The sequence below is a fragment of the Thermobia domestica genome, chromosome 5, assembly GCF_964235325.1.
Source record: "Thermobia domestica chromosome 5, izTheDome1.hap1.1, whole genome shotgun sequence".
NCBI classification, from domain to species: Eukaryota; Metazoa; Arthropoda; class Insecta; order Zygentoma; family Lepismatidae; genus Thermobia; species Thermobia domestica.
The window spans coordinates 192,837,352-192,981,530 of NC_137458.1; the positions used below are offsets into that span (position 1 = coordinate 192,837,352).

At 36.9% G+C, this 144,179-nt stretch overlaps 1 long non-coding RNA gene across 2 annotated transcripts; it reads right to left on the reverse strand.

Moving 5' to 3' along the window:
• Positions 1-27,311: 27,311 nt before the first annotated feature.
• LOC145686324 (uncharacterized) lies at positions 27,312-114,626 on the reverse strand. 2 transcript variants are annotated; one of them, XR_014131588.1, is made up of 2 exons: positions 114,561-114,626; positions 27,312-27,461 (listed from the first exon to the last, which is right to left on the reverse strand). It is a non-coding gene; the product is annotated as an uncharacterized LOC145686324 (long non-coding RNA). The 2 variants fall into 2 exon arrangements; XR_014131587.1 differs by lacking the exon at positions 114,561-114,626 and adding an exon at positions 83,573-83,682.
• Positions 114,627-144,179: the final 29,553 nt, after the last annotated feature.

A 144,179-nucleotide genomic window follows, 5' to 3' on the forward strand; every position in this document is an offset into this window, starting at 1 on the left:
GGTATCTTATATCTTCAATGATTAAATCCGAAAGACTATTACCTTTGCGTGTGTACGTTAAAAGTGGTATATTCCATTCATTCTTTGACAGTGTACGTTTTTTGAACCCAGGTATTGGACGACTGAATATGAATGGACAACATTAGGAGGTATCCTCGTACCAGCAAGAATGACCAAGGAACCCGCTTCGTGTAATATCCTGTAACTGTAAAAAGGGCTGTAAAAGTATGTACGGTTGTCGGAAAGCAGGAATTGTGTGCTCTAATTTATGTCAATGTCGAGGAATTGGATGCATGAATGCAAAACCAAATGAAGAAGACCATAGAGATGAACGAGATAATGATAACCTCATCGATTTCTAATAAAATAAGTTCGAATGTTATTAAAGTGCATACTAACGTGTAATGTAAATATTAAGTTGATTTGAAGAATACTAGGAGGAAAATTGCATTCTAGTTATAAACAAGACATTTTTAAAAAATTACATTCAAATGACTATTGTAGTTGAGTTATTTTTAGTGTGTGAATTACGATTTTCCTATGAATAGGAGACTACCAATTTCTGCTACTTTCTAATGCTGTCAATAAATGATTTTTGTGCTATATTTAAGTGATGTAACACTATGTATCATAAAAGCTTACTCCATTGGGAAAAACGTTGGCCATTTTAAGAGTAAATTAATAATGATGATAGTGAAAACGGTAACTGAGTTTTGTTAACATACGATAATTGTCAGTGTTGCAAGCTTTAAAGAATTTATTGCGAAAATCACTAGAACCGTAAAAGAAGGTGACTAGAACCGTGAAAATGTGTCACCTTATGCACTTTTGTACAAAGAGGTCAGAAAGTAACATAAGTTATATTTTTTGTCGGCTTGTATTGCACCGATTTGTGTCATTGTTGGCAATGATGGAGATAAATATCAACGACATCTGTTGGTGGTGTTTCGTTGGAGTGTAATAACTGCCAGTGTTGCAAACTTCTCATGATTTCTGAAAATATATCTTTTTTAAATAAAAGAGCTGTTTTCTTCTTCCTCTTCTTCTAGAAATTTAGCACGATGGGCATATATGTTATTTACTTAGATTTTCTCTCTTTCAAGCTTTCCAACCATATATGATTCATGGTTTGTGATAATTAGAACGGTGGCTAGAGGAATAAACATAAAGGGTGACGATTTCCATAAATTCCTTGTCGTCGTCTAAAGATGGCGGACATTTTTCAAAATTGCGGGAAAAGCTACAGTGGGATTTTAGGGTCTTTGAGTATGTTATTCCTGACACATCCCCCTACTTCCATACCAATTTTCAGCTTGTTACTAATTTGTTTCTTTCTCAATCCTATCTTTACTGGACTAATGCTTGGGCATGGTTAAATGCGTTACCTTCCACCCAATTAGGTCTTCAGATGTCTAATGAAACCGTTGAATCGCAGTCACTTTAAAACTAGGTTCAGCTGTGAGCCGCATCGCTGTCCAGCTTGCGGGGATCAAGTGACCCAACGCGGCCTGCATGGCCTCTCATGCATGAAGAGCATAGGCAGAAACACCAGGCATTCATCTGTTAATGGCATGATTTTGGGAGCCGTCATGACGACAGAAATTCCTTCAATTCGTGAACCGTCAGGCTGTTGTCGTTCCGATGGTAAACGACCTGATGGCATGACATAAATACCTTGGATGAGAGGCAAATCACTAGTATGGGATTTTACATATTCGGACTCATTTGCCCATTCAAGCCTCCCATTGACTGTCGTGAATGCTGGAGAAGTTGTTAGACGTAGAGAGGCAGAAAAGGAAAGGAAATACTGTACAAAAATTTCCTCGATAAATTTATATTTGCTCCAATAGCCATCGAGACTAGTGTAACATGTGGTTCTAGAAGCCTTGATTTTATCAGAGAGGTAGGCAGACGCAGATCTATCGTTTCTGGAGATGTTCGTTCAGCATCCTTCTTATTCCAACGTATATCCGTTACGGTCCAACGTTGCAACGTTTCGTCAGTTCTTGGTACGTTGCCGCCTGGAAGGGAGCTGAATTAGGGGAAGGGGCCTATTACTTATACAACCTTCCGTCAAAGGAAGTGTTAGAAACAACAAAGAACACTAACATTGATATACACATATTCAGATCACATTTTGCCCCCCCACCCCACTTTTAACGTCCAATCGCCGCCACTGAATATAATGATGCCAAAAGTCGTGATTAATGAATTAAAGTTTAACACACACACACACACACACACACACACAAAATTGTGCTATTGAAACGCCAGTGTTTGTATGTGCTGCACTGAAAAAAAAGGAAGCCGACTAAATAATGGACAGGACTGGCCAGTATTGTCTATTGTCTCATTTCAGAAAGAAAGGGAGGGGAGTAGTGCTTTGTGTCGACGCTATAGCTTCTTATAAAAGGATTCCAACTTGCAATTGTTTACAGGAATGTACCGCATGTCTTACCCGTGTGGCATTAAACAGATTTGTAAAAACCCTTATTATAGCATTGTTGAGTTGATCTCTGTTGCCTTCAGAAGTCTCGGCGGTCGGTGCTTGTTCAGTTAATATGTCGAAAATCGTATCAGCGATCTCTTCTCAGGTTCAGTGTCTTTCTTGTGTTCACAGAAGAACGATTTTCCTTCTGACGTTAGGATCCGTTGACGTTAGTGATAATCCTTCTTCAATAGAGAAAAAGACAAAAAAAATGTGACAACCAGGATTCGCAATTTGAAGTGTTCGATTTCGAATAAAGTGAAAATGAACTAGACGCTGGAGAGAGCGAAGACGACAGCATTCCTTCTGAAGATACTGATTATATTTTTTGTCTTGCTTTCTTGTAATAAATCCTTCAAAGATAAAAATGTTTGCAGTAGCCTATTTTATCCTTGTTTTACTTTACCTACTTGTTGAGTATTTTATGTTATTAACGAAAAGTAGAGTATTAATGAAAAGTAGAGTGTTAGTCTATGTTGTTTGAACCTTCTTTTATGTATATGCATTCATGTGCATTCTTGGAGGGAGAGGAGGTAAAGCTGTCTGGAACTTCATAGAGGTAGTGTGTCTTCCACGCGGAATTCGGTAGGTCGAGCATATAGCCACGAACTTCCGCAGCCCATCCTACGTCCTGCTTTTCTTCGTTCCCACCAGGCGAATGCTGGAATTGCACCATCTATAAGGCCAAGACAACTGTTTTCCACATCCTTGTTACTCCCCTATTTCGGTCTGAGCCTTAGCTAACTAGCTACTAACTAACCAACTAGCTACTTAGCTAGCTGAATACAAAAATTGATGGGGCCGCGGTGGCTCAGTGGTAGAGCGTTCACCTCTGGTGCTAGGGGTCTCGGGTTCAAACCCTGCTCCCGCCAAGTGAACTTTGTGGTGGACAAACACCGTGTGCGTGTGTTTTCTCGGGGTTCTCCCGTTTCCTCCCACTTTCTTCATTCCACCATTTCATTCATTACTCGTTATCACTGTCTCCTTTAGCCTAACCGGCATAACCGTCGGACGTAAAACTCAAAATTTCATTTCATTTTTGAATACAAAAATTGATATTTAATCATTGTTAAAAAATGTCTATATTGCCCAGTTCTGATTTTCATTGTCCACCCACCCAGCAATTAGGTCCGCCTCTTTCCGCCCACATCATCAAGCGTTCCTGGCGCCGTTCCTGATAGGAACACTAATTGGACCATGGATAATTGCAAAGAGTGTTTTTGTCCGATAAATTACGGTTTGTGCTGCTACTCTTGGACGGGTGTGTCCATGCGTGGCGCCAACAGCACGAAGCTATGGAATTCTTCGTGCATGTTTACTGTACAGGCAGGTTGGGGCTGCTTTATGGTTTGGGGATGCTTCTGTTGGCATGGACTGGGACCGTTGGTGTGCATGGACCACAGCGAGACATACGTTGTCTACCTCCATGTGTTACAGAATCACGTACCCCTATAACGCAACACTTCTACCCACACGAAGACGACATTTTCCAGGACGGCAATGCATGGTACCACCAAGCCAGGGCTGCATTTGCTTGGCTTAAGGAACATTTCACGGAGCTGCAGCGTATGAATTGGCCCCCTGAGTCCGCATCTTAATCCTATAGAATATTTATAGGATGTTGCGGAATTCGCTCATCACACTATCACTCCTGCACCAACATCTGTGGGCTCATTGTGGTATGCCATCAGGAATATATGGTGTCAGATCCTCGTCGAAACATATCAGCAACTATCAGAATCCATGCCACACCGTGTTCAGGCCGTCCTCTGAGCAAAGGTGGACCAACAAAGCATTAGGTAGTTGGTCATAATTCAGTGAACACTCAGTGTAGTTGCTACAGTTTTGAATAACATTTCTGTAAGTACAAGGAACATAATAAATAAGAAATCCATCAACCACTGCAACTGGTTTCATTTTCTGCTTTGATCAATTGCAATATAGCCATAATATATGTGATTGAACACTTTCTCGAATTTCTCGTATTGGTAGTCATAAATCCACTCCATCCTGGCAGCGACTGTAATCCAACAAGGTTGAAAGGAAACAGATATTGTGAAGATTGGTCTGTAAGAAATCTTGCTTATTGAAGTTCACTCATGTCTTCAATGATCATTGAAGAAAGACATGTTTTTCTCTTTTTCATTAGATAGAAGTACTCTCGGATAGTTGTTGTGTTAATAAAAGACTCAATTGGAATTCTCTTAAATATTATCTGAGTTTCGCCATAGATACCAAGCGTGACACAATGAATCCTTTCCATAGTACGAAAAATACCTTTGCTATCAAGATTTCACACATTTACGTCAACATTATCAAAAACATGGAGAAATCCATCTGAATGAATAGCTGGGAGCCAGCGTGATCGATGTTAGATTATGGCTTCATGGTAAGATGCTCGCACTTCCATTGATGAACTATGTTTATGAAGTGTTTTGAACCGTATAATCGATGTAGATTTAGAGCAAGGTTTGTCTATATTATATGAGTGACAGAAACGATCTAGGTCTTACAGAAGATACGAGAGAGCGATTTATAACAACACACTTACTTTCAACTTTCTGGGATTCAGTTGAAGTTTCGTTTTTTTTTTTTTTTATTTATGATATAAAAATGCCAAGACCTTTTGGAATAAGATTTTTGCCCGCCTTGAATTAATCGTATTTTTAAAATGTACACTTTCTTAATACTCTTTCCCCGTAACTTTTCGTGTGCATCGCTTTTTCTTTGTACACTAGCTTCACAAATAGCATGTACACCATTTTTACAGCTACAGTGTCTACGTTAAGTTCATGTCCACAAATTACATAAATGAAATCGAAATTATTCTTTGTTTTTTTTAATATTACTCTTGCTTAGGTAGCCTAGAACAGGATCAAATTACTACACTCTTGTCAGCGTAATAGGTATACTATACTCAATTAAGATTCATTAATCAAAGTGATATGGAAATTCAATTTTAAAATGAAGAATATTACTTTCTACTTTCTGTTATTAATTACGATAAGTGATATTGACAAAAATAAATAGTAATATTGCCAGCTTGACAATGTGTAATCACGAAATATTGTATAATAACGAACTTTTATAAAGAGTTATGTATTTCAAATTTAATTTTAGTTTGTGGAATGAAACACATTTGGGTTATCTAGGTATATTACATATTTTATATTTTTTAAAAAAAATAAACTTTAAATAGTCCTGTAATAATTAAACATTTCAGTGCTTGCCTGGCACTTGAAAACTGCAATTTTGCAGTTAAACCCAACGTAAACTTGTCTGCAGATGTTTTAAAACATAAAAATCTAAATTGATTGTGGGAAAGTAAATAAAATGTTACGTTCTAGTAAAAGATAACAAATCAGAATACAAAGGCATACTAATGTATGCCTACATTTCAAATTATAAACCAAAAACTTACAGAAAAAAGAACCTACTAGATACTCATTAAGAACTTCTCACTTCCACTGCACAAAATTACTTACCACATACAAACCATAAATATCCCAGTAAAACTGACGCATGAAGGAAGACAGTGTCAAAGCTGGGGTACCGCGAGGATGACTTTCCCGCACCAGCAGTCATTGGTAGAAACTCTCTGGAGATCGTTCTCATTCCTATAAACCTATTAATATGTATATAATTTTAAAGCTAATAAAACAAGCTAAAAAAAAGTTTTATTTGAAACAGTTTGCTGCAGCGTTATCAGGTTTTTAGTAATAATAACATAAATGTTGAACATTATATTGAAAAATCTACTTTTTCAGCAATTTATTTCAATAGCGCCACATATACTTACTTTAGCTAGAAACACATAAGGACATAATTTAAAGAACGTAATGTGAGGAAGCTAACTTCCAAAAATCATATTGATATGAGTTGATGTAATCGAGTTATTGACATTTCAATGTACACTGAGAAAAAAAAATGTAGGTGGCATACTTAAAAACGTAGGTTACATTCGTAATTCCTGTAGTTTCTGGACTTAACGTACAACCGTATATAACATCCTGCAGCAAACGTATAGCTGAAAAAGTATGTATTATACGCACTGTCTGCATAAGTGCAATGACGTCATTCGTGTGACGTCATCTGCAGTAACAAATATATACGGAGGTGATATCTAGCTTTGTGACGTCAGGATCGTATGTAGCATGTGGGTTAATAATGACGACACACACTGACTATCAGGACGGAGCATAATTTCAAGAAGTATGCAATATACGTTCTTTACGTATGTTTCTTTCGTTCAACCCCAAGACAGCATCTATATTGTACTTGTGCCCCGTACGTACGACTAGATACAGTATACGTATTGTACGTATGTATTATACAGATTTTCCTTATGTCGCACACAGCTTGTCCAGATACAGCATACAGAATATCCATATGCACCATACAGAGTGCACATATGTAGCTTACAGACTGTATGCATGCAGCATATAGATTATACGTATGTCGCGTACAGGTTGGCCATATGTAATGTATGGATTGGATGTATATAGCTAATAGGTTGTCCATATGAAATATACGGATTTTACCTGTATCGCATACGTATTGCCTTCTTGTAATATATGGATTGGACATATGCAGGATCTAGATTGTACGTATAGTGCACCATTATTAAAGTGCTGCAACATACTGCAAAATGCATGATACATTCTTACTGTAATGTTGTCAAATATTGTTTTACTCTGTATGAAAACTAAATAGCTTAAAATATGTTTGATCTCCTTTGTGCCAATAATAATAAAATTAACAATCTTAGTTTGGAGCAGTGAAAGTGTCCAAAGAAATGTATTTACCTGCAGGGTGTCCTATAAGTTTGGATTTCCTGCTAATTCGTTGGGAAGCTACTGCAAAGCCAAGTGTTGAAAAGTGACACAAGCGTTAATTTTAAAATTATGGGCACAAAGGAGGTTAACCATATGTTAAACTATTTTCGTTTTCATACAGAGTAAATCAATATGTGATATATTACTGTAAGAATTTATCATATGCTTTGTTGTTAGTTAGTTCCAGCACTTTAATAATAATGCAAAATGCACAGCCATATACAATCCTATATTCAAACTCAAACAACTTCTCTGTACATTTTAATTAACAGGTATGTTTTTTTTTTTTTTTTTTTTTTTTTAATGTCGCAACAATTAAAAGTATGGTGTCAGCTGAAAACGTGTTCGCTCACAAGATAATTTCTACTCAGTACTCGCCATAAAAATGCAACACCAAGAAGGAGGCTGGGTAGCTGCGCCAAAGTTCCCAGGCCGATACCTAATAGTAAGTGCAGAATACTCTTAAACGTCCGCCGTATTCGCTGTGCGACAACGTGGTGACAGCGGAGGCGTTGTGCAGCCATCGACTAAACATATTTATCCTTCCCTGCTCTAGACATTCTGCAAATTTGGATTTTCGTGGGTGCATCCTTCTTAGTGCAACATTTTAAGCAACGAGCGGATTAACAGTCTCATACATTGCTTAAAGAAAGAGCAATGATTCTCAGAATTACTCGGAAGATATTATATATATATATATACAATAATTTAAAACTGTTATTTCAAACTTTGCAATTCAGAGCACGAAAAGAACTATAGCTAAAGGAACACTGATTTTAGCCAGATAGTAACTAGTAAACTCAATCACACTCAGTACCATTAGTTCATGGTGTTATCCGTAAGTCAGAGATCATGGTATCTCATTTCGTGTAGACTTTTGCATTTGTTTAATGCTAAAAATGTATTTTATCGCTACTTGAACCCAGTACCATATATATATACCGACAGGACGTACCTTAGTCACAAGGTGACATGAGTGAAACACTAAACTATTCGATTGACACCTGCGGCCTTGTCAACACTAGAGAAAGTTACAAAGTGATTAAGTAAATACGGAACATAGTTCATACAAAGTATAGCGATGTATGAAGTCTCCGTTTCATACGACTTGGATAAAGGATACATCTGAAATTGCAACAAAAAATATATGATTTCTCTGGATAATTTGGATTAGTCCAGAATTCGAACACATATACGTTGGTAAGTCGAACTTTTTTTTTTTTAACTTCTTTCTGCGGATTCCCAATAAAGTTGACTACTGAAAAGCTGAGTTACAGATTCTGTATTAAAACAACACCTTTGCTAGACATGTTCAGTATACACATTGTCTTACATACAGAACAATACATTAGTTATTAATGCATGTCTGAAATAATAGTGCTTCGTATAGAATTTTACTTCATTCAAACGTAATAGCACGAAGATAAAAAAATATTGCGAAAGATAATGTTCTTATTACAGAGAAAAAGAGTTGAAATGACTTAACAGTAACAAACATTTTCTTTAAACAGAGACAATATTTTATTCTAATTTATGGAAGAAAGAAATAATTTGTAGTACAGTATCTTTATTAGGGTTATATGTTCGTACAAAAGAATGTAAGTACAATTGGGTCTGTCTTCAGAAAGGACGTATTTTTAGCCACAACCTACACTGCTTCTTTTCACTGTCTTTCAAGCAGAATCCTGGTTTGATGCACGAAATACCTGAAACAAAAATCAGAAAACATTTAAAATGTTACATTCGGTGTGCTCAACTTGGTTGTACTTAACAATACAAAGTATCTTAACATTTTTGAGATTAAATGGACAAAATCTGTTCGGTCAGGTATGGACTTTTAGGTTGCACATAGAAAAATTACGAAGTGTTTATTGATGCTGAATAACAACTCAAAATGTATTACTATTCAAAAGTAAGTGGGTACCCCAATGGTGTTCGGGGTACCATGGGGTATCTAATGTCTGTATTTTTTTAGATATATGGAAATGTATGTCTCTAAAATGTAAGGAACTGACATCTGTTTACCGAAAACCTCAACTCGGTAAGCCTTATGGATATTGAGATATGGGAAAATAAAGAGCGACACCATAGAAGTGTGGGGTTTGAGTACTAGATGGTGCAGTTTCGGAAATGTAATTACGAGGGCTTACAACAACCTCAAAAGTAATTTCAATTAAATACACTACACACACGCCCTGATGGGGCTTTTCGGGTACCATGATATTCGCAGAACTCTCATTTCTAAATATTCTAAAATATGTCTTAATAACGTTTTAAAGAACGTTAGAGGTGTGTGTTTGCCGAAACTGCAAGTCGGTACGCCTAACAGTTACCGAAATATGGTGAAATAAAAAGCGATACCATAGGTACGTGGAGCTTGCATATTAGACAGTACAATTTAGAAAATTAATTAAAATATGACTATCAAGATATTGTCAAATAAAGGGAGGATCAATACAGTTATGGGATTTTCGTGTTAGGTGGTAAAGTTTCCGAAACCGGTCATGGAAAGTTAATAAGCATCAGTAGCAATTTCATCTTAAAGTAATTAGGTACTTCCATGGAGTTTAAGAACATCATGGGGTCTACCAAGGTTAAATTTTAAAAGCTTTGGAAAATATATTTTGACATTTGTAAAGAGTATTAGAAATATGTATTTACCTAAAATTTCCAGCTAGTACATCTAGCAGCTAGAGAGACACCATACAATAAAAGCGTATTAGATCTTGAAATTTCAGAAAACAATTATTGATCCTAACAAAAGTTAAATAAGATGGTACTTCTATGGGTTAAGTGACTACCTCAGACTTGTCAGTACAATTTCGATCGAAAGATTAATTCAGCTCTAAATTTTCTTTGGACAATTCCAAGCGTTCATCGGGCTCTGAAATAAGTGAACATTTTTTGTCAATATCTAATACAGCAAGCGAGATATAAGAAATTATTTTATGACGTCGTAAAAATAGAGACCCACATGGATTTGTACTTTTGAGTCTTTGCTGTAAGAAGAAATTTCAGAAAACAACCGTATATACCTTAATAGAAAATTAAATGGGTGGGAGCACGGTGGCTTAGTGGTAGAGTGCTTACCTCTGGTGTATTGGGTTCGTGGTTCGATCCGCGGCCGTCAGTTTGTAGTGGACATCGTATTCGTGGGTTTTCTAGGGGCACTACCTCTCCTCCCACCTTTGCATTCCATCAATTCTGTCAACAACATTCACTTGCTTTAATCGTAATCTCCCTGAGACTAAAATGCATAATCGTGGGTCTCTACACTGAAATATTTCCTTTTATTTAATTTTAAAATTAAATAGGGAGTTAAGTATGATCGTATCTCTATGGGATAAGTGAAAACTCCAATAGTTTCTGCAAAAGAAGACTAGTTAAAAACCCTACCACTAAGCTACTGTATCCCCGTCCATTGAATTGTCTATTAAGGTATATACAGTAGTTTCCTGAATTTTTTTCTTATGGGAAAGACCCAAAAGTACAAATCCATAAAGATCTATTTTTACGTCATAAAATATATAATTCCTTATATCTTCTCGACTATCTTAGATATTGACAGCGACTTTTCATTCTTTTGCACAGCTCGATGAACCCTTGAAATTGCCTGAAGAAAACCTAGGACTGAACTAAATTTTCGATCGAAATTGTACTAAGGTACTCATTTAACCCATAGAAGTACCCATCTGATTTAATTTTGTTGCGACCAATAATTGTTTCCGAAATTTCAAGATCTCATACGCTTTTATTTCAGTGTTTCTCCAGATGTTAGATGTACTAGCTGGAAGTTTTGGGTAAACACATATTTCAAATATTGTTTACAAATGTCAGATTATATTTTCAAAAGCTTTTAAAATTTAATTTTGGTAGACTCCATGATGTTCTAACACCCCCTGAAGATATCTAATTACTTTAAAATGAAATTGCTACTGGTGTTTATTAACTTTCTATGACCGATTTCGGAAATTTTAGCATCTAACACTAAAACCCCTTAACTGTGTTGGTCCTCCCTTTATTTGACAACATCTTGATAGCCGTTAGTCATATTTTAATTCAATTTCCGAATTCTAGCGTCAAGTATGCAAGTCCCACATACCTATAGTATCGCTCTTTATTTTCCCATATCTCGGTATCCATAAGGCTTACCGAGTTGCAGTTTTCAGTTAAAAAAAAAAAACAGTTGTTTACATTTTAGAGACATGTATTTCCAAATATCTAAAATGCAGAAATTAGGTACCGCATTGGAACCCCATTGGAGTACTCACTTACTTTTGCATAGCAGGGTAAAAACGCCAATGGTTCTCACTTTAAGGTTGAAAACACTATTTTGTCTCTTCTCTGAGCATCGTGAATCTGTCGGAGCTGTACCATAGTTGGAAGGACTCACTGATCCTTCCTATAATGACCATATAGTCAGAATTCAAAAAGGAGTAGCCGTTGAAGGAAAAACAATATTTTAAAATCCTTGCACCAGTAGTCGTCACCTTAAAATCAAAATGTTCCAGTAGTAGTCAGGATTTTCTACCAGTATTCGTCACTCAAATAACTTGATATAATTTATTCAAAAACGCACTGTGTATCAGTTTAGGGTTAAGAATACAATATAAAGTAGTAAGCTTAATAACTTTGCATCACTTTTAGCACTCAAGAAAGAAAATAGAAACGTTTTTACATACTTTTTAAAGCAATTTCAGAAAGAAAAATGTTAACTGAATTCAAAAGTTAACTGTATATCACTTTCACGTTAAGAGTACAATATTAAATACTATGTTTAATAACTATACATCACTTTAAACACTCAAGAATGAAAATAAACGTTTGTACATTCATTTTAAAAACAATCTGAGAAATAAAATAAGTTAACTGAATTCAAAATTTAATTATACATCACCTTAAGCTTAAGAATACACTATAAAATACTGAGATTAATAAAAAATGAAATCTTTAACGTCCCACGGTTATGCTGGTTAGGCTAAAGGAGACGGTGATAATGAGAAATGACTGAAATGGTGGAATAAAGAAAGTGGCAGGAAATGGGAGAACCCCGAGAAAACCCACGAGCACGGTGTTTGTCCACCACAAAGTCCACACGGCGCGAGCTGGGATCGAACCAGGGACCCCCTGCACCGGAGGTGAACGCTCTACCACTGAGCCACCGAAGAGTAGACGACTGAAGGCGCAAGTAGCATACAAATTTATGATGCTGAAGGCGTTATTTTTCACAGCTATGGAGGAAAGAGATAGAAACAAAAAAAAAATAACAGGAAATCTTTGTTTTACGTCCTACGAATATGCTATGTAGGTTGACGGTCAGAATTGAGTAATGAAAATTGATGATCTTGGAATACGATTTGGCCGAATAACGAGGGAGAAAATAATCATTGATTAAATATTAAATTGAAAAGAATTAAGAACCTGACGCTTAAATACTTATCTATCCGGCACCCATCTTGATCCCCATAAAATATCATGAAGTGCTTGATTGATTCTAAACCCAATAATAGTAATAGTAATTTAACAAGAAACACAGAATATATAATTTACGCACCTTGAAATGTAGAAATTAATGATTGTAATCCCCAGCTTTCCAATAGACCTTTGATTTCTTCAAATGAAGATTCGGATATCTTGTTTCTTCTCAAGCAATAATGGGTTACAATAATCAGTTGCAGTCCAAAGCCAAGTCACTAAGTGAAGCATGAATATAAAAGAATTCATTAGTTAGATGCATACAAAATCCTACGCATGTAAATCCGAATCTACTTATATTAAATTGTAAATTTAAACAAACTAAATTATACTACAGTTATAGTGACATAAAACATACATTAAATAAGGTATACAGGGTGTCTCAAAAGTCCCCTGACATAGGGTAACTCTGTTATTATCAGAGTTACAACAAAATGTAGGAGAGGAAAGCATCTCCAAATATGATGTTTTCAATCTAAAGTGAAGGAATTTTTAAAATCGGATGACTCGTTTGCGCTGTACACTCTTTATGCGCCTAATGTGAAATGAAAATGCAACGTTCCCATTTACCTGGACCTACAACATAAGTGAATGAAGTTACTTTCTTTTGCGCTAACATTTCGATGGCCAGCCCCCGTTTCAAACAGGAACTTCATTCACTTATGTTGTGGGTCCAGGTAAATGACAACGTTGCATTTTCATTTAAATTTGGGTGCATAAAGAGTATACAGCACAAATATCTCGTCCGATTTTTTTTGAAAAAAAAAGGTGTTCACTTTAGATTGAAAACGTCATATTTCGATATGATTTTTCCTCTTACATTTTGCTGTAACTCTGATAATAACAGAGTTACCCTATGTCAGGGAACTTTTGAGACATACTGTATACATCATAAGAAGTTCCTTTCTAAATTCTACACGGATGTGGTTTCATTGAATGTGAGGTGGGTGATACACATTAGGCCTTTTGGGAGTACATCACACGGACGACCGTAATTTTGTGTTCAAAATTTTTATTATGAACTGGTGGGATATGTGATACATATGGCCACGGGCTAGAATTTTCTCAGTATGTCAAAAATGCAATCAGATTTCATGCAGCTTAATTTGGTGAAAAGCTATTGCCAATTGAACGTTACATTTACCTCTTTCTTGCAGATGTTAAACCATGCCGTTAGCACGTGAGGAATGGATCGAAATAATAAAACTGTGGGACTGGAGGAGTATATGTGCAGTGGTTGCCGATTGCAGAGTCATCCACAACGTGACTCTGTGTCACATGTTTCAGTGCTATAGTAATTAACTAAATTTGAGAAGACGAGCACATTCGTGAACATACATCGTAACGGTTCAAACTCGCGGGCCCTTTTTCCTTCCCCATTTTGAACCGGTACATGAAAATGCCATTTTCTTCATGCTTGCCTGCGCCGATTTTGAAAATTTCTTCACTAGTCGATTTCTCTCGTTGAGTACTACAAGAATCAGTTAAAATTTCGCGGCCCTTTTTTCTTCCCCATTTTGATCCGGTACATGAAAATGGGTTTTTCTTCATGCTTGCCTGCGCCGATTTTGAAAATTCCCTCACTAGTCGATTTCTCTCGTTGAGTACTACAAGAATCAGTTAAAATCTCGCGGGCCCTTTTTCCTTCCCCATTTTGAACAGGTACATGAAAATATGATTTTCTCCATATTTGCCTGCGCCGATTTTGAAAATTCTTTCAGTAATCGATTTCTGTCGTCGAGTACTACAAGAATCAGTTAAAATCTCGCGGGCCCTTTTTTCTTTCCCAACCCAATATTTTTATATATTTTGAATGTATTCAAGTATGGAACAAAAGTGTTTAATTAATTCCCTTAGTAGGCTTCTCAACTTAATATTTTTCAACTTAAATTTTATTTGTTTTGATTATTTATTTTCTTGTGACTCAATATTTAATTGCAATCGTTCATTGGGGAGAAGGGTGGCCATTCTCAAATATATAAATATAGTATTCTTAAAATTTATGTCTTCTCGTATTATTAGTTTCTTCCACTAGACCTGGAAATTGCAAAATTAATACCTGGAAAACCTGGAAAATTCAGGGAAATTGAGTTCCATATTTATGTATGAACCCTGCTATTTACAATTTTTTTCGAATAGGGAGAATTGTACAAAAGGGTGTTTTGGGAATGGTATAACAGTAGGTTTCTGGGGGTGTTGTTCGAAATGAAATAAAATCTTTAAGTTTTACGTCCCACTATTATGCTTGCTAGGCTACAGATGACTTGGTGTTGTTCGGTGGGGGTCAATGTTGCCAATTTTGGGAAAAGTCACTAAATCAGGGGAATTCGACCTCAACGATAGCGTAGGGTGACCATAAAATTTTCAGTTAAAAACGGGATAGGTTCTGGCTTTTAGATCTACCTTTGTTCTTACCAGTGCCTTGGGGCCGCGGTGGCTCAGTGGTAGAGGTTCCGGGTTCAAACCCTGCTCCCGCCAAGTGAACTTTGTGGTGTACAAACACCGTGTGCGTGGGTTTTCTCGGGGTTCTCCCGTTTCCTCCCACTTTCTTCATTCCACCATTTCATTCATCTCTCATCATCACCGTCTCCTTTAGCCTAATCGGCATAACCGTGGGACGTAAAACTCAAAAATTTCATTTCATTTCATTTATCAGTGCCTTGATATCAGAGTTCCCCCTCTCTCTCTCTTTGTTACTGAGCGGGTACTTATGAAAAAGGAAAGGCACGTTGAAGTTTGTTCAACACACAACCAACTGCTAAATCTCTGCTGTCTTTCGAGCAGTACTACGAACTATAGAGTATGTTTAATATAGGGAATTTCAGTTCAATTTTTGCCTCTTTGTTGTTATTAATACTTTTAAAAGGAGTAAAGGTACTGGGTTTGTTATTTACTTCTTTCATTTACATAAAATGGGACGAATACTACTTTTTTCCATCTACTGACGGGAAGGCCGGGAAACGCCCCTAAAACGGGACTGTCCCGGTCAAAACGGGACGTATGGTCGCCCTACGAATAATTTTTTCGATTGGAGACTTTTATGGGTGATTTTTAAATGACGATTCAGCTACTTATACATTTAGCGACTTTTTGCTGCAAACAAAATTTTCATCTGTAGAGAAGCATTATTAGTTCAAAACAGTTTTTGAACTAATAATGCTTCTGTTTGTTCTTTTTTCTGTTTGTTTGTTTTAATCAGCGCAAGTGATGAAGAGTTTGGAAATACAGCGTACCCACTGGCCCACAATCCTGCATTGTTATGTTGCCCTTGTCCTCTAACGAAGAAGAACTACAAACTTGATGTCCTTTAGTTCGCAGTTTCCGTTGAGAGACACACGTAATACATCTTTACCGATAGCAAAAAGATTAGCTATAGATGCGTGAATAAAGGCGATGTGGATGTTTGTTATATTTGTTCTTTGGGGTCTTTTAATTATTCTGCAGTTTTTCTTTTACAAAAAATTGCTTAACGTAAGTACTGTAGTGTTAATTATTTCGGAACTATTTTGACTCCACAATATGAACAAAAGTACCCGAAACAATCTGAAATGATCCCTGAATTCAAGGATTGGTTGCGCCCTGTTTACAAGGATGTGAGTAGAACCAGCGGCGCAAATCTGTCTTCAACATTGGGGGGGAAGGGTAAGACCGTTACCATACTTTTTATTTTGCGATGTCCAAAATAGTTATGAAGTTGAAAAACAATGTTGTGGAGTATCAGAGTTGTCTTCAGCATTGGGAAGCTGCAGATTTGAGGCTTATTCTGGGAGACGTCTATTTTATCTCACGTTCCTTTGTAGCAATTGGACAAAAATCATCAAATTTCTCCCAAAAAACACATTTCAAATCGGATTATTGGGGAAAACTCCTCCTCAGTTCCAAGATTGGAGGGGACATGTATCCGTCATCCCCCCCCCCCCCGGGATTTGCGGCAGTGAGTAGAACATATTGTTTAGTTTACATCTACAACTTTAAAACAATGCTTATAGACAATGAATTTCTCGATTATTTTTTATAGCGACTTTTCACCCAAAATTCGAGTCGCCACCTCTCGTTTCGCAAAATTATTGTCAACAGTTTGGCAACACTGGTAGCGGGGAGAACTACAATGGAAATGAAAATGAAATGAAATCTTTGAGTTTTATGTCTCACGGTTATGCCGGTTAGGCTAAAGGAGACGGTGATGATGAGCAATGAATGAAATGGTGGAATGAAGAAAGTGGGAGGAAACGGGAAAATCCCGAGGAAACCCACGCATGCGGTGTTTGTTCACCACAAAGTTCATTTGGCGGGAGCTGGGATCGAACCCGGGACCCCAAGCACCAGAGGTGAACGCTCTACCATTGAGCCACCGCGGCCCTAAGAGATTGAGAGTCATAAACTTAGTCACTTTCAATTTTGTAATATATATATATACTGTATATATATATTACAGTATATATTACTGTATATATATATTACAGTATATATTACTGTATATATATATTACATCACTGACTGATAACTAAAATGCTTGGATTGTATATATAAAAGTCACCCCCTGCCCGTAAAAAGCTTCATTCGAACTCGGAATCGAACAATTGCATCTGTAAAGCAGTGCTGAGTTGATTTTAACGTTCCTTTCAGCAGCAAGGCTGTATGAGACATGGACTTACAGATTAACGTGAAATCCGAACCACATAAGCTCCGGCCGGGAATCGAACCCGGGTGTCCCACGCCAAAGGCGTGTACACTAACCACTTAGCCACGAGGGAACCCATCTGGGTAATAGTTAAGAACAGCTACTTCTCATCTCCCGTGCACGAGGATACATCTTATTGTTGCACTACCTAAACACCCTAAGTACAAGGGCAGGAACTCAGTCTATTACCTGCTTTTTAACATCCTAGATCAGCGTTTCCTAACCTTTTTCAACTTGCGGCACACTACGGATGTAACTTGAATTCTCGCGGCGCACTCATAGATATTATTATTTGTAAATATAAAACTAGTATTTTTTCTGCGATTATTGATCTCCTTCTCACAGAGAAGAAAGCTCAATCACTGTTTTTTTCCCCGTGGTAAATTATTATGCTTATTTTTCATTCTAATTTAAAAATATAAAACAATTGCAATGAAATATTGGACTCAGGTTTTTAAAACTAAGCTTTCTTGTTCGAAAACTGTATCCAACCTTTCACTAAGAAGTAAGATCACTAAATAACGAACGAACAAACAAATCTTTTTTACTTTTAAAATACAAATGTATTTAATTTGTCGAAAGGATTGAATGTTATTTTAAATTTTCAAGTTACAAAATAGTCTGCAACAATAAAGAAGCAATAATAGTCACAACAATGATAACCAATATATATTTTCAACATTAAAAATGTACAGAAAAGTAACACGGTATGAAACTTAAAGTTGTAGATTCATAGTAGAGGTTCATAGTAATGTGAAATAAAAATATACATTTTTCCTTCGTCTTGCAATTTGATTGCTATAGAATTAATAATTTGCTTCGACTTCCTCGCGGCACACTAGCGGCCCATTCACGGCACACCAGTGTGCCGCGGCGCACCGGTTGGGAAACGCTGTCCTAGATAGTCAATGAATAATTCCTGAAAGTATGGCGTTTCTCGTCCTTCCCTAAATGGGAAGTACGGCTCCTTAACTATAACCCTCATCTGTAAGGCAGTGTAAGCAACAAAAAATTAAAAAAAAAAAAAACGCACACTGGATGTTTGCGCAACTGAGGATCAAAACATCCTCAATGGAGTATGAGAAATCGTAAACGTCAATCAAAGTGTGTTTTTGCTTATTCATTACTTCGTTAATAGTTAATTCCTTCTAGAAATAGTGAAACAATACTATGAAGAAACACTAATTAAACTAATAACTATTACGTTGTGTTTCTTACCATACCGTTTTTACCAGCCATAGAATTTGAACCTAGTACTATACTGCATTAGTCACGCCGGAACGAAGGGTGAAATTCAAACGCCTGGCACTCGTAGAGCTGTTGAAGCTGTGTTGTAGTTACGCGGCCTGCGTTGGTACTCCTCAACATAAATACGTCACTGCCCAAAACCAGGAAACATCACAGACAGAAGACAGGGGCACAATCAGTGCCTGACACTTCACGAACTCAAACCCGCCAAGACTCAACTCAACATGACCTTCAATTACGTTCTACAGTAGAAACCAAACCAATGCTAAGGCACAAACTTACCAACTTCCTATATGAAAACACAAGAAAAAAAAATCAAACTTTTTGGTTCCAAAGTGATGCCATAACAATAATACTAAAAAGGTTTTAATTCTCAGTAACCCAAACATTAATTAACTAGGGAACATAACAAGCAAAAATAAATAAATAGAAATCAAATCAAATTAAATTTAAAAAATAAAAACCTGACAAGTAAGCTCTCCCTGACTACTTTTTTTTTAAATTTCAGTGAGGCTGTAAAATATATCAATATCTTCGTCAAATATATATATTTCAATGTAAACAAGTTCTTTAAACAAAAGAAAGCTCTGTAGTAGAGCGCTTACCTATGACCTGTTAGGTCCCTGGTTCGGTTCCTGCTCCCGACAAATAGCCTTTTGGTGAACACTGTAGGTGTGGTTATTCTTAAGACTTTCCAGTTTCCTTACATTTTCTTGATTCCACCATTATCATGTATCTCATCGTCACCTTCTCACTTACGTTTATGTACAATCATGGGGCGTTAAACTAAAAGTAAAAAAAAAAATGCAAATATCCTAATAAAAATGAGTTTTCTAGACTACACAAGTGGCCCCGCGTAGCGTAGTTGCTAACGCTCTCGCCTTCGGTGCGAACGGTCCCGGGTTCGATCCCGTTGGGGATCGATTTCCTCAGTCGAAAAAGTATCAAAAGATTTTAAGTCCAGCCATCCTTAATGAGATTTCCTTGGGTTTTCCTCATTCACAGCAGGAAAATGCCGGAGTGGTACCTAACATATAGGTCCCAGGCCGTTTTCTTCCTTCCCAAATCCTTTCTTCCCTTCCTTTACCCGGATAGTGTGCTCATCGAGGGACGTCATCCCTCATATGTGACGGGCTAACAAGGCCATTGATGCCGAAAGCCCAGAGACCTAAAGCCTAAATCTTCACTACACAAGGGAATTTTCGCGCTGAAAACGGTTTCTTAGCAATTATGTTAAGCAGTCCTGTAGTAACTCTGCACCACGTAATAAATCGTCACATATAAAACGGAATGAATAAACACATAACATTCATTTTGCTACCTTGTAACGTAAAATGTTTCAAAACATTAATATTCAAAGATTTCTCAAAATTCAGATTCACCCATTCCATTCTCCTCAATCATTAACGAGTTGTAGTCATAAACTATATTACTTACTTAGTACTATACTAAAGCAAGTTACACTAAAAGAATATATAATTAATGGAATATTTAACTAAAGTAATAGTTAACTAGTGCACTTACCCAGGTTTTTGTTTCTTCCTCTCTTCTTTTCCGATTGTAACAACCTCGTTTCGCAAGCAAAAGACGCTAGTTCAATGACGTCAGCCATGGCGAAAGAAAGAGTGTCTATAGGCGGTCTGGATCTCACGTACAGATGGACGTATATAACGTATAACTGAAGTACTTAACATACGTATATGTATGTAAAATACAGAAGATTGTTAGATGTCAGACATCCTGCAGCGAAATGATGTAATATCTAAGCGGGTAAAAGGCAGTACCTGTGTAGTATATGGATAAAGTACGCTCCGTACAGATTTCCTTAGTAAACATAACGAATCCTTGTATTTGTACAATATACCGCTGTCCGGATAATGGATTTTTCTCAGTGTAGGTATGGCAATTTGCATGTTTAGCGCCGTGGGGGGTAAGCAAGAGTCGGGGACTTTTGAGGAAATACTCCTCTTATGATGTTCTAATAACTGCAAAGTTTCAGCTTGTTACTAATTAGTCCCGATAAAAGCCTATTTTTTCCTTTATTGACTGGACTATAGGCCCCGCTTCTTCCCGTCTCTGCCAGAGCCTTGTTCCGCACTCTCTCTACAAGTTCTGGCGTTTTACCAAACGTCATTGAAATATGAAGTAGATGAGCTAAGGAGGTATTTGTGTGCAGGTAATCTGGTCTCTCACTGAACCGCTCAATTGAATGTTTATATAAATTAAATATTCCTATATCACAAGCAGTGAATATAACCTATCTTATTATACGTTTTTAAATGCATTTCTACAGCAGATTATAGCTTTCGAAGTTCTCGTGAGAATTGGCTGGCGGGGATTACCTAACCTATTCATAAGCTGTCAAATTAGCACTTGTGCAATATGGGTGATGATAATGATCCTGAGTTGAGGTGTGAAATTGGACTCGAAAGTGGAACAAGGGCTGTTCGTATTCGTATTTCAGACGGGCATGAAATGGGACAAATATGAAAATAAGGTTTCTGTAATAGTTTTCCACAGGGTTGGTCAAAGTGAGACTAAGATTTTCGAAACACTTGGCACTTTTTTTTATCAAGACTTGGCAGTATTTTTATCAAGACTTGGCAATTTCAAGTTTCATCCTCCCCTAATCTTGTAATGCTCGCTACGGCGCTGCTGTTGTAGCACAATTTGCTTCATGCAATGGACTCTCGACTTGCGTCAGTTGCATCATCACAATGCATACTCGTCGATTCGAACTTGAGAAGTGGCAAGTGCTGACCTACCAGTGTTTCCCTTGTGAGTCTTAAGAGTATTTTGTATTGCAAACATACTTCCAGGATTGCACCCTTGTCGCACGGTCCCTTAATGTCTGCCGCAGGTTTTTGCAGTGGTGGTTGCCTGTGCAAAGAGGACAGGATTGAGTGGCACTTTTCGCTTCCCACTTCAGTTTTCGTTTCTACTGGAATGCGTCCTGCTTTGAAGTGTACTATTTTGTTAGGTCATCTTCACCGTACTTTCGTTGGGCTCATGAACATACAATAAATAGTCCTTCACACGTCCTAATTTTCTTTAATGTATCGCTCATTCCATGCTGTTTAGTGTGTATGCAAACATTCAAACAACGTATGTCACTTCCACTATAGGATGCGTCAGCGCACAGGACAATCTACATATCATGTATTCAACAGGTTTGACAACACATTAATACAAGACCCAGAACATACTATTTTGTGGGTTCAGTAACAAAGTGTTACGGCAACGACTCCGTATTTGCTTGAGGTATTACTAATGAAGAGTGCAAAATTGATAACAAATTAGTCTACTCTTCAATAATACAGTAATGTTTCTGATATGGTTGCAACGAGTTTACTGGTAATTATGGAACCACTCGTAGCAACTCCAAAATTCTCCATACTGTATCTTTCTCACTATCAACAAGATACAGATTAATTTTACTTTAATATTAAATATTCTTTCCTTTCCAACACATTTTGACAGATGTTTATTTGCAAACTTAAGCGGGAATCCACTACTTCCTTCGGGGAATTCCTTGCGTAATTGTTCTGGAGGTTTGATTTTAATATTGTTGATACTACGCCTATAATGTGCTATCTGCAATTCCACACCGGCTGTGTGAAGGTCATTCGTCTTTGTGTTATATCATATAGAACGTCCATGTCATCAAATTTTCCCACGCTCATAACTCGTAAACGACACCGCTTTCGAGTTTTTTTAGTTTGGTATAGAGAGAAAGGTAATTAAGAAAATTCTGTCACTTTTTGTGGGGATCTGTGTTCCATTTGCGGTCACATCGTGAGTTGAATGCGAATGGAGACAAGGAGAAGGTCAGTTGTTGGTGTGGGTATATCCAACATAATACCTGGTTGTGGCAGTTCAATTACACTTTGACCTTGCGTAAGGACAGAGTGAACATGGGACCTCTACAGAGCGTCGTAAGGGTGTGTAGGCTGTACGAGTTCAAACTTGGGTCAAATGCTGCTGCAGAGGGACGAAAGATATGTCAGGCCTTTGATGAGGGTGTCGTGATTACGCGGACAGTGCAGTGGTGATATAACAAGTTTAAGCAAAGTGACGAAACACTCTAAGACGCACCACGTGCCGAAAGAACAACACGTGTACAAAATGAAGATCTGCAGGCAGCAATTGAGGCGAATAGTGGCCAGACATGTGAGGAACTGGAACTACAATTCAGTGTGAGTGGATAATCCATTCGGAAACACCTCCATCAACTTAGGAAGCAATAAAGGTTGAGTCGATAGATCCCACATGATTTGACTCCCGATCAGAAGGCAACGAGAGCACAGACCTGAGTTTCTTTGCTGTCTCGTCTGAGGAAAGAGCCATTTCTGGACAGGGTGTTGACATGTGATGATTAGTGGGATCTGTACGAAGCTCCACGGCGCCGTCATCATTGGTTAGCATCCCATGAACCGGTTACAAAACATCCAAAACCATCATTGCATCAAAAGTTCCTCTTGTATGTTTGGTGGACTGCTCGCGGCATCGTGCATCGGGAACTGCTACCAACTGGTGAGAGCATCAATGAACTTGTGTACTGTCAGTAGTTGAGCCGTGCTCAAGAAAAACTCAAAACTCTGAAGCCAACACTTCTGAATCGCAAAGGGGTCTCCTGTTACAGAACAATGCTAAGCCCCATGTGTCCAGGACAACCCGGGACACAATTCTGCGCCTTGGATGTAAAACACTATTGGATGCGCCAGACTCCCCGGACATCGCGCCGTCCGGTTTTCACCTGTCCCATTCCTTGTATAATCACCTTAGAGTACGGCAGTTCAAATCCCTAGTGGAGTTGCAAAATACACTTGATACGCACTTCGCTTCACGGCTCACCAACTTCTATCGCGATGGAATCCATTGCCTTCCAGAACGTTTGCAGAAAGTCGTCAATGCTGATGGGAACTATTTTTGATCTGCCAGGTACGTCTTAGGTGACATATGGATGTTCGAAAGTGGTGGGTGAAAAAGCGACAACTCCTTTTTGTAGGAATGCGTAGGAGTGACGTAAGAATAATGGAAAACGACCGATATTATTGTCGAATCCGTATTTTTTCGGAGTCACTGCAGTCTCCATCGGCACGGGACGATAAGACGTGAGTAAGAAAATGTTCAAAATGATGGACATTAGTGTCATAATTTCCGGGATTACTAAGACGATTGGTGACAGTCTCAGTGACTTTTATGCCCATGTTTAGTCAAAAAGTGGTATATATACCAGTGCCTTGGGTCTTAAAAGGCCAGTGTCACTGTTTGGCGAAAATGAGATTTTCAGCAACTTTAATGTCTCTAAATCTGTTTCTTGTGTAAGAATGGCAAGTCCCAGTATGGAATAGTTTTAGAATAATTTTCCAAATAATATTTTGGTCCTTGCTGAGGATGAAGTATTTCTGTATTTTAAAAGGCCAAAATATAGATTGGCCTTCCTTAAATCTACTAAAAATAATGTACATTAGTGCTAAAGTCAAGGGCGCCGATCCTGGGGGCCCGCTTCCCCCCAAAGTTCATGTGGGCCCCCTATTGTATTTATGAATATACAATATTTGGCATAATTTGAGTACAATTTGTCTTAAAACCTCATATATATACCTTCTGCATCTGAATGCCCCCCCAAATTTACAGAGAAATCGGCGCCCTTGGCTAAAGTGAATATTGGCCTTTTTTGTACAATATTGTTAATATTTTGACAAGAAATAACATCTTGTTTATTTAAGTATTTAAGTGCTCTTTCTTCTACTATCACTGAAGTAAATTTGTACAGTGATTCCTGTCCCGTAGAGAACAAGAACATGTATATGGTGTTAATGATGATGTCATTAACACAGAAGTTACATAAACAAGGGAGAACAAAAGTGATTAATCACAAGTTCTTAGAACTCGGCCACACTCACATGGAAACGGACACTATTCATGCCCTAACAGAAAAAAAAAAAAACTTATAAAACTACGGGTTCTAACATCAAACTTCCACGTGATTGGGCAAACGTTATTCAAATGATTCCAGAAAATCCTCTCATAGAAGTTATTGAAATCAAACAGGAAAATTTTCTCAACTTGAAGAACTATCTACACACTTTGTGCAGCAAAAAACAAATAGTATAGACACAGCTCTTAATTGGTCTAATATTAGGTGGTTTCAATTCAGATGTAGTGAATCTAGTGAAGTGTTTTACAAGTTTACCTTCGATGCTGAAGAAGATTTTAAGACAGTAGATTTTGGACAGAATCATAGTAGCAGACGTCTTTCAGGGTTACACTTTCACCTTCACCACCTAATGAAACACCTCTACCAATTTGTACTTAGAAAGTGAAGGACTTCCAGTCTCTTCTTCCATTCATACATCCAAATAGTCGCCCTTACTATACACAGTTTATTATTTCCTTAACAGTTTCAAGTCTTGAAGATAATGATGATGCGGCTACTTCATCTGAGTGTGATTAATTTTGGTAGTAAGATGAATGTACTGTATAGACTTTCTTATCGTTAAAAAGTGTCTAGCGTGTTTTGGGATTAGTAATACAATAAGTTAACGTCTGCTAAAATTTCATTTATATGCTTAATATTACACTTCAAGCAGAAGATTAACTACATACTTTTCATGACAATTGCATATTATAGCGAAATATGTTATTTTCAAAGCATAATTTTTAAGCAAGGTAAGTTTAAACTTTCAATAAAGGGCCAATGTGATTGTATGTTAAAAAAAAAGAAACCTAGATGAATTTCCAGATCAACGGGGCCAATGTCAAGAGATATCCCGGAGATAAGTTGATATATACATATACATACATACATACATACATACATCATATATATATATTCATGAAAATGCAAGATCCAATTGGGCATAAATTTCAATTTGCAAGTATGTTTGAAATACCTTCAAACAAAAAAAAAAATTGTAAGAAACTTCAAATGCGTTTTTCTCAAAATGGTATTTTTTGACATTGGCAATTTTAGATCCAATCTCAAACTGGAGTCAAACGCTGATGTAGTAGGGCGGAACATATGCCCAGGCCTTTGGTGAAAGTGTCGTGACTAGATGAACAGTGCAGCCGTGGTTTAACAAGTTTAAGGACAGTGACGAAACACTCTAAGACGCACCACATGCCAGAACAACAACATATGTACAAAAATGAAGATCTGCAGGCAGCAATTGAGACGAATAGTGGCCAGACATGTGAGGAACTGGAACTGCAATTCAGTGTGAGTGGAGAATCCATTCGGAAACACCTCCATCAACTTAGGAAACACTAAAGGTTGAGTCGATAGGTCCCACATGATTTGACTCCCGATCAGAAGGCAACACGAGCAGACATATGTGTTTCTTTGCTGTTTCGTCTGAGGAAGGAACCATTTCTGGAAGGGTGTTGATATGTGATGATAAGTGGGTCCTCTATGAAGCTCCACGGCGCCGTCATCATTGGTTAGCATCCCATGAACCGGTTACAAAACATCCAAAACCATCACTGCATCAAAAGTTCCCCTTGTATGTTTGGTGAACTGCTTGCGGCATCGTGCGTCGGGAACTGCTACCAGCTAGTCAGAGCATCAAGGCAACTGTGTACTGTCAGCAGTTGTGCCGTGTTCAAGAAAAACTCAAAACTCTGGAGCCAACACCTCTGAATCGCAAAGGATTATCTTGTTACAGAACAACGCTAAGCGCCACGAGGCTAGGATGACCCAGGACACCATTCTACGCCTTGGATGGAAAACACTATTGCATCCGCCATACTCTTCGGACATTGCACCGATCCGATTACCACCTTTTCCATTCTTTGATAATCACTTAGATTACGGCAGTTCAAATCCCTAGTGGAGGTGCAAAATGCACTTGATACGTTCTTCGCTTCACAGCCCACCAAGGTAGGCCGTGATGGAATCCATTCCCTTCCAGAACGTTAGCAGAAGGTGTCGATGCTGATGCGAACTATTTTTGATCTTCCAGGTACGTCTTAGGTGATATACCGATATTCGAAGATGGTGGGTTGCCTTGAAGGGTAAGGAGAAAAAACAAGGAATGTCCATATGTGTGTGTTTTATCGGGTGGTTTGTCCAATCTGTTGGTGACTCTTGGTATTATTGGATTGTATATGCCACGCATGAGTAGATGTAGAAATGTCCATGTAAAAGGGGCAAAAGCTTTGACTAACCCTATCCATTTTGTACGCAGGTTTCTCGAAAATGCAGTTTTGTGACATTCCTTCTTTCCCCCCCCCTTTCCCTTCATATATTTGTTTTTAAACGTCACCACTAAAATCTTACTATTTCTAGTAGCGACAATCTTTATACGAATGAGAGAGACCTCATTTTTAGTTAAGAAACAAAACTCCTTGCGCGACAGCTCATAAAGGACCAAGGCCTAGCAACCAACTTGTGGCACTCATACTTTTGGCTAGACATGTGGTGAGCACTTCGAATCGGATCGCCGTTTTTCGACCGGAGCTCGCTACTTCTTTCAAAAAAGTATATCTTCAGTTATCGCAGGGTTGCGTTTAAGTTGCTTATTTTTAGTAGTATATCGTAATAATCCATATATTAAATTCAAAAAAAAATATATATATATATATTTAAAATAAAATTCAAAAAGATTTTAATTGTTGACCTTACATAGTATAATGTTCAATGTGAACGAAAGATAAACCAGTCCAAAACCTTTTATAAGTTACTTGTTTCTACTAGACTTCTTCTTCAACAAATATCTCTTGTCACTGCCTGAAATAGAAAAGAAAACTATTTTAAACGACCAACACATACACGTACAGGCAATACATAGAAATTAGTGGTAAGTGTGGCAATGGGCAAGTGGCATACAAGTGAAAACCGAGAACAAATACTTGCTGAATCGGACCTGTAAGAGTAACACCTGGGGATCACGTTGAAGCTCTTTATTAAAACAAAAATGTAGCAAATGTCGATTTTAAGACACCTACTTTGTGAGGGTTTATTCTGTCGCTGCATTCAGTCCCTTTGACATTACAATAATCCCTCAATATGAAGTTTGATCACCCTGGCTGTATAGTCAACAGAAAAAGTAATTCTCCTCTGACTGCTATAACTCCATTAAATTCAGTCCAGTACTTTTGCTGGTATCACAAACGCCTTGACAGATGCAACTCAATTTATAACTAACATTTAAACCAGTTAGAGAGACGGCATTTGGTAAACATGTGGAGCACTGAAACAGGCTCTTGCTGTGTAGTTGACATACGGGAAATCACTCCATTTTAAAATATGTTTTAATTAGTAAGTTGTCCAATATCCGAGTCTGCAAAAAAAATCTTGGAAGTCAAAGGTCAATGACCTAGAAGTGTGCCCTGGAGTCAATATACTACATGTACTTAAGACCACTCCCTCTGTATTTTGGCACGGGTAACTTTGTCCACCCCCTAAATTTCGGGAGGGATACCTCGGATCACTCTCATTAAATACTGGAAATTGCCAGATTTAAAAATTTGGTATGGTAGTATTGGACCTCTGTAAGTTTTAGGTAGTCCGCCTCGTTCCTTTTCATGGGTAAAAATTGCCAAAAATATAAATTTTGGAGGTTCTTGACCTACTTTATCATCTTTGATTAGATCTTATATGGTTATATGGGTGTGGACAGGGGTTCATTCCCTTTTATAAGGCATAGATACATTGGTACTCTCCTGTTGAAATTTGGGGGACTACATGGCTCACCCCATTAATTTCGGAATTTAGGAATTGTGTTATGTTCTTAGCTGTAGCGGAAATTAAATTCTTAAGTCTACAATAATGTGGCCAGAAGTTAACGAGACGTCACATTCAGTATACATTATTAGAAAGTCCTCTATTTTTTCTTTTTCGTTTTTCTTCTATTCTTGAAAAAAAATGATTTCATTCGATCGAATGAAATATCCTGGATTCTAGCCTTGAATGTGTCAGGTACTTTGACCCTGTATAGATTAGGATTTAACTTACATATGATTCTTACTGGTTCATGATAAGACTTGAAAAACACTTCTGCTTGCCCTTTCCGTCTACAAGGGAAGGTGTCACTAGTTCTACGGTCACTAAAATGCGCTTAATCGTGCAGTTTTCGACAGAAAAATATCCTACGGCGTCATACTGACACGAGTGCGAAATAGCTTCTGCCGAGTGATGCCGGGGGAAACGTAGCTTGCGGAGTTTTCTAAGTTACGGCAATCCGGGCACATTTTAATTTTATACTTTAGAAAAGATTTCATACTGGACATATAATACTTTCTCAGTACTGTGCGATATGTTTTCGTTAAGTCAAAGTGTGGCGCTGCAGGTTGCTTATTATTAGTTTATACCACTGGTTGGCGAGTAATTTGTGAATACAAGGCAGGTGGAGTATACCCATTTCGGCTTGTTTCTGTTTCCTGCACAATAAATTATCGTTGAGAGATAACAAGCGAATATATCGGAGCGATTATGTTTTTTCTTTTCATTTTTCCTTCTAGAGGGGATATAATATCTACGTAATTTTCGTCCTTTCTTTGTTCCTGAGCCAGGTTCCTTAGTGAAAGTTTGTGGTCTATTTCAAGGACGGAGTCTTGTAATGCAATGGAACTGAAAGAGTAAAAGTCTTTGCTTTCTTCTTTATCGTTGACGTCTTTTACTTCCTCCTGGATGTCTTTCCAATGTTCTAAACTGCTGGCAATATCGGTCAGGTGCTGAGATCCTTTTAAGTATCAAACTTGTAACGGATTGTTTGCAAGAAACAACTTTGGTGGAAACAAATGAGATTAATATAATTATTTTCGCCAGATATACTCGTCTTTCATTTTTAGTTAACCGTCTACTATAATAGAAACGGCCTTTCCTATCCCCGTTTGTGGGTCATAACACGCCAAGATTCCCCCTATCTGGAGATTGTTTGCATCGCTGTAGGCGCTAATTTCTAGTATATCATAGAAATGATGATCGGAGGTCGTTGAAATGACAGTTTTTAGTCGTTCAAATAGGTAGTCGTGTTGTTGGTCTCATTGAAATTTAGTATGCTTAGTAAGAAGCAGTTGGAATGGCTCTATTTTAGTGACGAAGTCCTTTATACGAGCTCTATGGTAAAAGCATTAGCTAATGAAAATTTTTAGAGTTCTTTTTACAGTTTCCTTCGAATGTTTTGTATTTTCTACTTTTAGGATGCAATAGAATTTGAAAATAGCTCCTGGAATGTCCAATGTTGAAATTGTTTTTTCTTTTAATAATTGTAAGAAATCCTCTGTTGATTGAAAGGGGGCGCTATAATATTTCGTATAGGTGTTACATTTTTGGAAGTTCAGGACGATTAGAAATTCGGTTAAATTTGTTTTCTGACAATACGGAGAGATGAGGATGTTCTGTCATCCATGGGTTCAATTATCTTCGCTCGTAGTAATTACTAATTAGTGTATCTATTTGTGCTCTGGCTCCTAACGGAATTAGTGGTGATCTGTCATGGAAAGCAGCAGTCTTATCTATTCAAATATGATGTGTGTGTAATCCCTGAAATAGCCAATATCTTCGGGCGAATACATGAATATGTCCCTGTATTTATAGAGTACATTTTGATCGGCCGTTTTCTCTGATGTACTAAGTTCTGGATTAATATAAAAAAATTCGATGTTAAATACTTTTTCTGTGTATTTTAATCTGTCATCGATTCCTTCTGTGTTCAATAAGTGTTATTTTCTTTTGTCTTTCGTGTTCAGTAGCTTGAAGAATAACTTCTTCAAGATGGAAATTGGTGTACTCCACTGGCGCATTTTTTGCAAGATAATGGGTTAAAAATTCGGATTAGAAATTAGAAGAATGAGGTCCTTAGCCGAGACATTTAGAGAGATGGCTAGAAGCAAATCGCTCGGTGACCGATTGTAACATAGATATGGAGTGAAATTGTGTTTCTGCATTTCCTTGCTTCCTCATAGTAGCTTGGGAGAAAAATATGACCCTAGAGGGATAATTATCTTGCACACTATAACAGTCTGCGCTCTACCCTGTTGTCGAATCATGGAACTAATATGTTGCGTCAACTCTGTCTATTCGGTTATTTTCTATCTCTGTCTATTCGGTTTTCGACGACTCTTATAGAGACGTCATATAGTTTCCCAAATCTATTTTTGTTTGAACCCCAGAAGAAAAGTTCTGTCCAAAAAGCGGAGAAATATGTCTAGAATCAATAATCCTAAAATAATATGAGAAACTAGTGTCTCCAATTTTAAATTTAATAAAAACTATGTATGTCAATTTTAAAACTTTATTTGATATTCCACTTAGATTTGTTTTGCATGGGATCAATTTGGAATTTGAAGACAAATCATTGTAGCTCCAGACGGAGACTGAAGAGTCTGTCTCCATAATGGCAGCTAGCGTGCTCGAATTAGACTTTATATGGAAATGTTATTTACTGTCAGAAGGTGTCAAATTAATGTGTTACCTTCTAACATTATTCGAATCATTGGATCCCGGTAGGGTTATTGGAATATCCACTGGGAGTTTGCAACGAAATATGGTTCAATGATCTTTATGTTCCTCATTTTCTAACTCTACAAGTCAAAAAATGGAAATATTGTAATATCCTCTGCATATAACTTCGGTTCACATACTTAACCACAAAAAGAGCACCCACTAGACGTTGAATGCCATCATTCAACATATGACTCGAAGAGGACTTAGGTCATCACCACCAACGAGCATATACGAAATGTCATAAGAATAGGATATAAGAGACTCCTCAGCACCTTCGAAGGTATTAGTCTTGCCAGATTGATCACTCTTGCTCTTCTCTTGGCTGCTCTGGGCCTTAAAAAGTTCCATAACCTTCTGTTGGTTGTTTTGGACCCTGAGAACTACCTTACTTCTATTGGGTGATCTGAGCCCTGAGAGCTGCTTACAACCTCTTCATTGTGTTTAGGCTCTGATAATTTCTACCTCTTTCTTGGCTATGTCTGGGCCCAGAGAGAAACCATACATCTAACTCTTGACTGCGACTGGGCTTTACGGTTCTCCCGATCTCTCTTGTCTCCGACTCGGCTTTGGAACAACCTTAATCACCTACCATCAAATTAAAGGGCTCTAGTGATCTTCGGACCACCTTTAGAACTGTACTATGCTGTATCGTAGTAAAGTCTTCCAATAAAATGTTTTGGGAGACAGTCCAATCCCGTGTGCCATTATTTGTCTCTACCAATTTGATTTCCGCAGAATTTTAAATGGTAGACGCGGCGGAATCAATCTGATCGAAAAGAACTCTCTCCCACGGAACACTCTGTTTTTAACTGGGTACCGGAAAAACGATCTTTTATCAGGTACGTGTCTTCGCATTTTTCACTATTTAGGAGGTAAAAATGAAATCGGCTGTCAGACAGAAATTTATATTACAAAAGGGATCAGGTAAAACACTTATAAGGAACATAGGGAGAACATGGTAAACTAGGAAATACAAACGGATCCAAGTTATCTTTCAGTGTACATTTGACGAAATATTCCAGTAAAATGACAGAAGACCTGGATCGAGTATTTTTTTTTACCATTTGGCACTACTCCAAGCATGGACTCAAGATTTAAAACGGACATACTATCTATGTACCACCAAGACGTCGCTATTGGTGCAGTCTTTCAATTAAGGTACCAAAACTAGTTGGAACACGTAACTATGAGCAATTAAAATAAAAATTTATATCCTCGAGTCATACATAATTACCGGCACACAGAGCAGAATTAGAAAATTTTCAAATTCAACACGGGGAGAAGGAACCAATCAATGCGTACTTTATCCGAAAACTAAGAACTATACGGCAGGTCATGCCACAAGGCACGGAAGAGTACAAGAATCACTTTTGAAAAGGAATTGGAACTTTTAAAAGAAAATTGCCTTAGAAACTTTCCAAATGGTGCAGGGTCTTCAGGATCAACTTTATTAGATAGAGGCGGTCCATAACTTAATAAAGAAAAGGTACTATATAGAATTATCACAAGTAATTTATTTCTTTGCGGTCAATTTTCAAATACATTATCATTACCTACAAACGAACTTACTAATTCCACTACTCTTGCCGTCCTTCACCTACACGTATATACACAGTAAGTAACTTCTCGTGTGCACAATAACCCTCAAAGATGACCAAACCCTCAAGCAAAACCAAGCCGTCAACAATTGTAATTCACAAAACATTTACACCCCTCCAGGATGTTCCTAAGAAACTTATGAGACTACCGCCTGCCTCTACCAGCAAGCACAAGCTATACGAACTTCCCATCCTCGTCGCAGTACAAGTTAGAAAACAACCCTCTCAACAGGCTACAAATCCAATAGACATTACCAAACTGCCAACCAAATTGCCAGGCTATCATTGTTTGTAACACAAAACGCCACGAGAAACTCCCAAATTAAGACGCAATCAAGGCGGACAGAGAAACACAACAAAAAAGCGAATACAGTGAAAAACAAGAGGAACGGGAAGAAACAATAACCATAATTCTAACGGCAATAATAATGACAGAAACTTTTAAAAAGGCCAAAAATATGATCATGTGCTACTTGCTACAACAAAGGACATGGATCCAACTAGTGCCGACAAAACATCATTTTGGGATACGTGTAAGCTTGCCTCGGGATGCTAAACTTCTACGGACTATGAACAAACAGCAAGACAATGGACACCAAGCTATGGAAAGCCAACAGGCCAGTGAATTACCATCTAACATTATTAAGAATCCTGAAATTTATAAACTGCTCACTAACGTCAGAGTAAACTTAAACATCTTTCCAGCAATAATCGACATCGGCTCTTCGCTCTTATGGGAAAAGGAACTTACCAGGGAACTTTTAAATTAATACATTCTTGACTAACAATAATGGAGTTCAAATGAAATCATCAAATTAAAACATTATGCCTTCATTAAATGCAAAAATTGCCAACACTGTTTTCTATTAGAATCCTTGAGCCATTCTAAAATCGTAGAATCATTTTAGAGTCCTAGAACATGGGTCACTTAACCCTAATTTCGAACAAGATTTACAAAAAAGTCTTCACGCAAAAACTGATAGGAAAACAACACGATATCCGTACAGCGAAATTCATTGCAGCCCACTTTCGTAAAGAAAGAAAAAGAACTTTAAAAATCACCAAAAACTATTCATTCTATATGTTAGTAGGATATGGCAGACGTACCAACAACAGGGAAGATTACTGTCCTTGCATGATCACATTACTTTCTTCCGGTAGGAATAAAGAAACAAAAAATTGGCTCAGCTTTCTTTAACATCACGCGTCTGCAGGGGCGGATCCAGCGGAGGGGCGATCGCTCCGCCCAGAAGAGGAAACTTTCTTATTTTATATATATAAATGAAACCCATCCCAAAGTTTGGAGCGCTTAAAAGTAGCAGTATGACAACCCACCGCCCCCCCCCCAGAAGTCGGTCCTGGATCCGTCCCCGCGCGTCTGCAAACTTTGTTAAATCGCTACGTCTTAGAGGCATTAACGATGAAAATACCATATTATAATCTTAGATTATTAACTTCCAGTCATTCAATATCCTAGAGAAAAATACACAAGTGACGTATACTGTACAGTGACAGATTTCGGGATGTTTTGCATCTCAATGAAGAAGAATAAGGAAAGAAGATAAGCAAAGAACCAATTTACAATGAAGCAAGAAATCCAAGGATGATTGTAACAGCTACACCTTTCAACAATACTTCCTACTAGTATTTTGCATATCAGGAGAACACGTCTGCATCTTCCCAAAAATTGCCAACCAAATTGGAAATTTAGAAAACGAAACTACGAAACGTACATTAAAAAGTTTTCTTGACGTCTGCTAATATCTACTAAATCACATAAATGATTTCTGAACTAAAAATGAGAAATTTCAATTATTTCTAAAAATTCTAACTTGAAATGGTATTCTAAATACGAACACTTTTTGCCAAATTAAAGGAAGACATTTTGAAAGCATCATCTATCTTTTTTTACAGTAACCTAGAAGTCAGAGCGTATTCAGATCTTTCCTCAGTACAAGTCGGCGGACTCCTAGCTTGATATAGCTCTTATGAGGTCCTAAAAATAAAATCAAGAATTAATCAAATGCTACGCAAAATGAGTACATAAACAGGCAAATTCTGCAAATTAAAAAGTTATTTTGAATTAAGAAATTTGGTCACGAATTTCACAGTAGCAGTTGAAAATTTGCTAACTCAAATTCACCATGAAATCCTTCAGCTAGTTTGCACTACGGCAGGCAACAAACGATTTTCGATTACTCATCTAAATTTCAAATACTTAAACAACATTTCAATATTATTATTAAGAATGTAAATGATATTTTAATAAAATCTGTTCTTACACGGAAAATGATACAAAACAATCCCATCCTACGTGGTTCACTTATAAAGTAAGATCTCAGATTATTTTACTAATGCTCCAAATTCTAATTTCTCTTGACTTTCCTACGCATATCTTTACCTTGACATTTACCTTGACATCATCATACAAAAATCTATTATACCCAATAACGACTATCATCTCTTGTATAAAATATTAGTAATAACCTTTTAACAGAAACAACACATTTCCGCCTCAAAACACTTGAATATGCAATTTGGACTAGTGCTGAAATATACGAATCAAACTTGTCACGCCAGACATACCAAATGTTTTCTATGTGCAAAATACAAGCACAGATACGCTCATGAGAGGCAGATTGTCTATATAATCTTGTATTCTCGATCTAACGAATTGTTGCCAACTGAACCTTCCTTATCAAAAACTGAGGAATTTTATTTATACTCTCCTATGGGAAAACTATGTCTAACTACCAGGAAATCTGTGAAAATTACCAGCCAGCGAAATTAAATTATAGCAGCAGTGGTGTAAATTCATTCCTCAATTACTTTTCCAATATCAAGATTTCGAACGAATAATAACAGCTTTTCTCAATTTGGCAACACGCAATTCGTTGAACTTTACAGTTCAATACCGGTAACTCCCTTCCAAACACGATGTTAATTTTGTTTTCCATCTCCAAAACCTCCGATGAACGATTATTTCAATGCAAAAACTTCTGACATGAAAAGACCTTACCTGACTACTTATCAAATTTCCACTTGACTTCAACATTCCATTGGAATGTGATCGCAATTTCTATACTCATTATTTTCCTGCTAACCGGAACTTCCATAATCGGGTTATTAACAATAGTTCCTAGAAAAGTGGGAGTTAAATAGAGTTAAATCATCTTGCACCGACTAGTGTACTGCAATCCCTAGAAGCACAGATGAATAAGCTAAGCATGGAAGGCTTGGAAGAGGGAAGTGACAAGGAAAGAGGCCTCAGGTATAAAGCCAACAGCCTTAGAACCGGAGAAAGCGTTTAACCTTTACCAAGTATTAGCCATAGAGACAACGAAATATTAGTTTAGATAATTACGGACAACGAACTAGTCTCCGTAAGAAGCTGCAGTAAATCTGAAAATGTGAATAAGATTATTACCTAATACCGAGTATCAACTGACTCGGAGAAGTTCTGGATGACAGAAAAAAGTTCAGAAGCAGGTTACTACGAGTCATAGGAGATATCAAAGAAGTGAAATGGAAACTGGGAATCGCACTGGAAAGTGAAAAAAAAAAAAGCAACGAAAGAGAGCATAACGTGAAACATGAAGTATTGCATTTTATTTTTTCCAATTCATCTGTACGGAAATAAAATGGAAATAGAACACTACTGAAATAAAAAAAAATAGTAATGAATCCTGGAAAAAAAGAAATTTAAGTCTGGGAAATAAAAAACGATTTGTCATCTGCATAATGTCAATTGTAGTTCGAGAATGTTAGAGTGTGTCAGTTTGGGTATGAACACTAACTAGAACAATGTTATAAGAATATGAGTCATTAATTTGACAAGGTGTTATGTATATTTAATTGACCATGCTGTTGAGATTATGTAAGAACATCGGAAGTACCTTATTATGGATTTTCGGTTTTAAATATGAAATGGAGCAAAGAATGACTTAGGTTATTAGAATTGCTTTTGGTGTATAATTATGGTGCTATTTAAGATAAAAGGTAAAACGTGTCAAGTAATTAGCTTGAGATAACAGTTGACGTATAGAGTACGACAAAATAACATGGATGAAGGTTACATATTTATGAACTTAGTGGTTGCTATAATCGATGTGCAAGTATAAAGAAGTATATAGACTTCTCAAAGTTTAAAAATAGCCTCCGAGTAACTTATATTTTTTTCTGGGGGGCAAGCATTAATATTTGGGCCCCTAGAAAAAATGTTTTGGGCCCTCACCAAAATTCGAAAATAGGTCCCTTCTTTCCATCTTTCTCTTAAGTTTACTCTTTGTAGGCTCCCCGGAGGCTGTGCGCCCTCCCGTACGCACCCTGGGCCCGTTCTATACATGGCGAATCAATAAAGGGATAATATAGACAAATCTCAAAGCCATACGAATAAATATTATTTCTAGGGTTCCTAATAGTAGACTTTTTTTTTTTTTTTTACTGAAATGGGCCCACCACTCATTTTTGTTTTGTTTACCTTTTGTGTGCTGTTTTGTTTATGTAATGAAGTGAACCTGTTCGATACTTCATTTATAATTTCATGTTCGTATCGTATATGGAGTAAGAAAATTTTATCTTAAAATGAGCCCCCTCAAACGGCGGGGAGCTTCCTTGGAGGGGCAGTTGTCTCCTACCCTCCCCCCACAAGTTACGGCTCTGCCTCCAAAGACTAGTTACACTTCTTGATAGTTAATTGAGTGTCAATAATTTATAGTAAACTATTTGCTAAAGTCAAGTTTTATCAAACACAAATCTTCCTGCGTGAGTTTCTGGCCAGCACTTGACATTTCTATGTCACGTGGGTCTCCTATCAAAGAGTTCTTCAAAGGAATGACCGCTATCTTTTTCAACAAACCTATCACCATAAATTTTGATCGTGTCGAAATTCCACTTAGTGGTGGTTTGCAGTAAGGAATGCTTTAAAATAAAAACTGCTACGAATTAGATAAGTGAAGAACGATGAATCAAGATGTCTCGCCTGCTCTCTTGCGACTGCCCCTGCAATTGGTTAGAAATATAAGAGAAACGATACCTGCAGCATCTACATCAATCCAAATGAGTTGTAGACAAGGAACTGGATGACTTATGTAGTAATGTAGAAATTAATTTAGACCTTGGAGCTAGTTCTTGAGATAAAACACTTTCAGACTTATTTAAAGGAGTACAAGATCTATGTCTATAGCAGCTTTCAAGGACTAGATGAGATATATATATATGGCAGACTTATTGACGGTAAAATCGATGTATCAAAAGAATATTAGACAGTTCTCCGGCGTAAACAATACGTCATTCAAAGCTTGGAATACGTTCATACAATAGTATAATAGACTTTCAAACGAAACATGTAATTTTCAGGGGGATATTACGATATACTGCGATCAAGGTGTACAAGTACTTTGCCAGGCACAAATTACCTTCATTACTATACTCGAAGTCAGAACGAAACAATATCCATTTTTAAAAGGATTACGATTGCCAGCGTACGTAATTTGGTGTTCTGTCTGAATTTTCTGAAGCCCAATAGCATTGAAATTTTACTCACAAATGGCCACTGCTGGCGAAATGCACCATTCATAATTCTAATACGACAGTTGGTGTATGTAGAGAAAATTTAAGAAAGAAACCAATTCTAGGTGCTACCCGTCAGAAAGAAGTGTTCTTTGCAAGCCTCCGGGTCAACGAATACTTCAAGGACCATAACATGTCAAAAGAGCACGGTTCCTAGCTCGAGGGGTACCTTTTCAGGTTGTCGTTTGTACCACATAACGAAAGATAATCAGTACCTCTAAGTGAATCCAGAAGAGCTCACAATATTTAGGTACGAATGCACTCAACCAAAAATTGCAAGACCACGAATACGTGCATGAAATATGGAATTGAGGAATGCAGCGATTGAAGTATACCTAGTAACCGTCCTATTCTAGTGAATATAAGAGTAACACTTGTCTCAGGAAATTGAGCAAACTATTTCGTCACACAATTATCAGATACATCAAGAGAAGAAAAACAAATACTATATTGAGAGAAATATGTGTATGAAATAATACTATAAGAAAAAAAATATTTACATTAAAAGATACAAGGAGCTGAGGACTTTGATTAATGTTTAATGGTTGCAATACTGGCCAGTTCTGTCCTGAAGTTCTTATTGCTGTAGTTTAGTCCCAAGGATTCCATTCGTCGTCACCAATGATGGGTTATACTCATTTTCATTACCTCTGCCCCCACATAGTTTCTTCCTCAACACTTGTCTTCGGTAGACTTTTACTGCCAGAAAAACACCATATGAAAGACAGCACTGGTTAAGACCCCGGAAGAATCTACTGATTTCTGATACAACATGGTGGCCCCTTCTGGATTTGATCTAATTGACAATCACAATCCAGAGTCCTTCGTCCATTCTCTGTACGCCATATTCCAAAACTACTTCAATAAACAAGATAAAATTGCAAAAGCAGTTCTGTTATTTTGAAAATTTGTTTCGTAAAAGTAAAAAAGTCTTTGTTTTAGTTTTGTATTTTTTTCTTTACTATTTTTGAATACTGAAATTTTTGCCCGGTAATAAAATGTTTCCATCATTATTTTTTTCTAAAATGTAAAAATGTATAAAAAAATTGCGTACACTGAAATTTACTTTTCTTCGGTGAAACTTTTTTTACTCAAAAGTTTATGTACTAAAAATTTTGTTTCAAATTTTCGTTTACACTTTTGAGCTCTAAAATACTTATTCATTATACTATTTTAATTTTGAACCTTTTTTGATATTAACTTTTCGCAATTGAAGTTTTTTACTTGAGAACTTTTCTTTGAAAATTGTTTTTTTTTTTTTTTTTGCTCGGAATAAATATTTTCACAACTAAAAATTTTCATTAAAAAAACAAACATTTTTCAGTCAGAAAAAAATCATTTTAAACTTTCATATATATATTTTCCTAGAAGAATTTTTCATTATTGAATTTTGCAAATTTGTAAATTTTTTAAAACTTTTTGATTGTTATAAACATTTTTCGCCACTGAAAATCGTACTTTAAAATTTTTTGATTAAATATTTTTACTTACTGAGAAATTTCTTGTTCACTGAAAGATGTTTGGTTAAAAGGTTTTAGAAGTGTAACAAAAGGAACAATTGATTATTTACATATATTTTTTTTAATATACATCTTTTCCATAACTGATTCTTTCTGTTTAAAAAATGTTTTACATTCGCTTAGAAATTGACCACTTAAAATTTTCCTTTGTTTTATTTGCTAGAAATTTTTGATCACCGAAAATTTTTAGTTTCTTTCTTAAACTATTTAGTACAAATTTCTTCATTACTGACGTTTTGATTTTGATTTTTTGTCTAAAATCTTTTCTAATACTGTCGCAGATTAGATATAATGAAAAGAGCAAATATTTCATTTTTCCCGACAAAAATACTTTCAGATTGGAATAACACGTAAAAGTGGAGTTCTGATGGAATCACTGACATATCATTAATTTCCTCTCATTACAATGCTCCGCAGAAATCAATGACATTCCTTCCGCTCATCAACTCTCATTTATGCTTTCGTACATCGCTCGCGAAACGTCAGCGGCACTGTTAAGTTCTATAATTTCAATACAGCAGAGGATGAATCAAGATTTGTCTTCTTTGTGCAACGTACTTTAGGAATAACTTGTAAGTTCCAATGCAAAAAATTGGTTTCCCGGCTTTAGACATCGAAGCTATAAGAGACATGAACACAAATGGGCGCTTATCCTGGTGTATACGATGTGACCTGCCTCCACACAAAGTTTCCTTTTGTTCTTAGGATATGGACCACTCTGCTTAAAAGAGGAATCTATACCTAAATCTCTAAAAGTTACTTAGAAATCATATAAATTGCCTAGGTCCACAACTTAACGTGAAATTCGAACAACACAAGCTATCCCATTTAATGCCAAGGTCGGTGTCACTAATAAATGACTTTTCATGAATATTTGCGAACATAACAAATTTTGTGTGTTAAAGGTAAGTATCCACAAAGAATCCTAAGCTTGATTTAAGGCTGCGATTTAAACAATGAACTTTACGGCTAATGCTGTGATTTTAATTGAAATACAGAACAAGTGTCATATGTGATTTAATCGTCTAAGAAATCAGTTAACCATTCATTAGTTAATCAGATATAGACATATAACATTTTCATCAGTCAGATTTCAGTATAGTCGATACGTTAAGCAACCAAAAGGCAGCAAAGATACAACAACAGATAATATGACATCATAAGTAAACTTTGCATTGTCCCAAAGCTTTTAGAAGGAAATTCTGGCCATAGTAAGCCAAGTATACCTCTCAAACCATTGCTCCAAAATCTAGCTAAAAAGATACATATGAGGATCCTTATACACAATCATCCGAAAGTAGAAGATGATCCTGTCAAATCGCTAATCTATAGTTATAAAGAGGTCCTGTGAACACTTATTAAAATTACCAGACTAAATCCTAGAAAGCCGGAGGTATAATCTGTCACATGTAAGTAAAAGGAGGGTAAATTTTGTCCACATTTGTGAAATCCATTTTTATCTTCTAAGTTATTTAACGACGCCTACTAATAAGTATAAGTTTTTAAATTATATTAAATATTCTGTAGTTTTATTTTAATAGGAAATGTTGCAAATATATATGTCAGTACAGGCTACTGCTGTATTTATTTAGAAGATATGAAGTACCTTGAAATACGTTAGCATTTGTAGACAAATTAGTATACTAAATCTGTCATTGTTAAGTTTGATCAATGACTGAAAGTTGATCATGTTAGCTTAGTCATTCATTCAATATATAGATAAGTTTACAAAGACATTAGTGAAGTAATGCTATAGTTCTCTAATCATTTCTAACAAAAAAATGCTTAAAAATGTATTGACCAGTTGTCCTCTGATTTATTTGCAAATGTAATGTTTGATTTTGAATGCAATGCACATTATGTTTGATTTTGAATGACGTTTGCACAGAAATTATCACACACTGAACATTGTGTTCGTACTTTCTTTACAGTGCTTCATCCACTTGTTTTTGTGGACAGAACACATTGAAATTATCGTTTTCTCGATCCAGATTGAGACAAAGCTACACTTTGATTGGATGTTTCAGAAACTGTTGATTCCACTCATCATGCGAGATCTCTCTTCCACGTAAGGTTTCAGAAAAGACTACTCTTCAAGCTTGAAAATATATAGCCTACGTCTTTGTCTCTTATTTTTTTCTCATGCTGAATTTTTAAGAGAAACAATATCAGGGAGAGTACAAAACAATGACAGCGGCCATCTTCTTGTGCCTCTTTTTGCAAAATATTGCCTTACCTTTTTGTCTATGACGTCTATTCCTACCTTATGATCTGTTTGTATGTGTCGGAATCGTTCTTTTTATCATAAGGATGCTGCATTGAGGGAGTTACAACGTTTCGCACTGGGCTTTTCCGTGCAATGTATGAAATCCCGGTAACCGGTGGCTCTTGAGATGTGGGATCAGCAAATGCAAATATAGAAAAATAGAAACCATGCTCTTTCGTACTACTCAGTGCATCTGGAATATGCTTTTTATTTAGTTGTAAGGTACCTACAACTGTAAGTTTACTAACAGAAAACAACTCTTCCGCTAATTCTACTGAAGTATAGGAACGATCTATAGCTACATTCCTTCCTGTTTCTTTTATAGGATCAGTTACTCTTATTACGATTTTCTTAGGGCCCCTTTTCTTCCACCATTCTTTCTGGTATGCACCTCCATTTCCAAACGTAGAGATTTTCGGCATTTGCGACCATCGAATGAGAAATCTATATTTTCCTGGTTTATCTTTCATAAACATCTTGAATAGGGATCAACCACAATACATACTTAGCATTTAATCCACCGTTGTATATTCGCTTAGCACATATTACCCGTAAACAACGAATCCTAATTGTCGAAAATCTCTCGCAATGGAGCAAATTTAATTACCTCCTCTCATTTCTGGGACTTTTGTCATCAAATCGCAAGACTGTATCAGTTCTTCGAATCTATCACGGCTCACCATTCTTTTGTGATATAGGTAGTTCAATATCAACGTTTGCACACATTAGCAAAAGAAGCACCCCTACCAGTGGCGTATTTAGGGGGGCTTCCGGGCTTAAGCCCCCAAAATCTTATTTACTATAGTAACGTAAATGAAATATCTTGCAGAATTTTCACATTTTCAGGCTAAGCCCCCCCAAAAGTTAGCAAAGCCCCTCCACGAAACAAAATCGTAAATACGCCACTGCCCCCTACAAATGTAGATATGTCCTTCTCGTTTGTAAGATTAAGGTTTCTGTTAGCTACTGTCATATTTGTATGCTTGACAATTCTTATAGTGCAAAAGAAAACTTAAAAGCATCAGTCTTATACTCGGTCTTACCTGCTCTTATATTTATTTATTTACTCTTATTTTACATGGCGAAGTTAAGGCTAATCATACCTTGTCTCTCACTTGACCACAAACATTAGCACTAATATCATAATATCAAATATTTATAGAATAATAATTGAAAATACTTACATTGAAATAACAACAGAAATTACACTCACAATCATATCCCCATATATATACACAATCACATGGTCACATAGATTATCACTAAAAACACATAATCAGATACATTTAGAGAATAAGAGAAAAGAAAAGGTAGGAAGGATAAAAACCAGCATTTTTGTCAGATATCATTAAGCCTCGAGAGACTCATGGATGGTCTACTCAACCGACTTCTTGAATAGGTTGATTGACTGAGATTGTCGTATGCTGAGTAGAAGGTCACTTCATGCACGGATAGTAGATGCAAAGAACGCATTCGAGTAATATTTTGACGAGTGTAAAGAGGAGAAGGAAAAGGAGTTTATTTACACCTGATTTTGTATCGTGAAGGAGGGTTGTTAAAAGCACAGTCTTAAAGAGAAGTGTGAGTCGATGCAGATGCAGAGGCAAGTTTCAAAAGACCCAGCTTTCTGTAGTTTGGAGTTAAATGACATGATCGTTTGCGATTATAAGCAAACAGTATGCAGGCATTTTGGATACGTTGTAACCGGTACACTAATTCTTCATTTAAGTCTAATAGAGCTACATCACAATATTCAAGGTGAAGAAATATTAACGATTTTACAAGCAGTAATTTTGTTGCAGTGGGTAGAAGTTTCTTTAGTCTAGTGAGTGAATGCAGAGACCCAGATAATTTTCTGGTCCGAGCTTGAATCTAGGACTATAGTAAGCCTACGCGGGGGAAACCCTGAGATCATCACTAAGTTTAATAAAGATGAAAAACAGAAACAAATCTATTTCCTCGACAGTGAATATACAGAGTTGCATATGTTCCATATAGTCGGTTTGTACATTATGATGAATCCACACACTAGCGGATCCAGAAGCGTAGTTTGGTGGAGGCAGATTGCTTCCCGGACGAATAATGTAGGCTTTAAAAACGTAAGAGTTTTGCATCAATTCAGAATAACGTGGTGCATTATTTTATCCAGAGTGTTTAAAAAAAAACACCGCCACCGTTCGGGAGGCGATTCCTGACATAGGGTTGCCATATTACCTGATTTTAGCTGATACTACCCGATTTTCAGGTTCTATATTCGTCCCCCGCTTAATCATCTCTTAATCACTAAAAACCACCCGCTTTTTTGGATTGGAGAAAACTCTAAGATGACTTTGTTGATAAAGAGTTGTTATATTCAACGTAAACCGCTACATTTCTGTCAATCTCAATAGCGAGTGGACAGATGACAGAAACAAGATGAACGTAGAAACTGTCAAGTTATTACTACTGGTTTTGTACAATATGAAAGACGTTTCATGAGAAGAATTTTATGATAAGATTTTATGCAATCGAGGTTTTTTTAAAGAAAGTTAAAGGAAATGAAAAGTGTAAAAAAAAAAAAAAAAAAACTGGCATAATCATACACATTTTGTTCAACCCATGAATACTAATGTATGATCTCATGGGTGCGTATTTCTTTCATAACATTCTGTCCAGTTCAACTGAAGAAGTATATGTTGTTACGTAATCTATGTTTAACTAGTCTTTATATATTCAGAAATGATTGCAAATCGAACTACGGTATCCTTAGCATTTTGTTTAGATTGGATTCATTATTAGTATTTTTTTCTTTTAAAATGTTTATACTGTATTTCATATAGTATGAAACTGTGGTAATTTCGTATGTTAGTATGATTTCAAGTATAAATCTTTAAAAATGATTAGAAATTTTATAAGAGATGGACCAAGACTTCTAAATATGTTTTAGCTTTCTTACGATAAAAGTTTTGAAATTATTTTGTATTTCTTAGAAAGAAAACCGTAATGAACAACATCTGCCATATATCGCTTTTTTTAAAAAAAAAAAAAAACTTGTCTTTCCGATATCCTTACTAGAGATATCTTACTGTAATACTTACTTTACAATTCGAGACTCACATTTGTTGAACTTAATAAAACATTAAAGGCAAAAACTAAATTTGCTTTACTTTAGTTTTGTTAGAAAAGTACATTGGAAGTGTCACTTACCAAAGAAATCACTAAAAAAAAAACTGGTCAGAAGGATCGTCAGTATTTGTAATACAGAAGTTCACATCAGTACTTACGGTTTAGAATCTCCCGCGTCTCTAATTTCAAAATATGGCAACCCTATCCTGAGACCAAGATAAAACAGAAAGTATAGACCAACGTGGGTGCACAAATGCTTCCTTTTGGAGTTATAGGCTGCAACATGAATAAATGAACTTTATAGGTTCATAGCTCCAATACTATAGGATCTACCGTAGTCGGGTCAAGATTTTATTTAGGAACTAGTATGTGCCCTATCCAAATATCCAAGTTTCAGAATGATCCAAATATCCCATACGATCTTTTCGCTGACATTTTCACTACAGTAACTTAAACGCACTTTCCAGCACCGTTTCAGCTTGAATTAGCAGTATAACATTGTTTCCCATAGAAAAATCTGGTTACAACCGAAGTACAATGTAATCGCAGTCGGTTTCAAATACATTGGCTTCTTGTTTCGGAAAAGAAAGAAACCGTGATAAGTAGTCTATTGTATGCAGGACACGACAGGAGAGATAGGGTCTAATATTTCTTTCAACAACTGCAAAGCAAGTAACTGCACGACCATCTTTCTTTGAAAGTCTGTTTGCAATAATAAACGAAGAATCTGAGAGAACTCTTGAGGAAATAATGTTTTTCTTTTTTTCCTTAAGAAGTGATCGGAAGTTATTTTAATTCGATATGGAAATTGAATCAGAGCCATTGAAATGTAAGTCAGAGCATGTATGTTTTTGTCCCCTTTCCCTTTCATCCCTTTTGTCCCTCCCTGGTTCGATCCCCGTCCAAGTAAGTTTGTGGTGGACAACATCGTGTCCATGGGATTTCTCGGCGTACTCCCGTTTACTCCCACATTCTTATTCCACCAATTATTTCATCATCATTCACTTGCCTTAATCATCCTTCTCCCTTAGCCTAACAGACAATTAGTAAGTAATTAAACTGCAAGATTTCATGTCATTTAATTTTTCTTTAGTCTCTGTTCTGTCATATATAAAGTTCTCCCTTTTGCATAGCACCATGCCATGAGGCCATATAGGAAGTGTGGAGTTAATTCACCAAGCTTTCTTAATCTCAGTCGTAGATGAATCTGGTGTTGTCAGCATCACGCTTCGGCCGCAACCCCCATCCCAGGTACGCATTAAATCTGAGGTTGGTAATGCACCAGAGTCGCACGGCATCTTATGTATAAAATCAAATATCGTAAAGTAACCAAGAGCAACAGATACCTGACATATGCATTTAGACCAACCCTTTTAAAATCGGACCATTCGAAAGTTATAGTAGCTTTCACACGCCTACGCTCAAAGTAAGAACAAGCACTTGAATTCGGGAAAATTCCCCTTGTCGTATCGCAACCAAAACAATAGGTGTCTGGTGAAAGCAAACGAAAACATTTTAAAATGAGTTCCACCAAAATCGGACAATCCATTCGAAAGTTATCGTTGGATGTCACAAACACACAGACAGACAGGACGGCCTGTAATAGTGAGCTTCGCACCCAAAATTTTCAAGGTTTGTTTCACGACAATCTCAAATACTCGAAGGCATTCGACCGCCGGATAGTAAATTTTCGAAACGGAAGTTTGATAAGTCTTCAGCCTTATCGAATTTCCTTACCTCTACCTATATCAGTAGCTGCCTCTATACAGAACTTTAAATTAAACACTCAAAATCAATGTAAAATTATTTTTCTGACTGCCTCGTTATTGGCACAATCAGCAGTGACTATTAATAGATTAATGGTGTCTTGGATTCCAATTCCATTCGGGTGATGCATGCTTTCTCTTCCTCTTTCTCTTTTCTGACAAACTGTTTAAACCTTGTACAGATCTGTGGGGAAAAAACTTTTCTTCCACTTCATTGCTAAGGAGAGAAGTTTTAAAATGAACACCCTGCATATATGTAATACATATTATATACAACTATGCTAACCTCAAATACATTGTTCCTTCCGAACACTCCAATAATCCCGAATTTTTTTAAAATATTCAAGCGACTCGACAAATGCGATCATCTTAATGTATTTCTGTATTTGCTGCTTTCAAACAATTCGAGACTCTCGAACAGTTCGAGTGTCTCGAAGTTGTCTAATGTTTCTTACATTTCGAGTGCTTCGAACACTTCGAGAGTCCCGAACATTTCGGGAGTCTCGATCATTTCGAGAGTCTCGAACATTTTGGGAGTCTCGATCATTTCGAGAGTCTCGAACATTTCGGGAGTCTCGAAAGTTTGATAATTCGATAAAATTAAAATTCTTTATCGATGAAACGGTTTTGAAATTTCATCAAATTGTTATCGATTACTCGATTATCGGAACAGCCCTAATAAGGTGTATATTAGATGGCCTACCTGCAATATGTTAACTGTCGATTTTTATGTGGAGTGTATAAGTTCAGTAATTCACCATGAATAGAGTCAATAAGAAGCATTTTTGTAACGAAGAAATAACATAGAAGGTGAAATCTCTTATATTGAACTGTCGAGATTTGAGAGTCGGCAAACTTTACACTTTCGGGTACCGATTACCTCGAAACCTCGGTAACCGGAATTAGCCCGGGATAGGCGACTTATACTTTTTTTAAAAAATGATAGTCTCACCAAAATGCAAAAGGTTTTTAGTCTGGCAGGTAGACTTCACCACTTCGCCGGTGTTATCAAAAGGAAGCAACTACTGTCCTAGAGTAGGGTTCAATATAAAATATTGACAAAAAATTTAGCTGCTAATGAGCACTAGAAATATGGGAAAACGAAATATAAACATGAATGTAGGAAAGCCACCTATAATATAATTTGATAGTTGCAAGACGATATTTTTTTAGAAATAGATGGAGGAACGTTCTGCCGTGTCGCGACAAAACGCTGTAACTTGAGTTACATTGTTTTGTCGCTATAAGAATTTTTGAATTTCCCGCCACCGATATTTATGTTCACCAGGCCTAGCATTGAGCTGAGTCAAATACTTTTGAAAATATACCAAAGAGGATTTCGATGTAAGTAGGAAATTAGTCGGTCTGTGGCGACTTTACGGCTCTTTTTCTCAAAACAGCTCCGCCAAAGTTACAGCGTTTTTCGCGACAGGGCAGCGATAGTTATAACTTCAACTATGTAAATCGAGATAGAAGATATGTTTTCATTTCATACCAGATCATGTCCGCCATCTTGAAATCCGCTATATTGGATTGGCATCAACTTTTTCTAATGGAAAGAGGGCCATATGAGGTATCAAACAACAATGATTTTTCCACCCAATCTCATACACTGATTAGTTTCTCCATATTTAGAACGGTTTACAACTTCCAGTTCTTTGAATGTTGAAAACTTCGTTGTTTGTGGCAGATAGGTAACTATAGTGACAATGAACATAGCTCCAGAGATTACATTCTTACAGGACAAAATTACGGCAATGCGACAAATGCAAGTCCTCAGCATTCATAAAATGGTCAAAACAGAATTTTGCAGAGCACCATGAGCACCTAATAAAAAATGAACCATCACAAATATCATAAAAGTTGATGCCGGGAATATTGAAAGCGTACTTCCTCGGCACATCGAAACATTCGATCGGATCATCAATATATCCTGATTTACAAAATGCATATTGAATCATTCCTGTGAAGAGAGGGGACTGAAATTGGTGATACATAATGGAATGCAGAGTGATAATAGTATCTCTGTCATGCAGTTTTGAATGGAAACGTTCGTCCTGTATTGCATAATCATATATGGTAGGCCAATATGTTTTGTATTGTCTTAAAAAATACATCCAAAGGTTGAATAATGCCGGTGGTACGATTTGGAATTTGCCGCATTTCCACTGATTTCCCACGTCGCACCTCTTTATTATTAAATGATGTCCAGCTATCCACCATAAGTAAATTCCTGCTTTCTGCATTCGGCCAATAGCAATTCACATACCATTCTCGCAGTTCATGTAATTCCACATGTTGATGCTGTCACATGTATACTGCCCAGTTTCTGCACTAACCTATTAAATCCAGCCTGCAATGTTACAGGCACTATTCCGTTCTTTCCCTGGAAAACAATGAACAGCTTACCAACTAACTCTGCCTTTAAATTAATTAAAGGCATGATTGTGTAAGAATGTGTTATAGCATTTACATTTATTGCAAGGACCTCAATTTTCCTTTTGCCTTTCATATCCCAAGTTCTCGGTCGATACATTTCAAATTGAAAACCACTTTGGTCAGCATTACAGACATAGTAAGACTATTCATGGCTTTGGATTGATTATTTTAACAAAAGAGACACTGACCAAAGCTTAAAACCCACTTTATTTTAAATTATAATTTGTAACTGTTTCGGATATCTTCAGACACTATCGAAAATAAATGAAAATACAGACATATATATAAATATTGTTATGACAAAGTTTAAATTATAAGAACCAAAAATGAAGGAACGTGATTAGTTGGAAAGTGAAAACGAAGACTTATGGGATTGGCTGAAGGCCTCAGTAAATAGGAAGAAAAAAAAATAATAATAATAATAAAAATAAAAAAATATAAATAAATAAATAAAAATAAAAATGTACAACAATAACTATACATATGTCTGTTAAAAGAATTTAAACTTTTTCATAATAATGACTATATATATGACGGTTAAATAATTTAAACTTTGTCATAACAATATTTATATATATGTCTGTATTTTCATTTATTTTCGATAGTGTCTGAAGAAGGATATGCTAGATATCCGAAACAGATACAAATTATAATTTAAAATAAAGTCGGTTTTAAGCTTTGGTCTGTGTCTCTTTTGTTAAAATTACAGACATATTTAAACTCAACATTAGGCAACGTCTGTTTAATGCTGTGAATGTAGTCTTTAGCAGTCTGCATTAGGTGAGGCTGGCATTCATGATGAAGTCTTGTTGAAAAGGTTGTCACTTTCCGTAGCCTGATATTATAATGTCGTTTGAAGTTCAGAAGTCAGGCCTCCGAGGCTTTAAACTGTTCATACTCAATATCACGCGCAATGTGGCATGCCATTCGCTGAAGATCACTGTGTGGTACCGTTTGCAAAAGTACTTTACGTGCGTGGATAAACTGCACGTATAATGCCTCTCGTAAAAGGGAACTCTTGCATTCGCGTGATAGTCCTTTATTATTTTTATTAACAATACAATCGTAGGTATACTCGCTAATGCGAAATCGGTTACATATTGTCTTTTTACCGTGGTTTGGGTGTTGTGTCATGTAGTTAATTTGTTTCGTCTTCCGAATCGAGAGTGGAGCGCCTTTCTTGCGTTTCGCTGGTGATGCAAGTGATGCATCTGACGTACTTTCTTGAAAACTTGGTGTTCTGTCGGCATCTTCGGAATCTCTTGTGTGATTACCCCCTTCGCTTCTACACTAGCTTCTTGATTGTTTATCTCATGATGTGCCTCCTCCAGAACATCCAGAGTGTATTCCATTTCGAATTCTAGTTCTTCATCCGCTAGGAATCCAATTATGTCATTTGCTATTACTCTTTCCTATTCTGATATATTTGTTGCTTTGTGCTTGAACCGTAATGTCTGCAGCTGCTGCAAGAGGTACACTCGTGTCCAAAATTATTGTCGCATGTCTATAAATATGTTGTTGTAGGAATATAATTCCATAACGAATTCGCCCGGTATTTCTTATAATGTTAGTATGTGTATAGTCGGCAAAGACATATATGTTGCAAATTCCATGTCAAAGAGCAGTAAATAAGAACAATAAAACGAAAATGAATCTTTCTTGTCCATTTAGCAACATTTTGTTTTACTCATTTTAATTTTCGTATTTATAATTCTTTTCCTATGAAATTTATCACAAATGTACATTTCCCAATTACACACACAGTATCAGTATTAAGAGTACCCTTCAAAATCATTATCAATTATATTCTTAGAAGAAGACAGTTATAGATATGCGACAATCATTTTGGACATGAGTGTACATGGCAATGTTTCCCTTATTTAACGCCATATCGTGTAGTTTTTAGTCAATATTTGTTGCATGCATACACTCTCCCTAACACACTCACGCATGCACCTCATAGAATTACAGACACAATACAGTAAACGAAATAACTTTTCTCAAACAATTCAGAGTTCACGGGTAGAACTGACAGTGAGAATAAATATTTCCTGCACTTGTCTCCTTACAAAACAGTTTGTCGCTGTAAAATGGTACACGATGCACGTAAGCTTCTACCTTATACCGTATCTGCTACGATCAGGAATGACATTGGCAGCCAATATCGCTATTCTTTTCATCGTGCTGCCCCTACTGCTTATAGTTTTAGTTTCAATGTATACACGACTCCAAAAGTGCATTACCACCTGCAATTCTCGTTTTCATGCAATAGCAGGCAACCCAAAAAGCTCGGCGGTTGGGTTGGTTGTGAATTCGAAAGGCGCTGGACCAAACCTCAATTTAGTAATAAATATATCAGTGTGGCAGACTGCAAATAAGGGAATAAAACAAATTGTTAAAAATGACAATAATATTATCATGACGGAGATGGATGACATCAAAAGTTACAAAATGATCTTACTTAAGCAGTTCAAAAAAGATGAATGGCAAAAGACACATATCAGAGGAAAACATTTCTCTCCTCACCTCCCAAAAAAAGAATCTCATCAAAAAGAAAAAGTTACATAAAGTTACGTAAGTTTTAATATAAAAGCCCCACTCTATATTGTGAAAGTTGACACCCGAAAGGCAAGAACAACTGAACCAAAGTCAATAAAATTGTGCACAGATATTGTAGACGTAAAAGGAGGGAATAAGAGTTTCGTATTTTCCTGGAGAAAACGGTTGGGTGAGGCACGGACCCCTCCAAACCTTTTATCACGAAATATCAAAACTGCTAGTAACAGTATGTCAGAAGTGTGTAAAAGACATGAATAATTGCAATGGAACATTTTGTATTGAAAATACGCACAAACTAAAGGAGTACGGCCTTTTTAAATTTTCTGCGGAAAAACGGATTTAGGGGCAAAAGCTCCCACCCAAAATTTTGAAACTTGATGTCCGAAAGGCAAGAAGTGAACCGAAGTGAACGAAATTAAGCGCAGATATTGCAAACGTAACATGAGGATACGAGTTTCGTATTTTCCTCGAAAAAACGGTTAGGTGGGGCACGGAAAATCAAATGTGCTGGTAACAGCATGTCAGATGTGTGTAAAGGACATGAAGAATTTAATCAAACTGCGTCTATGGACAATACGCAAAAAATAAAGGAAAACATTTATTTAAATTTTCTGTGAAAAAAACAGTTTTACGGGAAAAAAGCTCAAACCCAAAATTTTGAAAGTTGATGCCCGAAAGGCAAAAGGAAGTGAACCGAAGTGAATGAAATTGTGCACAGATATTGTAGATATAAAATGGGGGAATACGGTTTTAGTATTTTTCTGGAAGTAACGGTTCGGTGGGGCACTAACCCCTCCAAACCTTTGATCACGAAATATCGAAAGTGCTAGTAACCGTATCTGAGATGTGTGTAAAGAACATGAAGAATTGCAACGAAACTTTATGTGTGGACAAAAAAATAAATGAATATTGTTTTTTTTTTTAATTTTCCGCGGAAAAACGGTTTTAGAGGGAAAAATTCCCACACAAAATTTTGGAAGTTGACGCCCGAAAGGCAGAAGAAAAATGAAAGCTTTGAGTTTTACGTCTCACGATTATGCCAAAGGAGACAGACGTTGATGAGTAATGAATGAAATGGTGGAATGAAGAAAGTGGGAGGAAACGGAGAACCCCTAGAAAACCCACGCACACGGTGTTTGTCCACCACAAAGTTCACTTGGCGGGGGCCGGGATCGAACCCGGGACCCCAAGCACCAGAGGTGAATGCTCTACCACTGAGCCACGGCGGCCCCTGAAAAGCAGAAGTAAACCGAAGTGAATAAAAATTTTCACAGATATTGAATACGTAAAATGAGGATACGAATGTCGTATTTCCCTGGAAAAAACGGCAGCGTGGGGCACGGACCCCTCCAAACCTTTGACCACGAAAAATAAAAGGTCTTGTAACAATATGTCAAATGTGTGTATAGGACATGAAGAATTGCAACGAAACTTTGTGTATGAACAATACGCAAAAAATGAAAGAATACGTTTTCTTAATGTTCTGCAGGAAAACGGTTTTAGGGGGGCAAATGAACCCACCCCAAAAGTTTGAAATTTGACTCCGAAAAAGCAAGAAGAAGTGAACCGAAGTGAATGAAATTTTGCACACATATTGTGAAAATAAAATGTGGGAATTCTAGTTCCGTATTTCCTGAAAAAACTGTTAGGTGGGGCACGGACCACTCCAAACATTTGCTCAGGAAATATCAAAAGTGCTAGTAACAGTATATCAGATTTGTGTAAAGGACATGAAGAATTCCAATGAAACTTTATGTACGGGCAATACGCAAAAAAAAAAAAAAAATGGAGAAGGGTTTTTCTGCGGAAAAACGGTTTTAGGGGCAAAAGCTCTCACACAAAATTATGAAAGTTGACGCCGGGAAGGCAAAAAGAAGTGAACCGAAGTGAATCAAATTGTGCACGGACATTGTAGACATAAAATGAGGGAATATGGGTTTGCTATTTTCCTGGAAAAAAGGAGTGGGTGCGGCTCCCTAACGTTTGATCACAAAATATCAAAAGTGCTAGTATGTCAAATGTGTGTCAAGGACATGAAAAATTGCAACATAACTTTGTGTATGGACAATACGCAAAAAGTAAACGAATACGGGTTTTTCTAAGTTCTGCGGGAAAACGGTTTTAGGGGGCAAAACTCCCACCCTAAATTTTGAAAGTTGAACTCGAAAGGCAAACAGAAGTGAATCGAAGTGAGTGCAAATGTGAACATATATTGTAGACATAAAATAAGGATACGGGTTTCATATTTTCCTGGAGAAAATAGTCGTGTGGGGCACGGACCCCTCCAAACCTTTGATCACAAAAAATTAAAATTCTAATAACAGTATGTAGAAAGTGTATAAGGGACATGAAGAATTGCAATGAAACTTTTTGTATGGATAATACGCCAGAAATAAAGCAATACGGGTTCTTTTATGTTCTGTTGAAAAATGGTATTAGGGGGCAAAAGCTCCCACACAAAATTTTGAAAATTGACGCCCGAAAGGCAAAAAGAAGTGAACCGAAGTGAATGAATTTCTACACAGATATTGTAGACGTAAAATAAGGGAATACGGTTTTCTATTTTCCTGGAAAACAGGGTTGGGTGCTGCATGGACCCCTCCAAACCTGTGATCACGAAATATTAAAAGTGTTACCAACAGTATGTCAGATGTGTGCAAACAACTAGAAGAATTCCAACATAACTTCGTGTATTAACAATACGCAGAAAAATGAATACTTTTTTTTTGTTCTGCGGAATAACGGTTTCAGGGGCAAAAGCCACCACCCGAAATTTTAAAAGTTGACGTCCGAAAGGCAACAAGAAGTAAGCCGAAGTGAATGAAATTGTGCACAGATATTGCAGACGTGAAATGAGGGTACGAGTTTCGTACTTTCCTGGGAAAAACAGTAGGGTGGTGCACAGACCCCTCCAAAGCTTTGATCCCGAAAAATCAAAAGTAATAATAACAGTATGTCAGATGTGTGTAAAGGAAATAAAGAATTGCAACATAACTTTGTGTATGGACAATACGCAGAAAGTAAATGAATACGGGTTTATTTATGTTCTGCGGGAAAACGGTTTTTGGGGGGCAAAACCTCCCAAACAAAATTTTGAATGTTGACTCCCGAAAGGCAAAAAGAAGTGAACCGAAGGGAGTGAATTTGTGCACAGATATTGTAGACATAAAGTGAGTGAATACGGGTTTCGTATTTTCCTTTAGAAATCGTTGGGTGGGGCACCGACCCTCCAAAGCTTTGATCACAAAAAATGAAAAATGCTAGTAACAATATGTTAGATGTGTGTAAAAGACATGAAGAATTGCAACAAAACTTTCTGTGTGGACAAGAAAATAAAGAATATGTTTTTCTTTTTTGCGGAAAGACGCTTTTAGGGGCAAAAGAACCCAAAAACATAATTTTGAAAGTTGACGCGCGAAAGGTAAGAAGAAGTGAACTGAAGTGAATGAAATTTGGACAGATATTGTAGACACAAAATTAGGGAATAGTTTCCTTATTTTCCTGGAAAAAACGGCCAGGTGGAGTATGGACCCCTCCAAACCCTTTATCATGAAATATCAAAATATCTAGTAACAGTATATCAGATGTGTGTAACGGACATGAAGAATTGCATCAAACTGCGTGTATGGGTTGAGTTGATTTTAGTTTAGCGTCCCTTTCAGCAGCGAGGCTATATGAGACGTTGACCTACTGATTAACGTGGAATCCGAACCACATGAGCTCCCGCCGGGAATCGAACCCGGGTCTCCCACGCCAAAGGCGCGTACGCTAACCGCTTAGCCACGGAGGAGCTCTGCGTGTATGGGCAATACGCAAAAAATAAACGAATACATTTTTTAATTTTGGTTAAAAACGGTTTTGGTTGGCAAAAGCCCCCGTCTACAATTTTGGAATTTGACCCCAAAAGACAAGAAGAAGTGGACCGGAGTGAATGAAATGTCCACTAATATTGTAGAGGTAAGGTGAGGGAATACGTGTTTCGTATTTTCCTGAAAGAAAAAAAATTGTGAGTGAACCGAGACGTTGAGTTGCGGGAGAAGTGGACCGAAGCGAAAGCAATTGTATGTAGATATTGGATATGTAAAATATGGCCTCTCGTGTTTCACAAGTGTCGTGTCTCCATCCGATTTCTTCAAATTTGGCAGATCAAGTAACACCAAACACAAACAGTATAGCGTATTTTATAGTATTTCAGTAGGCACCTTTAACCCTTGCAATGTTTTTTCAGCATAAAGAAAAACACGTGTCGATTTATTTCCAGTTTGCTATTGGTATGCCAAATTTGAAGCAAAACGGATAGGAACACTTGAGAAACACGAGAGCCCTTATTTTACATATAATGTCTACACACAATTTGATTTGCTTGGGTCCACTCCTTTCTGAGCTATTACGGTAATATTTCCTTCTTTTTTTTTGATGGGACCTAGGCCCACTGTTTTTCCGCAAAAATTAAAACACGTTTCATATACTGTTTTGCAAATAGTCCCTTTACGAAGTTTCGTTCCAATTCTCCATATTCTTTAGGAACTTTTGCGTATGCTTATTTGCACTTTTGATATTCCGTAATCAACGGTTTAGAAGGTCCGTGCCTCACTCAACCGCTTTTCCCAGGAAAATACGAAACCCAATTATCTCGTTTTTCGTCTACAATATCTGTGCACAATTTCATTTAATTCGGTGCACTTCTTCTTGCATTTTGGGCCTCAAATTTCAAAATTTGGGATGGGGGCTTTTGCCCCCTAAAACCGTTTTTCCGCAGAAAATAAAAGAAAAACCGTATTCGTTTATTTTTTGCGTATTGTCCCTACACAATGTGTCGTTCCAATTCGTCATGTCCTTCAAACACTTCTGTTATTAGCAGTTTTGATATTTCATGATCAAAGTTTTGGAGGTGTGTGTGTACCACCTAAACGGTTTTCTTTTTTTTCTCAGGAAAATGAGAAAAACGTATTCCCTCATTTTATGTCGACAATATCTGTGCACAATTTCATTCAGTTCGGTTCACTTCCTCTGGCCTTCCGGGCCTTAACTTTCAAAATTTTGGGTGATAGCTTTTGCCTCCTGAAATCGTTTCTCAGCACAAAATAAAAAAAAACCGTGTGCCTTTATTTTTTGGTATGTTGTTCATACACAAAGTTTCGTTGCAATTCTTTGTGTCCTTTACACACATTTGTCATATTGCTACTATCACTTTCGATATTTCGTGATGAAAGTTTTGGAGGGATCCGGTCCCCACATAACCGTTTTTTTTTTTTTCAGGAAAATACGAAACACGTGTTCCCTCATTTTATATCTGCAATATGTGTGTAAAATTTCGTTTACTTCGGTTTCCTTGGTTTTTACCTTTGGGGCGTCAACTTTCAAAATTGTGGGTGGGGTCTCTTGCCCCTTAAAACCGTTTTCTCCGCAGAAAATAAGAAACACGTATTCGTTTATTTCATGTATAGTATCTACCTTCCAAATTTTATCAAGATCGGAGTGTTACACTTCAGAAGTGTTGCTTGTTAATAATAATATTTCTCTAAAATTTTATCAACAAATACAGGGAATTAAAGCGAAAAATTGGGATCAATTGGAACTTCGGCTCCTACCAACATTGAAAGAAATGACAGCACAAGTATTTAGATGCAAGGTAGACATAAAATTTAGAACTGAGATTTAACTATATTTCTGTCATGATTATAATGCAGACTTCGAAGTTCTTAAATGCTAATTAAGTCAGGACTTCACATCCAAATTAAGTTGCAACATAATAATTCTTGTTAGAAAACCCGAATCGGCTATGCGAATTTAAGATGAGCCGATACTTTAGATAGCATGGGAAAAAGGTGAAGAGTGTAACCTAAGTGTGCTGCCAAGTGAGTTGCGAGGCGGTTTAATAAATTGGATGTCTTCTACTCGGCAGAGTCCACTTCAACCGTTTAATTTTGTTTTAAAACAAAACATTTTTGTCATGAGTTACATTTAGGGATGCACACGAGACGAATCGAGACAGGATTTTCCTGACAAAATTCGAGTCGAGACATGGCACTTCCAATAGAGAAATATACATTTTTCGAGTCGAGACATCACTTTTACAGCACATTTTCGAGACAAGACAGCCACAAATCTTGTCTCGTGCGCATCCCTAGTTATATTAGCACATACTACATGAGTGACAATTTATATTATGATAGAATATACTATGAGCTTTAATAGAAAAAGTGTAGACACTCGATAATTATTTTATGTAGTAAGATTTCAATAGATTCAGTGCTTGATCGTGCCGTGTATGAAGTTATGAAATATGAATTGGTTTCAACAGGCGCGGATCCAAGAGGAATTTTATAGGGGATAGGGATACAGCCCCCTCCCCATGACGCTCAGGTGTACACTGGATAGAGTGGGTTTCAATCCTACTTTATTTACACTGGGTAAAGTTGGAAACTATGGTTTAGTCCAGCGTTTCCCAACCTTTTTCAACTTGCGGCACACTTCAGGGTAACTTGAATTCTCGCGGCACACATATTATTATTATTATTATTATTATTATTATTATTTGAAAATATAAAATACTGTAGTATTTTTTTCTGATTACTGACATCCTTCTCACAGAGAAGAGAGCTAGATTACTGTTTTTTCCCCGTGGTAAATCATTATGCTTATTTTTCATTTTAATTTAAAAATAGAAAACAATTACAATCAGATATAGGGCTCAAGTTGTTAAAAATACACTTTTTTTTTCGAAAACTGTATCCAACCTTTCATTAAGAAGGAGGATCACTAAATAACGAACGAACAAACGAATCTCTTTTACTTTTAAAACACAAATATAGGTAATTCGTATGCATGTTTACTTTGCCGGAAGGATTGAATAATATTTTAAAATTTCAAGTTACGAAATAGTCTGCAACAATAAAGAAGCAATAATGGTCATAACAATGATAACAAATACTTTTTTTTTTCAAAATTAGAAATGTACAGAAAAATGTTCTACAGAAAAGTAACACAGTATGAAACTTTAAATTTTAGATTCATAGTAGTAATTTGAATTACAAATATACCTTTTTCTGTATGTCTTGCAATTTGATTGCTATAGAATTAATAATTTTGTTCCGATTTCCTCGTGGCACACCAGCGACCCATTCGCGGCACACCACTGTGCCGTGGCACGCCGGTTGGGAAACGCTGGTTTAGTCCATCCCTTGATCATATTCTGGTTCTGCGGTGTTAATATCTGGTCAGAACTTGCTGTTCTAGAAGCCTTAAGTTCATACGCGATAAAATAGTATTTCCGCATTATGCACCTTTTTAAACTATTTTCAATATTTGTATGTATCTTCAGATAAACCCTCCGTGAAAAGTATTATTTATTGGATACTGTATTTCTGACGATGCTTCCGTTATCAAATAGTGTATGTAGTTTCATTTAACATAGAATTGCATACGACAAAACAGTAGAAAACATTCTCATTGTTTTAACTTTTCTTGAGTTGATTTTGAGCTTAACGTCCCTTTCAGCAGCGAAGCTATATAAAACGTGGACCTACTAATTAACGTCGAATCTGAATCACATGAACTCCCACCGGGAATCGAACCTGGGTCTTCCATGCGTTAACTTTACTTGAATTTGGACTCGAACGCTCTGCAGCAGATTTAAAACGGTGGACTTGCCACCCCTGAGTTTTTCAATGAATGTATTTCTTAGTAATTATTTTAATTTTACTTTTGAAAAGGTGTAAGCATTTTGCTTTTTTTAAAAAAATCCTTGAATTATACGTAGTGAGTGTTGAATACAGGTTTCATTTTTGTACGTGGCAATAGTAACTTCCATGGTCCCCTCTCTTCTACCTCTAGACACAGAAATATTGTTTTTAATAACGCCAAATTACGATTTTTATCAATAAAGAGTGGCTGTCCTACTAACTCTTGTATCGATTTCCTGCTAAGCAAAGATAAAGTGAATCTGAAAAGGTAGGAGAACGGTAGGTAGCGGCATGACATCACGCCGTCCCCCATGCCTATCTTTGCCCATTGTAATTTCTTAGGAACTGGGGGGACGCCGTACACATTTTTTGGAGGTGGGGGACGGCGTCCCCTGCATTCCCAAGCATTTTTACCTCTGCTGCTAAGTATTAATTGCTGTAAGGACTAACGAAAAACATTATGTGGTAATTCTACTACTACTACTACTACTACTAATAATAATAATAATAATAATAAATGATCTGAATGATAAAGATATTTTTTTAACTTTCTAATACAACCTCTGTGGGCTTTCGCGAATCTGGATATATTGTTTTTATGAGGAATAAAGAGGCTTGAAACAACGACGATTTGTATAAAAGTCTTATCAGGTGTCTGACAGCTGACCTTGTGCCTGTTTTTTTTAACACAATGTTACAAGGCACAGAAGCGTGCGGGCAATTTGCTTTTTTTTTTTTTTGCTTGAGTTGAGTGTAGTTTTAGTGCTAAATCAAGACTTTCGTTCTGTCGTTGGCACGTGTTGAAGCAGCTTGTTTGCTGTGCGATGTTTTGCGTTCAGGCGATCGACTAGATCAAAGAGTCAAGAAAGAAAGAAATAAACAAAACGATATGCTTGTTTCATGGAGATATGCTTGCTTCTTGGCACTAGTGTTTGAAAACCAAAACTGTTCTGAGTATCCATTTTGTTATGTCCATAATAAGTATAAAGGGAAATGGTAATTCTCATATATAGTAGGGGTAAAACTGAGGGGGAACGCGAGGGTAACGTTATATATATTAGGGATGGCCGGATCCGGATCTGGTCGGATTCGAAGATCCGGATCTCGGATCTGGGTCCGGATCTCGAATCTCGGATCTGGATCCGGATCTCGGATTTCGGATCTGGATCCGGATCTCTAATCTCGGATCTGGATCCGGATCTCTAATCTCGGATCTGGATCCGGATCTCTAATCTCGGATCTGGATCCGGATCTCTAATCTCGGATCTGGATTCGAAATTCGGATCTGGGTTCGAAATTCGGATCTCAGATCTTGATTCTTATCCAAACCCACATCCCACCCAAATTGTGATAAACTTGAATATCAAAAATTCGCCGAAAGAAATTTCACGAAGTCCTGACAGTGAAGAAGAAAACAGAAAATTAAGAAGAATACTGGCAAGTCTATTTGTCTCCTTCAATCTACACTAAAGATTAAATGCTTGTCTAACTAAAAAATAATCTGATTTGATCCGGATGAGAGTTCGAATGTCGAATCTAGGTCCACCCGGTTGCAGGACCGAGATGAAATACATACATATTTATATTTGAAACCGGAGTACAAAACACGAATATTTAAAATTCCTCAATACACCTATTTCATTGACAGTTAAGAAAACATAAACAGTTAAGATAAGTATTGACTAGTTTTTACGTATATTTATCTTGCTCAGTCTGCTCAAAATATCAAATGTATAACTTACAATTAGATTTAATAATTATTTAATAAATCACAATATGAGCACCGAGAATAAACCATGAATTTTGATGCCCCTTATCTAGATTTGAAATTTCGGATTCATACATAGAATCAGGCTGAAAGATAAATATTTGAGATCTGGAAACCGAAACAAGTGCTAGTACCAAGATTGTAGCCGTTTGTACCTAGGTAGTGCGAGCGGAAGGCACTTGCACTAAGTCCGGGTGTACTTTGGGGAACACGAGAAACTAAAAACAGATATATATTCTTTTTCAGGGGCAAGTCGCGCTTTAACATGACTTTTCATGAGTGTTGTGTTTAAATACAAAAACTGTAATGGCGACTTGTTTGAAATAAATGCCATTTTTTTAGCAATAAAGTTAGGTACTTTCACATTGAATAAAAATTAGCAAAGCATATTTCACTGATTAGAGTGCTGGTTCTTATGGAAGCTTTCACACTGAACCGAAGATTTCCTCATGTGGGTATCGGATTGCCACAATTCACCTTTCTGAAAGACGTGGTTTATCAGGAGGTCGGCCAAGATTCTTTTGGACTTAGCGTGTAGACTGCTTCTGGTCTCAATTATTCAAATATAGTAAGACTAACCGTATATAAAGTTGGTTCGAAATGATTTAAAATGAAGGGTGCGGTGGCTCCGTGGTAGAGCGTTCACCTCCGGTGATTGGGGTCCCTGGTTCGATCACAGCACGCGCCGTGTGGACTTTGTGGTGGACAAACATCGTGCTCGTGGGTATTCTCGGGGTTCTCCCGTTTCCTCCCACTTCCTTCATTCCACCATTTCACTCATTTCTCATTATCACCGTCTCCTTTAGCCTAACCGGCATAACCGCGGGACGTTAAACTTAAAGATTTCATTTCATTTCATGATTTAAAATATCACTAATTGACCTTAAGGGTATAATTGCGATTTAAATATTTGTAAATTAGAAGAGATGTAAAAATTAAGCGTTAAAATAAATCCGATAATTCCTAATGCAACCTAATAATAGCAATAAAACTCCTTATGTAACATTTTCAAAGCTAAGATTAACAGTTATGTTCTTGAAGAGGGTTTATGGCAACATAGATTATAAATCCAATTATCATAAGTAGTACCTCTGACAGCCCCGCATTTCACATCACCATCGCCCTTCATCCTGACAATTCCGGACATCCGGGGCAATTCACTTACCCACAATGACTTTTCAGGCGTTCCAGTGACATCAATATCTCAGTTTGGGTTTGGCTTCATGCTTCGGTGAACCTTGACTATCACCATCAGCAGATATTAGACAATCAGAACTTATTTCTGTATTAGATAATGTGGGTAACTATAGCTTTTCGTCTATAGAAGACTGAAAGCCTGCCTTCGGTGCCCGTGGTCATGGGTTCAATTTCCGGAGAGGCACTCAACAATTTCGATGTTGACCCAGCATCGTGGGGGAGTTATCTTAAGTAAGAGGTAGCGGACTCCAGTCTAGAAAGCCGGCATAAGGACTTCGGGTGTTGATGCGTTGACTACACATCCCCACTTTAAACGTAACGCCGCTGGTAGGAACCAAAGGACTGTCGTGCCAAGAATTTAGTTTGTTTTAATTATCATAAATGCCTTCTTTATTATTAAATTTTATCCAATATTTTCTTTTCAACTAGTTTGCGAAACTCGGAGCTAGCTACTTGTTTTCTCTTTAATTCATGTTCATAGTTAGAAGAACTAATCACTAAGGAAAAACAATCTTTTCAATAAAATTCGTCTCGCGTCTTTCGTAGCTCTAAGTTTAGTTATTTTTAGTTTTTTTTTTGTTGAAGGGCGGTTTATCATTTCCCCTCGCTTTCCCTATTTTTTTTCTAGTTTTACCTATATTTCTTTGCACGGACATTGCGCCTATACCCACGTGCTTAGTGTGTTCGTTTACAAAAGCGGGCCATTTTCCTGCCACTATAGAAAGTAAGAGTGCACTGTATCAGAGAAATATTAATTGACGTATGTAAGTGAATATATCTGTGACGAAGTCATAATTACTCAGTATTTGCATCGTACATAGTTTCCTCATCCTCATTAATCTCTTTACCCCCGCTTCCTGAATTCCAGTTCTAGTATTCTTTCTTGATAGCGGACTGATGTCTCATGTAGACTTATTAACTATAACATCAGCAATAAATAAAGTACGGTTTAATTTGCACTAATTTTAAAACATTACATTAATTAAATAATAATAATAATAATACGGAGCGAGCTCAGGCTACTTGTTATGATTCTTGCTTCGCAATTGGATAATACCGGATTCGAATTCGGAGACCAGCCATCCTGACTGAGGATTTTCCAGGGTTGTTTCTCAGTTATACTGGGCAAATGCTAGGTTAGTACCTTGATCTAAGGCTCTGGAGACCTTCCTTCCATTCCTTTTCCAATGTTTTCATCTGTTGATTACTACAGTGTAAAGTAGCCTCTGAGGATGTATCTGGTAGCTTATAGTGAAAAAACAATAATGACGTAATATATCTTCACGAAACGTGTGGGTTAATTTAACTACAGCCTTACAGTCCCAATATATAGCTAAAGTTTTAATATCAATTTTCTGACTTTTAAATACTATTTTCATATTGTTTCAGCTTTCAATTTTCTCATGTATGTTCCCACCGAGAATTGAACCTGAGATCACATGAACAAATGCGAATATGTTAAATATTTTTGAACACTTTAATATACAAAACACAAAACGCTTCAATGATACGACGCATGGATATGTTTTGGTTACCTCCTGCAATGTATGTTTAAAGAAACATGGAGGGTGAAGAAAAAATAATAGAAATCTCTTTTATATTTACTCCTTCAACAAACGATCGACCTCAGAAGGGCAAGCCATAAGAAGTCATACAACGAACACAACCATATCGCTCTCCTGAAATTCTCACGCCAACCAGTCTATATTTTTTATTGTATATACCTTCGAAGTGAAAGATATTCATTATTACATTTGTTGATGGTTGGACTCTAGTGAGTCAGAAACTACTATTAATAAAGAGTTTGTTTTGTCTAGTATTCCTGCGATTAAAAGGGCCTTATCTAAAAGATATTTCATTTGTATATGAGAAAAGGAGAAAGTTTATTTTCTAAGAATAAAATAAATATTATCAATGTGAAGGTAACATTAAGTTTCGAAGAGGAGCTAAACAGAAGAATTTGTTGCCATTTACATCAGTTTTCAGACAGTTCACTATACTCTGAAATGGGAAGAAATCAAACTTGGAAACATTTTACTAAAGCGACTTCGACAGAAAGTGCAACATGTAAATATTGCAAGGTTAAAATAAAATAAAGAACAAAGGTAACACAAACGTGTTACGGAAACATTTAAAAGCACAGCAACCTACTATATCAGTGAATCCGAAAAAAGTTTTAACGAATTTTAGATATTCAATTTTATAAGATCACAATTTCAGATGTAGGTTTGGATTTCGGATCCAGATCCGAGATCCGGATCTAGGTCCGGATCCGGCAAGATCCGGATCCGGATCCGGATCTCACTGGATCCGGGATATCCGGATCCGAAAATTTTTGGCCATCCCTAATATATATAATAACATAGCATATTTCTTTCCAAAATTTTATAAAAACTATTTATTTTATAGAGTTCAAAATTCGGCCAAATGTTTATTAGTATTAATATTGCATGTTCACTTTTACTTTTTCTTGCTAAGGTAATATTATAGCGCGCTAATTAAAAATTAATTTTCTTCCATTTAAAAGCTGTTTAAGATATTGGCTGCATTTTGCAACAGTGCAGAACAGCAGATAGGAATCTAACCAGGTAGATTTCTTTCTCTCTCTTCCCTCGCTAGGTCACGTGCGTGAACTTAGGATTGTCCGCGGAGAAAAAGAAACCGATGGAATGCAGATTGACAGCAAATAAGAACAAAGTCTGTTTTCTTTCTCTTCATAGATCGTAAAGATTTCCTTGATTCTATGTAAACATCTCCGCGAATAATTACCTGTACAGGAATATTGCAGCTAACAACGTACGAAAGTTTCAGAAAATCTGTCTATGTTGTTTTCAAGTGTGGGGAGTCTGTTCATCTTATAAAATCAGTTTCGAAATGTAGACCATAGAACAAACTCACTTATTTTTTTGCATCAACTGACAAAAGTTTACATACAGATCAAAGAGAAGTCTTAGTGCGTTTGCACACGGCAACGATAATATCGGTGGAAGCATCGATAATGTCGGCGGTGAAATCGACTTCAATGTACTCAAATCGTAGCTTACACACGCCACCGATATTATCGGCCGATCCTCCGACACGCAGATGCTGTCGGCCAAGCCCCAGATAATGTCGGCGGTATCGCCGACACCGATTTTGTCGGTGGCAATGTTTTCTTATGATTGGATGCACATGTGGCCGATAATGTCGGCCGGCCAGTGGGTTAGATGAAGAGAGTGAGTGACAAGGCGCTGTATATTTTTGTTTCGTTTCTTGTCTTTGGAATTTTGTTGTTTCCATTTTTTTCTATTATAATTGTATAATAATATTATTATTATCTTGTCCTATAAACAACTTCGGAACAGCTTATTATTTTTTTACAGTCTCTGTTTTGGAGTAGCTAATTCCCTTTATTAAATAAGTATAAAATGTGGAAAGTTTGAAGAGTACTGGTTTCCCTCTACATAGCTATTACCAAATAGAATATAGAAAATTTAGATAACCAAGTTCTTGATTATTTTCCACTAATTTTTAATTTTTGTTCTTTCTCTCTCTGTCTCTCTCTCACACACACACACACACACTCTTTGATGGTATATTTTTTAATCTATTAATGCATTTAAATTTCAATACATTCTGGAAATTAATTTAAGCGTAATTTTCAAATTTTGATACACTGTGAACATAAGCATATGGAAAAAATCCTGATTATTATTACTTCCTTTTATTTTCATTAGAATTGTGTGCAGATCACTTTTCCCGGTTCCACTCAATAAGCAGTGATTGAATACAATATTTTTTGACAAGTCAAAGTAGAATTATTATTTTGAAACGAAACCAACACAATCAAACACTCTTTCCCAAGCTCCAAGGACAAGTTACTCATTTGGCATTTTCTTGATTGTGATCTCAACAATAGGGATGTGACTTCATGCTTCACTTGTTACAGATTTTTTCTCTCACTTCAACTATCCCAAATCTCCCATTTTAAAAACTAATGTGTAGAATGGCAATCGAAAACAAAGACCAAAGCTATGTATCCAAGTTTTCCCTCTCCCCTTTGTACCGGGATCGACCCCCTGATAGAGTTCTGCATTTTAGCTACAGTGACTGGATCAAAAGGTTGTGTATTATTGCATTCTTACCTTTCTAGTTTTCCTTAGATTTTTAGAGATGGCAGGAATTTTTCCATTCGATATTTTAACCGTTATTGAACTTGTGGAATGTAGACTTTGCATATGGGATAAGATAACAGACTCTTTCAAGGACAGGAATGAAAAGCAAAAAGCACGGCGAGAAATTTATGCAAGCCTTGTCCAGGATTTTGAGTTCATGGAAAAAAAAACGAGAAACGACAGGTATATATGCATCAGCGCAAATCTGTCTTAAACATTAGGGGGGGGGTCGGGTAAGATCGTTCCCATATTATATATATATATATATATATATATAGCGATGTTCAAAATATTTCTGTAGCCGAGAAACAATGCTGTAGAGGATCAGGGGAGCAGAATTGTCTTCAACATTGGGAGGCGGGCAGATTTGAGGCTTATTCTGAGTGGACATTAATTTCATCTCACTTTCCTTTCTAGCGATCGGACACAAATAATCAAATTTCTCTCCCAAAAAACACATTTCAAATCGGATTATTGGGGAGGACAATCTCCCCAGTTCCAAGATTGGAGGGGACATGTCCCCTTCATCCCCCCGGGATTTGCTCCAGTGTATGTATGGAGCAATGGAAAACAGAATTACTAATTCGAATTTTATCATTTAATCTACTATGACATTAATGTTAACTACATGGAAAACAAAATAATATATATACATGTGTTTTCATTGGGAAGGCCGATGGGGGCTGAATTTGAACGTAAACACTATCGGGGTTGTCACTATACATCTGAGCAATCCCGATAAATATGGATTCGACACAAATATTGGTCATTTTCTACTACTTTTACATGTCCCGGTAAACGCCCCCTAAGACCCCCTTGGTTCGAATTGTGAAAAAATCGCCTCTGGCCTCCAGCCGATACCGCGAAAACTATGAGTGTGACACTAAAATCTGCCATTTTCTACTACTTTTACATATTCCGATAAAAGCCCCTATGATCCTCTGGTTCCAATTTTGAAAAAAACCATCCCTCTGGCCAGCAGCCGATGGGGGCAGTATTTGGAAGTCAACGCTTGTGTGAGTATCACCATTCATCTCAGCGACAGTGAAAACTATTGATTTGAGAATAATATCGGTCATTTTCCATTATTTTTACATGTCTCGCAATTCTCCACCCCGGTGACTCCCGGCCCACATACAATGGTGGCTGAATTAGAAAATCATCGCTAATGAAAGTATCACCATTGATCTCAGCGACCGCGAAAACTATGAAATCGACACTAATATCGGTCATTTTCTACTACTTTTACATGTCTGGGTTAACGCCCTCCTGAGACCCCCCTGGTTCGAATTTAGTCAAAAACGCTTCACCTTGGTCTGGGACCTGAACCAAGGTATCCGTATCCAAAATTTGGTAACTCTCGGCCAACTTGTCTGGTTTCCAGGCCGGTCCCGGTTGAAAAAAAAAACTCTTCGTCTTGATCTGTGGCCTAGACCAAGCTACCCGCGACAAAATTTTGAAAACTTTCGTCCACTCGTCTGGTCCACGGGCCGCACACAGATAGAGAGACAGATACTCAAGCAAACTCTATTTTATTTATATTAGAAAGGTCAGATCCACCGTTATTGTAATAGAGCGGTGCTTGAGTGATTGATCGTAGATTTTCAAAATCCAATGAGTGATAATTTCATAGCCTTGTTTTATTACAAGTTTAAACTCTTTAGTCAGTAGAGAAGAGAGCATGATTCATGGGTCAGAGTTGATGACAATGGGTTTCGGTGGGTCTTCGGTCACAGTGTGTGACAGTGGTTCATGGTGGGTGGTGGGACAGAGTGGGTCACGGTGGGTCATGGGTCATGATGGGTGGTGGGTCAGTTGGTCGTGGCTAAAGTTTTCATTGCCCCACACCCTCTCAGAACTACAGTGTTGAAAATTAATCAGTGAAAATCAATTGCAATTGATCAATCAATTGAAAGTAATTGCTGTGGAAATCAAAAATTGCAATTGAATTAATTGCTAATTAATTTCAATTGCAATTGAATGACTGAATTCAATTGCAATTACTTTCCACTGCAATTACTTTCAATCGATTGATTAATTGCAATTGATTCTCCTTTATTAATGGGCAACTGCAATTAACAATTAACCATTACTTACTTCCGTTGTCAATTGCAATTAACAATTAAATTTACAGATTAATTAATTGTTAATTGTCAATTCAACTGAAATTTGCCCAACACTGCCACTCTTCTCTTCACTGTCCCGATCCGGTTCTTCAAACTTTTTTTCCTTCTATCGAAGCCAGTACTGCCTACTTGGGAAAAGTCTCAATGTAGAGGATTGCTAGTGGTAAAAACGATGCATTCGCCGTTCTGTTGGAAGGGGCGCTGGTGGAATGTGCCCTAAAATTTTACGTTGCCCCCATAGGAAAAGTCTAGATTCGACACTACTAATATAATATATATATATATATATATATATATATATATATATATATATATATATATATATATATATATATATATATAATTGAGAAACACTATGTTTGTGACTCTAAATCTCCCGAACCGCCCCACTGATCTTAATCAAATTTGAAACATGGATGAGTTTTACGGCTGGGCTGGTTTTAGGCTATTCACTTTGATGGTACAACTTAGGGGGGGGGTGTAAAAAAAATAAAATTTAATAATTACTGAACCACTCGGCCAATCTTGATCAAATTTTCAACATAGATGAGGCTCAGGCTTGGGATCGTGTTATTTAAATTTGACGAAGTAACGTGGGGGCGGAGAAGGAGGAGAGATATATATAAAAATCAATTTATATAAGACTGAAAGCCGCTATTTTTTTAACTTAATAACTCTTGAACTATATCTTGAATATCCGACCGATCGCAATCAAATTTTCAAGATATATGAGGTTTGGATCTGGAAACATTTTTGTAATTTTACTTTAACGGTACATCCTAGGGGGAGGGGGGAACGTATAAATAGAAACTAATAAAACCTATTAACTTTTGAACCACCCAACCAATCTCGATCTAATTTTCAACAAATATGAGGGTCGGGCCTTGGGTGTTTTTTTTATCATTTCACTTTGACGAGCCAACGTAGGGGAGGGAGGGGGGCAGATATATGTAAAAAAATAAAAATGTCTGTCTCTGTGACTTCATCACTCTTGAACCACCCGACCGATCTAAATCAAATTTTCAATATACATGAGTATAGGGGCAGGGATTACTTTAGGCTATTTACTTTGACGAAACAACGTAGGGGAGGGCGAGAGGGAGAGAAATTTAAAAATGATCAAAAATGACCGATATTAATGTTGAATCCATAGTTTTCGGGCCCGATGAGACAAACAGTAACACTTCTGATGCTGTTTCATTCCAAGTTCAGCCTTAATAGTTGGGAAGGTGGAGGGTACAATGGAGAAGAGGGAGATAAACGTTTAAAAATGATCAAAACTGAATAATATTAGTGTCGAATCAATAGTTTTAGGAGTAGCTGAGATTAACAGTGACAATTCTGATTTCGTGTGCCGCAGCACGGGGGCGGGGGAGCTATATATAATAATAATAATCGAAAATAACCAATATTAGTGCCTAATCCATAGTTTTCGGGATCATTCTGATGAACTGTGACATCTTCGATCCAGTTTAAATGCAAAATCAGCTCCGCCACTTGCGGGAAGGGGAGAAAGTGATATATAAAATGATCGATAATGGCCACTATCAGTGTCAAATTTATAGTTTTCTGGGTCGCTTAGATGAGCAGTGGTACTTTTGATCATGTTTAAATTCAAATTCAACCCCACAACTTGGGGGAAAGGGAGGAAGAGATATTTAAAGATAATGGAAAATGACCGTTAATTAGTGCTGAATCCACATTTGTGGGGGGTCGCTGAGATGAACAGTGACACTTTCGTTGCCATGGCCCGCAACATAGGGAAGGAGGAAACATATATATAAATGACCGAAAATGACCATTATTGGTGTCGAATCTATGATTTTTGGGGTCGCCGAGATGATCAATGATCTTTCCGATGCTGTTTAAATCGATGCCATTAAAAACGAAAACAGCATATTTCACGGGGACTAAACACATGAAATACGGAGTTGTGCTTTAAAATTTTCATTTTAACTTACCAAAGCGGGTAATATATGCTAGTAATACTAATAAAGCTCAGGTACTGTCCTTTCTCTATTTCAAAACCACCTATTTTTTAAATCTCTTTGCTATAATATCTATTACTGGAGCTATCAGTATATTTTTGTTTTTCGTCTTTATACAACACCAAGGTTATAAAGGAAGGTCTTTTATATGTGGGTTCGGAACTTGAATCTGATAGGTCGTTCCCAACCATACTATCTCGCTTCCAGAAAAACTGGATTACAGGGCAGAGTCTAAAGCAAGAAATTTCTCTCTCTTTTGCTAAAAAATTTTAGTTCGCATACTAGTCATAGCACATGTTTAGAGGTTTTTCAACGAATCTGTATGAGACGAGACCTGCAAATGACACAATACTGAAAGTTGAGCTTACACCAGGAGTCGAATCTGGTATCATCCTAAAACAAAAAAAAATCCTAATGGCTGACTACTTTAATGCTCATAAATCATTCTAATGTAAAAAATTTTGGTGAGCCCGGCCCCCTAGACTCCCCGTGGATACGAGCCTGTGTGACCCTCCCACCCCCGAACACAATTTTCTGGAAGAAAGCCTCTATTCTTCCTTTTGTCTGTCTAGTTTACTGAAAACATGAAAAGCAAACTAGAACACAGACCATAGAGTTGGAAATGATGGACATGTTGCATTGCAGACATATTTCGTACCGTTGATGATTTTGGGAGGTTTCCCAGGGACAAAATTCTCCTCGGAGTTATATCTCCTATGGTGCTCAATATGAGTTGAGTTGATTTTGTCGTCCCTTTCAGCAGCGAGGCTATATAAGACGGGACCTACTGATTAATTGACAAACCCGAACTACATGAGCTCTCACCGGAATCGAACCCGGGTCTCTCACGCCAAAGGCACGTACGCTAACCACTTACACACGAAGAAGCTCGGAGCTCATATTAGAAAAGAAGAAAGCACATTATGGGAATTTCAGTGCAGACAACTAAGTACGACGACTGTTAAAAGAATATTTTTCATCTTGAATATATTGTAATAATGGTCAATCTTATTCGATAATGTCATTTTTTTAAAAAATAGCATTCTCTTTTCTGTAACTTACTACAGTATACAAGTTAAATTTCACACACTGTGCAAAAGAGGAGAACGGATTACAACGTACGATGGGCTTCGTTCGCTTCCTATCCGATGGACAAAACCTTTCTTGTAAAATTCAGCGTTTCAAAGAACCTGTGTGGTTGCTGATAGCTACACATAAATTGACAGAATTTTAGTACTGTCTGCCTGAAGCAAGGTCTTAACTTTAGTACTGAAGCTGCCTGAGGCAAAAAAGCAAGCACACCGCAGGCGTGGTGGCTTCTGTGCCTCGTAACATTGTGTTTAAAAAAACAGACACAAGGCCACTTGTCAGTTCTTGCAACTGATAAGGCTTTTTTTCTTTTATACAAATCATATTGTTGTTTGAAGCCACTTTATTCCTTACAAAAACAATATAACCAGATTCATGGGAACCCACAGCAATTGTAATAAAAGTTGAAAAAGTATCTGTATCATTCAGATACTTTATTTTATTATTATTATTATTATTATTATTATTATTATTATTATTATTATTATTATCACATAATATTTTTCGTTAGTCCTCACAGCAATTAATACTTAGCAGCAGGGGTTAAAGTGCGTGGGAACGCGGGGACCCTATCCTCACCTCCAAAAAAATTTGTGTACGGCGTCCTCCCACTTCTAAGCAATTACAATGGGCAAAGATAGGCATGGGGGACGGCGTGACGTCATGCCGCTACCTACCGTACCCCTACATTTTCAGATGATTCCATCCCATCTTGCCTAATCCCACCTCGCCTAACGATTTATCAGCCACTTATATCTCCAAAATAAGAATGTCTACCATTTTAGGCGAGATGGGAATTTCCATCTTACTTAATCCCATCTCGCCTAAAATGGCGGTAGGATGCAAGGAGGGAATTTCTGTACTGAAGAGGGAATTCCTCTAATAGAATTTTAACCAGATACTTCAATCAATATTGGCAATCTCTGTCAATTACAATATAAATATATAATAAGTACTATACAAGAAAAAAGCATAGGGGGAAGGCGATTTAGTGAATTTAGTTCACTTTTGGTTTATTTTGGGAATACTGGAAATTGATTGGCAAAGAGAAGCTAATCAGAAACAGGATAGAAATATAGAGCGTGTTTCAAAACAACACTTACAACGTTTTAGAGCTCATTCCTGACACCATGATAAGACAACCTGGGTGCACAATGCTTCCTTTTGGCGCTATGACCAGCCAAAAACCAGTCGGAAAAATGCCCAAAACAGCCGTAACTCGAGAACAAAATGTCGGATCGAAGTCGGGGGAAAGGAAATGTATATTATTTTTAGTCATGGCTTCCATTAATGCACAACCCGATATGGTACAGAGGCAGCACAAAGGTCACCTCAAATAAATTGAAGAATTATTTGGATATTTTATGAAAGGGGGTTATAGCCCCACACAATTTACTGGCACATGCAAGGAGCATTAGAATATTAATTCTGTGACATTTGTGAAAAATCTGACGCTCACTGGCATTTCCGGAACAAAATTTTGAATTTTTATAAAGGTACATCATCTAATGCTTCGTCCCCTGTGCCCCCCTAAGGCGGTGCGTTACCAAACTAGCATTCCATATTTCAAAAATGCATACTCTTTTGCTACAATGACGCCAAATTTCACACTAATTAACAAAAACACCTTCTTCTGGTATGTCCCTACTAAGAATATCTCTGTTGATTTTCTTACTTTTGAAAGGGGGCTGTAGCCCCATTATCAGTCACTCTTACATGTAAGGAGCATTGGAGCATTAATTATGTGACATTCGTGATTAATCTGACGTTTACTGGCACTCCGAAAATAAATTTTGGGATTTGGTAACACATCACCCACCAGCTTTTTACGGCCCTTGCCCCCCGAAGGGGGGCCTTCCCAAAATAATGTTTGAGACGGCTTTACTAGCTTTGTGAATGAGTGTTTTTGCATTTCGTAACAAATACAACTCATTTGCCCCAAAATCTTTACGAATAATTATTGGAGAAAACTGCTTCCAAAATTTAACATTGAACCTCCCATAAGGAAAATGAACTTCTGTGTTTACACTTCCAAAAGGGGGCTAAACATTAATTTTCTTCTATCTCCTTTAGAAATTCGAAAAATTCAGATATTTCTGAATGAGTGCCAAATTTTATATTAATGGTGTGAAAACTTCATCTTCTCCCAGTGCTGTAGAAAATTACACGAATTGTATAACAGTCTGTATATATATATATATATATATATATATATATATATATATATATATATATATATATATATATATATATATATATATATATAAAATTCAAAATCACGTTTTCAGTCAAAAGAAAAAAAACATTCCATTTGTTTACCTTTGGAATACCAATATCTAATCTAAATGATCTAGACCCTCAAAAGTATTGTAATATTTATTTTGTATATTACTGTTACGCACACGCCTAAAATGCCATGATTGTTCTTTCATTTTAGTAGATATTTCTTTTAAAGTTATGTTTTTTAAGTAACATTCCGTATTTTGGAATGCAAAATATTGATGATAATGCTTCTACAATAACTTTGTTTTCCTTCTGTCGTATCTTCCTTTCTCACCTCGCAAAAGTCGATTTATGGTCAAAAATGGTTAAAATGAAAATAGGGATATATCACCCTGTTTGACAAGTCTTGTTATAAAATACTGTACTTAGAACGTAAATTCTGTACCACCAGACATGTCAACTCTGACGCGAAATCGTAGCAGTTATAGTAGTATTAACTGTGGTCGTAGTAGTAATAATAGAAGTAGTAGTAATATTAGTAGTATTACAGTACTTTGCAGTCTTGAATAAAGAGTCAGTTTCCCAAACACACTACGATTAACATAGACTGACAGTAAGACCGTACGAACACGGCAAAGGCAGGGGTAGTGGAGGACATTTAAGGGAAAAAATGACAACAATAGTTTCAAATCCGTCCTTGAGTGCCCGGTTCCAACCCGGAAATACGTGCGCCCGGTTCGGCCCTATAGCATTTGTGTCCGGGCCGAACAGGACACGCCCAGCCCATGCAGGGCTCTGATTCATATCCACTGCAAACGCTGTTTTTGTTCCATTTTGACTTTTATTTTAGTACTCAGACGAGAATTGTGTTCTATGTCTTAATTTTTTGCATTCTTTCACATATGGAAAGATTCGTTTATGTATCTAAATGTTTCATTACGTATGGAGAGCTAAATGACAAACAGGCATGTGCTGATATTAATACAAAGTTTCGAAATATTGAATTATTAAGTATTTCAATCAATGTTGCTTTTTTATACAATTAATAACAAGTCTTATTATATTTAAAAGAAGAAAAACACATCTGCAAAATTTCTCCCGATTGCAAAGGTTGACTTCGAGGTTCGAACCTGGTTTACTTTTTCCCGAAGATACCCGAAGCTGGACTTAGAAAATTTTTTCCTTAAAATAGCAATAAAGAATGCCCTCGACCTTTGAGACAACATGTACCTTTCGGGAGTCAACTTTCAAAAGTTTGGTGTGGGTTCTTTTGCCCCATAAAACTGTTTTTCTGCAGAAAATAAAAAAGCATTCCTTTATTTTTTTGCGTATTTGTCCATACAAAAAGTTTCGTTGGAATTCTTCGTGGCCTTTACACACATATAACATACTGTTACCAGCATTTTTTATATTTCGTGAACAAAGGTTTGGAGGGATCCAAGCCTCCTAACCGTTTTTCTCAGGAAAATACGAAACCCGTTTGAGCTCAATTTAAACCTACAATATCTGTGCAATATTTGATTCAATTTGGTTCACTTCTTCGCGTTTTTCGGGCGTCAACTTTTAAAATTTTGGGTGGGTCTCTTGCCGCCTAAAACCGTTTTCCCGCAGATCATAAAAAACCCGTATTCCTTTATTTTTTGCGTATTGTCCATACAAAAGGTTCTGTTGCAATTCTTCATGTCCTTTACACACCTCTGACATACTAGCACTTTTCATATTTCGTGATCAAAGGTTTGGAGGGGTCGGCGCCCCATGCTACCATTTTCCCCAGGAAAATACGAAACTCGTATTCCCTCATTTTATGTCTACAATATCTGTGCACAATTTAATTCACTTCGCCTCACTTCTTCTTGCCTTTCGGGCATCAACTTTCAAAACTTTGGGTGGGTTCTTTTGCCCCCTACAACTGTTTCTCCGCAGAAAATAAAAAAAGGTATTCCTTTATTTTTTGCGTATTGTCCATACGGAAAGTTTCTTTGGAATTCTTGGTGGGCTTCACACACACCTGACAATCTGTTACTAGCACTCTTGATATTTCGTGATCAAAGGTTCAGAAGAGTCCGGGCCCCAACTAACCGTTTTTTTTTTAGGTAAATACGAAACTCGTATTCCCTCGTTTTATGTCTACAATATTTGTGGAAAATTTCATTCACTTCCATTTACTTTTTCTTACTTTTTGGCGTCAAATTTCAAAATTTTGGGATGGGGTCTTTTGCCCCATAGAACAGTCTTTCCGCAGAAAATAATAAACCCGTATTCCTTTATTTTTTGCGTATTGTCCATACAAAAAGATATGTTGCAATTCTTCATGTCCTTTACACACATCTCAGATACTGTTACTAGTACTTTTGATATTTGGTGATCAAAGGTTTGGAGGGGTTGGCGCACTACGGAACCGTTTTCCCCAGGACAATACGAAACCCGTATCCTCATTTTACGTCTGCAGTATCTGTGCACAATTTAATTCACTTCGGCTCACTTCTTCTTGCCTTTCGGGCTTCAACTTTCAAAAGTTTGGGTGGGGCTATAGCCTTTAAAACCGTTTTCCCGCAGAACATAAAAAACCCGTATTCCTTTATTTTTTGCGTATTGTCGATACGAAATGTTTCTTTGGAATTCTTCATGTCCTTTACACACATCTGACATACTATTAATAGTACTTTCGATATTTCGTGATCAAAGGTTTGGAGGGGTCGGCACCCCACGCTTCCATTTTCTCAAGGAAAATACGAAACCAATACTCCCCCATTTTGTGTCTACAATATCTGTGCACAATTTCGTTCACTTCGGCTCAATTCTTCTTACCTTTCGGACATCAACTTTCAAAATTTTGGGGTGGGTTCTTTTGCCCACAAAATAATTTTTCCGCATAAAATAAGAAACAAGTATTCATTTTCTTTTTGCGTATTCTCCATACACAATGTTTCGTTGCAATTCTTCATGTCCTTTACAGACACCTGACATACTGTTACTAGCGCTTATGAAATTTCGTGATCAAAGATTCCAAGGAGTCCGTGCCACACTTAACCGTTTTTTTTTAGGTAAATGCGAAACCCGTATACCCTCATTTTATGTCTACAATATCTGCGCAAAATTTTATTCACTTCGGTTCACTTTTTCTTCCCTTTCGGTGCCAAATTTCAAAATTTTGGGGTGGGGCCTTTTGCCCCATAAAACCATTTTTCCGCAAAAATGAAAAACCCGTATTTTTTGTTTTCAGCGCATTTCCCATACAAAAAGTTTCGTTGAAAGTCTTCATTTCCTTTACGCACATCTCACATAGTATTAATATTATTTTTGATTTTTCGTTATCAAACGTTTGGGAGGGTTGGCGCCCCACCTAACTGTTTTCTTTAAGAAAATATAAAACCCTTATCCTCATTTTACGTCTGCAGTACTTGTGCAAATTTCATTCACTTCGGCTCATTTCTTCTTGTCTTTCGGGTGTCAACTTTCAAAATTTGGGGTGGGAGCCTTTGACCCCTAAAACAGTTTTTCCGCAGGAAATAAGAAACTCGTATTGATTTATTTTATAGTTATTTTCCATACAAAATGTTTCGTTGCAATTCTTCATTTCCTTTACACACACCTCACTGTTACTAGTACTTTTGATATTTCGTGATCAAAACTTTGGAAGGGTTCGTGCCCTTTCGAACAGTTTTTTCCACGAAAATACGAAACCCGTATTCACTTATTTTACGTCTACAATATGTGTGCACAAGTTCATTCATTTCGATTCACTTGTCCTTGCTTTTCGTTCGTCAACTTTCAAAATTTTGGGTGGGTGCTTTTCCCCGTAAAACCATTTTTACGCAGAAAATAAAAAAAAACAGTATTCGTATGTTTTTCGCATATTATCCATACATTAAGTTTCGTTGCAATTCTTCATGTTCTTTAGATACATCTCACATACTGTTACTAGCACTTTTGATATTTCGTGATCAAATGTTTGGAGGGGTCTGTGCCTCACCGAACCTTTTTTTGCAGGAAAATACGAAACCCGTATTTCCTCATTTTAAACCTACGACATCTTTGCAATATTTCACTCACTTCGGTTCACTTCTTCTTATCTTTCTCGCGTCAACTTTAAAATTTTGGGGTGGGTTCTTTTATCCTATAAAACTGTCTTTCAGCAGAAAATAATAATAAAAAAACGTATTCCTTTATTTTCTGCGTATTGCCCATACAAAAAGTTTCGTTGTAATTATTCGTGTCATTTACACCCATCTGACATTTGTTACTAGTACTTTTGATATTTCATGATCAAATGTTTGGAGGAGTCCGCGCCCTACCCAGCCGTTTTTTAAAGGAAAATAAGAAACCCGTATTCCCTCATTTTATGATTATAATATCTGTGCAGAATTTCATTCAGTTCGGTTCACTTCTTCTTACCTTTCGGACGTCAAATTTCATAATTTTTCGTGGGGGCTTTTGCCCCCTAAAACTGTTTTCCGCAGAACATTAAAACCTCGTATTCCTTTATTTTTTACGTGTTGTCCATAGAAAAAGTTTCGTTACAATTCTTCATGTCCTTTACACACATCTGACATACTGTTACAAGCATTTTTGATATCTCGTGATCAAGGGTTTGGAAAGGTCCGTGCCCCACCCTACCGTTTTTTTTTAGGAAAATATGAAGCCTGTATTCCCACTTTTTACGTCTGCAATATCTGTGCACAATTTTATTCACTTGGGTTCAGTTATTCTTGCCTTTCGCGTGTCAATTTTCAAAATTTTGGGTGAGTCTTTTATATTAAACCTTTACTTTATGTAACTTTTTCTTTTTTAAAATTCTTTTTTTGGGGGGGAAAAGGAGAGAAATGTTTTTTCTGATATGTGTCTTTTGCCATTCATCTTTTTTGAACTGCTTAAGTAAGATCATTTTGTAACTTTTGATGTCATCCAACTCCGTCATGATAATAAAATTGTCATTCTTAACAATTTGTTTTATTTCCTTATTTTTCAGTTTGCCACACTGATATATTTTTAACAAAATTGAGGTTTGGTCCAACGCCTTTCGAATTCGGAACCAACCCAACCGCCGAGCTTTTTGGGTTGCCTGCTATTGCAGGAAAACGAGAATTGCAGGTGGTAATGCACTTTTGGAGTCGTGTATACAAACGTACACACAAAGTGGCGAGGTCAGAACCACTTTATGAATACTGAGGACTAGCGTTTTTCGCATTGCCGTAATTTTGTTCTGTAAGAATGCTATCTCTGGGGCTATGTTCATTGCGACTATAGTTATCTCTTATCTGCTACAAACAACGAAGTTTCAACATTCAAAGAACTGTAAGTTGTAAACCGTTCTAGATATGGAGAAACTAATTAGTATATGAGATTGGGTGGAAAAATCATTATTTAATACCTCACATGGCCCTCTTTCCATTTGAAAACGTTGATGTCGATCCAATATGGCGAATTTCAAGATGGCGGTCATGATCCAGAGTGCCATAAAAACATTCCTCCTAACTCGATTTACATAGTTGAAGTCATAACTATTCTTCCTCCATCTATTTCGAAAAAATATCGGTCTTGCAACTATCAAATTATATTGTAGATGACTTTCCCACATTCATGTTTCTATTTCGTTTTCCCATACTTCTACTACTCATTAGCAGCTAAATTTTTTTTGTCAGTGCCTCTATTCAACCCTACATTAGGACAGTAGTTGTTTCCTTTTGTTAACGCAACGGCGAAGTGCTGAGGTCTACTTGTGAGAGAATAAAGGAATTAAATCTTTCAAGTTCTATTAGTCTTGTGACTCTGCATCTATGTGAAAATTACTGACAGAAATAAGAACAATGAATTATGATTATTTTGTAGAACATTCCGCTTTAACGTCACAGGATTTTCACCTTCTGGTTTGCTTAGTAGTGAAAAATTACAGAGTATAGGGCTATACTACGTAAAGTATGTGTACTGTCGCTGATTTCTGATGATAATCAGAAACAGAGGTAAAAGATAAATTACAGTAATAGTTTTCTATTAAAGGGGAAGTATAACTACTTTTATTTTAACAATTTTTTTCTTCTTAAAATGTTTGTTTGGGTTCAAACCCTTTCCCCTCAGCTATTAGGTACGGAAATGAAAGAACCCATTTAGATTTTGATTGTTGATTCAAGTATATTCCATATCCTAAATTTTCGATATCGATCTTTGTAGGGGGGGGGGGCGAAGTATAGTAGAATCCTAAGACTTGAGATAGATCGAGTAATAAAACTTAGTTTTTACAATAATGTCTTCTAATGACAATTTCTTTATTACCACAAATTGCAATGTAAATAAATCCACTTGTAGAGTCTTTCCTAGTAAGATAGTGAAATCGGCCCTTGATCCAAATTGGATCGCTATTGACCCAAAAGGTTATCCTAGACCTACAATTACCTCAAAAAATTTTTGACCCCCTCCCCTTCCCGAATTATTGTATCATACGTGCTCAAAATTGAATATTTTTAATTTTGGTGAAGGTGGTCGATAAAGTTTGAAAATTTCACACATTGCAGATACTACCTAGATCTAAATGTGCATTTTTTTTCCAAAATCATCGATACATATTTTCTTTACCTTTTTGCCTGTTCATAAAATTTCAAAAAATTTTTGAAGAAAATTTGGGTGGCACACGTCGCTGATTTTTGTTTAAAAAATTTGCTATACCCTTAGGTACAACATATATTTTTTTCGGGGCCTGAAAGTGATGACAACATTGACAAAAAAACAACTGAAAACAAACGTGATTCTCGCATAGTTTCCCCACAATTTTATGGACCTCAATTTGAGAGCTCCTTCAAAGAATGCTTTGCCAAAGTTCACAATGTTCATTTCTCTTGCGTCCCTTCCGCTTCTGTCGTTCTTCGGCTGCTTCGATTGTGTCAATTTCAGAATAGAAACACCAAATATATATCTCCGTAACAGTGCTTTCACTTCAACCGACTCTTGCACAACAGTTACACAGCTCGCAGTAGAGAGCGCTACCGATATAAAGCGCCACTCTGTATGTGGCCAGTGAAGCAAGCACTGATATATACCAGGAGCCGACGCGAGGTATGTGTAACTTCCTTGTGCAAGAGTCGGTTGCAGTGGAATCACTATTACGCAAGGGCGCCGATTTCTCTGTAAATTTGGGGAGCCCCATTCAGATGTAGAAGGCATATATGAGAATTTTAAGACAAATTGCATTCAAATTATGCCAAATATTGTATATTCTTAAATACAATACGGGGCCCACATGAGCTTTGGAGGGCCCGGGCCCCCTCGGACCCCCAGGATCGTCGACCTTGCTGTTACGGAGATATATTTGGTATTCCTATAACGAAATGGACACAATCGAAGAACGTTAGAACCGGAAGGGACGCAAGAGAAAGGAAAATTGTGTACTCTGGAAAAGGATTGTTTACAGGGGCCCTCAGTGAGAAAATTGCGCGAAAAACACGTTTGTTTTCAGTTTTACATCTTTTTGACAATGTTGCCATCACTTTCAGGCCCCGGAAAAATATATGTTGTAATTAAGGGTATAACAAATTTTTTAACCAAAAAATCAGCGACTGTCCCTCCAAAAATTGCTTCTACAATTTTTTTGAAATTTTCAACACGCAAAAAAATAAAGAAAATACGCATCGATGGTTTTGAAAAACAATTGCACATTTAGATGTAGATAGTATCTACAATCTGTGAAACTTTCAAACTTTTTCGACCACCCCCACCAAAATTTAAAAAATATTCAATTTTGAGCACGTACGATACGATAATTCTGTAAGGGGAGGGGGGTAGAGGGCCAAAAGTTTTGGAGGTAATTTTAGGTCAAGGACCTTCTTCCCCCCCCCCCCACACACACACAATTTTTATTTCCAACATAATTTTACTAACACAATCGAGTATTGGGCGATAAAACCCAATCCAACCTCTAGTTACCTTAAATTCCCAACCTAATCAGGAAATGGGTTAGGTTTAAGTTAGAAATAATGAGCCCCCCGGCCCCTTTAGAGTATGATATTAAGGAAATTGTATTTAAGATTTTAATAGGAAATTGTTTAGATATTTTGGGCATTTGGTCAGATCATGAATATGAAGTACTTATACTAATACTAATTCCTTCTTTTTCTTCTGGGGTCCCGGGTTCGATCCCAGCCCCCGCCAAGTGAACTTTGTGGTGGACAAACACCGTGCTCGTGGGTTTTCTCGGGGTTCTCCCGTTTCCTCCCACTTTCTTCATTCCACCATTTCACTCATCTCTCATCATCACCGTCTCCTTTAGCCTAACCGGCATAACCGTGGGACGTAAAACTTAAAGATTTCATTTTCATTTTTTTCTTTTTCTTCTTTTTTTAATGTTTTTCTATTGTCCCAATTTTACTGATGCCTCCTACCCACCTCTACTGAAATACTACGATCACCCTCAGACTTTCATAAAAACCACCCTCACAGTCCTCAAATAACGACACTTCCTTTATTTATCTTCCCTGATTTTTTTTTACGATACCTTGATATTCTTACCTGAGTTGCCAACCCTGTTTCTCATCGGAAGTAAGTCTTCGGATAATAACTTTACCGCATTTCACTCTAATTTTCCTTATTTTCAAATCTTCTCCACAATTCAACTATTTTATAAACCCAACCCCCCGAGACGCCACTGGATTCACGCTTAGGTACCTTGACTTTGAAATCGCCTTTCAAAAGCCTAATAATAGTTATCTTAATCAAATCTTACTTTCCCAATATCATTATCCTTGTTTTTGAACTCTTGTGCCCCCCCCCCCAAATTAAAAACAGCCATTATAACTTGTCATTCGTTTTGCTCCTATCCTTCTGTTTGTAAACAAACATCGGCCATTACTATACTGAGAGCCTTTGCGAAAACTCCCATCCCTCCCTCATAGCGTCATGGCAGCCATTTTGGAAATTTTCATGTTTACATTTTCCCACGGCTTAGAAACTGTGTTCCTTTGCCAAATTTTCGCTACAATTCCTATTTCTTTATAACATCTATACTTTCACTTTTTGTCCCTTCTGATACACACCCTTTCTTAATTTTCATCCTAGATACACATATACAGATCACATGTTTCCGATAACTTCAATCATTATTCCTTTTTTCCCTTTATTATTTTTTTTTTCAATTTATCTCCCCACAACCCCTTTCCGTACCTCAATGCAGCATAACACCACTAAGAAGAAGAGGGTTTACGGATATCAAGAGATCTCAGGGCTCAAATTCGAATCTCACAATTTGCCCACCAACCGACGCAAGGAATGATACGTTGCTGAACTTTTTTTTTTCTCTCACTTTTTGTTTACACATTTTTTTTTTTTTTTTTTTGATGCATGGAATACTCACCTTATCACTCGTCAAAAAACTTTTTTTTCTTCACAAACCATCGTTAATATAAATGAATTATACATCTTCAAGCAGCTCACAGTCATACCCTATCACGCCCAGCGTCATCCATCCAGTCAAGCCGATAACATCTGCCATCTGGTGACAGCTATTTCAACTTCACTACGTTCTTTGCATATGGTCAACGACCAAGCTGGCCTAGATAATCTTGCAGCTGAGACTCTGCCGATTCAGCATTCTACAGTTTCAAGTTCAATGTTATAAACAAGACCATGTGCTTCTATTTCTTTTGCTATGTATCTTAACGATTACGTCAACTATTTATACGGGAGAAAAGACAGGAACTATCCAAGACATTGAAAGATGATGCTTTCAAATTGACAAATTAACTTTCTTGTGTGTTTATTCTTCAAATATTGATTGATTGATTGGTTTAGTGCTACATTTTATTATCTGTTAACGCTAGTGATTTAAGTGTTTTTTTAGTGATGTGTGATTAATTATTATTTTTTATGTATATATAACATACATAAAGTTCATATAATACAAAGTATATATACAGTGCGTTCAATAAGTAATTGGACCTGAAACGACAGCGTTCCTCTTTTCGTCGTTCAGTAAGATTTAGTGGCGGGAATGTAGAGATATTGGATTTCCCTCATATTATTAATATTCAGGATATAAACAAATCAAGATTTAAGAACGATTTCATTTTTTTTTAAACTTTTTTTCTCTTTATTTTCTGCGAATGATGAGAGACAGACACAACTTGGAATAATAAGACAGTCAGCTAACATTTCAAAATTCTCTTTAGTAGACGATTCCTCATTCTTCATTCTTGGTAAATTTATGTAACTTATGTAATCTGATGTAACCAAAGCGTTCTGTAACTGTTGACAAATTATTAAATAAGTCGAGAATTCCATTTACCTTGCACTTTCCTGAATCTTTACACGTGCGTACTTTGGATGATTTTCCGTAATTTCGACGGCCATCTTCCTACTTTGGTTGATATAAAAACGTCCCAGGACCCGGAAGATGGGACTAGCACTCGAGAAGCGGTGAAGTACACGAGGAGCGGTAAAGTTCACGAGGAGCGAGTGTGAGCAACAGCAGGAGAGACCTATACCAAGTTCCACGCCAATTCGACACAGAAGCCGAGACATGGAGACCACCAGTCGACGACTAGGAACGGAGGTACGGAATACACATCCAAGGTCCTAAACGCCCAAACAACCTTCCTTTTCTTTCTTCCTAAACATACTCTCGACTCTCTCTCTTTTTTAGATATTTGTTTTTTTTATTTCTACCCACATGCCCTACAAATCAAATACGCTCGTCGTCTTCTCAGATACCTCTCAATTCTACCAGTGAGCTATATTTCCTAAATTAACGATTAGTTTCTTTTCTTTCTTCAAAACGACGACGAAAGCATTCCTTCCGAATCCGCAAGCGTAAGAGTATGGAAACCCTCGACTTGACATTGTGCTTGCATTCGTTTTGGCATCTGGTTTGTTAACGTACAGCAACAGTTCTTTATTTTCTGGATCACCGTGCCATACATTATTCACCACTTCTGTTAGCTGCTTTCTAAAGTTGGATGCTGCTTCGTAACTTTTTTCTTCATGAAGGCTAACAGAGACTCTGTCGTCCATATTTGGGCTGTTCCCAGGCCACGGAAGGACTAGGACGCCTTTCTTCCCCAAAGACTTGAAAATATCCTTAGCCTTGTGGCACGACGCACCATCATGCATAAAAATCGGGTCCCCAGATGAAAACCATTCACGCAACTGTGGCAAAATATGTTCTATGGTAAGTTTCTGATACTGCCCTTTGTTCATGTTCCCTTCTATTCATAGGGACGTCACGTTCCTTTCACACTAATGCAGCTTCATACCATCACTCGTGTTGGAGATTTCACACTTTGTCTTACATAATCTGTCTTAAAGACTTCACCTTCGGTTCTCCTCACATACTGGGAGTTCTTCTCTTCTGCAGAAATTATGATCTCATCACTGAATACAACCTGTGGATAAATGACCATATTTCAATGACTTTAAAATTACTACAGTCCGCATGAATCACATTAAAATTCGTTCAGTAACCAAAAATACTGGCAACCTATATATTTGCAACATGTCAAATTACACTTAAATGATAAATGATGTCTTATTACACTCACATGAAAAATAAAACATCTTTTCTCAATCATCTGCAGTGAAATCCTGGTGATCCCTGGCCCACTGATATCGTTTCTTCACCATTGCCGGAGTCAGTTGTTGCTACTTTCTGGAACGCCTAGCTTCCAGCCCTCTCTCAAACAAACGGCAACGAACAACACTCGATGAAACATGGACATAAGCATTTGCGAGCATTCCCTGTAGTTGTGTAGAAGTTGCTAGGCAACATTTTCTTGATTCCTTTAACAGCAGTCTGTCTGCATACGCTAATAGGGATGATTTTCGGCCGAAAACACCTTACGTTTTGGTGACAATGCATTCTCATGGTGTAAGTTTTGTGCAAATCTTGTAACTTATGATGCACTGGCCCCTACGTTTCAGCTAATCACTAACTTGGACATCCTTTTCAAGTTCAACAGAGTCAGAATTATCGCTCGTTTCTTTGGCGACACATCTTTTCTCGTACCCATTACTCCAAAACCACAATTTACAACAATTTAAAGAATCCCCTCCAAGCAAACACACAAAATCACACTTGAATCCCATGAACCAGTAACTGCTCCAGCAAATCCTTTTCTATCAAGAAAGGTTTTAAGCTGAACATTATCAGTCATTTTACTCCGAAGACGAATTCACTTGTCCCTTGGGATTTTCCTCCATACAAACATTCCCCGCCTGGAAACCACGTGTAATCATGTTGCATCAGATTACTAGATAAATCATCACTCAACTGCCATGTAAAAAATCGTAAACAACTTATAAATGTCGCTCAGTAATAACACTGTCCTGTAGTGTGTTACAAATGACTAGCTCTCTTTAACAAAATTTATGAAATAAAATAAATCAACAAATTTGCATGAATTTCAAAAAATTGCAAATAATTTGTCCACGTCTGTACTTTGTGCTTCAAAGTGTATCAATCCTCCCCCCCATTCGAAAAAATGGTGCTATCACTGCGACTCATATAACACACTCGTTACACACAAAGATTAGTTTCTTTAATATTTTTTAAACTTAAGTTTGTACACTCGGCATCAAAAAAATAGCGACAGCTAACGCCGTGCAGCTAGGCCACCTAATATACACTTTCTTATCCCATAATCGTGTCTGGTAAAGAGACCCTCTCTTCTCCTTTCTTCTCTCCCATACTAAAATTAGCTAACATGAACGCAATTCTAATTTCAAACTACACATGTATTAGTATCGATAAAATGAAATAACAAAACCGAGACGAAACAACATTCATAGGTTTACTTAGGGAGAAAGTGAAACACACACAATGAAAAATTGAAACCAATGGATCTCTATTACACAGAGGTTCAGAAATGAGGGAGAGAGAGAGAGAGAGAGAAGGCGAGAGAAGAAGAAAAGGGAGAACAGATAAAAACGTGGAATTTTAACTTAGTAAGAAAAGAACTTAACATTATAAAGTTCCGTTACCAGAAATCCAACAGTAATATAGAAATAACGTTTGTTTTTGTATAATTTTTTCAGGGCTGTTTGAATATATAGAGGATGCTTGAAAAACACATTAAGTCTCTTTCATAAATAATAGCATACTCAATTTCGAGTAGAATAGTAGATCTCACAGACACATCTAACGAGGGAACCTATCCAAGTGTAACTCTGACTTCCAGTCGAGACTATGGCCGTTGGATACCATGTCCCATAAGAACATAACACGAAAAGGGATACATCCTCGATCGCAACAGTTGCGGAGATATACGCGTAAAAAGTTAGAATTTGAGCTCAATAGTTAACACATGCTTTGTTTCCGCGTGGTTCAGTTGTAAATTCGGTAGTGTTCGTTGGACGTATCGATGCAAACTAGATTCTAATAAACCCAGTAGGTAGCGTAGGTCATATCTTCCATTCCAGACTACTAATGCAAAGTGAACAAGAAAAAAAAAACAAAAAGGAAGAAAGAAAGAAAGATAAAATTGAATGAGTGCTATTTTACTGGTAATTTTTTATCAGAAATATCCTATATTAAAATCCAAACCGTATCATGATGAAAAGTTACAAATGTTCAAATGGAAAATTAGATGTTCCTTATATATAATACGTACAGACCTTGAATGTTTCAAATTTCAACGTGAATAGAACACATTGAATTATAAGATGGAAACAAATTTGCGTCGAACTAGTATAAATAAAATTTTGTTTTCAAATAGCCAAAGAGGTTTCCATTTTGTAATCTTTTCCGAAGATTTATCTCTTTCAAACATCCAGCATCACTTTCATCTCTTGCGGATATAACGTTGTAATTTGCACAGATAGAATGAACACGCTAGAGCTCAAACGGATGATAGCGTCAATCGGATGATGTTGGTTAGCTTATGGACTACCACTCGGTCGAGAATTCAAACCGGTAGTGACCCGCTAATTCGACTGACACTCGGTAACGTAGATGATAAAAAATATTTTGCTTATTCCCTTGCGTTCAAACAGTATTTCCCTCAGAGATGACCACGACTAGAGATGTTATGCCCAGAGCACGAAAAACTCGATGCTGAAGTCGGTAGTTAATTAAATTTTCCAGACCAGGTCTACCGGTGTCTTGCTCCGTTTTAACTTTGGAACATGCACACGCACATGAAGTTGGAGTGTACATGAGAGAGAGGGGGAGAAGTGAATGATGCAACGACAGGATAGGGAAACATCAACAAAGAGAGAGGGGAGACAAATATAAATATGAAACATATTTATCATTACAGCGTATGATGAAGAACGCACACACTGTTTATTCCAATTCTCTCCAGGGACGCTTTGTAAGTTCTCCAACAGAAGATAAATCACTGTTTGCAGCCATTATTTTATGCGAAAAAGTTATACTACCTGACGGGGAATCGAACCCAGATTTTCTGCTTGGAAGTCTGGTATTTTACCACTACACCACCGATATCTTTACCCAAACTTTGTTCAACATATGCTGTAATATTTCTTTCTGAGAACGATAACACGAAAAGTGTTTACTGCAGATTAATGAAGTGTTTCGAATGTCCTGGTAAATCCCTTACCCCTTCCCAACGAACATTCGTAAATCGTCCCTATCATGATAAAGGTGTTTACTTCCACATTCTTAAGCATTGTATGTCGAATATGATAAATCCATTCTTCACTATCACTTTGTAAAGAATGCAACTTTGGCGTGAACAGGATTTGAACCTATGCTGGACAGCTTTATTAATAATAAGTCCATTACGTTACCGCCACACTATCATGCCACCTGAAACTAGAAGCCAAATATTACTTAGTTAAGTTTTAATCTTTCGAACGATCAAGCTTCTTCCTGTAAGGTTATTTGGACTTAAGTGCACAACGAAGTTCATTTATTCGACGACCTGGAGAGAAATTAGTGCCCACTAATAAGGGAAACAACATATTATTCACGAAATATTACAGAAATATAAACATATTTTGAATTACTTTCGCCCTGTAAGTTCAAAAGTACGCCAATAGTAATAATAATAATAATAATAATAATTATTATTATTATTATTATTATTTCTAGCATCAATTGGCCGCTTTGTTGGGCTAAATTGAGAAAAAATAATATTCTCAGTTATTCAGTCACTTTTTACTATTATTAAAACGCTCTTTGATATCGGTCATTTTTTATGAGTTTTATATAACCCCTCCCCTTCCCATGTTGCGGAGCACGGCATCTTCAGTGTCATTGTTCATCTCAGCCACCCGGAAAACTATGAATTCCACAATGATATTGGTTATTTCGATCATTTTTATGTCTCCCCTTCCTCTGTGTTGCGGGCTGAATTTGGATTTAAACGAGATCAGATGTGTCACTGTGCATCTCAACGACACCAAATATTACAGATTCGATACTAATATTGGTCATTTTTCGTTCTCTTATAAATGTTGCTATCTTTCCCCCTTTCTTTAGTTACACCATAAAATGATATGAGGAAAAACCATACCAAGCCCAAACCTCATCTATGTTAAAAATTTGATCGTGATAGGTTGCGTGGTTGAAGACTTATTAAGTTTTATTTATTTTTATATATCTTTCCCTTCCCCTCCCATAAGGTTTACCGTCAAAGTGGTACGATGAAAACCACTCCAGGCTCGAACTTCATCCATGTTGAAAATCTGATGTAGATCTGTGCGGTAGTTCGACTTATTAACTCATTAACATAGTGACTTTTATTTTATTTACATTGATTTTTGTATATCTCCCCGTCTTCCCCCTTCACTACATTCCAACATCAAAGTGAAATGATTAAAAGAATTTCACGCACAAACGTAATCTATGTTCAAAATTTCATCCAGATTGGTCGTTTGATTCAAGACTTATTAAGTTTTCTTTATTTTTATATTTATCCATCCTCCCCCTCCCCTAAGTAACAACATCAAAACGAATAGATAAAAAAATACTCCCAGATACGAACATTATCAATGTTGAATATTTGATCGAGATCTGTCGGGTGGTTCAAGAGACTATAAATCACAGTCAGTTTCAATTTTATAATATAGGTTATTATTATTATTATTATTATTATTATTATTATTATTATTCGCGTACTTTTGAATTTCCACGGCGAAATTACAGCATGATGTTTTTATTTCTGTATTTTTTCCTGGATTGAATGTGGTTTCCTTTATTAGTAAGCACTAATTTCTTCCCAGGTCGTCGAATAAATGAATTTCGTTAGGTGCAAATAACCTTACAGGAAGAAGTTTGATCGTTTCAAAGATCAAGATTAAAGTAAGTAATATTTTTGATTGTAGTTTCAGGTGGCATGGTAGTGTGGCGGTAACGTAATGGACTTATTATTAATAAAGCTGTCCGGCATAGGTTCAAATTCTGTTCACGCCAAAGTTGCATTCTTTACAAAGTGATAGTGAAGAATCGATTTATTATATTCGACATACAATGCTTAAAAATGTGGAAGTAAACACCTTTATCATGATAGAGACGATTTACGAATGTTGGTTGCGAGAGGGTAAAGGATTTACCAGGACATTCGAAACACTTCATTCATCTACAGTAAACACTTTTCGTGTTAACGCTCTCAGAAAGAAATATTACAGCATTTGTTGAACAAAGTTTGGGTAAAGCAATCGGTGGTGTAGTGGTAAAATACCAGACTTCCAAACGAAAAATCTGGTTCGATCCCCGTCAGGTAGTATAACTTTTTCGCATAAAATAATGGCTACAAACAGTGACTTATCTTCTGTTGGAGAACTTTCAAAGCATCTGGAGAGAATTTGAATAAACAGTGTGTGCGTTCTTCATCATACGCTGTAATGATAAATATGTTCTTATGTTAAAAATGATATTTATATTCTTCCCCCCTCTCTCTCTCTATCTATCTATATCTCTCTTTCTTGACGTTTCCCTATCCTGTTGTTGCATCTTTCACTTCTCCAGATCTCTTTCACGTACACTCGAACTTCATGTGCATGCGCCTGTTCCAAAGTTAAAACGGAGCAAGACACCGATAGACCTGGTCTGGAAAATGTAATTAACTGGCAACTTCAGCGTCGAGTTTTTCGTGCTCTGGGCATAACGTTTCTAGTTATGGTCATATCTGAAAGAAATACTGTTTGAACGCAAGGAAATAAGCAAAATATTTTTTATCATCTGCGTTACCGAGTGTCAGTCGAATTACCGGGTCACTACCGGTTTGAATCCTTGACCGAGTGGGGGTCCATAAGCTAACCAACAACATCCGTTTGAGCTCTAGCGTGTTCATTCTATATGTGCAAATTACAACGTAATATCCGCAAGAGATGAAAGAGATGCTGGATGTTCGGAAGAGATAAATCTTCGGAAAAGAGTACAAAATGGAAACCTCTTTGGTTATTTGAAAAAAAAATATTTATACTAGTTCGACACAAATTTGTTTCCATCTTATAATTCAATGTGTTCTATTGACGTTGAAATTTGAAACATTCAAGGTCTGTATTATATATAAGGAACATCTAATTTTCCATTTGAACATTTGTAACATTTTTTTTCCACTTTTCATTATGATACGGTTTGGACTCTTAATATAGGATATTTTTGATAAAAATTTACCAGTAAAATAGCACTCATTCAATTTTAACTTTCTTTCTTTCTTCCTTTTTCTTCTTTTTTCTTGTTCACTTTGCATTAGGAGTCTGGAATGGAAGATATGACCTACACTAGCTACTGGGTTTATTAGAATTTAGTTTGCATCGGTACGTCCAATGAACACTACCGAATTTACAACCGATACACGCGAAAACAAAGCATGTGTTAAACTGTTGGCATTATCTTAGATGTGTCTGTGAGACCTACAGTTCTACTCGAAATTGAGTATGCTATCATTTATGAAAGAGACTTAATGAATATTTCAAACATCCTCTATATATTCGACTAGTCTTGGAAAAATATATAAAAACACATTTTATTTCTATATTACTGTTGGATTTCTGGTAACGGAACTTTATAATGTTAAGTTTTTTTCTTACTAAGTTTAAAATTCCACATTTTTATCTGTTCTCCCTTTTCTTTTCTTCTTCCCTCGTCTTCTCTCTCTCTCTCTCTCTCTGCCACATTTCTGAACCTCTGTGTAATAGAGATCCATTGGTTTCAATTTTTCATTGTGTGTGTTTGAGTTTCTCCCTAAATAAACTTACGAATCTTGATTCATCTCGGTTTTGTTATTTCATTTTATCGATACTAATACATGTGTAGTTTGAAATTAGATTTGCGTTCATGTTGTTAGCTAATTTTAGTATGGGAGAGAAGAAAGGAGAAGAGAGAGGGAGTCTCTTTACCAGACACGATTATGGGATAAGAAAGTGTATATTGGGTGGCCTAGCTGCACGGCGTTAGCTGTCGCAATTTTTTTGATGCGGAGTGTACCACATTTAGGGAGTTGAAAACGGGTATTGATTTATTTTTTAACCGCGTAGGTTTTGTCGTAGCGGCCATTTTTTATAGGCGCCTGAACACATTTTGTACTTTTTAGTAAATTCCGTTATACGCTGTCACGTTTTAGGTTTTAAAGATAGTGAGTTCAAACAAAAAACATATGAAAGATAATGGACAATATTTTATGCTTTGTGCGCATTTATACGTGCTTCAGAACGTCAAGAAAAGAAGCTCTCAAAATTGAAGTGGGAACCTAGAAATTGCAATTTTGGAATGTACATTTTGAAACGAAATAAATGACACTTACCTTCAGTTCTTTATCTACATATTCACTTAGATAACAGAGTCTCCTAAACAAGTTTCAGATCTGAGAACTATATACTTGTTTTTCTTTCTTTCTTTCTTTCTTTTTTTTTTTTTTTGGAAATTTTTAAACATCGCGAATTTTCGAAAATCGTGTATTATCACATCTAATATCTCAGGAAGGACAGACGTGAAAAATCCCAAATTTACACATAATAGACTATAGTTATGCAGTAACAAATGGGTAAAATTTGCATCACTGAGACGGGAAAAGTTTCTGTGTTATAAGGGTTTTCTTCAGTAGGACTTAATATCATGAAGCGCAATTGGAGTGAATATAAACTTTGTAGCAAAAGTCAAAATAGCACGAAAGTAATGTTAAATGGGTAAAGTGTGCATATTTTTTGACTCATATCTTGTACAAAAAGCGATAGTCGTCTGTTATTTCTTTTCTGCCGATACCGCTGCTTTTAAGACACCAGTGAGGTAAGTAGTTGACTAATTTGTGTACTAAGTTTGACACTTATATTGAAAGTACGACCTGTAGGAGTTGTGAACTCTGTGGGTGTTTCCGGCGAACCTTACTGATTGGCACCCTCACTTTGTCATTCGTAAATAGTTTAAAGAGGTTCTTGGGTCATGGGGATGGAAAAAGTGATCAAAAAGATCGTTATTTTCATGACTGATGTTTTTAATTCCCCAATCCACCATTTCTGTCCCCAAGTATGGTCAATTCTATCGTAATTTTGACACCTTTTTGAACTTTCCGCGGTCTGAATTTTTCAGGAAGCCATATTTGGTACCTAAGGAATAGATTGTGAACAATCTTGAACCGAAAATCCGAGGACCCGTTTATGTATTCTGCCCATATACGGTAAATTCTATCGTAATTTTGGGCACCCCTTTGAAGATTTCGTGGTCTCAAATTTTCTGGAAACACTATTTGGGACCTAAAAAACAAAATTGTGATTAATTTTTATCCGAAAATCCGAGGACGCGTATACAGTATGTCACATTCTTATTCGTACACACCTTAATTTAAAAGAAAATCACTACCTACGAAACATACTGGTAGTAAAATTGACAGCAGATTGCTGGAGGAGTGAGGTAGAACCATGATAGACATATCCAGTGTAGAAAGGGGCCAAAATAAGTACACCATAGAAAGGCAGGAAAGAAAACATGTGAGAACTCCCGAATTTACGCCACATTGTTATTCGTACACTTTTACACAGGTTTACATTTTATAGGCTAAAAAGGAAAGAAAACAGCAGTAGAACACGAGCATAGCTATGTGACGTACACAAAAAGGACATATCAACTGCTGGTGTTAAACGTGGTGTATATTGGTAGATAAACCTTTCAAAAATAGGGAAGAATAAACAGCTCGGAGAGAAAGTCAAAGAGACAATCATAAAGCTAGCATTAAGAGAATGGTCGTTAAGGAAAATAGGACAATTAATAGGAAAAAGGCACACAACAGTTCAATATACAGTAAACAAGATTAAGTATAGTGGTTCAGTGAGAAATAAACCAAGAAATCCGACGAAGAAAAAGTTAAATGAGAAGGAGGAGAGAGTGACTGTGCGACAGGTGAAAGCAAATCCCCGGCTAAGTGCTCCAAAAGTCCAAAATATAATAGAATGTGCTACTGGTAAGAAAGTAAACATTGAGACGATTCGTCGAGTGCTCCACAAATACTGCTACCATGGTCGAATACCTCGAAGAGGCCATTCATAAGTCGTAAGAACTATATGTTACGACTTCAGTTTGCAAAAGAACATGTTAACAAGAGCCAGGAATTTTGGATCAATGTATTATGGTCAGATGAGAATAAAATTAATCTCTTTGGGTCTGATGAGGCCCACAGGGTGTGGCGAAAACCCAATTCGGACAGCAATGTTGTAAATACGATACCCACCATAAAACATGAAGGTGGTTCTATTATGCTTTGGGGTGCATGTCGGCAAAAGAGGTTGGTAAAATTCAGTTTATTTATGGTACAATGGACAAAGTTATGTAATTCGATATTCTTCGGAACAATGTTAAGCAAAGTGCAGAAAAATTGGGCATGCTACCAACTTATATGTTCGAACATGATCACGATCCCAAACATACGGGAGGTATAAATAGGGAGTGGTTAATTTCGAATGTGCCCAAACAATTGCACACCCCTCCCCAATCCGCTGACTCTAATCCTATTGAACATTTTTGGGCTAATCTGAAACCTAGTGTTCACAATAAAAACGTTTCGTTAAAAGGAGGCTTAGAATGGGTGGTGACGGAAGAATAGGGCAGGATCAGCCCTGCCACGTGTACCACTCTTGTCAATTCTATGCAGCGGCGATGTATGGCAGTTATTAAAACTAAAGGCTACGCTACAAAGTATTAGTTATTTTATTTTTTCATATAATTCTTTCTTACATGCAATGTTTATATCTAACTGTACGAATAACAATGTGGCGAAATATTGCACATTTTAATTTAATTACGCACTTATTATATATAATATCGATTTGCAGGTTGTTTCTTTGTATCTGTAACAACAAATAAATATTTCAGAAGTATTTACGTTCAAGCAGAAATACATTTCCTTCATTTGTTTATGCGTACCGCTCTATTTTCTTTACGATCACCATGTGTACGAATACGAATGTGACATACTGTATATGGGAAATTTTATCGTAATTTTGGGTATTTTTTAAAGGAGCAGTTCGACTTAGAAATGCATTTTTTACAAATTATTTCCATTTGTAGAGTTGAAAATTCTAAAAGGAATGGTGTTTGTTTGATTCCGATACGTTCAGTCGTTAGCGAGTAACAGAGGAAAAAAGATTTTGTGATGACGTCATCGGTGGTCAACTGCGAGAGTGAGCTTCCATATAGACAGTGCCAAGCGTTTAGTTCGTGAGTGGTCCAGTGCATTGGCACGTTCTAAAATTTGGTTTCCTTTTTCAGAACTGCTTGCGATGACTGATACCTTCAGACCTTATCAGTTCGAACCTCGAGCTAGTGGCAGCGGAGAAAGAAAAACAAATGAAAATGATTCTTTTCGTGGTCGTCACAAAAATTTGGACTGGTGCAGTTGCAGATGTTGCTCTCATATGGCTACCGAAGAAGAAAATACGTGTTGTGTTGAGAGCGAGCCAATAAATAATGTCAGAGGAAGTGTTGAGTGTATAACATTACACGAAAACTTTGCTAGTGTTATTTTAAATATTGATACTCTAAATACCGCCAGACAATTCATGATAATAAACACCAAAGATAGAATTGTGAAAAATAAGCTGGCAACGAACACAAATGCTATGTGGCGATTTGTAGCTTACCGACAGTTAGCGTACTGGGTCAATTCATGGAACACACTAGGGAAAAAAGTACGAAAAGTGATACCAGCTTGTGTGGTAAAGAAAATCCGTGAAACATTCCCTGAAGTGAAAAACATTTATGTCGGTTTTAGACCATCTGTTGACGGAGAAGAATACGATTATTTTGATTAGTTTTTGTATAGAATATACAAACATGTAATATTATATATATATCTATATGTATCTATCTATCTATATCTATCTATCTATATATCTATATATCTATATATATATATATATATATATATATATATATATATATATTGCATTCGATATTAAAAAAAAAAGAGAAAGAAACGTAAAAAAGGCACAATTCTTCCTCCTCACTGCATGTACGAGGGCTATCCAGAAAGTAGATTACGTTTTGGAATAAAAAATCAACAAAGTATAGGAAACAAATTTTATTATATACAGATGAAAGCCACACACAAATACTACTTTTCGACATAGTCACCATTCAAATTAAGGCATTTATCGTAGCGATGTACGAGCTTGGAAATTCCTTTGTCGAAAAATTCGGCCGCCTGCGACTTCAACCACTTCGTTACCTCTTCTTGCAGCTGTTCGTCGTCATCAAAACGCTGCATAGCCAGCCACTTCTTCATTGCTGGGAATAGGTGGAAGTCGCTCGGTGCCAGGTCGGGACTGTACGGCGGATGAGGAAACAACTCCCACTGAAAAGATTCAAGAACTTCACGCGTGACATTTGCCGTGTGGGGCCGGGCGTTGTCGTGAATCAACAAGATCTTAGAGCTCAACATTCCTCTGCGCTTGTTTTGAATTGCTCTTCTGAGGTTTTGCAGAGTTTGGCAATACCTTTGAGCGTTTATTGTAGTGCCTCTTTCCAGGAAGTCCACCAAAATCACACCTTTTCTGTCCCAAAAAACAGTCGCCATCATCTTCCTTGCCGACATTGTTTGCATGCATTTCTTGGGTTTTTGGGGAGAACCTGTGTGCCCCCACTGCATTGATTGCAATTTCGTTTCACAGTTCACGTGTTTCACCCATGTTTCGTCACCAGTAACGATGCGATCGAGTAAAGAGTCACCATCCTTATTGTAGGCGTCCAAAAAGTGCAACGCTGCAGCCATTCGCTGATTTTTGTGGTCCTCTGTCAAGATTTTTGGAATCCATCTTGCACAAAACTTGTGGTAACCAAGCTTTTCGTTGATGATTTCGTGCAACAAACTTCGCGAAATTTGGGGAAAACTCAAAGAAAGTTCCGTTATTGTGAACTTTCGATTTTCACGGACTTTAACATCGACTTTTTCGACAAGTTCGGCAGTCACTTTGCTGGGTCTCCCACTTCGATCTTCGTCGTGAACATTGGTTCGGCCATTTTTAAATCTTATGACCCACTGTCGCACTCCACCTTCAGTGATAATGTTGTCCCCATACACTTCACACAGCTGCCGATAGATTTCTATCGGTTTACAGTTTTTTGCTGTCAGAAACCTTATTACTGCACGCACCTCGCAGCTCGCGGGATTTTCAATTAACGCAGACATTTCAAACCGTCACAGTATCTTAACGGAGCACAGCACGAACCTCTCACTAGCACGGCTAGATGCCGACTGAGCTGCGCAACGCTCTGACCCCAAGATGGCCGCGCTAGCCCCGCCCCTAGCGGACACAGACGAAAACGTAATCTACTTTCTGGATAGCCCTCGTAGATGGCCGAGGTATCGGAGCGATGTTCCTAGGAACTTCAATTGCGAATGTGTCTTCGAAAAAAGGTAAGCTTTCTCCACTTGCCACATCCACTACGCTGCTTTGTAGTGATTCACGCCATGATGTAGATTTTCCGTCGTACGTTGTTTTCTTTATCCATTGTTTAGTAGCCTTTGAAAATTGAAGTTTGAAGCCTGTTTCTTTGCGATTTACGTTAATGTTATGATCCAGTACCACTAGCATAGTTCTGGTCACCATACCGTCATAAGAAAAATGTTTTCGTTTTGGAGTGTATTTGAGTCGTTCATTGTGATACGATTCTAAAGCACTTGTATGACAGAAATGATTAGTATGTTTTAAATCTTGTATGAGCTGTGGGTCAGTCACTATTTTTCTTAAAACTTGAAAGTCATGGGATCCAGGATGTAACCATTCTTTTTCTTCTAATATGGGCCCATGTTCACATTTTTTAAATATATTTTTGTCACTCCATTCATGTACGTACCAGTACATTTGTAATATGATACAACACTGAGGTAAATTTCTCAACAAGTTCATCGCAGTTGCTGTTGCATGTTGCAGATGACCACCATAAATGATTAACCAAACTTGGTTTCCATAATTGTAGTTTAGTACACCGCTTACCTTCAATTTTAAGCCTTTTTGCAAAGCTTTTGGCTACATGCCATACGTCAAATTCGTGAGTTACATTTCTGAATTCCGACGCGATAAGTTTCCTAATTCCTTTATGGCGATCAGAGAGAAATAGAGTAATATTTAAATTCTTGAGAAGCTTTAGTAAAACTTGTTTACAAGCTGCTTTTTCTAAATCACCTTCCACTAAACCCTTTGGAACGACTATAAAATCTACAATTTTATTGCTTCGCAAATCCATTACACTATATGTTAAATATTTTGCCGAGAATCCTGGGGAGTCGTATTGTCCATCCCCTGACAACCAGACATCGGAACCATGCAAAGAAAAAAAAAATAAATCTGTGAGTTTTACGTCCCACGGTTATGCCGGTTAGGCTAAAGGAGACGGTGATTATGAGAAATGAATGAAATGGTGGAATGAAGAAAGTGGGAGGAAACGGGAGAACCCCGAGAAAACCCACGCACACGGTGTTTGTCCACCACAAAGTTCACTTGACTGGAGCGAACCATGCAAAGATTTAGAAATGTCATTTGCATGTAAAAAGTAATAATACCTGATGGTGGGCTGCACAAAAGTTTTTATATTATAAAACGTAGTTTTTCCTACAAAGCATAAGTTCAACGTTTTACAAAAAGAACTAAAAGTTTCGAAACCAATACCATTTAAATAGATGGCGGACGAGATCGCTACAACACCTAAGTACCTTTTCTTTAATTTTGGTTCCGATTCCCAAACATAAGTATGTTCATTTTCACATTTTGTTGAAATTTTTAATGATGACCCTATAATTTTATGCTTCAAGGTATGTACAGGAGCGCGGCATATGTGGCAAAAATGAAATAACGTCTGTAAAGTTTGCCAGAATACGAAAAATACTTTATCGGTTAAATTTGTTTTATTCGCATCGCTCTCCGCGGAACCCTCGTCACCCATTTCATCATCATTGTCACTTGATACAGAAAAAATAAATGATGAATCAATGTCCTGATGAACGCTGTCATCGTCACTGATTCCTTCTACAAGGCGGTATATTTTACTCCCTAATTCACATTGAATAGCACTTGTATTTACATTTATTTCTAAAACAGTACCTTCGAAATAATGAGTGACACCGTCGCTATTACCCTCTAATGACTCGTCTTAACTACAACCGGCAATCGCGTCTTGTACGATTTTTTTTTTTCGTTGGTAACTGGACATACATCGGCGCTTATTTAATGGCTCGGATTCTAAACCTTTCAATAACATACTTGGAACAGCATTCTTTCTCAGTTTGCGTGTAAATGTTTCTCCTGGCATTACTTTTTCTTTTAGTAAACATGACTGCTCGAAGTCGGACTCTTCAAAATGTTTCGAACAAACACGAGTGTATTTATTTGGCTCAAAATTTTTCCTATTGATCTTCTTGAGCCATAGTTTATATCGATCTGGTGATTTCTCACGATTGGGAAATCTAAAAAAAAAAAAAAAAAAAAAAAATATTTTATGTCCCTCAGTTTTTATCGTACGAGAATTACAACTGAAAACACAGCACGTGTTAGGCATTTCTACCTCACTTCACGCACACACACACATAAAGCACTGTACCGACACTTGTTTTCTACTTCGTACAATACTACGTAATCACTCCTCTCTACTTTTTTTATAGTACTGTTGAAGAAAAAACAACAAACAAAAACGTTCCTCAAGAATCAACACAAAGCAAGACTGCTAAAGAACCCAAAACAAACTACAAAATCGACTGCACTATTAAAGGATTATCAGCTACGCACAAGAGAGTGGTTGCTGACTCACATTGAATTCCTTGCAGCCCACCAGTGACGTAAGCATTTGCGATTCATAAAAAACAAAGGCATATAGAAGCTGAACGAGACGGCCTATGAACATTTAAAAAAATACGTGTCTCTTATTTCTTTTTACTCTTTCTATTGCACCAAACTTGTTTTTAAGTCGAACTGCTCCTTTAAGTTTTCTCGTTCTGAAATTTTCAGAAAACAATACTTAGGGCCTAAGGAACACATTGTGATCAATTTCGAACCCAAAATCCGCGCGCCCGTTTATCTACCCTGCCCATATATGCTACATTTTATCGTAATTTTGGGCATCTTTTTGAAGCTTCGCCGGTCTGAAATTTCCTGGAAGCACTACTTGAAACCTAAGGAATACATTGTGATGAATTTTGATTCGAAAACCCATGAGCTTGTTAATTTACCTTGCCCATATATCAAATTCTATCGTAATTTTGAGCACTCTTTTGAAGTTGTGATTTATTCTTGGGACGCTGGAAAACCATGGGCGCTGTCTTCTAGTTTTTGCTCTGATAACTGATGACTATTAGACAAAAATAGCCGTTGCACATATACATATAACAATTAAGATACTTGTACAATAGATAGCATAATTTGGAAATCTAAAGGTGATTTCCACTGTATAAGCTTTGCTTGAGTGGACCCTAATTCGATTTAAACTACTCGCTGAGGAAAACAATACGTTTATTGTAAAAATTATTAACGTGTAACAGTAACTATCCACTTGGCCTCATCAGACACTATAAAATCTTACAGGGTCTGTCCATAAAGTAATGATACTGGCCGTCGCACGGCGCTCCAGTTGCCAGCAACGCGCTTCTTCGCAAAGGACTTTGTAGTGAGGGATCTAAGCTAAGAAATGCATTGGACATCAGTCGCGTCCAAGCTCTGATGCTGTAAGGATCACGCGTGGTGCAAAAGCTGGTTTTGAGTTGTTGTCATGGGAAATTTTCAGAAATACTTTTGTGAACCGTTGTTTGCATATGTTGACGTCTTCGGCGATTAACCTTACACTGAAACGACGGTCAGAGTTCAGGAGATTTTTCACTTCGGCTACATTTTTTGTCTAGATCACTTGTTGGAGGGCGTCTAGATCACTCCGTGCCTTCAATGGTCTCCTGTCCGTTCTTGAACTTACTGAAGCACCGGAATACTTGGACCCTTGACAGGGCGTTTCTTTGGAAGAATTAAAAATGGGGAATTAAATGTGAAAAACACTAAAAAGAAATCACATTCAAAAGTAATTTAGTTGTTTTGAAATAAGTATTATATATTTTTGCGTTAATAGTCAACTTTTGTGCCCTTGTGCTCTTCCTCGTGGCTGATGCATTGCTTTGCTTGCGCCAGAAGCTAGGAAGAAATAAAAATTGGCTGAGGGGGTGTTTCATAGCACCGAAGCAATCACAACCGTGCTTTCTGTCTGTCACGTCAACGGGTTGCTCTATGCAAGCTTGAACGGGTGTGTGTAAATTCTAACAGAGACACTTTCTGATTGAATTCTTTTCTATTTTGTGGAAAAATTTCGCAATTATATTACTTGAATATGTATTGGATAGTTTGGGACTTTCTAAATCATCTTGATTAATCATCGAGTAGATTTGTTTCTGTTTGAAAATATAAAGTCAGCTGTATTTCGTTGTTTCAATTTAGGGCAGTTTTGCGTGATTGATTTTGGAAGTTGATTACTTTAATTTAATGTTCCATTTAAGTTGTTTTAGTTATGACTATTTTTGCATTATTGGTTGGAAGGTTGATTGATTTAGATTAGCGTCTCACTTTCGTTGCTTCAGTTTCGAATACTTTTATTTAATTTGGTTTGAAGGTCGGTTGCTTTAATTTAGCGTCCAACTTAAGTTGCAATTACGACTATTTTTGCGTGCTTGATTTGAAGGTTGGTTGCTTTAGTTTAACGTCCCACTTAAGTTGTTTCTGTTTCGAGTAATCTTGAATAAATAGTCAGCTCTGTTAAAGGGGTTTGTTTTTAAATTAACGTCCCCTTTTAGTTCTTACAGTTCCGAGTACTTTTGTGGTGTTAATTTGTAGATGGTTTCCTTCTTTTTGGTTTAGCGTCCTATTTGAATTCTTACAGTTTCGAATACTTTTACAACATTAGTCTAATTGTTTGAGGATTTCTTTCGTTTAAGTTAGTGTCCCGGATTATTATTATGGTTCTGTGTTCTTTGCTTATTTGGTTTGGTTGATTGAAGCTAGCTTACTCATTTAAATTGCTGGAGGTTGAAGTTTACCAGTGCTTTAGCGCAGGGCCGTGCTGGGATACTAATGAGGGCGGTGGACAAGTCTACTAAAAGGGCGCCCATACAAACAGGAATATATATATATATATATATATATATATATATATATATATATATATATATATATATATATATATATATATATATATATAGAGAGAGAGAGAGAGAGAGAGAGAGAGAGAGACTTTGAAAGAAAGTAACACCAAATTTGTTTTAGTATTAACGTAAATAGCTAACCTCGAATCGAAATCTTCTTTACTACAGAAAAACTCTTTAGTTCCTGTAATAATATTTCTGTCAAATAAAAAGAAGCTAAATGTATCAACAACTTAATATGGCACGCCAATGGACGCAGGAGGTTCAATGCCGCGTTTACAAAAGCTCTCCATTGATTTCTGTTCTTAGCCAACTGAACCAGTTTCTACTTTATATTTCAATCTGCGAGAACCATTTTAATATTGTCCTCCCATCTGCGCCTCGGTCTTCCTAACGGTCATTTTCCTATTTGGATTTCCAGTTACAACTTCGAAAGCGTTTCTAATTTCTTCCATTCTGCTAAATAACCTGACTATTTGAGCCTCCTAAACTTGATGACCCTAACAATGTTTGGTAAACGGTATAAAATTATGCAGTTCCTCCTTATGAAGTTTCCGCCTTTCCCCATTCCCGTTCCTTTTGGAGTTCGAATATTGGTTTAAGAATCTTGTTTTCAAATACTTTCAGTCTGCGATTTTCCCTCAGAGTCAGTCACCATGTTTCGCAACGATACAGCACAACAGGCATGATTATCGTTTTATATTTTGAGCTACAAACTCCTCAACTGAATTAGCGACAGCAAAAGAATTTTAACTGAATAATAGCACGGAATCCCCGCTTTCAGTTGACATCAAATTTTTTTAGTGATTATGGTTTTGGTTTGTTAATAATGATTATAGATATTTGAAAGTATCCACTTTGTCGCAAGAAAATATAAGTTCGTATTTTAACGCATCCATAAAATGAAGAATTACGATCCCGCAAAACTTCCGTTAATTTAGTTTTCTCTGCATTAACTTTTAAGTCTACATCCCTGCAAGAGTTAATTAAGATTTCTGCATTCCTTTCTATTATTCTATCATTCCCTATTAAATTTACATCACCAGCATACGCCATAACCTGGCAAATACAATTCAGCTCTAGAACCTGATTGCTATCTTTGATTTTCCTTATAGTGTTATCCAGAACAAAGTTAAATAATAATGACGACAACGCATCTCCTTGTCATTCTCAACGTGAAAGCTCGTGAACAAGAATTTCCCAACTCGAACCTTACTTTTGGATTCATTTAAACATATCTTAATTAATCTACCTTTTTCGGTATTGCAAATTCTGTAAGCATGTTGTACAATGTTTGCCTCCTACCAGAGTCTAAAGTCAATAATTGATGTGTCAGTATGTTGTATTCTCTCATTTCTTTTCAAGTATTAGTCAAATGGTAAATATCTGTTCGATAGTTGATCGATTTTACCTAAATCCGGGCTGATAATCTCCAATAATTTTATCTGCGTATGGAGTCAATCTTGCTAATACAATGTTTAAGAGGATTTATTGGATGTTGACAGAAGAGAAATGCCTCTATAATTATTAAGTCTGTTTTACTGCTTTTCTTCTGAATTGGAACAATGATTGATTCTCTTCATTCTTGTGGTAATTCCTCATTGTTCCAGATAAGGAGAATTAGTTTATCTTGCTCTACAATTTTTCCCCTCCAGCTAAAATTAAGTCAACCAGAATTTCGTCTACACCCGGAGATGTGTGTTTAATTTTTTAAAATAGCGATTTCTATTTCTGTCTGCTTAGGTTCTAGAATATAAGGTTATGTTGCATGCATTTCATTTCTCCACGCCCATTAGTTTTTGGCTATGTGTTAAACAAATTGTCAAAGAAATCTGTCCATCTATTTAAGATGCTATCTGTATCAGTGCGAACTGCTCCTTTGGGTTTCTTTAATATATAAGCACGAAGTTGATAGCCTTTCTTAAGTTCGTTGATGCATTTATACATGTTCCGAATGTTTTCGTTTTCACTATTATCTTCAAGTTAATTAATTTTAACTTTCAAAAGTCGCGTTTCTTTGTTCTAAAAGTTTTAGAAGTTTTCCGCCAGATGACAATGAAATTTTATGTAGTTATTTCGTTCGGATTTTGTAGCCAACGCTGTTTCTTCTGTTTTCTCTTCTCTGTTACTTTAGTACATTCCTGGTTAAACCATGGTTTGTTCCTACGTATTTCTGCGTGACGCAATATTTCTTTTGCTGTAATTTTAATGTTATCTCTCATTTCAAAAAAGGATCTTGAACACTATTGCACTCCGAACCTTCTAAAACCGAGAATCTATTCGACACTTCAATCTAGCTCCCCTCTCACCTGACTCTCCTCTATTTTTTAAAAAAATAAAATAAACCGCTCCGTTTTCAGATATTGAATATTTCCTTTATTCAACGATAGTCTTCCTCGTACTATCACAATCAACTCCTGAACGACCGAACATCAGTTGTGCTAGACTGTTCTTTTCTGTCTACTAAAACACGATCAGTTTGAATATGTGTTTTTCCATCTAATGAAATCCTAGTATATTTATGAATTTCGCGATATTGGAATTGTGTAATCTTCACGATAAGGTTTCTGGATATTGCACAGTTCACGAGTCTAACGCCGTTGTCACAACCTTCCTTATGGAAACATTTGTTCTCTATAATCGGTTTGAAAATATGGTGGAATGAGACCTATCACCATAGGGAATATTTGGTGCAAAATATCAGTCAAAATTATATGCTTCAGAATACGAGAGCCTATTAAGAACTTTTTGTCCCCCATCAACTTGATGTGTCTATTTCCAACGGAGTCGAAGCAGCCGTGCATGCAGCCAGGGTATATTTTTCCTCCACACACAACACTCCAAAGGCTATCGTAAAGCTGGATTTTCGCAACGCTTTTAATGAACTTCGCCGGGACTCCATGCTTACTGAGGTATTGAACTATTTTCCCGCAATATACCAGTATACTATTTTACTCTCATCCCAGTAACCTATTCTTAGGCCAAGACACTATTTCATCCCAGAGAGGAGTACAACAAGGTGATCCCTTGGGCCCAGCACTTTTTGCCATAACAATACATTCTTTAGTACATTCAATTAATACTGAACTAAACATCTATTATTTGGATAATGGGACTATTGCTGACAAACCTGAGACAGTCCTTTCAACGTTAACACATAGAAATGAGAAAGCATCAGCTCTTGGCTTACATTTGAATTTCTCAAAATGCGAAATTGGTTTTCTTGGATCAGATGAAGTCACATCCGACTAATTATTCAGAAGATTTGGAGAAGTTACCCCAAGAATACGTCTCCTAACCAGACAGGATGCTTGTATTCTAGGTTCTGCTCTCACAAAGAAAACATTTACAACTGTGCTATCAAGCAAAATATCAAAATTATATTTTCTGTCTCGTCTTAACTCGATTTCAGCACACGCAACTTTTCTTCTTCTACTTGCTTCATTGTCAATCCCTCGCCTAAATTACTTTCTACGGTGCTTTAACCCACAAACGCCCAAGACCAGTTTTATTCGTTAGCAACTGCATTGAACAATACCGTGTTACATCGAAAACCTGAGAAGAAAACTGAACGAAATTCGTACAAAAAGAGAACGGGTAGTTTGCCTGAAGTGGAACAACGGGGTTTGGCTAAATGAATGATAAAGCCCATGTAACGTAGTGAAAAATAAAGTGGTTCACTGGTGGCACAAGGGGCGTTTGTGGGTTAAACCTTGGAATGAGACTCCACTGCTGAAGAAATATGATCATATCCTCAAAATGGGTCTGGAGTCAACTTTGAACTGCTCCTTGAGTGACGACTCTTGGATGCAAGCATCCTTACCTGTTGGATTGGGAGGCCTTGGTATTCTACGAACCGTTGATATGGCAATTCCTTCCTGTTTAGCATCCTACCACGGATCTCTTCGTTTAATCAAGGCTCTCCTTCCTCAAGGTTACCACCTGGACCCAGATGGGATACTTGAAGAAGTCTCTAGCAAATGGATAAATATAACAGATACGGACCTTCCAGAAATCAGCAAAAGAGGTTCTCAGGCATGTTGGTACACACCAATAGCAGTACATTTCCATAAACTTCTTTTACAATCCGTTGCTATTCCAGAGAATAAAGCTAGACTTCTTGCTGCGTCACCCCCATGTAGTCCAGTAAAGATAGCCCATTTTTCTGCCAAGAAAGGAACAAATTAGTAACAAGCTGAAAATTGGTATGGAAGTAGGGGGATGTGTCAGGAATAACATACTAAAAGTCCCCTAAAATCCCTCTGTAGCTTTTCCCGCAATTTTGAAAAATGTCCGCCATCTTTAGACGACGACAAGGAATTTATGGAAATCGTCACTCTTTATGTTTATTCCTCTAGCCACCGCTCTAATTATCACAAAGCCATGAATCATATATGGTTGGAAAGCTTGAAAGAGAGAAAATCTAAGTAAATAACATATATGCCCATCGTGCTAAATTTCTAGAAGAAGAGGAAGAAGAAAACAGCTTTTTTTATTTAAAAAAGATATATTTTCAGAAATCATGAGAAGTTTGCAACACTGACAGTTATTGCACACCAACGAAACACCACCAACAGATGTCGTTGATATTTATCTCAATCATAGCCAACAATGAAACAAGTCGGTGCAATACAAGCCGACAAAAAAATATAACTTATGTTACTTTCTGACCTCTTTGTACAAAAGTGCATAAGGTGACATACACTTTCACAGTTCTAGTCACCTTCTTTTATCACATAGGACGATTTGTGGAAGAAGCGCTAAACTCAAAATTTCGGGGCAAAACGTGATTTTCGCAATAAATTCTTTAAAAATTGCAACACTGACAATTATCGTATGTTAACAAAACTCAGTTACCGTTTTCACTATCATCATTATTAATTTACTCTTAAAATGGCCAACGTTTTTCCCAATGGAGTAAGCTTTTATGATACATAGTTTTACATCACTTAAATATAGCACAAAAATCATTTATTGACAGCATTAGAAAGTAGCAGAAATTGGTAGTCTCCTATTCATAGGAAAATCGTAATTCACACACTAAAAATAACTCAACTACAATAGTCATTTGAATGTAATTTTTTTAAAAATGTCTTGTTTATAACTAGAATGAAATTTTCCTCCTAGTATTCTTCAAATCAACTTAATATTTACATTACACGTTAGTATGCACTTTAATAACATTCGAACTTATTTTATTAGAAATCGATGAGGTTATCATTACCTCGTTCATCTCTATGGTCTTCATCATTTGGTTTTGCATTCATGCATCCAATTCCTCGACATTGAGATAAATTAGAGCATACAATTCCTGCTTTTCGACAAACGGACATGCTTTCACAGCCCTTTTTACAGTTACAGGATATTACACGGAGCGGGTTCCTTGGTCATTCTTGCTGGTACGAGGATATCTCCTAATGTTGTCCATCCATATTCAGTCATTCGCAAATCATTTCCACGGTACAATTGAACCTGATGATATGGTGTGTCGCGGCATCACTGGTGGGTGGCAATTTTGCCAATTGTATTTCGTTCTGAATGGGGAGCGACCTACTGCAAGGATGTATGAATGATACTGGAATTCATCCAGTAAAGTTACTATTGCTGGAGAATCGTAGTTTGTTAGTAGAACTATTGTACCAGCTTCATAGTTTGTACACTAGCAATATCATGGTTTAAGTGATCGGCATAAATCTTCCCGTTTTTGAAGTAATCAGAATGGCTTTTTCTTTCCCTGTCGATACAAAACACATGATGTGTCGCATCTAGTTAAAGCATGGTAGCTGGGCAAACCAGTTAGTATATTTGCCTGTGTATCTTACAACTTCTTAGTACTAAATTCCTTACTCACGTCTTGTAGACGTCCAAGCTTTCGAAATGTGATGTCGTACTGATTATTACCTTGTTCAAGCAAAATGATCAAAATGTCAACATCCTCGCGTCAACATCATGTCAACATTATCACGACGTGCTTAAAGGATTTAAAGACTTGGATACAGCAGTTTTAGCTATAAGTGCGTCAGCATCACTTCTTACTTGTTGGGTTTGAAATCCAGGTTGTGTCACGGGCGAAACAATCCTTATTTTTGAAATTACCTAAGAATTTATTTATTTATTTATTTATTCATATTTAAAATAATTTATGAATACATCGATTGACAAATGCCTTATCTTCGAACAATATCATAAAAGAGCAAAAAATAAAAATTTATGCATTTGCATCAAACAGTAATTTACAGCAATATATGATTGTAAAAATATGTAAATAAGTTTCGGAAATATAGCGTATAGTATGTAGTATTTAGAAACAATGGATAACAATATAATATATGTAAAATTTCTCTGAACAGTTGATATATTATTTTTATTATTCTATTGTTCGCTTGTTTCTGTTCCACTAGAGAAGAAACACCTCCTCCAGTTCCTTTCCGGGTGGCAACGTACCAAGAACTGACGAAACGTTGCCACGTTGGACCGCAATGGATATACGTTGGAATAAGAAGGATGCTGAACGAACATCTCCAGAAACGATAGATATGCGTCTGCCTACCTCTCTGATAAAATCAAGGCTTCTAGAGCCCCATGCTCCACTGGTCTCGATAGCTATTGGAGCAAATATAAATTTATCGAGGAGATTATTGTATTTTCTTTCCTTTTCTGTCTCTCTACGTCTAGCAACTTCTCCAGCATTCACAACGGTCAACGGCAGGCTTGAATGGGCGAATGTGTCCGAACATGTAAAATCCCATACTAGAGATTTGCCTCTCTTCCAAGGTATTAATGTCATGCCATCAGGTCGTTTACCATCGGAACGACAACAGCCTGACGGTTCACGAATCGAAGGAATTCCTGCCGTCGTGAGGGCTCGCAAAATGATGTCATTAACAGATGAATGTCTGGTGTTTCTGCCTATGCCTTTATTTATTTATTTGTTAATAATGTAGTTTCATTTGTGAATAACACCAAAGCTGATTGAACCTTTGACTCACGTTGCTCCCGCTCAGCGGCTTTTGTACAGTTTTCAGTGCAATGCCCATAAATAATAATTGTTGCTTTCGTTCCTGAGTTTGTGAGTTCATAGGACACATACGAGTTGTGCACGTCAAGGTATGTTCCATATTGTGGCCAAACAACATGATGTTGAACCATCTATAACGTACACATCCTAACACCTCCATCTATAACGTACACAGTGTTTTCAAATTGAGTTTTAAAATTTTTCCGATATTCAAACATGTCGTACAAAGCGGACTTTTTCGTTTTTCTCATGGACATTTCTGTGAAAAGAGAAAGTGAATAGGGTGCAAGCTCGTAAGCAAAACACTGCTGGAGTTCAATTTCAGACTTCTACTCATATGATTCAGTTGCAGTATGGCGTTTACATCCAGTGGCTCATCACGGATACGCATCTTTTTGTTTAAGTTTCACATTTCCAAAAGTCCGTCCAAACATTCCTTCCATAGCAGCCAATCCGATTTCCTTAGATTTATCAGTTGACCATTTCATTATCTACCATGGCAGTGCTTAGGGACGCGAGCTCCGGATATGAAGGGAATGGAGAATGCTGGCAAACCAACGCAAGAATTTCTTTAGATGTAATATATCACGCGATTGACTGCTTTAGTACAGGTCCACATGCCGACCAGTGTGAAGTTCTTGCCTATCTTTGTTTCATAATTTTTCAAGACATTCTCGTAAGTGGCACGCTGCTGGCATACTTGACACACACCTAGATATTATCTTTTCAGTTATGCCTCTTCTATGGGTCAGTCCACCGCTGCTCTTCATTGCTCTCGCTAAAACCTGCTCAGTCGTCATATCAGACCATGTGCCACTCCAAAATATATCTTTTCTACGAATAGTGAAGTAACCGTCTCCTGTAAATAGCTGGAACTCATGAAGATCCATTTCATCCTCCAACCGCAACATTTCTTGTAACTATAGATGTGCGTACTTGGCATACAAAAGATCCTCAGCTGCATAGAAGTATGGTAACATTTCTCACATGCAGTGAAGATGAATATTCAAGTCTCCAGTTCTTTCGAACCAAAAGACGCATAATTTCTACAAGCTGAAAGTACAAAGCGAATAACTTAGAGATACGGCTTGTTTCTGCACCAGCGTCAATGAATAACTTCAGGTTATTTGCAATCTTGATTGACTATGTTTGAATGTTGAACCACTACATCTGAATCGATATCTTCTTCAGTCATCAGAGGAATACAAACATCTCGCAATTGACGCTCAAACTCCTCAGTGGCGTCTGATTCATTAAATAAACAGTATATATTGCAATTGCTAACTGTGTTTAAAAAATTAGCTCGCAAAGCACGAGCAATAAGAATGGCCTGGCTTTATCTGTGGCATGGAGTTACTAGCATACACACGAGACCAAAGTACCTCAATGCCACTACCTTTCATTATATATGCAACTGTTTCCATAAATGACATTATAGTGTGGAAAACACCCAAGTCTAACGGTAATTCAGCAGAATTTCTACATGCTGCTACAATGTCACATGCTTTAGAATACAAAGGTTGATCAAACGTGACTAAGCACGCTTTTTTGCTTCTTTTCTGCACATTCTTTGCTGGCAAACATCAGCGCCGAGTATACAGCATCCATGCTTATAGGCTGAAGATTGATGAAAGGTTGAATTACTACTTAATATGCTTGGTACTTATGGTTGTTGCTTGTCACCAGCTGCATAAATCCATTCCAATTCGGGCAAATTGGTGTCTTCAACCACTTGAGAATCATCCATGTTACATCGTACAGAAGGTGGATTTCAGTTTAGATATTCAGAACAAGAAGGTATCTTATATCTTCAATGATTAAATCCGAAAGACTATTACCTTTGCGTGTGTACGTTAAAAGTGGTATATTCCATTCATTCTTTGACAGTGTACGTTTTTTGAGCCCAGGTATTGGACGACTGAATATGAATGGACAACATTAGGAGGTATCCTCGTACCAGCAAGAATGACCAAGGAACCCGCTTCGTGTAATATCCTGTAACTGTAAAAAGGGCTGTAAAAGTATGTACGGTTGTCGGAAAGCAGGAATTGTGTGCTCTAATTTATGTCAATGTCGAGGAATTGGATGCATGAATGCAAAACCAAATGATGAAGACCATAGAGATGAACGAGATAATGATAACCTCATCGATTTCTAATAAAATAAGTTCGAATGTTATTAAAGTGCATACTAACGTGTAATGTAAATATTAAGTTGATTTGAAGAATACTAGGAGGAAAATTTCATTTTAGTTATAAACAAGACATTTTTAAAAAATTACATTCAAATGACTATTGTAGTTGAGTTATTTTTAGTGTGTGAATTACGATTTTCCTATGAATAGGAGACTACCAATTTCTGCTACTTTCTAATGCTGTCAATAAATGATTTTTGTGCTATATTTAAGTGATGTAAAACTATGTATCATAAAAGCTTACTCCATTGGGAAAAACGTTGGCCATTTTAAGAGTAAATTAATAATGATGATAGTGAAAACGGTAACTGAGTTTTGTTAACATACGATAATTGTCAGTGTTGCAAGCTTTAAAGAATTTATTGCGAAAATCACTAGAACCGTAAAAGAAGGTGACTAGAACCGTGAAAGTGTGTCACCTTATGCACTTTTGTACAAAGAGGTCAGAAAGTAACATAAGTTATATTTTTTGTCGGCTTGTATTGCACCGATTTGTGTCATTGTTGGCAATGATGGAGATAAATATCAACGACATCTGTTGGTGGTGTTTCGTTGGAGTGTAATAACTGTCAGTGTTGCAAACTTCTCATGATTTCTGAAAATATATCTTTTTTAAATAAAAGAGCTGTTTTCTTCTTCCTCTTCTTCTAGAAATTTAGCACGATGGGCATATATGTTATTTACTTAGATTTTCTCTCTTTCAAGCTTTCCAACCATATATGATTCATGGTTTTGTGATAATTAGAACGGTGGCTAGAGGAATAAACATAAAGGGTGACGATTTCCATAAATTCCTTGTCGTCGTCTAAAGATGGCGGACATTTTTCAAAATTGCGGGAAAAGCTACAGTGGGATTTTAGGGGACTTTTAGTATGTTATTCCTGACACATCCCCCTACTTCCATACCAATTTTCAGTTGTTACTAATTTGTTCCTTTCTCAATCCTATCTTTACTGGACTACATACCAAATTCTCAAGCTGGATTATCACCTCTTTTCTGTCCGCGACTGCTTACTCAGTATATTCGCAGCTAACCTCTATATTCCAGAGGCCTTCTCCTCGATCCACAACCTGAGGACGCGCCGTGCCGTGGTGACAGGAAGACTACATTTTATGGAAATTAATACAGCTATATTTCAGAAATACAGAAGGTACTGATTATCCGAACACTGCTTTAAAACACACAGGAACAATCAATATGCTCGGATATATGGATGCATATTAAGACTGTAAAAGCTTCGATGCCGTGAAAATCGTTAATTAGAGACTAGTGTCAGTGTAGTATTACATAAATGCATCGTACGTTTGACTATCCGAACTATTCTTGATGTCTCACATTGTTTTGTCTCATAGATATATAACTTTATAATATTTTTGTAAGTGATTCTACTCTTTACCCGTTCTCTGCCAATAGCAACTGTATGAATTCATAATACAAAACTGAAATACAGAAGAATAAAATAAAAAACAATAATGTGATATTTCGCAGGGCATCTTATGTAAAGGGCGCTTGTATTCTTCACAGGTTCTGTACTACCAGTCAGTATTTGAATTTATTATACAAAGCTCGTATACAGGATAACTAAAACCACTCATCTATAATGTGATGTTTCGTAGTGCGCCTTATGTAAAGGGCGCACTGTACCTTTCACGGGTTCTTCGCAAACAGTAACTGTGTGTATTTATTGTACAGAACTGTGCTATACAGATTGGTAAATAAAATCGTTCATCCTTGATGTGGTCTCGGAAGGGCGCCTAATGTAAAGGGCGCACTGCACCTTTCACGGGTTCTTTACCAATAAAACTGTAAGAATTTATTACTAAAAACTTGTAACTTTATTTATACTGTGATATTTCGGAGGGCGCACCGGGCGGTGTCCCGGTGGGCCAGCACGGGCCTGCTTTAGCGTCATTATTGGTTGTTGGGGGTTATTTTGTATTCCAACTTGATAATCTTTAGTTATTGTTAAATCAACGATCTCAATCGGTCCATTAAAAGTTGTTTGTTGGAATTTGTTGGTTTAATATCTCTCTATAATTATTGCTGTTCAGTGAAACAATTTGCTGGGAGTTAGCTTGATTTTGAAATTTTTTGGAATTATTACAATTTTCAGTTTTCTGAGATTAAATCTTCTTGGACCGAATTAAGTCGTTTTACTTCTGTTTATGATCTTTTGCGGATTACTAATTTAATTGGTTTGAGTTCTCGATTTGGAAATTAGCGTCCCAGTCCAAGCCCGTAGCCAGCCCAAAAATGTAGAGGGGGCCCGGTAGAAGTTAGGGGGGCCGAGCCAACCATATAATCAAATAGTAACATCAGCAATTCATCATATCTGCTCTTGAATGCTTAAGTATTTTGCTTCTACTTAATTCTATTATCCCCCTCTACACACACACATTAAGTTAACATTCTGTAATCTACATAAAAACGTGAATTTTATTAAATGGGTATTACTAACTACAGAGTTAGAATTAAAATATAAATGTTTTAATAGTCCCACTGTAATACTAACATTAAGATTAAGAACGAGCGATGATCTACTGTGAAATAAGGAAATTCAACTTTACTTACGCTCTTGTTTAGAGTTAACTTGCGAAGTTGACCTTCCATTTTTATTAAAATTTTGAAAATTTACCTAGAAGAAAATGATAATTTGATTGCTTGTGTGGTTGATGACATGTTAGTGAAGCGTAACTTATGTGTAAAACCTTTTGATAAAGCGGTTATAAAGACGAGACTGATTCGCAAGTAGAGGGAACTACTTGTCTCTAGGTTCAGGACGGTTGGATTGTGGATAATTTTCGGGCAAACATGCCTGCAAGCGTACAGGGTCTTTGCGCTGGATGTGAATTGACAGTACTAACATTTGTAAAACACGATGTTGATAATGAGGTTAATCTTTTGAATATTCATGGCTTAATGAATGAAAGAACAAAGGCCACCAACAATCGTTCACGAGTTTTTGCTTGAGATAGGACAGCTCTACAAACCAAAGTAGGCTACGACTAAGGTAAGTGCGAAGTAGCCATAGCCTAACCTAAATAACCTAGTAGTGCGTTATCACACCTTACTTCGGCTTCTCGCTTCGCTCGTTCCTCCCTTTCAACTCCGCACTCCCCATTAACTACCCACAAGCGTGCTCCGCACGGCCCGCCAGTCTCCCCTTTAGGTTAATAATGGATTTTCATATGTAATTGTGTTTCCTCCCCGTACTCTCACCCTCGAGGTAACGTAACACAACATTACAACTACATTGCATTTTTTAAAAATATTTATACTAAGTTCTTGTTTAAATTCTTAAATTAAACTCGTTTTATATAAATGAACCACCTGCATACTATACCAAGAAGACACATACCAAAACAGCTAAAGAAAAAAAAAATACTATAATGTTATTCAAAGCTACACTGAAAAAAACGTATGCGGCATACATAATATCGTACAGGCATTTATAAATCCTGTAGTTTGTGGACTTAACGTACAGCAAGCGTATAACTGAAAACGCATGTTTTATAATACTTTCTGTATAAGTGTTCCATCTATACATACTTTCCGTATGAAACAATATAGGCGATCAGGATCTTACATACAAATGGAGATATATAACATATAGCTGACGAAGGTAACATATACGTATATATGTATGTATATATGTATGTATGTATGTATGTATGTAATATAAGGAAGACTGTTAGACATCAGACATCCTGCAACGTCATGATGTAACACCTAAGGGCAGTGCCTATGTAACATACGGATAACGTATGCTGCGTTCTGATTTTTGTAGTAAGCAAGAGAATTCCGTATATTTGTATATAAAATATACCACTGTCCGGAGAACGGATTTTTCTCAATGTAAGTAAAACGCTACACCCATCTAGTATCGAGTAAAAGCATCACTGCTTCTTTCATGTTGAATTACAGCATTATTACGCGTACGCGACTAAGAAATAGTTCCAATTTACAACGTTTTTATATGAAAACTAGCTACTTCCACGGGATCCCCCACCCCAAGTACAATACAAAATATTTTGTTACTTAATTTCTCCTCTCAATCTTGCAAATTTTTACTGGTCCTGGCTCCACAACCCGGAATTTAATCCTTAAACTTAAACGTTAAATATGTTCACTTGCTCAGTTACTCATCTAATTGGGTAATTTAGCTTAACTTTATTCTTCTACGAGAACAAACATCTGAAAGTCTTTGCAACCATTACTTTTTCGGTGAATGTTCCACCACAGTTCTTGTTTTACGTATCACACCACCAGTGGCGGCGATTGAACGTTAAAAGTGCGGGGACAAGACCTGAATATTTGAATATTAATGTTAGTTTCCTTGTTTGTTTCTAACACTACTTGACGAAAGGTTGTATAACTAATAGGATACTATTTTTTCAGTTAAAATATTGTATAACGTATTTCATATTTTATTAAGGAAATTGACAAGAGCAACGCAAGTAGGGACTAGCCCTTTGTACTTTTAAACAACGAAGGTGTAAGAAGAGATTTGATTCCTTGCTCATGAACATCTTAAAATTCTGTCTGGAAAATTATGTGATCAGAGTATTTAATAAGAAATTTGCAAAACAAATAAATAGATAGGATAATATTAATCAGAGTAATGAATAATGAAGCTTGTTCCGTAGAAGTTATATTGAAACTGGGGATTAATGAACAACTTACATTTTTAATTCCACACATGCTATTAAATGTATGTTATTACTCTTAGAAAATTAAAGACAGTAAATACTACAAGCATATGCTACGACATTTAAAGAAATATTTGCTTTTGCAGCTTCCCGAAACATGTTCGTTGCCATTAGATGCAGTTTTCACTTTCTTGGAATACACCAAAACACATCACTCCATACTCCAGTTATAGAAAATAATCCTAAAACCTAGAATTATATTGAATTCACTAAATTTAATTGTATATACACTCGTACACCCCTAAACACACCACTTCACTCATATATTACACTGCAAAACAATGGAAAAAATATGCGAGACCCGGCTTCGATTCCTGGTCGGAGCTCATGTGTTTCGGATTCCACGTTAATCACTAGGTTCCGTCTCATATAGCCTCGTTGCTGAAAAGGACGTTAAGCTCAAAATCAACAACTCAATGGATAAAGTCGAAGTTGTTTTTTATTACTCTCTTTTTAATCAATATTCCTTACTATTAGAAAGATGAAAGACATTTTAGGAACTTTCGATTTTTGTGCAATTAAAGAATAACTCGTGAAAGACCCTTTTTTGACGAAATATTCTCTCAATTAGTTTCAAAGCGGCTGATTAAGATATCGAACCCTTGTTAGAAGAAATAAAAGTATCCTGAAATTGTTGCGCTCCAATAGGATAATTTTTGGACCATTTTCCGTGGCAATTAAAACGCAATTCCTGTAGTTTCTTAACTCCACGGGAAGGCAACCAATACATAGGCCTACTCACGCAACGAAAAATATTATATGGCACATTTTTTTCTATGAACCAGTAATACACACAAAAACTTTACATTTCCAAATGAAACTCTATATACATTAATGGGTCCCTTCAAAAATGTGGGGGGGAACAACTGCCCCCCTTTGCCCCCCTAATCGCCGCCCATTCACACAACAATAATTTGGACCTATCGCCTTTAACGGAACTCGGAGCTCTTAATTCAATTCACAACTAATTATTCCACAGTTAATCTAAGGTTTGCTGTTGATGAGGATTTTGCAATGTATGTATGTACTACAACTACAAATAGAATAACAATAGCCTACCGCCGTTACTGCAATCGACAAAAGATAAACGCTTTGTTCCTGCTCCTGTTTTTATGATTTGGCTTGCAGCAAGCACTTCACACTTCGTCTCCTACCTCCCAGATCGCTATTACAACTGTGGCATGACGTATTATGAACATATTCCTTCTTTTCGTAAAAACTTGCTTCAATATGTATTGTGTCATTTCATATCGAGATTCGAGAAGACTGATAAACTTTACTTTAACTCCTTTAAAATATGTTTAGAAGTGTTCGGGTAAACGCGCCGGAATTCGACAGGTTAAGGACCTTTTTCAAAATCAATTGCCTATTGTGGCCATAATATTGGTCGGTGTTGGCCCATTTTTTTCCTTGAAATGTATAGTCTCTACTAATACTAAAAGTCGCTTCAAGGCTCAAATGCTAATGTTAAAATTTTTTATGAAACTGGAACTCGCCAATGGAACCCGAATTCGACACACTTCACCTGGTTTCGACAGTTGCGGTACCTGAATTCGACACCTTCAATTATAACCATGTAAAACATTAAGTCGCATTATTATTAGTAGTAATCTCTTCTCAGCTTCAAATATTGTTTTATTATTATGCAGAAATTATCAGACGGGGAAAAGAACACAACTTAAATTTTCTGAACTGAGTAGTTACTTCGATGATCTTCAATTCGACATGCTGGAACCTGATTTCGACATTCCGTATCGAACTGAGGTTACAACTATCGGAGAATAATGCAACAAATAGCTGTATGAAAGACTTTGATCATACTTGTACGTTTAGATATTCAGTTAAAATTATATTTGCACTACTGAGCATGAATTCGACAACCTTGTCGAAATCCGGTACACGTTACAAATAAAGGCTCGTGTTTTCGACAACCCCTTGTTCATGTTACATCCCAACCTTTGTCCTCACAGAAGAAAACAAAACGCGCTGATTGAAACTCCTTTACAACATTAAAGTACCACTATTTGCTTGAAGCAAACCTAACTTTAATAAAAGTCTTACGAAAATAGCTTGCCTTCTTATGATTTCCTTAAGATTATTTGTTTTACTCGAAGAGTGTATCACACACACAACAATGTACTTCTTTTCTCCATACGTATGACTCATCTACTGTAACCGCACTTTTGACACGAGAAAAGACACTCCCATAATGCTGCCACTTCTATTCACGATCGCAGGGATGACATCTTACGCTTATTTCACAACATTTAAGCACAGGTATGTCGAATTCGGGTGCCTGTCGAATTCAGGCGCGTTTACCTAGTGAAAATGGAAATATTCTTGGTATAATCTCTTTTATATTGCATTTTATTCTTAGTGATTACACATAGAATTAATCGAGATTTTTTGCAAGCCTTCCATGAAAATTTTAGGGGAGGCCAAGAAAAAATTAGGGGGGCCCGGCCCCCTCTTTCCCCCCGTGGATACGGGCCTGTCCCAGTCTAACATTTAGTGTTAAACACCATTCACTTCATTTGGTTTGCATTAAATTAAAAAAAAAACTCGTTGATTAAAAGTAACAATTTAGATTACAGTTTAATGTAATTCATTTGAGTAAGAAGGAAATAATGGAAGTTTATTATTCGCTCCAGGTTGGGTTAAATTCAGCTTGAAGAGGTTTTTACAGTACAATTGCGCAAGCGAGGTAAGTAATCTGTGAAGGATAATAATAATAATAATAATAATAATTATTATTATTATTATTATTATTATTATTATTATTAGTAGTAGTAGTAGTAGCAGTAGTAGTAGTAGTAGTAGTAGCAGTAGCAGTAGTAGTTGTAGTAGTAGTTGTTGTTGTTGTTGTTATGGTGGTGGTGGTATTTTTTTGCGGAATGCATTTCATTCCAACCGTAAGCTGGCTTGATGTGGAACACTGGGGTTGGGCGCGAGCTTTGTTAGTTGGTAAGACATGTAAACCAATGGACCCTTTTGATCGCGCTAATAAGCATAAAGGTTGTGAATTACATGAGAAGTGTTATAAACGAGAATTGTTTTGCAAGATAGTAATGACAGCTCTCTCATTATTACAGGAAATGCTGTTTCTGCCAATCCCGTTCCGAGTATTACGAGAGTTGGAAATGCTGATAGTAGAACATTACGATAAGCTTAAGGATGAGGGAGCTTGGGTAGCAAACGCTCGTGGAAGAAAAGCCGATTGCACAGCAACTGTTCGAGATTTTGCAAAATTTGATAGGTGATGATATTTTGATGGAGTCGGACTCTACACTTGTATACACGACTCCAAAAGTGCATTACCACCTGCAATTCTCGTTTTCCTGCAATAGCAGGCAACCCAAAAAGCTCGGCGGTTGGGTTGGTTCCGAATTCGAAAGGCGCTGGACCAAACCTCAATTTTGTAATAAATATATCAGTGTGGCAGACTGCAAATGAGGGAATAAAACAAATTGTTAAAAATGACAATAATATTATCATGACGGAGATGGATGACATCAAAAGTTACAAAATGATCTTACTTAAGCAGTTCAAAAAAGATGAATGGCAAAAGACACATATCAGAGGAAAACATTTCTCTCCTCACCTCCCAAAAAAAGAATCTCATAAAAAAGAAAAAGTTACATAAAGTTACGTAAGTTTTAATATAAAAGCCCCACTCTATATTGTGAAAGTTGACACCCGAAAGGCAAGAACAACTGAACCAAAGTCAATAAAATTGTGCACAGATATTGTAGACGTAAAAGGAGGGAATACGAGTTTCGTATTTTCCTGAAAAAAAAAACGGTTGGGTGGGGCACGGACCCCTCCAAACCTTTTATCACGAAATATCAAAACTGCTAGTAACAGTATGTCAGAAGTGTGTAAAAGACATGAATAATTGCAACGGAACATTTTGTATTGAAAATACGCAAAAACTAAAGGAATACGGCCTTTTTAAATTTTCTGCGGAAAAACGGATTTAGGGGCAAAAGCTCCCACCCAAAATTTTGAAACTTGATGTCCGAAAGGCAAGAAGTGAACCGAAGTGAACGAAATTAAGCGCAGATATTGCAAACGTAACATGAGGATACGAGTTTCGTATTTTCCTCGAAAAAACGGTTAGGTGGGGCACGGAACGTGGCACGGAAAATCAAATGTGCTGGTAACAGCATGTCAGATGTGTGTAAAGGACATGAAGAATTTAATCAAACTGCGTCTATGGACAATACGCAAAAAATAAAGGAAAACATTTATTTAAATTTTCTGTGAAAAAAACAGTTTTAAGGGAAAAAAGCTCAAACCCAAAATTTTGAAAGTTGATGCCCGAAAGGCAAAAGGAAGTGAACCGAAGTGAAAAAATTGTGCACAGATATTGTAGATATAAAATGGGGGAATACGGTTTTAGTATTTTTCTGGAAGTAACGGTTCGGTGGGGCACTAACCCCTCCAAACCTTTGATCACGAAATATCGAAAGTGCTAGTAACCGTATCTGAGATGTGTGTAAAGAACATGAAGAATTGCAACGAAACTTTATGTGTGGACAAAAAAATAAATGAATATTGTTTTTTTTTTAATTTTCCGCGGAAAAACGGTTTTAGAGGGAAAAATTCCCACACAAAATTTTGGAAGTTGACGCCCGAAAGGCAGAAGAAAAATGAAAGCTTTGAGTTTTACGTCTCACGATTATGCCAAAGGAGACAGACGTTGATGAGTAATGAATGAAATGGTGGAATGAAGAAAGTGGGAGGAAACGGAGAACCCCTAGAAAACCCACGCACACGGTATTTGTCCACCACAAAGTTCACTTGGCGGGGGCTGGGATCGAACCCGGGACCCCAAGCACCAGAGGTGAACGCTCTACCACTGAGCCACCGCGGCCCCAAGAAGTGAATCGAAGTGAGTGCAAAATTTAACATATATTGTAGACATAAAATAAGGATACGGGTTTCATATTTTCCTGGAGAAAATAGTCGTGTGGGGCACGGACCCCTCCAAACCTTTGATCACAAAAAATTAAAATGCTAATAACAGTATGTAGAAAGTGTATAAGGGACATGAAGAATTGCAATGAAACTTTTTGTATGGATAATACGCCAGAAATAAAGCAATACGGGTTCTTTTATGTTCTGTTGAAAAATGGTATTAGGGGGCAAAAGCTCCCACACAAAATTTTGAAAATTGACGCCCGAAAGGCAAAAAGAAGTGAACCGAAGTGAATGAATTTCTACACAGATATTGTAGACGTAAATGAGGGAATACGGTTTTCTATTTTCCCGGAAAACAGGGTTGGGTGCTGCATGGACCCCTCCAAACCTGTGATCACGAAATATTAAAAGTGCTACCAACAGTATGTCAGATGTGTGCAAACAACTTGAAGAATTCCAACATAACTTTGTGTATTAACAATACGCAGAAAAATGAATACTTTTTTTTGTTCTGCGGAAAAACGGTTTCAGGGGCAAAAGCCACCACCCGAAATTTTGAAAGTTGACGTCCGAAAGGCAAGAAGAAGTGAGCCGAAGTGAATGAAATTGTGCACAGATATTGCAGACGTGAAATGAGGGTACGAGTTTCGTACTTTCCTGGGAAAAACAGTAGGGTGGTGCACAGACCCCTCCAAAGCTTTGATCCCGAAAAATCAAAAGTAATAATAACAGTATGTCAGATGTGTGTAAAGGAAATAAAGAATTGCAACATAACTTTGTGTATGGACAATATGCAGAAAGTAAATGAATACGGGTTTTGTTATGTTCTGCGGGAAAACGGTTTTTGGGGGGCAAAACCTCCCAAACAAAATTTTGAATGTTGACTCCCGAAAGGCAAAAAGAAGTGAACCGAAGGGAGTGAATTTGTGCACAGATATTGTAGACATAAAGTGAGTGAATACGGGTTTCGTATTTTCCTTTAGAAATCGGTTGGGTGGGGCACCGACCCCTCCAAAGCTTTGATCACAAAAAATGAAAAATGCTAGTAACAATATGTTAGATGTGTGTAAAAGACATGAAGAATTGCAACAAAACTTTCTGTGTGGACAAAAATAAAGAATATGTTTTTGTTTTTTGCGGAAAGACGGTTTTAGGGGCAAAAGAACCCAAAACCAAAATTTTGAAAAATGACGCGCGAAAGGTAAGAAGAAGTGAACTGAAGTGATTGAAATTTGGACAGATATTGTAGACACAAAATTAGGGAATAAGTTTCCTTATTTTCCTGGAAAAAACGGCAGGTGGAGCATGGATCCCTCCAAACCCTTCATCACGAAATATCAAAATATCTAGTAACAGTATATCAGATGCGTGTAACGGACATAAAGAATTGCATCAAATTGCGTGTATGGGTTGAGTTGAGTTGATTTTAGTTTAGCGTCCCTGTCAGCAGCAAGGCTATATGAGACGTGGACCTACTGATTAACGTGGAATCCGAACCACATGACCTCCCGCCGGGGATCGAACCCGGGTCTCCCACGCCAAAGGCGCGTACGCTAACCGCTTAGCCACAGAGGAGCTCTGCGAGTATGGGCAATACGCAAAAAATAAACGAATACATTTTTTAATTTTGGTTAAAAACGGTTTTGGTTGGCAAAAGCCCCCGTCTACAATTTTGGAATTTGACCCCAAAAGACAAGAAGAAGTGGACCGAAATGAATGAAATGTCCACTAATATTGTAGAGGTAAGGTGAGGGAATACGTGTTTCGTATTTTAGTGAAAGAAAAAAAAATTGTGAGTGAACCGAGGCGTTGAGTCGCGGGAGAAGTGGACCGAAGCGAAAGCAATTGTATGTAGATATTGGATATGTAAAATATGGCCTCTCGTGTTTCACAAGTGTCGTGTCTCCATCCGATTTCTTCAAATTTGGCAGATCAAGTAACAGCAAACACAAACAGTATAGCGTATTTTATAGTATTTCAGGAGGCACCCTTAACCCTTGCAATGTTTTTTCAGCATAAAGAAAAACACGTGTCGATTTATTTCCAGTTTGCTATTGGTATGCCAAATTTGAAGCAAAACGGATAGGAACACTTGAGAAACACGAGAGCCCCTTTTTTTTTTGATGGGACCTAGGCCCACTGTTTTTCCGCAAAAATTAAAACACGTTTCATATACTGTTTTGCAAATAGTCCCTTTACGAAGTTTCGTTCCAATTCTCCATATTCTTTAGGAACTTTTGCGTATGCTTATTTGCACTTTTGATATTCCGTAATCAACGGTTTAGAAGGTCCGTGCCTCACTCAACCGCTTTTCCCAGGAAAATACGAAACCCAATTATCTCGTTTTTCGTCTACAATATCTGTGCACAATTTCATTTAATTCGGTGCACTTCTTCTTGCATTTTGGGCCTCAAATTTCAAAATTTGGGATGGGGGCTTTTGCCCCCTAAAACCGTTTTTCCGCAGAAAATAAAAGAAAAACCGTATTCGTTTATTTTTTGCGTATTGTCCCTACACAATGTGTCGTTCCAATTCGTCATGTCCTTCAAACACTTCTGTTATTAGCAGTTTTGATATTTCATGATCAAAGTTCTGGAGATGTGTGTGTCCCACCTAAACGGTTTTCTTTTTTTTTCTCAGGAAAATGAGAAAAACGTATTCCCTCATTTTATGTCGACAATATCTGTGCACAATTTCATTCAGTTCGGTTCACTTCCTCTGGCCTTCCGGGCCTTAACTTTCAAAATTTTGGGTGATAGCTTTTGCCCCCTGAAATCGTTTCTCAGCACAAAATAAAAAAAACCGTGTGCCTTTATTTTTTGGTATGTTGTTCATACACAAAGTTTCGTTGCAATTCTTTGAGTCCTTTACACACATTTGTCATATTGCTACTATCACTTTCGATATTTCGTGATGAAAGTTTTGGAGGGATCCGGTCCCCACCTAACCGTTTTTTCCAGGAAAATACGAAACACGTGTTCCCTCATTTTATATCTGCAATATGTGTGTAAAATTTCGTTTACTTCGGTTTTCTTGGTTTTTGCCTTTGGGGCGTCAACTTTCAAAATTGTGGGTGGGGTCTCTTGCCCCTTAAAACCGTTTTCTCCGCAGAAAATAAGAAACACGTATTCGTTTATTTCATGTATAGTATCTACCTTCCAAATTTTATCAAGATCGGAGTGTTACACTTCAGAAGTGTTGCTTGTTAATAATAATATTTCTCTAAAATTTTATCAACAAATACAGGGAATTAAAGCGAAAAATTGTGATCAATTGGAACTTCGGCTCCTACCAACATTGAAAGAAATGACAGCACAAGTATTTAGATGCAAGGTAGACATAAAATTTAGAACTGAGATTTAACTATATTTCTGTCATGATTTTAATGCAGACTTCGAAGTTCTTAAATGCTAATTAAGTCAGGATTTCACATCCAAATTAAGTTGCAACATAATAATTCTTGTTAGAAAACCCGAATCGGCAATGCGAATTTAAGATTAGCCCATACTTTAGATAGCATGGGAAAAAGGTGAAGAGTGTAACCTAAGTGTGCTGCCAAGTGAGTTGCGAGGCGGTTTAATAAATTGGATGTCTTCTACTCGGCAGAGTCCACTTCAACCGTTTAATTTTGTTTTAAAACAAAACATTTTTGTCACGAGTTACATTTAGGGATGCACACGAGACGAATCGAGACAGGATTTTCCTGACAAAATTCGAGTCGAGAAATGGCACTTCCAATAGAGAAATATACATTTTTCGAGTCGAGACATCACTTTTACAGCACATTTTCGAGACGAGACAGCCACAAATCTTGTCTCGTGCGCATCCCTAGTTATATTAGCACACACTACATGAGTGACAATTTATATTATGATAGAATATACCAGCGTTTCCCAACCTTTTTCAACTTGCGGCACACTTCAGGGTAACTTGAATTCTCGCGGCACACATATTATTATTATTATTATTATTATTATTATTATTATTATTATTATTATTATTATTATTATTGAAAATATAAAATACTGTAGTATTTTTTTCTCATTACTGACATCCTTCTCACAGAGAAGAAAGCTAGATTACTGTTTTTTCCCCGTGGTAAATCATTAAGCTTATTTTTCATTTTAATTTAAAAATAGAAAACAATTACAATCAGATATAGGGCTCAAGTTGTTAAAAATACATTTTTTTCGAAAACTGTATCCAACCTTTCATTAAGAAGGAGGATCACTAAATAACGAACGAACAAACGAATCTCTTTTACTTTTAAAACACAAATATAGGTAATTCGTATGCATGTTTACTTTGCCGGAATGATTGAATAATATTTTAAAATTTCAAGTTACGAAATAGTCTGCAACAATAAAGAAGCAATAATGGTAATAACAATGATAACAAATACTTTTTTTTCAAAATCAGAAATGTACAGAAAAATGTTCTACAGAAAAGTAACACAGTATGAAACTTTAAATTTTAGATTCATAGTAGTAATTTGAAATACAAATATACCTTTTTCTGTATGTCTTGCAATTTGATTGCTATAGAATTAATAATTTTGTTCCGATTTCAACGCGGCACACCAGCGACCCATTCGCGGCACACCACTGTGCCGCGGCACACCGGTTGGGAAACGCTGGAATATACTATGAGCTTTAATAGAAAAAGTGTAGACACTCGATAATTATTTTATGTAGTAAGATTTCAATAGATTCAGTGCTTGATCGTGCCGTGTATGAAGTTATGAAATATGAATTGGTTTCCACAGGCGCGGATCCAAGAGGAATTTTATAGGGGATAGGGATACAGCCCCCCCCATGACGCTCAGGTGTACACTGAATAGAGTGGGTTTCAATCCTACTTTATTTACACTGGGTAAAGTTGAAAACTATGGTTTAGTCCAGCGTTTCCCAACCTTTTTCAACTTGCGGCACACTTCAGGGTAACTTGAATTCTCGCGGCACACATATAATAATTATTATTATTATTATTATTATTATTATTATTATTTGAAAATATAAAATACTGTAGTATTTTTTTCTCATTACTGACATCCTTCTCACAGAGAAGAAAGCTAGACCACTGTTTTTTCCCCGTGGTAAATCATTAAGCTTATTTTTCATTTTAATTTAAAAATAGAAAACAATTACAATCAGATATAGGGCTCAAGTTGTTAAAAATACATTTTTTCTTCGAAAACTGTATCCAACCTTTCATTAAGAAGGAGGATCACTAAATAACGAACGAACAAACGAATCTCTTTTACTTTTAAAACACAAATATAGGTAATTCGTATGCATGTTTACTTTGCCGGAAGGATTGAATAATATTTTAAAATTTCAAGTTACGAAATAGTCTGCAACAATAAAGAAGCAATAATGGTCATAACAATGATAACAAATACTTTTTTTTCAAAATCAGAAATGTACAGAAAAATGTTCTACAGAAAAGTAACACAGTATGAAACTTTAAATTTTAGATTCATAGTAGTAATTTGAAATACAAATATACCTTTTTCTGTATGTCTTGCAATTTGATTGCTATAGAATTAATAATTTTGTTCCGATTTCAACGCGGCACACCAGCGACCCATTCGCGGCACACCACTGTGCCGCGGCACACCGGTTGGGAAACGCTGGTTTAGTCCATCCCTTGATCATATTCTGGTTCTGCGGTGTTAATATCTGGTCAGAACTTGCTGTTCTAGAAGCCTTAAGTTCATACGCGATAAAATAGTATTTCCGCATTATGCACCTTTTTAAACTATTTTCAATATTTGTATGTATCTTCAGATAAACCCTCCGTGAAAAGTTTTATTTATTGGATACTGTTTTTCTGACGATGCTTCCATTATCAAATAGTGTATGTAGTTTTATTTAACATAGAATTGCATACGACAAAACAGTAGAAAACATTCTCATTGTTTTAACTTTTCTTGAGTTGATTTTGAACTTAACGTCCCTTTCAGCAGCGAAGCTATATAAAACGTGGACCTACTAATTAACGTCGAATCCGAATCACATGAACTCCCACCGGGAATCGAACCTGGGTCTTCCATGCGTTAACTTTACTTGAATTTGGACTCGAACGCTCTGCAGCAGATTTAAAACGGTGGACTTGCCACCCCTGAGTTTTTCAATGAATGTATTACCTAGTAATTATTTTAATTTTACTTTTGAAAAGGTGTAAGCAGTTTCCTTTAAAAAAATCCTTGAATTATACGTAGTCAGTGTTGAATACAGGTTCCATTTTTGTACGTGGCAATAGTAACTTCCATGGTCCCCTCTCTTCTACCTCTAGACACAGAAATTTTGCTTTTAGTAACGCCAAATTACGATTTTTATCAATAAAGAGTGGCTGTCCTACTAACTCTTATATCGATTTCCTGCTAAGCAAAGATATAGTGACTCTGAAAAGGTAGGGGAACGGTAGGTAGCGGCATGACATCACGCCGTCCCCCATGCCTATCTTTGCCCATTTTAATTTCTTAAGAACTGGGGGACGCCGTACACATTTTTTGGAGGTGGGGGACGGCGTCCCCTGCATTCCCAAGCATTTTTACCTCTGCTGCTAAGTATTAATTGCTGTAAGGACTAACGAAAAATATTATGTGGTAATTCTACTACTACTACTACTACTACTACTACTACTACTACTACTACTACTACTAATAATAATAATAATAATAATAATAATAATAATAATAAATGATCTGAATGACAAAGATATTTTTTTAACTTTCTAATACAATCTCTGTGGGCTTTCGCGAATCTGGATATATTGTTTTTATGAGGAATAAGGAGGCTTCAAACAACGACGATTTGTATAAAAGTCTTATCAGGTGTCTGACAGCTGACCTTGTGTTTGTTTTTTTTAACACAATGTTACAAGGCACAAAAGCGTGCGGGCATTTTGCTTTTTTTTTGCCTGAGTGTAGTTTCAGTACTAAAATCAAGACTTTCGTTCTGTCGTTGGCACGTGTCGAAGCAGCTTGTTTGCTGTGCGATGTTTTGCCTCCAGGCGATCGACTAGATCGAAGAGTCAAGAAAGAAAGAAATAAACAAAACGATATGCTTGTTTCATGGAGATATGCTTGCTTCTTGGCATTAGTGTTTGAAAACCAAAACTGTTCTGAGTATCCATTTTGTTATGTCCATAATAAGTATAAAGGGAAATGTTAATTCTCATATATAGTAGGGGTAAAACTGAGGGGGAACGCGAGGGTAACGTTATATATATTAGGGATGGCCGGATCCGGATCTGGTCGGATTCGAAGATCCGGATCTGGATCCGGATCTCGGATCTGGGTCCGGATCTCGAATCTCGGATCTGGATTCGAAATTCGGATCTGGGTTCGAAATTCGGATCTCAGATCTTAATTCTTATCCAAACCCACATCCCACCCAAATTGTGATAAACTTGAATATCAAAAATTCGCCGAAAGAAATTTCACGAAGTCCTGACAGTGAAGAAGAAAACCGAAAATTAAGAAGAATACTGGCAAGTCTATTTGTCTCCTTGAATCTACACTAACGATTAAATGCTTGCCTAACTAAAAAATAATCTGATTTGATCCGGATGAGAGTTCGAATGTCGAATCTAAGTCTACCCGGTTGCAGTACCGAGATGAAATACATACATATTTATATTTGAAACCGGAATACAAAACATGAATATTTAAAATTCCTCAATACACCTATTTCATTGACAGTTAAGAAAACATAAACAGTTAAGATAAGTATTGACTAGTTTTTACGTATATTTATCTTGCTCAGTCTGCTCAAAGTATCAAATGTATAACTTACAATTAGATTTAATAATTATTTAATAAATCACAATATGAGCACCGAGAATAAACTATGAATTTTGGTGCCCCTTATCTAGATTTGAAATTTTGGATTCATACATAGAATCAGGCTGAAAGATAAATATTTGAGATCTGGAAACCGAAACAAGTGCTAGTACCAAGATCGTAGCCGTTTGTACCTAGGTAGTGCGAGCGGAAGGCACTTGCACTAAGTCCGGGTGTACTTTGGGGAACACGAGAAACTAAAAACAGATATATATTCTTTTTCAGGGGCAAGTCGCGCTTTAACATGACTTTTCATGAGTGTTGTGTTTAAATACGAAAACTGTAATGGCGACTTGTTTGAAATAAATGCCATTTTTTTAGCAATAAAGTTAGGTACTTTCACATTGAATAAAAATTAGCAAAGCATATTTCACTGATTAGAGTGCTGGTTCTTATGGAAGCTTTCACACTGAACCGAAGATTTCCTCATGTGGGTATCCGATTGCCACAATTCACCTTTCTGAAAGACGTGGTTTATCAGGAGGTCGGCCAAGATTCTTTTGGACTTAGCGTGTAGACTGCTTCTGGTCTCAATTATTCAAATATGGTAAGACTAACCGTATATAAAGTTGGTTCGAAATGAATTAAAATGAAGGGAGCGGTGGCTCCGTGGTAGAGCGTTCACCTCCGGTGATTGGGGTTCCTGGTTCGATCACAGCACGCGCCGTGTGGACTTTGTGGTGGACAAACATCGTGTTCGTGGGTATTCTCGGGGTTCTCCCGTTTCCTCCCACTTCCTTCATTCCACCATTTCACTCATTTGTCATTATCACCGTCTCCTTTAGCCTGACCAGCATAACCGCGGGACGTTAAACTTAAAGATTTCATTTCATTTCATGATTTAAAATATCACTAATTGACCTTAAGGGTATAATTGCGATTTAAATATTCGTAAATTAGAAGAGATGTAAAAATTAAGCGTTAAAATAAATCCGATAATTCCTAATGCAACCTAATAATAGCAATAAAACTCCTTATGTAACATTTTCAAAGCTAAGATTAACAGTTATGTTCTTGAAGAGGGTTTATGGCAACATAGATTATAAATCCAATTATCATAAGTAGTACCTCTGACAGCCCCGCATTTCACATCATCATCGCGCTTCATCCTGACAATTCCGGACATCCGGGCAATTCACTTACCCACAATGACTTTTCAGGCGTTCCAGTGACATTAATATCTCAGTTTGGGTTTGGGTTCATGCTTCGGTGAACCTTGACTATCACCATCAGCAGATATTAGACAATCAGAACTTATTTCTGTATTAGATAATGTGGGTAACTATAGCTTTTCGTCTATAGAAGACTGAGAGCCTGCCTTCGGTGCCCGTGGTCATGGGTTCAATTTCCGGAAGGGCACTCAACAATTTCGATGTTGACCCAGCATCGTGGGGGAGTTATCTTAAGTAAGAGGTAGCGGACTCCAGTCTAGAAAGCCGGCATAAGGACTTCGGGTAATGATGCGTTGACTACACATCCCCACTTTGAACGTAAGGCCGCTGGTAGGAACCAAAGGACTGTCGTGCCAAGAATTTAGTTTGTTTTAATTATCATAAATGCCTTCTTTATTATTAAATTTTATCCAATATTTTCTTTTCAACTAGTATGCGAAACTCGGAGCTAGCTACTTGTTTTTTTTTTTAAATTCATGTTCATAGTTAGAAGAACTAATCACTAAGGAAAAACAATATTTTCAATAAAATTCGTCTCGCGTCTTTCGTAACTCTAAGTTTAGTTATTTTTAGTTTGTTTTTTTTAAAGTTGAAGGGCGGTTTATCATTTCCCCTCGCGTTCCCTACTTTTTCTAGTTTTACCTATATTTCTTTGCACGGACATTGCACCTATACCCACGTGCTTAGTGTGTTCGTTTACAAAAGCGGGCCATTTTCCTGCCACTATAGAAAGTAAGAGTGCACTGTATCAGAGAAATATTAATTGACGTATGTAAGTGAATATATCTGTGACGAAGTCATAATTACTCAGTTTTTGCATCGTACATAGTTTCCTCATCCTCATTAATCTCTTTACCCCCGCTTCCTGAATTCCAGTTCTAGTATTCTTTGTTGATAGCGGACTGATGTCTCATGTAGATTTATTAACTATAACATCAGCAATAAATAAAGTACGGTTTAATTTGCACTAATTTTAAAACATTACATTAACTAAATAATAATAATACGGAGCGAGCTCAGACTACTTGTTATGATTCTTGCTTCGCAATTGGATAATACCGGATTCGAATTCGGAGACCAGCCATCCTGACTGAGGATTTTCCAGGGTTGTTTCTCAGTTATACTGGGCAAATGCTAGGTTAGTACCTTGATCTAAGGCTCTGGAGACCTTCCTTCCATTCCTTTTCCAATGTTTTCATCTGTTGATTACTACAGTGTAAAGTAGCCTCTGAGGATGTATCTGGTAGCTTATAGTGAAAATACAATAACGACGTAATATATCTTCACGAAACGTGTGGGTTAATTTAACTACAGCCTTACAGTCCCAATATATAGCTAAAGTTTTAATATCAATTTCCTGACTTTTAAATACTATTTTCATATTGTTTCAGCTTTCAATTTTCTCATGTATGTTCCCACCGAGAATTGAACCTGAGATCACATGAACAAATGCGAATATGTTAAATATTTTTGAACACTTTAATATACAAAACACAAAACGCTTCAATGATACGACGCATGGATATGTTTTGGTTACCTCCTGCAATGTATGTTTAAAGAAACATGGAGGGTGAAGAAAAAATAATAGAAATCTCTTTTATATTTACTCCTTCAACAAACGACCGACCTCAGAAGGGCAAGCCATAAGAAGTCATACAACGAACACAACCATATCGCTCTCCTGAAATTCTCACGCCAACCAGTGTATATTTTTTATTGTATATACCTTCGAAGTGAAAGATATTCATTATTACATTTGTTGATGGTTGGACTCTAGTGAGTCAGAAACTACTATTAATAAAGAGTTTGTTTTGTCTAGTATTCCTGCGATTAAAAGGGCCTTATCTAAAAGATATTTCATTTGTATATGAGAAAAGGAGAAAGTTTATTTTCTAAGAATAAAATAAATATTATCAATGTGAAGGTAACATTAAGTTTCGAAGAGAAGCTAAACAGAAGAATTTGTTGCCATTTACATCAGTTTTCAGACAGTTCACTATACTCTGAAATGGGAAGAAATCAAACTTGGAAACATTTTACTAAAGCGACTTCGACAGAAAGTGCAACATGTAAATATTGCAAGGTTAAAATAAAATAAAGAACAAAGGTAGCACAAACGTGTTACGGAAACATTTAAAAGCACAGCAACCTACTATATCAGTGAATCCGAAAAAAGTTTTAACGAATTTTAGATATTCAATTTTATAAGATCACAATTTCAGATGTAGGTTTGGATACGAGTCAAGATCTGAGATTCGAATTTCGGATCCAGATCTGAGATTCGGATCCGAGATCCGGATCTAGGTCCGGATCCTTCAAGCTCCGGATCCGGATCTCAGTGGATCCGGGATATCCGGATCCGAAAATTTTTGGCCATCCCTAATATATATAATAACATAGCATATTTCTTTCCAAAATTTTATAAAAAACTATTTATTTTATAGAGTTCAAAATTCGGCCAAATGTTTATTAGTATTAATATTGCATGTTCACTTTTACTTTTTCTTGCTAAGGTAATATTATAGCGCGCTAATTAAAAATTAATTTTCTTCCATTTAAAAGCTGTTTAAGATATTGGCTGCATTTTGCAACAGTGCAGAACAGCAGATAGGAATCTAACCAGGTAGATTTCTTTCTCTCTCTTCCCTCGCTAGGTCACGTGCGTGAACTTAGGATTGTCCGCGGAGAAAAAGAAACCGATGGAATGCAGATTGACAGCAAATAAGAACAAAGTCTGTTTTCTTTCTCTTCATAGATCGTAAAGATTTCCTTGATTCTATGTAAACATCTCCGCGAATAATTACCTGTACAGGAATATTGCAGCTAACAACGTACGAAAGTTTCAGAAAATCTGTCTATGTTGTTTTCAAGTGTGGGGAGTCTGTTCATCTTATAAAATCAGTTTCGAAATGTAGAGCGTAGAACAAACTCACTTATTTTTTGCATCAACTGACAAAAGTTTACATACAGATCAAAGAGAAGTCTTAGTGCGTTTGCACAAGGCAACGATAATATCGATGGAAGCATCGATAATGTCGGCGGTGAAATCAACTTCAATGTACTCAAATCGTAGCTTACACACGCCACCGATATTATCGGCCGATCCTCCGACACGCAGATGCTGTCGGCCAAGCCCCAGATAATGTCGGCGGTATCGCCGACACCGATTTTGTCGGTGGCAATGTTTTCTTATGATTGGATGCACATGTGGCCGATAATGTCGGCCGGCCAGTGGGTTAGATGAAGAGAGTGAGTGACAAGGCGCTGTATATTTTTGTTTCGTTTCTTGTCTTTGGAATTTTGTTGTTTCCATTTTTTTCTATTATAATTGTATAATAATATTATTATTATCTTGTCCTATAAACAACTTCGGAACAGCTTATTATTTTTTTACAGTCTCTGTTTTGGAGTAGCTAATTCCCTTTATTAAATAAGTATAAAATGTGGGAAGTTTGAAGAGTACTGGTTTCCCTCTAAATAGCTATTACCAAATAGAATATAGAAAATTTAGATAACCAAGTTCTTGATTATTTTCCACTAATTTTTAATTTTTGTTCTTTCTCTCTCTGTCTCTCTCTCTCTCACACACACACACTCTTTGATGGTATATTTTTTAATCTATTAATGCATTTAAATTTCAATACATTCTGGAAATTAATTTAAGCGTAATTTTCAAATTTTGATACACTGTGAACATAAGCATATGGAAAAAAATCCTGATTATTATTACTTCCTTTTATTTTCATTAGAATTGTGTGAAGATTACTTTTCGCGGTTCCACTCAATAAGCAGTGATTGAATACAATATTTTTTGACAAGTCAAAGTAGAATTATTATTTTGAAACGAAACCAACACAATCAAACACTCTTTCCCAAGCTCCAAGGACAAGTTACTCACTTGGCATTTTCTTGATTGTGATCTCAACAATAGGGATGTGACCATGCTTCACTTGTTACAGATTTTTTCTCTCACTTCCAAAACTATCCCAAATCTCCCATTTTAAAAACTAATGTGTAGAATGGCAATTGAAAACAAAGACCAAAGCTATGTATCCAAGTTTTCCCTCTCCCCTTTGTACCGGGATCGACCCCCTGATAGAGTTCTGCATTTTAGCTACAGTGACTGGATCAAAAGGTTGTGTATTATTGCATTCTTACCTTTCTAGTTTTGCTTAGATTTTTAGAGATGGCAGGAATTTTTCCATTCGATATTTTAACCGTTATTGAACTTGTGGAATGTAGACTTTGCATATGGGATAAGATAACAGACTCTTTCAAGGACAGGATTGAAAAGCAAAAGGCACGGCGAGAAATTTATGCAAGCCTTGTCCAGGATTTTGAGTTCATGGACAAAAAGAAACGAGAAACGACAGGTATGTATGCAACAGCGCAAATCTGTCTTCAACATTAGGGGAGGGGGGGATGGGTAAGATCGTTCCCATATTATATATATACATATATAGCGATGTTCAAAATATTTCTGTAGCCGAGAAACAATGCTGTAGAGGATCAGGGGAGCAGAATTGTCTTCAACATTGGGAGGCGGGCAGATTTGAGGCTTATTCTGAGTGGACATTAATTTCATCTCACTTTCCTTTCTAGCGATCGGACACAAATAATCAAATTTCTCTCCCAAAAAACACATTTCAAATCGGATTATTGGGGAGGACAATCTCCCCAGTTCCAAGATTGGAGGGGACATGTCCCCTTCATCCCCCCGGGATTTGCTCCAGTGTATGTATGGAGCAATGGAAAACAGAATTACTAATTCGAATTTTATCATTTAATCTACTATGACATTAATGTTAACTACATGGAAAACAAAATAATATATATACATGTGTTTTCATTGGGAAGGCCGATGGGGGCTGAATTTGAACGTAAACACTATCGGGGTTGTCACTATACATCTGAGCAATCCCGATAAATATGGATTCGACACAAATATTGGTCATTTTCTACTACTTTTACATGTCCCGGTAAACGACCCCTGAGACCCCCTTGGTTCGAATTGTGAAAAAATCGCCTCTGGCCAGCAGCCGATACCGCGAAAACTATGAATGTGACACTAAAATCTGCCATTTTCTACTACTTTTACATATTCCGATAAAAGCCCCTATGATCCTCTGGTTCCAAATTTGGAAAAAACCATCCCTCTGGCCAGCAGCCGATGGGGGCAGTATTTGGAAGTCAACGCCTGTGTGAGTATCACCATTCATCTCAGCGACAGTGAAAACTATTGATTTGAGACTAATATCGTTCATTTTCCATTATTTTTACATGTCTCGCAATTCTCCACCCCGGTGACTCCGGCCCACATACAATGGTGGCTGAATTAGAAAATCATCGCTAATGAAAGTATCGCCATTGATCTCAGCGACCGCGAAAACTATGAAATCGACACTAATATCGGTCATTTTCTACTACTTTTACATGTCTGGGTTAACGCCCTCCTGAGACCCCCCTGGTTCGAATTTAGTCAAAAACGCTTCACCTTGGTCTGGGACCTGAACCAAGGTATCCGTGTCCAAAATTTGGTAACTCTCTGCCAACTTGTCTGGTTCCCAGGCCGGTCCCGGTTGAAAAAAAAACTCTTCGTCTTGATCTGTGGCCTAGACCAAGCTACCCGCGACCAAATTTTAAAAACTTTCGTCCACTCGTCTGGTCCACGGGCCGCACACAGATAGAGAGACAGACACTCAAGCAAACTCTATTTTATTTATATTAGAAAGGTCAGATCCACCGTTATTGTAATAGAGCGGTGCTTGAGTGATTGATCGTAGAAATTTAAAATCCAATGAGTGATAATTTCATAGCCTTGTTTTATTACAAGTTTAAACTCTTTAGTCAGTAGAGAAGAGGGCATGATTCGTGGGTCAGAGTTGATGACAATGGGTTTCGGTGGGTCTTGGGTCACAGTGTGTGACAGTGGTTCATGGTGGATGGTGGGACAGAGTGGGTCACGGTGGGTCATGGGTCACGATGGGTGGTGGGTCAGTTGGTCGTGGCTAAAGTTTTCATTGCCCCACACTCTCTCTGAACTACAGTGTTGAAAATAAATCAGTGAAAATCAATTGCAATTCATCAATCAATTGAAAGTAATTGCTGTGGAAATCAAACATTGCAATTGAATTAATTGCTAATTAATTTCAATTGCAATTACTTTCAATCGATTGATTAATTGCAATTGATTCTCCTTTATTAATGGGCAACTGCAATTAACAATTAACCATTACTTACTTCCGTTGTCAATTGCAATTAACAATTAAATTTACAGATTAATTGTTAATTGTCAATTCAATTGAAATTTGCCCAACACTGCCACTCTTCTCTTCACTGTCCCGATTCGGCCCTTCAAACTTTTTTTTCCTTCTATCGAAGCCAGTACTGCCTATTTGGGAAAAGTCTCAATGTAGAGTGGTAGTGGTAAAAACGATGCATATTCGCCGTTATGTTGGAAGGGGGGCTGGTGGAATGTGCCGTAAAATTTTACGTTGCCCCCATAGGAAAAAATCTAGATTCGACACTACTAATATATATATATATATATATATAATTGAGAAACACTATGTTTGTGACTATAAATCTCCCGAACCGCCCCACTGATCTTAATCAAATTTGAAACATGGATGAGTTTTACGGCTGGGCTGGTTTTAGGCTATTCACTTTGATGGTACAACTTAGGGGGGGGAGTGTAAAAATAAATAAAATTTAATAATTCCTGAACCACTCGGCCAATCTTGATCAAATTTTCAACATAGATGAGGCTCAGGCCTGGGATCGTGTTATATAAATTTGACGAACTAACGTGGGGGCGGAGAAGGAGGAGAGATATATATAAAAATCAATTTATATAAGACTGAAAGCCGCTATTTTTTTAACTTAATAACTCTTGAACTATATCTTGAATATCCGACCGATCGCAATCAAATTTTCAAGATGTATGAGGTTTGGATCTGGAAACGTTTTTGTAATTTTACTTTAACGGTACATCCTAGGGGGGAGGGGGAACGTATAAATAGAAACTAATAAAACCTAATAACTTTTGAACCACCCAACCAGTCTCGATCTAATTTTCAACAAATATGAGGGTCGGGCCTTGGGTGTTTTTTTATCATTTCACTTTGACGAGCCAACGTAGGGGAGGGAGAGGGGGCAGATATATGTAAAAAAAATAAAAATAAAAATGCCTGTCTCTGTGACTTCATCACTCTTGAACCACCCGACCGATCTAAATCAAATTTTCAATATACATGAGTATAGGGGCAGGGATTACTTTAGGCTATTTACTTTGACGAAACAACGTAGGGGAGGGCGAGAGGGAGAGAAATTTAAAAATGATCAAAAATGACCGATATTAATGTTGAATCCATAGTTTTCGGGCCCGATGAGACAAACAGTAACACTTCTGATGCTGTTTCAATCCAAGTTCAGCCCTAATAGTTGGGAAGGTGGAGGGTACAATGGAGGAGAGGGGGATAAACGTTTAAAAATGATCGAAACTGAGTAATATTAGTGTCGAATCAATAGTTTTAGGAGTAGCTGAGATTAACAGTGACAATTCTGATTTCGTGTGCCGCAGCACGGGGGAGGGGGAGCTATATATAATAATAATAATCGAAAATAACCAATATTAGTGCCTAATCCATAGTTTTCGGGATCATTCTGATGAACTGTGACATCTTCGATCCGGTTTAAATGCAAAATCAGCTCCGCCACTTGCGGGAAGGGGAGAAAGTGATATATAAAATGATCGATAATGGCCACTATCAGTGTCAAATTTATAGTTTTCTGGGTCGCTTAGATGAGCAGTGGTACTTTCAATAATGTTTAAATTCAAATTCAACCCCACAACTTGGGGGAAAGGGAGGAAGAGATATTTAAAGATAATGGAAAATGACCGTTAATTAGTGCTGAATCCACATTTGTGGGGGGTCGCTGAGATGAACAGTGACACTTTCGTTGCCATGGCCCGCAACATAGGGGAGGAAAAAATATATATATATAAATGACCGAAAATGACCATTATTGGTGTCGAATCCATGATTTTTGGGGTCGCCGAGTTGATCAATGATCTTTCCGATGCTGTTTAAATCGATGCCATTAAAAACGAAAACAGCATATTTCACGGGTACTAAACACATGAAATACGGAGTTGTGCTTTAAAATTTTCATTTTAACTTACCAAAGCGGGTAATATATGCTAGTAATACTAATAAAGCTCAGGTACTGTCCTTTCTCTATTTCAAAACCACCTATTTTTTAAATCTCTTTGCTATAATATCTATTACTGGAGCTATCAGTATATTTTTGTTTTTCGTCTTTATACAACACCAAGGTTATAAAGGAAGGTCTTTTATATGTGGGTTCGGAACTTGAATCTGATAGTCGTTCCCAACCATACTATCTCGCCTCCAGAAAAACTGGATTACAGGGCAGAGTCTAAAGCAAGAAATTTCTCTCTCTTTTGCTAAAAAAAAACTTTAGTTCGCATACTAGTCATAGCACATGTTTAGAGGTTTTTCAACGAATCTGTATGAGACGAGACCTGCAAATGACACAATACTGAAAGTTGAGCTTACACCAGGAGTCGATTCTGGTATCATCCTAAAACAAAAAAATCCTAATGGCTGATTACTTTAATGCTCATAAATCATTCTAATGTAAAAAGTTTTGGTGAGCCCGGCCCCCTAGACTCCCCGTGGATACGAGCCTGTGTGACCCCCCACCCTCGAACACAATTTTCTGGAAGAAAGCCTCTATTCTTCCTTTTGTCTGTCTAGTTTACTGAAAACAGTACTAGATCACACTAGATCAAAACTAGATCACAGAGCATAGAGTTGGAAATGATGGACATGTTGCATTGCAGACATATTTCGTACCGTTGATGATTTTGGGAGGTTTTCCAGGGACAAAATTCACCTCGGAGTTATATCTCCTATGGTGCCCAATATGAGTTGAGTTGATTTTGTCGTCCCTTTCAGCAGCGAGGCTATATAAGACGGGACCTACTGATTAATTGACAAACCCGAACTACATGAGCTCTCACCGGAATCGAACCCGGGTCTCTCACGCCAAAGGCACGTACGCTAACCACTTACACACGAAGAAGCTCGGAGCTCATATTAGAAAAGAAGAAAGCACATTATGGGAATTTCAGTGCAGACAACTAAGTACGACGACTGTTAAAAGAATATTTTTCAACTTGAATATATTGTAATAATGGTCAATCTTATTCGATAATGTCATTTTTTAAAAAATAGCATTCTCTTTTTTGTAACTTACTACAGTATACAAGTTAAATTTCACACAGTGTGAAAAAGAGGGGAGGGATTACAACGTACGATGGGCTTCGATCGCTTCCTATCCGGTGGACAAAACCTTTCTTGTAAAATTCAGCGTTTCAAAGAACCTGTGTGGTTGCTGATAGCTACACATAAATTGACAGAATTTTAGTACTGTCTGCCTGAAGCAAAGTCTTGATTTCAGTTAGTACTGAAGCTGCCTGAGGCAAAAAAGCAAGCACACCGCAGGCGTGGTGGCTTCTGTGCCTCGTAACATTGTGTTTAAAAAAACAGACACAAGGCCACTTGTCAGTTCTTGCAACTGATAAGGCTTTTTTTCTTTTATACAAATCATATTGCTTGAAGCCTCTTGATTCCTTTCAAAAACAATATAACCAGATTCATGGGAACCCACAGCAATTGTAATAAAAGTTGAAAAAATATCTGTATCAGTCAGATACTTTATTATTATTATTATTATTATTATTATTATTATTATTATTATTATTATTATTATTATTATTATTATTATTATCATCACATAATATTTTTCGTTAGTCCTCACAGCAATTAATACTTAGCAGCAGGGGTTAAAGTGCGTGGGAACGCGGGGGACCCTATTCCACCTCCAAAAAACTGTGTACGGCGTCCTCCCACTTCCTAAGCAATTACAATGGGCAAAGATAGGCATGGGGGACGGCGTGACGTCATGCCGCTACCTACCGTACCCATACCTTTTCAGATGATTCCATCCCATCTAGCCTAATCCCACCTCGCCTAACGATTTATCAGCCACTTATATCTCCAAAATAAGAATGTCTACCATTTTAGGCGAGATGGGAATTTCCATCTTACTTAATCCCATCTCGCCTAAAATGGCGGTAGGATGCAAGGAGGGAATTTCTGTACTGAAGAGGGAATTCCTCTAATAGAATTTTAACCAGATATTTCAATCAATATTGGCAATCTCTGTCAATTACAATATAAATATATAATAAGTACTATACAAGAAGAAAGCATAGGGGGAAGGCGATTTAGTGAATTTAGTTCACTTTTGGTTTATTTTGGGAATACTGGAAATTGATTGGCAAAGAGAAGCTAATCAGAAACAGGATAGAAATATAGAGGGTGTTTCAAAACAACACTTACAACGTTTGAGAGCTCATTCCTGACACCGTGATAAGACAACCTGAGTGCACAATGCTTCCTTTTGGCGCTATGACCAGCCAAAAACCAGTCGGAAAAATGCCCAAAACAGCCGTAACTCGAGAACAAAATGTCGGATCGAAGTCGGGGGAAAGGAAATGTATATTATTTTTAGCCATGGCTTCCATTAATGCACAACCCGATATGGTACAGAGGCAGCACAAAGGTCACCTCAAATAAATTGAAGAATTATTTGGATATTTTATGAAAGGGGGTTATAGCCCCACACAAGTTACTGGCACATGCAAGGAGCATTAGAATATTAATTCTGTGACATTTGTGAAAAATCTGACGCTCACTGGCATTTCCGGAACAAAATTTTGAATTTTTATAAAGGTACATCATCTAATGCTTCGTCCCCTGTGCCCCCCTAAGGCGGTGCGTTACCAAAATAGCATTCCATATTTCAAAAATGCATACTCTTTTGCTACAATGACGCCAAATTTCACACTAATTAACAAAAACACCTTCTTCTCGTATGTCCCTACTAAGGATATTTCTGGTGAATTTCTTACTTTTGAAAGGGGGCTGTAGCCCCATTATCAGTCACTCTTACATGTAAGGAGCATTGGAGCATTAATTATGTGACATTCGTGATTAATCTGACGTTTACTGGCACTCCGAAAATAAATTTTGGGATTTGGTAACACATCACCCACCAGCTTTTTACGGCCCTTGCCCCCCGAAGGGGGGCCTTCCCAAAATAATGTTTGAGACGGCTTTACTAGCTTTGTGAATGAGTGTTTTTGCATTTCGTAACAAATACAACTCATTTGCCCCAAAATCTTTACGAATAATTATTGGAGAAAACTGCTTCCAAAATTTAACAATGAACCTCCCATAAGGAAAATGAACTTCTGTGTTTACACTTCCAAAAGGGGGGCTAAACATTAATTTTCTTCTATTTCCTTTAGAAATTCGAAAAATTCAGATATTTCTCAATAAGAGTGCCAAATTTTATATTAATGGTGTGAAAACTTCATCTTCTCCCAGTGCTGTAGAAAATTACACGAATTGTATAACAGTCTATATATATATATATATATATATATATATATATATATATATATATATATATATGTATATATATATATAATTCAAAATCACGTTTTCAGTCAAAAGAAAAAAAACATTCCATTTGTTTACCTTTGGAATACCAATATCTAATCTAAATGATCTAGACCCTCAAAAGTATTGTAATATTTATTTTGTATATTACTGTTACGCACACCCCTAAAATGCCATGATTGTTCTTTCATTTTAGTAGATATTTCTTTTAAAGTTATGTTTTTTAAGTAACATTCCGTATTTTGGAATGCAAAATATTGATGATAATGCTTCTACAATAACTTTGTTTTCCTTCTGTCGTATCTTCCTTTCTCACCTCGCAAAAGTCGATTTATGGTCAAAAATGGTTGGAAAATGAAAATAGGGGTATTTCACCCTGTTTGACAAGTCTTGTTATAAAATACTGTACTTAGAAGGTAAATTCTGTACCACCAGACATGTCAACTCTGACGCGAAATCGTAGCAGTTATAGTAGTATTAACTGTGGTCGTAGTAGTAATAATAGAAGTAGTAGTAATATTAGTAGTATTACAGTACTTTGCAGTCTTGAATAAAGAGTCAGTTTCCCAAACACACTACGATTAACATAGACTGACAGTAAGACCGTACGAACACGGCAAAGGCAGGGGTAGTGGAGGACATTTAAGGGAAAAAATGACAACATTAGTTTCCAATCCGTCCTTGAGGGCCCGGTTCCAACCCGGAAATACGTGCGCCCGGTTCGGCCCTATAGCATTTGTGTCCGGGCCGAACAGGACACGCCCAGCCCGTGCAGGGCAGAGCCCTGCAAACCCAGGCCCGAAGACGGCCCGCCCGACCCGAATGGATCTGAATTCTGTGCCCGGCTCGACCCGGCCCAGCCCGAATCTCGAGCCGGGCTCTAGCCGGGCCGGGCACAATTCGGGCCGACTCGGCCCGAACACTGTGAAAGACGGATCTGAAACTAATGTTGGCAGCCTGTGTTAATCGTAATGTGTTTGGCATGGGCGGCGATTAGGGGGGGGCCAAGGGGGGCAGTTGCCCCCGCACTTTTTTTAAGTAACCAATTAATGTATATAGTTTCATTTGGAAATGTAACGATTTTGTATGTGTTACAGATTAATAGGAAAAAATGCTGCCATATAATATTTGCTGTTGCGTGAATACGTATTGGTTGTCTTCCCGTGGAGTAAAGAAAGCTACAGTAATTGCGTTTTAATCGCCACAGAAAATAACCCCAAAAAATAACCTATTGGAGCCCAATTTCAGCATACTTTCATTTCTTCTTACAAGGGCTCGATATGTTAGTGAGCCGCTTTGAAGCTAATCGAAAGAACATTATGCAAAAAAGTAGGGCCTATTTCACAAGTTATTCTTTAATTGCACAAAAATTGACAGTTCCTAAAATGTCTTTTCTTCTTTCTAAAGTAAGGAATATCGATTAAAAAGAGCGTGATAAGGAACAACTTCTACCTTTTCCATTGTTTTGTAGTGTAATATACGAGTTAAGTGTAGTGTTTAAGGATGTACGAGTGTATATACAATAAAATTTAGTAAATTGAACATAATTCTAGGTTTTAAGTTTATTTTGTATAACTGAAGTGTAGATTGTAAGTATTGTTGTGTTTTGATGTGTTCCAAGAAAGTGAAATCTGCACCTAATGGCAACGAACATATTTCAAGAAGTTGCAAAAGCAAATATTTCTTTAAATGTCGTAGCATATGCTTGTAGTATTTACTGTCTTTCATTTTCTAAGAGTAATAACATACATTTAATATCATGTTTGGAATTAAATATTAAGTTTTTCATTAATCCTCAGTTTCAATATAACTTTTGCAAAACAAGCATCATTATTCATTACTATGATTAATATTATCCTTTCTATTTATTTGTTTTGCAAATTTATTAAATAATCTGATCACACAATTTTCCAGACAGAATTTTAAGATGTTCATGAGCAAGGAATCAAATCTCTTCTTACACTTTCGTTGTTTAAGAG